The sequence below is a fragment of the Oncorhynchus nerka genome, linkage group LG17 (assembly GCF_034236695.1).
Source record: "Oncorhynchus nerka isolate Pitt River linkage group LG17, Oner_Uvic_2.0, whole genome shotgun sequence".
NCBI lineage: Eukaryota > Metazoa > Chordata > Actinopteri > Salmoniformes > Salmonidae > Oncorhynchus > Oncorhynchus nerka.
In genome coordinates this window covers 28217660-28361838 of record NC_088412.1, presented here as the reverse complement: position 1 = coordinate 28361838, position 144179 = coordinate 28217660, and the positions used below count along the sequence as shown (strand labels likewise).

The 144179-nt window shown below is 42.9% G+C and overlaps 2 protein-coding genes, 2 long non-coding RNA genes and 5 other non-coding genes across 17 annotated transcripts; all 9 read left to right on the top strand.

Annotated features, from left to right (window-relative positions):
- Positions 1 to 39393: 39393 nt before the first annotated feature.
- LOC115145018 (tyrosine-protein kinase ABL2-like) lies at positions 39394 to 82545 on the top strand. Of its 3 annotated transcripts, none has more exons than XM_029686224.2 (10): positions 39394 to 40037; positions 70969 to 71133; positions 72360 to 72655; positions 72869 to 73141; positions 73460 to 73544; positions 73667 to 74029; positions 74142 to 74294; positions 74416 to 74505; positions 76307 to 76489; positions 78016 to 82545. In XM_029686224.2, exons 1-10 carry the CDS (start codon positions 39836 to 39838, stop codon positions 79791 to 79793), a joined length of 3588 nt encoding a protein of 1195 aa, XP_029542084.1. In that variant the 5' UTR covers positions 39394 to 39835; the 3' UTR covers positions 79794 to 82545. The 3 variants fall into 3 exon arrangements, with proteins under 3 accessions (XP_029542084.1, XP_029542086.1, XP_029542085.1); XM_029686226.2 differs by lacking the exon at positions 39394 to 40037 and adding an exon at positions 69152 to 69538; XM_029686225.2 differs by lacking the exon at positions 39394 to 40037 and adding an exon at positions 70382 to 70592.
- Positions 82546 to 83543: 998 nt separating this feature from the next.
- LOC115145016 (oxysterol-binding protein-related protein 9-like) lies at positions 83544 to 126730 on the top strand. 3 transcript variants are annotated; one of them, XM_029686220.2, is made up of 24 exons: positions 83544 to 83666; positions 95557 to 95607; positions 97404 to 97482; positions 103960 to 104036; positions 113903 to 113998; positions 114132 to 114176; positions 114963 to 114992; positions 115092 to 115142; positions 115826 to 115864; positions 117319 to 117409; positions 117959 to 118063; positions 118622 to 118781; positions 119028 to 119140; positions 119382 to 119497; positions 119573 to 119658; positions 119809 to 119986; positions 120444 to 120528; positions 120628 to 120738; positions 120886 to 120949; positions 121414 to 121554; positions 121688 to 121766; positions 121992 to 122083; positions 122297 to 122432; positions 124700 to 126730. In XM_029686220.2, the coding sequence occupies exons 1-24, from the start codon at positions 83556 to 83558 to the stop codon at positions 124772 to 124774; spliced, it is 2211 nt and encodes a 736-aa protein (XP_029542080.1). In that variant the 5' UTR covers positions 83544 to 83555; the 3' UTR covers positions 124775 to 126730. The 3 variants fall into 3 exon arrangements, with proteins under 3 accessions (XP_029542080.1, XP_029542081.1, XP_029542082.1); XM_029686221.2 differs by lacking the exon at positions 115826 to 115864; XM_029686222.2 differs by lacking the exons at positions 83544 to 83666; positions 95557 to 95607; positions 97404 to 97482; positions 103960 to 104036 and adding an exon at positions 107957 to 108178.
- A 4274-nt stretch (positions 126731 to 131004) lies between these two features.
- LOC115145014 (uncharacterized) lies at positions 131005 to 133602 on the top strand. 2 transcript variants are annotated; one of them, XR_003865899.2, is made up of 10 exons: positions 131016 to 131053; positions 131571 to 131614; positions 131819 to 131841; positions 132028 to 132070; positions 132392 to 132433; positions 132610 to 132673; positions 132858 to 132907; positions 133060 to 133115; positions 133279 to 133320; positions 133493 to 133602. It is a non-coding gene; the product is annotated as an uncharacterized LOC115145014 (long non-coding RNA). The 2 variants fall into 2 exon arrangements; XR_010459424.1 differs by lacking the exon at positions 131819 to 131841 and having other exon boundaries at positions 131005 to 131053; positions 131571 to 131748.
- LOC115145550 (small nucleolar RNA SNORD74) lies at positions 131405 to 131482 on the top strand. Its single transcript, XR_003865997.1, has one exon. It is a non-coding gene; the product is annotated as a small nucleolar RNA SNORD74 (small nucleolar RNA).
- Positions 131880 to 131959, top strand: LOC115145546 (small nucleolar RNA SNORD79). Its single transcript, XR_003865993.1, has one exon. It is a non-coding gene; the product is annotated as a small nucleolar RNA SNORD79 (small nucleolar RNA).
- LOC115145551 (small nucleolar RNA snR60/Z15/Z230/Z193/J17) lies at positions 132466 to 132549 on the top strand. The gene has a single exon (XR_003865998.1). It is a non-coding gene; the product is annotated as a small nucleolar RNA snR60/Z15/Z230/Z193/J17 (small nucleolar RNA).
- On the top strand, positions 133153 to 133215 carry LOC115145555 (small nucleolar RNA SNORD78). The gene has a single exon (XR_003866002.1). It is a non-coding gene; the product is annotated as a small nucleolar RNA SNORD78 (small nucleolar RNA).
- On the top strand, positions 133358 to 133429 carry LOC115145549 (small nucleolar RNA SNORD47). Its single transcript, XR_003865996.1, has one exon. It is a non-coding gene; the product is annotated as a small nucleolar RNA SNORD47 (small nucleolar RNA).
- A 994-nt stretch (positions 133603 to 134596) lies between the features above and the next one.
- LOC135561423 (uncharacterized) lies at positions 134597 to 141400 on the top strand. Of its 4 annotated transcripts, none has more exons than XR_010459427.1 (3): positions 134597 to 135698; positions 136078 to 136173; positions 136447 to 141400. It is a non-coding gene; the product is annotated as an uncharacterized LOC135561423 (long non-coding RNA). The 4 variants fall into 4 exon arrangements; XR_010459426.1 differs by lacking the exon at positions 134597 to 135698 and adding an exon at positions 135717 to 136005; XR_010459428.1 differs by lacking the exons at positions 134597 to 135698; positions 136078 to 136173 and adding an exon at positions 135707 to 136005.
- Positions 141401 to 144179: the final 2779 nt, after the last annotated feature.

Here is a 144179-nt window from a genome sequence, read left to right as displayed (position 1 = left end):
ATTTCGCAGAAATGTGTTGTTTTGTGTGATGTGTTCCTACTTCGTTACTCTAACCATGCCAACTTCACCAAAGCCATACATCTCAATATCTCTATCTAAATGGCTCTGGCTTTCGCCCCACAGTGTTGTCATAGAACCCTTTAAAATAGGTGGAGAGTTGGTCCATGTCAAACACGGGTGTTGCTTTCAAGCTTGGGGAGATTCCACTCAGACATTCCATACTGGCAGCAGGTGAGACTCCAGTCTTTGATCTCACAGAGAGGCAGCCAAGTTCTCTCTTCTCTAGGTAGACACAGCAACCTGTTCCAATTATCAAAGGATGGTACCTCACCTTGCTCTCACGTTGGCTGGCCAAACAGATGTGGGAGAAGATGATCATTTTTAAACTCACTGCCATTCTAACATCAAAGTTTGTTTCAATTCCATTGATTGAGGTGATGTAATATACACTACTGGCTGGTGAATTCCTAACATGAAAGTTGAGCATTGCCAAAGCTATCGTATTACACACTTCAGTCTCACAATCCTCTAACTGATTATTGATCCATGTTTTGTTCCCTTTTCTAGAATGTGTTGGACCTCTTGGACATGCTTTCCCCCGACCACTACAATGTCTCTACAGCAGAGGCTGATTGGCCTACGAGACCGGACAGTACTCCACCTTGTTCCTCCCCACACACACAGCGTTTGGCCTTCAGTAACTCATATGGATAGACAGCGTGTGGAAATGATAACCAGCAAGCTGATGTAAAGATCAAATCTAATAATTTTGAGTTTGAAAGGCATTGTCGAAATGCCTTATTTTATTGGGTAGATGGGGAGGTTCTTTCAAGGTTGACATTATGCTTTGGTGCGAAACTTGAACTTGAATGTTGACATGTTGGGCATTGAAGCGGAATGAATATGACTTTGCATTGGCTTATGAAACTGGTCTTCAATGTGTTTAAAGGACCAGTTACCCTGTCTGAAACACGACAATTCCATTTCACTCCACTTTGAATGCAAAATAGCCTTATTTGGCTTGCTAATTTGCATCAGTCACAATTGCATAGACAAGACTGTCAAGACTGTTTGTGGTTGAAGATGCAGTGTGAGCCTGTGGGAGATGTGTGTGTCAGGTTTTCAGATGAGGCTGGGAGGCCTGGGTGGAGGAAAGGAGTCTGCTGGCAGTGCTGTCAGAGGAACCGGAGGAGTTGCTACAGCTGAGACTGGGATCTGGACTACTCACCTTCGTCAGTACCTGGAGCCGACGCTACTCAGTACCAACAGATACACGTGCACATATGTACACACACACAGTCAAGTCCTCATCCTCACCGCCAGGAGCTATGGCTGAGGATGTTGAAATAGATGTCATTAGAATGGTTGAAGTGACAAATATGTCTCCTATTACAATGTTAAGAAAATCCATAGAGCGTATCATTTATTTTTGCCCTTAAAACAAAGCTCAATGACTATTTCCACGCATAGACACTGTAGGCACAATGTCCTCTACAGTGGAGTGTCTCTATACCCGTTGCCTACTGATCCACCACATCTCTTTTCTGTGTGTCCTCTTCCTCTGGGCAGGTTTCAAGCAGAGGGATGGAGAGTGGCACCGGCTGGCCCTGTCTGTCTCTCTGTCCAGACTGGAGATGTATGCTGACTGCTGCCTGTCAGACTGTAGACCCTGGAGGTCTCCACCCAAGGTCTCATTCTGCTGGGTGGGGCCATCCAGCCCTACCACAAACCCTTTACCGTAAGCCCACTGCTTTTCTGACCCCTGTGCTACATTCCTCACATCGGCCCCAGTCTTCCTCTCACCCCGGGGAAAAGAGGGATGCACCAGGGAGGAAGATCAAGTTTCATGTTTGTATTAGTCGTAGGTACACCGTCCAATGAAACGCTTACTTGACTTGCAGGTTCCTTCTCAACAATGCAACAACAATAAGAAATAAGAAAAGATAAGGAGCAAACATAAAGTAAATTTACAGTTTGGCTTGATTGGACTAATCAGAAAAAAATGACTTGGTGATGTACTGTATGCTTGGTCATATCTTCTGGTGGAGTAATAGTTATATTATCTTACAAATGAATGAACTTGTTTTATTTGAACTGTTATTGCTCTTGATAATTTAACGGTTTTACGATGCATTCAAAGCGTTATTGGATTTTTTTCCCCCCCCAATCTGAATCAAATGAATATCTCTTAACATTTGAAGCTGTTAATAAGATCTTATTAAAATCAATGGAGAACCATCATCATATTGTATGTGGTGGTGCTGTATGGCTTGTCTTAACCAGCCAAGGTGTGTGGACACAGGCAGGCTGAGTCCAGCCATCTCAGTGGCCATCCTTTATCCTAGCCCACGTCATTGACAAGGCTTCTATGGATGACACTGCCTCCTCAGTGATGCCCTGCCTGTATAAAACCTCACGTCTCCCCTCACTCTGTCCTTTCCTGCACATGAACAAAACAGGACTAACACATACCACACACACCAACAACTGGCACTCCCACCTGAAAAGAAGGGACCTATGCATGTGGAATATACTGATGTTTACTCGTAAGAAGCTACCTGGTGGATATTGACCTCACCGTCTGGGGCTGCAACTGTGGAACTGTCACTGGAGGTTCCGGACAGGGAACCGTCGCTGGAAGCTCCGGACTGGGGACCGTTGCCGGATGCTCTGGACTGGGGACCGTCGCCGGATGCTCTGGACTGGAGACTGTTGCTGGATGCTCTGGACTGGGGACCGTTGCCGGATGCTCTGGACTGGGGACCGCAAAAAAATGATAAAGAGCAAACGACACGTAAAGCTATGGAGTGCTCACAGGCAACTACACATAAACAAGATCCCACAAAAAAACAATTGGCCTAGCGTCATCCGGGTTAGGGAGGGTTTGGCCGGTAGGGATATCCTTGTCTCATCGTGCACCAGGGACTCCTGTGGCAGGCCGGGCGCAGTGCACGCTAACCAAGGTCGCCAAGTGCACGGTGTTTCCACCGACACATTGGTGCGGCTGGCTTCTGTGTTAAGAAGCAGTGCGGCTTGGTTGGGTTGTGTTTTGGAGGACGCATGGCTTTCGACCTTTGTCTCTCCCGAGCCCGTACGGGAGTTGTAGCGATGAGACAAGATAGTAATTACTAACAATTGGACACCACGAAATTGAGGAGAAAAGGGGTTCAAATGTATTTCTTTAAAAAAAGGGGGAAAAAAGAGATGTCTCTGGGACAAAAGACAGTGGAGACAGCCATTCTCAGTCCCACTGCATGTTCAGAAAACCCCACTGCACCAGTCCTGCTGACCCAGGAGTCAGACAGTGATGGAGAATTAAAAGGCTCAGGGAAAAAAGCATCAGTGAGGTTAGATGATTTACAGATTCCACCTGAACCCAAACAGGCCTTTGGGCCTACAAGACCAACAGGGTCTTTAGAACCCACCATTCAACCCAACCTTTTAGAATTGAATAGAAAAGAGGAGGAGTATATACTGAGGCAGGCTGTGACTACTCTGCCTCCAGAGAATAGTACTATCACATTGTGATAGGAGCAGAGGTGCCCTTGGAGAAACCTCAGGGAGCAACACCTCAAAATCACACCAATATCACTTCCACATCAACAGGTGGCAAAGATTCAAACAAGAAACAAAAGGGCAGAAAGAATGTGACAAAGACTTGGACAGATGCTGGACAAGTCATGGAGAAGGGGGATAAAGTTTTACCTGAGGTAGCGACATTACCGCTGGAGCCACCCACAGAGGATCTAGACACAGACACTGAAACAGAGTCAGAAGAGATGGACACAGAAACAGAAATGAAAGAAGTTGATGAGGACAATGTTAAGGAATCAGAGACAGAGGATACGGGTGTAGGCGACAGAAAGTTGTCACGTGACATCACTCAAGTCAATACAAGGCAGTTCAAAAAGAATGGGGGGGCCGTAAAAACTGATGTTCTGACTGAGCTCATGTCCCCGGAGCCCAGAGGATCAGAGCGGGAACTGCCGCCTAGCCCTCTACCTGCTGCCAGTGTGCCAGGTAAAGTACACAACATGTGCCCTTTGACACTGTACCTTCACCGCATGCAGAGGGAGTGCAGCATGTGGCTCTCTGTGGCCCAAGTTCTTTTTCAGAGACATCACTGAGCAGAGAGGTCAAAGTGTCATCAACATGGCAGCAGGGGCGTGGCCTCAACCTCTGACACAGGGTCTGTCTCTGAAAGCTCAGAGGATGCTGTATGCGTCCAGGATAAAAATCCCCAACCAAGACACACTCAGAGAGCGAGGGGCAGCCTATAGACCAGGGCTTCGAGGGCAACAGGTAAAAAATGCTTCTCATACTCACAGAGATTTACAGCATTCTAAAGCAGAGCGCCTTGAATATTTTAGCTGACTAAAGCAAAGATTTGTGATAGTTTTATAGCTTGTTTTAGGGGGTATTGGCACACATTTGAGCATTCCTTTGGAGCACATTTCAGCATATTTTCCTGTATTCCTCCCCAAATATGTTTGAATGAGCATAGAAACATTTAACATGCACACATATCCTTGAATGGACAAACATCATTAATTGCATATTGTTCAAAAACATCCACCAAGCAATGAGACTATGGTGTTATGAAGGGATATGCATTTTCAGTGCTCTCGTCATAGGATGTTGAGCCACTACTGCAAGCCAATAGTGTCTGAAGACCTTCAAGTGAAATTGAGTTTGTGAGGAGCTTACTGAATTAAGCCTAGGGTGATGGAGGAATGGGGGTCATTTACATCCACTAACAAGCCCTTATATGTGGGGTTTGGCCCATTCGTGTGGCATATATAGAGAAATTACCCATAATGAAAGAGGGGGGATGCTGTTGATCATTCAATGTGGCCTGTGGGAGTCCTTTGCCCAAAAAATGAAAGCAAGACAAGTGTCTCCTCCACTGGCAGGTTTGTGGAATTACATCATCTTAGCACTTCAACACGGTACATTTAGCAGTGGACATGCCTTCCTTACCAAATAAGGCTTTAATAATAATGGAATTACATGGTAATTGAGCAACAAAAGCAGAACAACTGCAGGTGGTTTTCTATTAAACCTTAATTTTTCAATGAAAATATTTCTGCTTCAGATATCAAGTCTTGAATGCAAGCACTAATGGTAATTGATTGTTTAATTTGTTTCCCCAGGGACTTCAGGGTCCACCTGGTTTGACAGGGCCCGCCGGACCAAAAGGAGATAAAGTATGTGTTCACTTATTAACACAAAATCTTCTGATATCTAATGTATTTATAGTGACAGATATAAATCATGTTATTGCCTAGTATCATTGGATGCTCAGTTCTCTTTCTATATTCTGCTCTGCAGTTTTCTATTGACATGCAAGTGTGCATGCAGATGCTGCCATATTGTGGAAATCCATAAAACACTGAAATGTATTGTGTCCTGACAGGGCTACGCTGGAGGGGATGGGCCAGACTGGACGCACAGGTTATCGAGGCCCCATTGGTCCACCAGGGATTCCCGCCTTTGTAGTGTTCAAGACGTCAGAAGAAGAGTGGGAGGCCTTCAAGGTGCTGTTTTACTGCAGTTGATAGTGCAGGACAAAGACAAAGGCTCTGTCAATTTATACTCGTTAGGGGTTCACAGGGAAGCTGTGAAACATATTGTTTTGCTCTGTATTCTTATTATTATGTTTTTATTTGACATGGTCAAATAACTCAATCATAGATTGGAAACTGTTTTTCTAATTTGGCATACAGAAACTAGAGGCCATGAGTAATTTAGTAAAAAAGAGTGGCACCGATTGGCCTATAAGGGACGCTGTTATAAACAGTCTCACTTAAACCCTCATATCCATCGCCCCATTTGAACTAAAGACTTGAAACTGTATGTAGGTGTCTTTCCTCATGATGAAAAAATTTGCCTCAAGGACCGATAGGGTCCGTCAGGCTAGATTTTTCTCCATTTTGTATATTTCGGAAAACATATGAAAAACGTATTCCCATTAACAAAATAACAGCATTCGGTAACCATATATCATTCGGTATGTTGGCCCATGATACATATATTTTTAAAAAGCCAAGGGATTGGTTAAGAGATGGCTGAGATATTGATAAATCAGGAGATTTTACGAGCCCATTTAAATCCTTAGTAAATCCACTACACAATGGCCTATCAACTTGAAACATTTTGGGGCCGTCAAAGACATTACCATGGTGAACCATGTTACGATTGGTATTGATATCTTAAAAAATAAGGAAACTATTCACAATTCACCTTTTGAGTATGTAATGCTAATGCTTAAATTGACTATTCACTTAAAATGTTTTCTTTGGACTCATCACAATAGCTCCTAAAGAGTTTGATAAAATAACGTTGATGCATTCGAAGATGACCACACTATACCAGTAGACAATTTAGCACATACGCTATGCTAAAATATATGCTATATATTATTATATGCTATATATGCTACATATTATATGCTAAAATATGCTAAAAATACAAAAAAAATATTCTCATGAACCATAGGACCAAATTATTCCAAATGTGGAATGTAGGCCCAATCAGATGTAATGTGTCCAATTAAACCACTGTAAATCCACTCCACAGTGGCATATCAACCTGTCATCACTATCATGGACGTCCCTAAGGTGAAGAGGACTTTGTATTTAGACTCATTACATCAGTCTCGGTTTTGAGAAAAAATAGTTTCTGCATTCAAATATGGCTGCACTGTACCTATAGATGCACGTTAGCACATTTGCTAATGCTAAAAATACTTTAATAATCTTCTCCTCGTGAACCCGACTGACCCCAGATTTGGTATATAGACTCAGTGGCCGACTTTGCTGCATTCGAAGTCAGCCACGCTACACCACTAGTTGGCACCAAATCATACCCGGGCTATAAGAACTGAACCGAGGGACATGGGGCCATGACATTTCTTATGTACCTTATGTGCAGTATATGTCCTTAGAAAGTCACTGTCAATAGAAAGTCACTGCCTGCCAATAGAAAATCACTGCAACCATAGATGGCTGCACCAGACCAGTTGGTGGCACTATAGACGTCATTGGCACCAGTGGCACTATAGGATACTAAAGCAATAACTAGTGATTAAGTGGAATTTGCCTCATGCAAATGAATGTTACATTTAAATTATCCAGATGAACAATGTGAAATATCATGATTAGTACATCGGTATAATCACATACCGTATTGTTGCCCTATTATGTTGTCTGCACATAGTGAAAAGTGGACATTTTATTGGGAAAATGTGGAACCGGACATCCTGCTGCTTGCGCAGCCAGCATATATATATATTTATAAATATTTATAAATGAACTTAATACATGAAGTAATGACTCTAAGAATCATTACCTTCTACATTCAAAGATGACCAACCTACAAGACTAAACTTCACTTCCGTCATCCTTGTGGTATTGAGAGATAAACATGGTAATGCTTTCACTGATTACACATCGGAGGATAGTTCCTTTGTTATCCAACTGATCTTGTGTCCTTTCTGTCATCCTTGTGGTATTGAGAGATAAACATGGTAATGCTTTCACTGATTACACATAGGAAGATAGTTCCTTTGTTATCCAACTGATCTTGTTTCCTTTCTGTCATCCTGTGAACCCTGTTCATTGCTGCTCGCAGATATATTTTAGTTGTTGTTCTTTCACAAAATGTGATTATATTTCAGCATAAAACCATTGATTATATATCCAGAACTTTGATTTCTTTATAATTCTTGAAAATGTGGTGTTTACTGTCCCCTTACAGAAAAATGTATTCTACAGAAAGCTTGTTGCAACATGGCCGGTAGGTGATCTCATCTCATACTTGATATCAGTCATTTCTAGACCATGTTATTGGAGGATGTGCCCTTTAGGTGGCAGTGTAGTGAATGAACCCTCTGTATACCAAAATAGTTGACATCACAGTTTATTGTAAACACAATGCAGCATATCAAGTGAAATGTATTCCATCATAAGGGAAATGGGATACCTAGTCAGTGGCACAACTAAATGCATTCAACTGAAATGTGTGAATCAGAGAGGTGCAGGGTGCTGCCTTCATTGACATCCACTTCATCAGCACCCGAGGAGCAGTTGTTGGTTAACTGCCGTGCTCAAGGGCAGAACAGCAGATGTTTACACCTTGCCAGCTCTGGGATGCGAACCAGCAACTTTTCAGTTACTGGCCCAACGCTTCTAACCGCTAGGCTACCTGCCACCCCATACAGTATTTCATATATTTACAGTCCATGTACTGTATGTCAGTTAGAGAGTTGTTTCTTTCGCCTCAGAGACTGAAAGGCCCTCAAGGGCCTCTTGGCCCCCCTGGGGATGCTGGACCTCCTGTAAGTAAACATACACTATTACTGTAACAATATCATCATCGCTGATAGACTGATAAACTATTGATTGATCACACTGATGCTTGTCTACTGAAAGTCAGAGATTGTTTTTATTCCAGGGATCACCAGGAATTACTGGAAAACAAGGAGGAAAAGGAGATGGAGGGAAAATTGTAGGTTTTATCTGAATTTGATCAGAATCTACACCAAGGCATAACTTGTTTGCTTGTGGGTTGAAACTCATCCACATGTGGACACGAGTGGAAACTGAATGATATGCTTACAGTACCTTCGGTAAGTACTCAGATCCCTTTACTTTTCCCACATTTTGTTAGGTTACAGCCTTATTCTAAAATATATATATTTTTTAATCTTCAGCAATCTACACACAATACACCATAATGACAAAGCAAAAAAAAAGTTGTTTGGGACAAGTCTCTGTATGTCTTTGTGTAGCCCAGCCAGAGCCCGGACTTGAACCCAATCGAACATCTCTGGAGAGATCTGAAAATAGCTCTGCAGCAACGCTCCCCATACAACCTGACAGAGCTTGAGAGGATCTGCAGAGAAGAATGGGAGAAACATCCCAAATACAGGTGTGCCAAGCTTGTAGCGTCATATCCAAGAAGACTCAATGCTGTAATCTTTGCCAATGGTGCTAAAACAAAGTACAGAGTAAAGAGTCTGAATACTTACTTAAATGTTTTTCTATTTTTTTTTATTGGCAAACATTTCTAAAAGCCTATTTACGCTTTGTCCTTATGGGGTATTGTGTGTAGATTGATGAAAAAACGATTTAATCAATTTTAAAATAAGGCTGTAATGTAACAAAATGTGGAAAAAGTCAACTGGTCTGAATACTTTCTGAGGGCACTGTATGTGATCACACAAATACATTACAGATACATTGCAGTTGACAGTTCCAACTGTCAGAACACAGGATAAGTATCTGTTAAGCCTGCCCATATGCTGAATGTCGCCATTAACAACAATTACTTCAACTCTGAGATCTAAAAGCAACAGAGGGAGGTGAAGCTAACACACCTGCTGTTTCTATCCTCCCTCCTCCACTATCACAGAATGTCAACTTCCCTCAAATAGGATTACAGGGTGCTGTTAGATGACACAGGTAACTGCTTCCACTCAGGCCATTCTCATTAGCTTCCATTAGAGATCTGAGCCCAAAGGCTACATGCTGCTTTTACTTCCAGCACTTCTGTTTGTGAAGTAGCAGCACTGTCATGGATATGAGCATTACTAGTGATTGATATAAGTATTAACAGCACCTTTAGAGCTGAAGCTCTTTAATCATCTGAAATGCACCACCACTAAGTGTTGCTCTTTTTGCCCTGGCACACTGCTACTGCTGTGATAGCCAGTCCTGCCAGGCTGTCCCAGACAGACGGTGTCAATGGTGGCGCCACACAGGGCAAGCTGTCCACATCTGAGTGCCAGTGAACCCAACTGACACACTGAAGGAACCATTTTCACCACAGCTTTACTTCAGCTATGGCGCAGAAAACTGTTGTTCTGATTTTACACAACACCACTTTTGGGGTTTTGATCATTATCTGCTAGTCTTGTGTAGCCAGATGAGACTCTGTACCCTCGCATTCGCTCTGCATCCTGGCTAGAAGAACCTAGAAGCCTGGCACGCTAACCAATGAGGGGAGGCTTTACATTTCCAGCATTGTGGTTAATTGCCACACACTGAAGTCTATACTGACCATTCATGGAATTAACTACTTACTATACAATTTAATTTCAAATTTGGGTGGTTCACTTTCATTTTTTAACTGGCCCTCACTTGGCCCTTGGCATGTTGCCTGCCATTATCATTAGCTATAGGTTTGAGCACACAGAGTTTGAGACTGAATTCCCCCATCTCCTTCCGCCTGTGTCTGTATCCAGGGGGGTCCTGGACCACCAGGGATGCCCGGGCCTCCAGGAAGACCTGGGAATGATGGGATTGATTGCATAGATTCTGATGGCACTCCAGGACCACATGGGGAACAGGTAAGACACCTGTACAAAGACTGAAGATGTGTTATACTGTACATCAATAAATGGAGACTGTTCCAGTGTTAGCGTAGTTGACTTGACAGAGCTCTCTACTTTTATTAACAGGGTCTGCAGGGTTACAGAGGAGAGAAGGGGAGCAAAGGGGAGCTGGGTGAGTGAGTATGAATGACTAGGACTTCTGAAGTTTCGTAGATTATACCTTAGTTTAACCCATACAAACACATTACATATCAATGGACAGATGACAGAAACTCATCAAAGTCAAACTCATCTAAGTAAATGTTTTGAGCAGGGCAAAGGTAATACTCTGACTATGAAGGTTTTCATTGCGACTAGAAATTTCAGCAGTGCCAGCTGCAGTATGTCATCATGCTTTCCACTGGTTGGTTGTGCAAGAAATCCATGCAATGACCAATGAAGAAAAGGGATGTACGCTAGACTTTTCTTTCATACCAGTAAGTTTTACCATCAATTGCTTGTAACAGTAATTATGTGTATTGTTCAGGGTCATGAAGGGGAACCAGGACCCCAGGGAAACAGAGGACGGAAAGGCGACAAGGTGACAGAGCATCTTGTTTACATGGAACATGGAACAAAAAAAGACTTGAGTCTTTTTCATCACTGGTTACGGAGCTAATTTTCATTCTAACTAATATCGTCTCAGTTTAGTGAGCAACCCGATAACACATTGAGGAATTCATTTGAAGTTCATACTGGGTTTCAACATTCATTCTAACTTGATTCTTTTGTTGTGGTCAGAGGAATAAAGGAAACCGAGGCCTCATAAGGATCACTGGATATATAGTGAGTAATAACTACTTTTGGATATTGCCATTTCATCACGTTGTCCATCAGTGGCTTATAATGGTTTATCATGTTACATTTGAGCATGTTGAAGTATGTTGAGTGTTTAAGTGGTTCCTTTCATGCTGTAGGGAATACATGGAGCCAGAGGACAACTGGGCTTCCCAGGAACATCTGGACCTCCTGTCACAGCTTTCTGTGTATTAAAATAGTTGTAACATTGTCACGTTCTTTCAAAATCGAACCCAGAAGCAGACCAGGACAAGGAGAGTAGGAAGAAGGTGAGTATTTATTTACAAGTGAATGTGAATGGGTAGATATACCCAGGTGGCGTAGCGAGCAGTGGTGGTGAGTTGATGGGAGTAAATAGGTGGATCCAATGGGGTAGCGGAATCCTCCGACGACCAGGCGGGAATGGGGTAAATGATCCGGGTGAGTAACTGAAGACAGAACAAACGGAGGTAAGTGTAAGGCAAGCAATACGTAAAAAACAACAAAACTAATTCTATCCAACTTGAGGCTGATACTATGGCACAACATACTGTTCATGGCTAACGATTCGGCAGGGAATGGATGTCAGGTTCGGGCTTATGAAGAGGAGAGATGATGATCAGGACCAGGTGTGCAGATAGCTGATGGGATACAGGTGCGGGTAATCAGAACTCCCAACTGGCTACATTGCCTGGCAACCAGACAGGGTGCGTTCCAGGACGCCGGAAGAAACACTCCAGGACAGAACACAGGCAAAAAAACAGACTCAGGAAACGGAATTCGTGACAAACATAGTTTTCACCAACATTTCCCATACAGATTTACCAGTCTTCTGAAAAATGTCTGCACTGTCTTGAAAGAGGCTTTTCTGGTTCAAAAGGGAGACATCGGTTGCATTGGTTTTGTTGGATCGTCAGGCCCTCCTGTAAGTGATCCTGCTTCACTCTCATTTGGATCACGCTCTGAAATTAATGTCACCCATGCTACCTATATGAACCTATTAATCTCATTTTCAGGGCAAAATGGGGCCAAGAGGGCCAAAAGGGGTACCAGGAGTCAATGGACCACCAGTAAGGACACATTTGAGCATGATATTGTAGGTATTGAGCCACATGTCAACTCCCCTATCTAATCTCTCTGTCTGTCATTAGGGCCAATCAGATCAGCTAGGCCACTCGGGGCCACTCGGCCCTCAGGTGAGAATTCAACTTCTTGAAATTAAAGCTGAGTTGACCCCACCCCTGATATTTACATCCAAATTATTTACTTAAAAATCATACAATGTGATTTTCTGGATTTTTGTATTAGATTCCGTCTCTCACAGTTGAAGTGTACCTATGATAAAAATGACAGACCTGTACATGCTTTGTAAGTAGGAAAACCTGCAAAATTGGCAGTGTATCAAATACTTGTTCTCCCCACTGTACAATGTATATGTACTTTTTCACAACTAATATTTTTGTTTCTTAATCCAGGGAGAGCCAGGTCCTGATGGGATTGTTGGATTCCCTGGCGTTAATGGACGACAGGTAGGATCATATAGTTTTTTCTCACTCTCATTGATTTGATCATGCTACATTTAGTCACAAGAGAATATGCCCATACATCTGTGTCAGTGATGTGAAAACCATTGTAGAAGATCAAGTCCCATTTATTCTCCAGATTTCCCTCACAATGAATGTAGAGGATCAATAGGTTTTGGATGTGTCTACAGGGAAAAACAGGTGCAGATGGGCCTGCAGATACAAAAGGGGATCGCGTAAGTATCAATTAATGCTGAAGAAAGTATTTTTAAAAGCAATTGTCATTCATATTTTAATCAATTGTGCTTGTATTCTACATGAGTCAATATTACGCAAATCCTTCATGTTTTTAAATAGAGGGACGCAGGTGATGAGGGGGATATTGGAGAACCAGGACTCCCTGGGTTTAATGTAAGCACACGCTAAATGTACAAGTAAGATGTGAATATTGATAACAATGTATTTTATTAAACCAATTATGCTGTAAAAGTCATTCATAAACTTGGCCTCTGTGTAACGATTTTCATTGGTGGAATGATGATGCCTTTAATAAAACTGAACACAACCGAACAAGAGAATAAAGGAAAACCGAAACAGTCCCGTATGGTGAAAACACTGAAACGGAAAATAATCACCCACAACTCAAAATGGGAAAACAGGCTACCTAAGTATGGCTCTCAATCAGAGACAACGATAGACAGCTGCCTCTGATTGAGAACCATACCAGGCCAAACACATAGAAAAATAAAACCTAGACCTACAACATAGAATACCCACCCACATCACACCCTGACCAAACTAAAAACAGAAACCTACAAAGCAGTCTACGGTCAGGGCGTGACAGTACCCCCAAAGGTGCGGACTCCGGCCGCAAAACCTAAACCCATAGGGGAGGGTCTGGGTGGGCATCTGTCCGTGGTGGCGGCTCTGGCACGAGACGTGGACCCGACTCCACCACAGTCTTGGCCCACTTAAGTGGCGCCTTTGGAGCGGCGACCCTTGCCACCGACCTCGGACTGGGGACCCTTGCAGCGGGCCCCGAATAGACGGGAGACTCCGGCAGCGCCGGACTGACGGGCGGCTCTGGCAGCTCCTGACAGACGGGCGGCTCTGGCAGCTCCTGACAGACGGGCGGCTCTGGCAGCTCCTAACAGACGGGTGGCTCTGGCAGCTCCTGACTGACGGGCGGCTCTGGCAGCTCCTGACTGACGGGCGGCTCTGGCAGCTCCTGACTGACGGGCGGCTCTGGCAGCTCCTGACAGACGGGCGGCTCTGGCAGCTCCTGACAGACTGGAGAACCTGGAGGGAGGAGATGGAGAGACAGCCTGGTCCTCGGAGGAGGCACAGGATAGACCGGGCCGTGGAGGCGCACTGGAGGTCTCAAACTAAGGGCCTGCACAACCCGTCCTGGCTGGATGGTGATTTTATCCCAGCACGTGCGGGGCGCAGGCACAGGACGCACTGAGCTGTGCAGACACACAACGCACTGGGCTGTGCAGACACACGGGAGACATATCCTGGCCCGAGGAGATGCACTGGAGACCAGATGCGCTGAACCGGCTTCATTCCTCCTGGCTCGATGCCCACTCTAGCCCGGCCAATACGAGGAGCTGCGATGTAGCGCACCGGGCTATGCGTGCGTACTGGGGACACCGTGTGCCTCAACGCATAACACAGTGCCTGCCCGGTCAACCTCTCGCCCCGGTAAGCACGGGGAGTTGGCTCAGGTCTCCTACCTGACTTAGCCACACTCCCCGTGTGCCTCTCCCCAAGACATTTTTGGGTCTGCCTCTCGGGCTTCTTTGCCAACCGTGTTAACTCCTCATAGTGTCTCCGCTCAGCCTTAGCGGCCTCCAATTCCTCCTGCGGACGGCGATACTCCCCAGCCTGTGCCCAGGGTCCCTTGCCGTTCAATTTCTGCTCCCAAGTCCAGGAGTCCAGAACCCTCTGCTCCTGGTTACCACGTTGCTTGGTCCTTTCTTGGTGGGTGATTCTGTAATGATTTTCGTTGGTGGAAGAAGGAGTAGACCAAAGCGCAGCGTGGTACGTGTTCATGATGCCTTTAATAAACTGAACACTGAATACAAACGAACAAGAGAATAAAGGAAAACCGAAACAGTCCAGTATGGTGAAAACACTGAAACGGAAAATAATCACCCACAACTCAAAATGGGAAAACAGGCTACCTAAGTATGGCTCTCAATCAGAGACAACAATAGACAGCTGCCTCTGATTGAGAACCATACCAGGCCAAACACATAGAAAAAGAAAACCTAGACCTACAACATAGAATACCCACCCACATCACACCCTGACCAAACTAAAAATAGAAACCTACAAAGCAATCTACGGTCAAGGCGTGACACTCTGTTTTTTCCCCTCTTATGTCAGGGACCAAATGGCAAACCAGGAAGAACATGACCTGCAGGTGACCCAGTAAGATTACTTAAAGCCATTTCTTTATTTTCTATTGAGTTAATATCTAAGTCTTAAGTATAAGTAATCATGTTAACACTTGTCAAACTACACTTAATAAAAATATAAACGCAACATGTAAAGTGTTGGTCTCTCGTTTCATTAGCTAAAATAAAAGATCCCAGAAATGTCCTATATGCACAAAAATCTTATTTCTCAAATGTTGTGCCCAAATTTGTTTACATCCCTGTAAGTGAGCATTTTACTTTTGCCAAGATAATCTATCCAGCTGACAGGTGTTACATATCAAGAAGCTGATTAAACGGCATGATTATTACACAGGTGCACCTTGTGCTGGGGACAATAAAAGGCCACACTAAAATGTGCAGTTTTGTCACACAACACAATGCCATAGATGTCTCAAGTTTTGAGGTGCAATTGGCATGCTGACTGCAGAAATGTCCCGCAAATCAAATCAAATTGTATTTGTCACATACACATGGTTAGCAGATGTTAATGCGAGTGTCGCAAAATGCGTGTGCTTCTAATTCCGACAATGCAGTAATAACCAACGAGTAATCTAACCTAACAATTCCACAACTACTACCTTATACACACAAGTGTAAAGGGATAAAGAATATGTACATAAAGATATATGAATGAGTGATGGTACAGAACGGCATAGGCAAGATGCAGTAGATGGTATCGAGTACAGTATATACATATGAGATGAGTCATGTAGGGTATGTAAACATAAAAGTGGCATAGTTTAAAGTGGCTAGTGATACATGTATTACATAAAGATGGCAAGATGCAGTAGATGATAGAGTACAGTATATACATATGAGATGAGTAATGTAGGGTATGTAAACATTACATTAAGTGGCATTGTTTAAAGTGTCCAGTGATACATTTTTTACATCAATTTCCATTCTTAAAGTGAGCTGGAGTTGAGTCAGTATGTTGGCAGCAGCCACTCAATGTTAGTGGTGGCTGTTTAACAGTCTGATGGCCTTGAGATAGAAACTGTATTTCAGTCTCTCGGTCCCTGCTTTGATGCACCTGTACTGACCTCGCCTTCTGGATGATAGCAGGGTGAACAGGCAGTGGCTCGAGTGGTTGTTGTCCTTGATGATCTTTATGGCCTTCCTGTGACATCGGGTGGTGTAGGTGTCCTGGAGGGCAGGTAGTTTGCCCCCGGTGATGCATTGTGCAGAACTCACTACCCTCTGGAGAGCCTTACAGTTGTGGGCGGAGCAGTTGCCGTACCAGGCGGTGATACAGCCCGACAGGATGCTCTCGATTGTGCATCTGTAGAAGTTTGTGAGTGCTTTGGGTGACAAGCAGAATTTCTTCAGCCTCCTGAGGTTGAAGAGGCACAGCTGCGCCTTCTTCACAACGCTGTCTGTGTGGGTGGAACAATTCAGTTTGTCTGTGATGTTTTCGCCGAGGAACTTAAAACTTACTACCCTCTCCACTACTGTCCCGTCGATGTGGATAGGGGGGTGCTCCCTCTGCTGTTTCCTGAAGTCCACAATCATCTCCTTTGTTTGTAGATGATGAACAGCATTCTCACATAGGTATTCCTCTTGTCCAGATGGGTTAGGGCAGTGTGCAGTATGGTTGTGGTTGCGATTGCGTCGTCTGTGGACCTATTGGGGCGGTAAGCAAATTGGAGTGGGTCTAGGGTGTCAGGTAGGGTGGAGGTGATATGGTCCTTGACTAGTCTCTCAAAGCACTTCATGATGACGGAAGTGAGTGCTACGGGCGGTAGTCGTTTAGCTTAGTTACCTTAGCTTTCTTGGGAACAGGAACAATGGTGGCCCTCTAGAAGCATGTGGGAACAGCAGACTGGGATAAGGATTGATTGAATATGTCCGTAAACACACCAGCCAGCTGGTCTGCGCATGCTCTGAGGACGTGGCTGGGGATGCCGTCTGGGCCTGCAGCCTTTTGACAGTTAACACGTTTAAATGTTTTACTTACGTCGGCTGCAGTGAAGGAGAGTCTGCAGGTTTTGGTAGCGGGCCATGTCAGTGGCACTGTATTGTCCTCAAAGCAAGCAAAAAAGTTATTTAGTCTGTCTGGGAGCAAGACATCCTGGTCCGCGACGGGGCTGGTTTTCTTTTTGTAATCCGTGATTGACTGTAGACCCCGCCACATATCTCTTGTGTCTGAGCCTTTGAATTGCAACTCTACTTTGTCTCTATACTGACGCTTAGCTTGTTTGATTGCCTTGCGGAGGGAATAGCTACACTGTTTGTATTCGGTCATGTTTCTCGTCACCTTGCCCTGGTTAAAAGCAGTGGTTTGCGCTTTCAGTTTTGTGCGAATGCTGCCATCAATCCACGGTTTCTGGTTTGGGAATGTTGTAATAGTTGTTGTGGGTACGACATCACCGATGCACTTTCTCATGAACTCGCTCACCGAATCAGCGTATTCATCAATGTTGTTGTTGGACGCAATGCGGAACATATCCCAATCCACGTGATCGAAGCAGTCTTGAAGCGTGGAATCAGATTGGTTGGACCAGCGTTGAACAGACCTGAGCGCGGGAGCTTCTTGTTTTAGTTTCTGTCTGTAGGCTGGAAGCAACCAAATGGAGTCGTGGTCAGCTTTTCCGGAAGGAGGGCGGGGGAGGACCTTATATGCGTCGCGGAAGTTAGAATAACAATGATCCAGGGTTTTACCAGCCCTGGTTGCGCAATCGATATGCTGATAGAATTTAGGGAGTCTTGTTTTCAGATTAGCCTTGTTAAATACCCAGCTACAATGAATGCAGCCTCAGGATATGTGGTTTCCAGTTTACAAAGAGTCAAATAAAGTTTGTTCAGGGCCATCGATGTGTCTGCTTGGGGGGGAATATATATGGCTGTGATTATAATCGAAGAGAATTCCCTTGGTAGATAATGCGGTCAACATTTGATTGTGAGGAATTCTAAGTCAGGTGAACAGAAGGACTTGAGTTCCTGTATGTTGTTATGATCACACCACATCTCGTTAATCATAAGGCATACCCCCCCCCGCCCCTCTTCTTACCAGAAAGATGTTTGTTTTTGTCGGAGGGATGCGTGAAGAAACCAGCTGGCTGCACCGACCCTGATAGCGTCTCTCGGTCTCTCGAGTAAGCCATAGTTCCGTGAAGCAAAGAACGTTACAGTCTCTGATGTCTCTCTGGAAGGCAACCCTTGCTCGGATTTCATCTACCTTGTTGTCAAGAGACTGGACATTGGCGAGTAGTATGGTAGGGAGTGGTGCGCGATGTGCCTGTCTCCGGAGCCTGACCAGAAGACCGCTTTGTTTTCCCCTTTTACGGCGACGTTGTTTAGATTCGCCGGCTGGGATCCGATCCATTGTCCTGGGTGGAAGGCAAAACACAGGATCTGCTTTGGGAAAGTCATATTCCTGGTCGTAATGATGGTGAGTTGACGTTGCTCTTATATTCAGTAGTTCCTCCCGACTGTATGTAATGAAACCTAAGATTACCTTGGGTACCAATGTAAGAAATACTGAAAACCTAAAAATAAAAAAAATGTACATCTGAAAACCTAAAAAAAAATACTGCATAGTTTCCTAGGAACTTGAAGCGAGGCGGCCATCTCTGTCGGTGCCGGAAGCAGTGCTGTTGCCAGAGAATTTAATGTTAATTTCTCTAATTTGGCGGTACGCCTAACTGGCTTCACAACCGCAGATCACGTGTAACCACAGCAGCCCAGGACCCCCACATCTGGCTTCTTCACCTGTGGAATCATCTGACACCCGGACAGGACAGCTGATGAAACTGTGGGTTTGCACAACCGAAGAATTTCTGCACAAACTGTCAGAAACCATCTCAGGGAAGTCATCTGCGTGCTTGTCGTCCTCACCAGGGTCTTGACCTGGCTGCAGTTCGGAGTCGTAACCATCTTCAGTGGGAAAATGCTCACCTTCTATGGCCACTGGCACACTGGAGATGTGTGCTCTTTTCTGATCCACGCCCCTACCTTTTTTAAGGTATATTTGACCAACAGATATTAGGGCCTAATGAAATCATTCAAATTGACAGATTTACTTAAATGAACTGTTAGTCAGTAAAATCTTTGAAATTGTTGCATGTTACGTTTATAATTTTGTTCAGTGTACACTATAAGGACATGTACCTCTCACAAAGTAACAATTCCATGATACTTAATTAGCCATTTCATCCTGACATTGAACCTTTACAGACTCTGATAAAGTTCTGGCCAGGTTTTCTAACTAATTCATATTCCCGTCCATATCAAACCATCAGTTAACCTGTAGCTGTTTGTGTGTCTGTCCATATTTACCTTCCTCCTCTAGGGGATCAAAGTATATAAGAGCGGTGACAAGGGTGACCCAGGATTTAAAGGGGACCAGGTGAGTGGACATTAGGCATATGGCTAACATTACTACATGAATTAGTTGCTTCATTTTATGTGACCCCACTCTCCTGTCAGACATGACAGTTCTGTTTATTTGCTTGCATCTGCATTTTACCTCCTTCCATCCCCTCACTGTGTATTCATTTACTTGTCCTCTCTGATGGGCAGGGAGGACCTGTGCCTCCAGGTAAAGGAGGCTTTAAAGGCAGAGGAGGGGCATCGGGGCTGCTGGGTAATGTTGGACCAGTGGGCACCCCTGGATTTCCTGGAACCAGAGTAAGTGGAACCTCTTTGATCTGGTCACACGCAGTACTGTAATGGGATGGGATGAAATATTATTACACCTGTTCAGATCACCATATCCTGATGTAATGGTAATTTATCCATCTGTTTTAGGGTTATGATGGAATAATTGGGGAGAATGGTAAGCAAGGAAAAGATGGGCCAAAGGTGAGAGCAGTCTGGAAGTGAAGCTAGCATACTTTACCTTGTCCAGATTGACTCTTGTATATTCATTATCTGCGCTTACTTTTGACATTCATTTGTGGAGTCATTTTGCATATCGTACTTGTTTAGAATTGTTGTGTGAGACGTACTGATGTTTTTGGGGGGCAGGGGGGTTTCACAGGGTGGAGATGGTCGAGGGGGATTTTCTGGTTTGCCAGGCCCTTTTGTAAGTGGAAATAGTCTGTTTAATTTGATGGATCATTCTTATCTGACTGTGGCTCAATGTGTCTGTCTTGTCTACAGGGAGAGATTGGGAAATCAGGAAAGAGAGGAGCTGAAGGAGACCTGGTATTAAGGTTCCTGTGTAACTACTCTTCTTATTCTGTCTATACAGTTTCCTGTCATTGTCTCAGTATAATTTTTTTTTTAAGTCACCATCAACCCTATTTTTGGTGAAGAATTGACCTGATATTACATTTGAGATATCCAGACCTCCAGTTGTTTTCCTGTCAGTATGTTTAAGGTATTGTATTTTCATCTGACCCTTGGATTTGAATCACACAGGGGAGGCCAGGAATTCCAGGACTCACTGGACTGAAAGGGCTGAAGGTGAAACCTTTACTTCAGGGTGCAGTCTTGCCACACTTGCATATGCCGATATTACCACTAGAGGGCCAGAATTCAAGTGAAAACTCGAGAAAAATGGAATGGAATGGAACATGTCTTTCTTCACTTAGGGACTTCAAGGCCATCTTGGGGGTAGGGGACTGGATGGAACACATGGACCCCATTGTATCCCATTGTTCTGTGCCAGAGATTGTCCTGTGTCTAATATACTCAGAGGTGTCACACACATACTGTATGTGGTTTGACCATGATCCCTGTCCTCTAGGGACCCATCGGAGGAACTGCATCTGACGGGAATTCCGGATCTACCAGACTAAGGGTAATATTTTACAGTTCAGATGTTTCTTTTGCTGTTATATGCCTTTTCAGGCTCTTTGGCACTCCTAACGCTTATACTTCCCACTGGGCACAGACATCAATTCAACGCTCCAGCAGGTATATCTCTCTAGTCACCCCCAAAACCAATTCTTTCTTTGGCCGCCTCTCCTTCCAGTTCTCTGCTGCCAATGACTGGAACGAACTACAAAAATCTCTGAAACTGGAAACACTTATCTCCCTCACTAGCTTTAAGCACCAACTGTCAGAGCAGCTCACAGATTACTGCACCTGTACATAGCCCACCTATAATTTAGCCCAAACAACTACCTCTTTCCCAACTGTATTTAATTAATTAATTTATTTTGCTCCTTTGCACCCCATTATTTGTATTTCTACTTTGCACATTCTTCCATTGCAAAACTACCATTCCAGTGTTTTACTTGCTATATTGTATTTACTTTGCCACCATGGCCTTTTTTTGCCTTTACCTCCCTTCTCACCTCATTTGCTCACATTGTATATAGACTTGTTTATACTGTATTATTGACTGTATGTTTGTTTTACTCCATGTGTAACTCTGTGTCGTTGTATCTGTCGAACTGCTTTGCTTTATCTTGGCCAGGTCGCAATTGTAAATGAGAACTTGTTCTCAACTTGCCTACCTGGTTAAATAAAGGTGAAATAAAAAAAAATCAATTCAACATTCCATGATTCAATGTAATTTAATTGAAATTAAGTGGAAACAACATTGATTCAATTAGTGTGTGCCTAGTGGCTTGTGATATACAGTGCATTTGGAAAGTATTCAGACCCCTTGACTTTTTCCACATTTTCTTATGGATTAAATAGTTGTTTTTCCTCATTAATCTACACACAACACCCCATAATGACAAAGGAAAAGAAAAACAGTTTCTTTTGTCTTTTTGTATTAAATATATGTGTATTGGAAATATCACATTTTCATAAGTATTCAGACCCTTTACTCAGTACTTTGTTGAAGCACCTTTGGCAGTGATTACAGCCTTGAGTCTTATTGGGTATGACACTCCAACTTTGGCATATTATTTGGGGAGAAACTTCAATTCTTCTTTGCAGATCCTCTCAAGCTCTGTCAGGTTGGATGGGGAGCATCGCTGCACAGCTATTTCCGATTGGGTTCAAGTCCAGGCTCTGGCTGGGCCACTCAAGGACATTCAGAGACTTGTCCCAAAGCCACTCCTGCGTTGTCTTGGCTTAGGGTCTTAGGGTCATGGTCCTGTTGAAAGGTGAACCTAAGCCCCAGTCTGAGGTCCTGAGCACTCTGGAGCAGGCTTTCATCAAGGATCTCTCTGTACTTTGCTCCGTTCATCTTTCACTCGATCCTGACTAGTCTCCCCGCCATCCATAGGGATGGTGCCAGGTGTCCTCCAGACGTGATGCTTGGCATTCAGGCCAAAGAGTTCAATCTTGGTTTCATCAGACCAGAGAATCTTTGCTTCTCATGGTCTGAGAGTCCTTGAGGTGCCGTTTGGCAAACTCCAAGCGGGCTGTCATGTGCCTTTTACTGAGGAGAGGCTTTCATCTGGCCACTCTACCATAAAGGCCTGATTGATGGAGTGCTGCAGAGATGGGTGTCCTTCTGGAAGGTTCTCCCATCTCCACAGAGAAACTCTGGAGTTCTGTCAGAGTGACCATTGGGTTCTTGGTCACCTCCCTGAACAAGGCCCTTCTCCCGCGATTGCTCAGTTTGGCCGGGCGCCTAGCTCTAGGAAGAGTCTTGGTTGTTCCAAACTTCTTCCATTTAAGAATAATGGAGGCCACTGTGTTCTTGGGGACCTTCAATGGTGCAGAAATGTTTTGGTACCCTTCCCCAGCTCTGTGCCTCGACACAATCCTGTCTCGGAGCTCTACGGACAACTTCTTTGACCTCATGGCTTGGTTTTTGCTCTGACATTCATTGTCAACTGCGGGACCTTTCCAAATGATGTGCAATCGATTGAATTTACCACAGGTGGACTCCAAGGATGATTAATGGAAAAAGGATGCACTTGAGATCAATTTTGAGGCTCATAGCAAAGGGTCTGAATACTTATGTAAAATAAAGTATTTTTGAATTTATTTTTTAAACATTAGCAATTAAAAAAAAACAATTTTAGAATAAGGCTGTAACATAACAAAATCTGGAAAAGGGGAAGGGGTCTGACTACTTTCCATATGCACTGTACTTAAATCCATATTCAACACTTGCTGATGATTACATGTCTTAGGGAATGGTGGGGAAAACTGGAGCAACAGGGATTCAAGGTCCAGTTGGGAAGAGTGTGAGTATTGTTCTGTTCTTTGCTACACACTAATATTCAGTAGTTTCTAAAATTATAAAATGGAACATATTGACTAAGCATGGTGTACTTATTTTTCAACAGGGGGATTCTGGAAGTAGAGGAATCACTGGCAACCAGGAAAGCCAGGAGTCAAGGTAAGTCAAGAGGCAAACCGGTGAGTTTAATCAGTTCTTTCTTTCAATGCTTGCTGTACACTCTACCAAACCCTTTTCCCCCACCACGTATTTAAGCGAATAGTTAATGGTTACATTTAAACTTTTATTATGTACCACATTTTCCTCTTCTTGCTTATAGGGAGAAGGCCCATTGGGACCGGATGGACCAGTTGGAAGACCTGGAAAGCCAGCAAGTATCCCTATAGGCCACATTGACTATGACACCCAATTACAGCTGCATGATCCTATCACGGAGATTGCAATAAACCATGTTGTGATGATGATCCTATTGATGGGACGTTGTTTATTCTATCTTTTGTTTGGGTTGTTATCACAGGGACTTGCTGGTTTGGATGGATTGTTGGGGGTTGAAGGAAACGAAGGAGATAATGTAAGCATTGTCTGGTGCCCAAGTAAAATCTTTATCCATTTGCCAACCAGTTGCCCCCAGAAATAAAACGACACATATTATCTAAAAGATCTTCCTTTGATTTGATTCGTCTCCAGGGTGATATTGGTTACCGAGGAACCCCTGGGAGGCCTGGTATGCCAGGGAAGATGGTGAGTGAAATACAGACCTAATCATAGTGTTTTGGAGACAATATAAGTATACAGTATGTTGGAATTTGATGCATCCTTACTCTAATGATTCATGTTACAGGGTCAAATTGGACGAACTGTGTTTGACCAATTGAGATACCCAACGAAGGTACTCTTTAGTGCATGCACATAGAGCTATTTGGCCAAAACTCTTTATTTTGCCATGGTTTACATTCAGAACCTTCCACCAATGTTTTGTCAAGGGTAATCTTGGATCTAAAGGAAAACGAGCACCTGCAGGGCCAATGGGGCAAAGGGTAAACCAATACATTTGAAACCTTTACATTCATGGTTGATTGTAAATCCCTGTCTATGTTCTCAGGCATTTTTCATATGCTTGATAACCAAGCTCTCTGGTATTGCTATTTTGCATAGGGTATTCCAGGGCTTGGAGGAGAGAAGGGGACATTTGGACAGCATGGCTCAAAGGTGCTGTATAGGTCTCAATATTCAATAACACCTAGGTTATAGAGTAAAAGAACAGTATTCGTTTTCTATGGTGCCATATCATCGCTCCTTCATATCTGTTCTCCTCTCAGGGTCAGAGGCCTACAGGGACATATTGGACCACGTGGAGTTAAAGTAGGCAGGAATAAAGTTGGAAATCAATCAACAACACCTCACATTTAGACAGCAGATTACATTTCTGTCTCCTTTTATTTAGGGGAATCCAGGACTGCAAGGGAATAAAGGGTGGCTAGGTTCAAAAGGCATAAAGGTTCGTTTGTGGTATCTCTTTTCCATATTAGTTGTTTTAATGGAATCATATCCTGATACATTTTGATAACAGTATCAGAACAATATTTCTTATCAGTTTATGTCAATGCATTGGTAATTTATAGGGAGACATTGGTCCTCGCAGTCCACCTGGGAAAAAGGGCTTCCCTGGTCAACCTGTATGTATTTTGTCAATATTTCACAAACCTTTTCAGTTTTTTTCTAGTAAGTTTGCTACAATTATGACATTTTGAAGTCTTGTTTGGTCAATGTTTGTTTGTTTTATTTTTCAGGATCTGTTTGGAAAGAGAGCAAGTAACCATTTGGCATTCTAATGTCTATTGTTGGGTATATTTCCATGGTTTCCATCTAAATCTATCATGCTCTTTGCAGGGATACAAGGTATGCCTGGAGCTAAGGGAGTGAGAGGTCAGTGTGGACTACCAGTAAGGAGGCTTATTGTGTCTTTTGATCCAAATTAGTAACAGTAACTGAATCATTTAGAATGCAGTGTACAGTATATAATGGATCTATGTAAATGCAATCCCCCATTTATGTTACAGGGGAAATCAGGTCCTCCTGGCCGTCCAAGAAATAGGCGGCCTGAATCCCTTGGAAAAAAGAACAAGATTTTTAAAAGTTGGTACCCGATTTATTGTAATCTAGACCTGTTTATTTTACTGTAAGACTGAGGAATCGTATTCTGCAGTCCACACAAAATATTTCCTCAAAACAATTGCATAACCTGCACTCCATGTCTCAAGTTATTAGTAAAACCTCCTAAAGTGAGTGTTTTTGGATGGCCATTTTCCCAGCAAAACCGGACCATGACCAGGAGAACGCTTGACTCATTCCCTGACCATCACTCAAGCAGCTCCTTCAGCTGGCCTCAGGGCACCAAAGACAGCCCTGCAACCACCTGCAACAAGCTGGGGCTGATTCATCCACACCTGCAGGATGGTGAGTAGAGCTCAGCATGTAGCAGTTAGACTGGCCACTGAGCTGATGTAGGCAACAGATCTAGTGAAGCCAACATCTCATCCTTTTTAGAGCTAGAGAGTAATTTGTCCAATAATGTGTTAGTTTTACAAATCTTTCCAGGAAACTTTTACATGGACCCTAACCAGGGCTGCCTGTTTGATGCCCTGCAAGTGTACCTGTAGGAGGGATGACCTGTATACCTCCTGTGTTGTCACAAGTTGTCACAAGTAAGTAGCTTGTCCTGAAATCGTACAACTTTGCATATCTCTTGAGCAGAATATTGAAGGCTAGCTAGCTATTATGGCTAACATAATTTCTCACAAACAGTACCATTCAAAAGTTTGGACACACCTACTCATTCAAGGGTTTTTCTTTATTTTTACTATTTTCTACATTGTAGAATAATAGTGAAGACATCAAAACTATGAAATAACACATATGGAATCATGTAGTAACCAAAAAAGTGATAAGAGTGCTGCATCAGATGATGCACCCGACCTCAACCCAATTGAGATGGTTTGGGATGAGTTGGACCGCAGAGTGAAGGAAAAGCAGCCAAAAAGCTGGTTGAGAATGCCAAGAGTGTGCAAAGCTGTCATCTAAGCAAAGGGTGGCTACTTTAAAGAATCTCAAATACAAAATATACTGTATTTTGATTTGTTTAACACGGTTTTGGTTACTATATGATACATGTGTTATTTCATCATTTTGATGTATTCACTATTATTCTACAATGTAGAAAATAGTAAAATAAGACAAACCCTGGGATAAGTAGAGCTGTGTTTGAATACCCATACTAACATACTATATACTATTATTTAATTTTAGTATACTGTAAACAAATAGTATCCTTTCAGTTGAAAGTACTAGCTCTTCTCCGATCTACCGGAAGTTGATGCTGTTGCTATGCAACCTCTTGCAAGCTAGTTAGCATAACAAATGACTAGTTAGACATTTTACTACTTCGGGTGTGTTCTTAAATTCAATCTGGAGTGCTCTAAATTCAGAGTGTACTGGACGCTTGGGCCGAGGAGTAGGGTGTTCTGACTTTAAAACGGCAGTCAAGCACCCAAGTTAACATTGGCTAGCTTGCTAGCTACTTCCAGACACAAATGAGAGTGACCACTTTACTCGCCCTACCAGAGCTGGTTAGGTTGTTTTCATGTTATCCAGAGCGTTGGTGACTAACTGTGCTGTTGGCAACAATTAAATTACGTTTTTTTTGCCGACGTTTACTGACACCGGCCATATTCAACCGGTGTTGAGTGCTCGTAAATGAATTATTATGCTGTTCATATAAATAATTTATTATAACTTACCGGTTTCTTGCAGTTATTTATTCCGGGAAAAGGTAGTGATTTTGGGCGGTAAATCTCGGTAACCGGTTTCCCGCCATTCAACCGTAATACAGTACATTTGCTGCTTTATGTTAACTACAAGACAAGTCATTCGACATAATCATTGTAATTCACCGCCTGGCCAGTTGATGTCAGTCAAGACTTATAAAAAAGACCACAGTACAGTGTGTGAGACCAATGTTGTGTACCGTAATTACAGCCTGGTATTTTCTGCTTGTTTTCCCATGTCTGTCACTCAGGTGGAGGTACGAATATGGGGGAGCACAGAGATCCATAGAGGGGACTGTTGCCCCTCAGGGACGTTAGTGCGGAGGGAAGGGGAGATCACTGGGACACAGACCTCAGAGCTGTCCTGGGACCTTTGTGGTTTTTGTAGCCTCCATTTATCCAGAGAGAAGAAGCAAGCACTGCCCAGTGTCTGGGGCAAGATCATTTGGCTGCAATTCCTCATCAGGACAAAAGAATGTTGTCTGTTCGCTGTAGCGCTTATGTATAATTGCGATAACAACTAGCTGTACTGTATGATGAAATATGTATTTTGGAGAGATTGATATAATGTGTATTTTATAAAGAAAAATATATAGCTGTTGTGTTGTTTGTATCTCCTGCATATTGATTATTTTTTATTTATTAATTTCTCAGTGATGTACTGTGTGTGCTAATATATGCTTCATATTTGATTAATGTGGATGTTTTAAGAATGTAATGTACTCATTTGTATTTTATTGTTTAAGCGTTTGTAAACATGTCTTTGCTAATATTTTATCTCTTGTTTTTTATACTTGCAAACAAATACCAGAAAACTTGATGACCTCCCATATCTGGATGGTCTAAACTTGTTGTACATATGTCACTTCAGCTTACTTTACAATCACTTTCTTTATCACACATTTTATGGTTTACAGCTATAATGCAATAAACAGCAGTACACCCTGTTGTCACAAATGGAATGAACCGAAATACAGTTGAAGTCAGAAGTTTTCATACACTGAGGTTGTAGTCATTTCAACTCGTTTTTCAACCACTCCACAAATTTCTTCTTAAGTATACAAAGTATAGTTTTGGCAAGTCAGTTAGGACATCTACTTTGTGCATGCCACAAGTAATTTTTCCAACAATTGTTTACAGATTATTTCACTTATCATTCAGTGTATCACAATTCCAGTGGGTCAAGAAGTTTACATACACTAAGTTGACTGTGCCTTTAAACAGCTTGGAAAATTCCAGAAAATGATGTCATGGCTTTAGAAGCTTCTGATACGCTAATTGACATCATTTGAGACAATTGGAGGTGTACCTGTGGATGTAATTCAAGGCCTACCTTCAAACTCAGTGCCTCTTTGCTTGACATCATGGGAAAATCAAAAGAAATCAGCAAAGACCTCAGAAAGAAATTGTAGACCTCCACAAGTCTGGTTCATCCTTGGGTGCAATTTCCAAACACCTGAAGGTACCACGTTCATCTGTACAAACAATAGTACGCAAGTATAAACACCGTGGGACCACACAGCCGTCATACCGCTCAGGAAGGAGAAGGGTTCTGTCTCCTAGAGATGAACGTGCTTTGGTGTGAAAAGTGCCAATCCCAGAATAACAGAAAAGGACCTTGTGAAGATACTGGAGGAAACAGGTACAAAAGTATCTATATCCACAGTAAACCGAGTTCTATATCAACATAACCTGAAAGGCCACTCAGGAAGAAGCCACTGCTCCAAAAACGCCATAAAAAAGCCAGACTACGATTTGCAACTGCACATGGGGACGAAGATCGTACTTTTTGGAGAAATGTCCTCTGGTCTGATGAAACAAAAATAGAACCTTTTGGCCATAATGACCATTGTTATGTTTGGAGGAAAAAGGGGGAGGCTTGCAATCTGAAAAACACCATCCCAACCGTGAAGCACGGGGGTGGCAGTATCATGTTGTGGGGGTGCTTCACAAAATAGATGGCATCATGAGGAATGAAAATTATGTGGGTATATTGAAGTAACATCTCAAGACATCAGTCAAGTTAAAGCTTGGTCGCAAATGGGTCTTACAAATGGACAATGACCCCAAGCATACTTCCAAAGTTGTGACAAAATGGCTTAAGTTCAACAAAGTCTAGGTATTGAAGTGGCCATCAGAATGCCCTGACCTCAATCCTATAGAACATTTGTGGGCAGAACTGAAAAAGCGTGTGCGAGCAAGGAGGCCTACAAACCTGACTCAGTTAAAGCAGCTCTGTCAGGAGGAATGGGCCAAAATTCAACCAGCTTATTGTGGGAAGCTTGTGGAAGATTATGCGAAACGGTTGACCCAAGTTAAACAACTTAAAAGGGAATACTACTAAATACTAATTGAGTGTATGTAAACTTCTGACCCACATTCTTAAAATAAAGTGGTGATCCTAACTGACCTAAGACAGGGAATTTCTACTAGGATTAAATGTCAGGAATTGTGAAAAACTGAGTTTAAATGTATTTGGCTAAGGTGTATGTAAACTTCTGACTTCAACTGTAAGTGCAATGAATGATAATATGAATGTTTTTTGTAGGATGATGGAAAACTGTTGTAGCAGGAAATAGCAGTATTTATTACAGAATGTGATTTGCAAGATAAACCCATGCTGGGTAGAATTGTTCCTAACTGCTGTTCATGCAGAGCATGTGCAGTAGGTTTATACACGTTCATGCATTGAGGACCAATCATTATGTGTAGAATATTTTCTCATCCTCTCCTGCTAGCATGCCTTTAGACCATATAGCTATGGCTTTAGACCTATCTATGCCAGGGCACTATTAGAAATAATCTAATATTTTGTCTGTATAGCAATAACTGTTATAGTCTCCAGCCAAAAGCATAAAAACAGAAGTTAATCCCACACAGAATGTATTTATATCACAGCGAGTAAACCTAATCCAACGCTGGAATTACACAGATCCTCATGGTTTATATTGTCATTAATTTCAAAAATAGTTTCCTGAATATAATTTATAATCACCTCCACATAGATGGCCTATGGTTGCAATCATATTCCCTCAATGACCCATAAACTACGTCCCTAATGGTACCACATTCACTTTATAGTGCACTACTTTTGACCAGAGCCCTATTGGCCTGTAACAATGTCAAATACATTTCTGTAGCCTACCACTACAGCACTTGCACATGCATGTAAAATAAAGGTTTTAATAGAGGCCTAATTGTCTTCTCTTCTGCAGCAACAATTGAGCAGTTATTGCCCATGCTTGCACAATAAAATTCTAATTGAGATGATTCAACTTAAATAGTGTACAAGGACTGTTGTCAATGTTCTCACAAGCTCTAACCTAACTTTGATTATAGTTTGCCTATGAAGGACTGTGTCCATGTGTACTCTTGAGGTTTCGTACATGGACAGCTTGTCACAGAATGTAAAATGTAATTTCCCAAGTTGCTCTAACCATGTAGACCAATTGAATTCACCACACTTTAGCGTTTGATGCCATTATACTGGTCTGGAGAGGGAAACAAATAGGCCTATTGACTATTCATGATTAATGATTCAATTAGGTTCCAATCCACTACAGTGCATTTGGAAAGTATTCAGACCCCTCCCCTTTTCCACATGTTGTTAAGTTACAGCCTTATTCTAAAATTGATTAAATAAAAATAATCATCAATCTACACACAATACCCCATAATGACAAAGTGAAAACAGGTTTTTAGAATTTTTGCAGAAAAAAACAGAAATACCTTATTTACATAAGTGTTCAGTCCCTTTGCTATGAGACTTGAAATTGAGCCCAGGTGCATCCTGTTTCCATTGATCATCCTTGAGATGTTTCTACAACTTGATTGGAGTCCACCTGTGGTAAATTCAATTGATTGGACATGATTTGGAAAGGCACACACGTATCTTTATAAAGTTGACAGTGAATGTCAGAGCAAAAACCAAGCCATGAGGTCGAGGGAATTGTGCGTAGATCTCCAAAACAGGATTGTGGCGAGGCACAGATCTGGGGAAGGGTACCAAAACATTTCTGCAGCATTGAAGGTCCCCAAGAACACAGTGGCCTCCATAATTCATAATTCTGCCAAACTGAGCAATCGTTGGGAGAAGGGCCTTGGTCAGGGTGGTGACCAAGAACCCGATGGTCACTGACAGAGCTTCAGAGTTCCTCTGTAGAGATAGGAGAACCTTCCAGAAGGAAAACAATCTCTGCAGCATTCCAGGCCTTTATGATAGAGTGGTCAGACGGAAGCCACTCCTCAGTAGAAGGTTCATGACAGCCCGCTTGGAGTTTACCAAAAGGCACCTAAAGGACTCTCAGACCATGAGAAACAAGAATCTCTGGTCTGATGAAACCAAGATTTAATTTGTTTGGCCTGAATGCCAAGCGTCACGTCTGGAGGAAACCTGGCACGATCCCTACGGTGAAGCATGGTGGTGGCAGCATCATGCTGTGGGAATGTTTTTCAGCGGCAGGGACTGCGAGGCTAGTCAGGATCGAGGGAAAGATGAATGGAGCAAAGTACAGAGAGATCTTTGATGAAAACCTCTGGCCTGCTCGCCTCCCTACCACTGAGGAAGTACAGTTCCCGCGCAGCCCAGTCAAAACTGTTCGCTGCTCTGGCCCCCCAATGGTGGAACAAACTCCCTCACGACGCCAGGACAGCGGAGTCAATCACCACCTTCCGGAGACACCTGAAACCCCACCTCTTTCAGGAATACCTAGGATAGGATAAAGTAATCCTTCTCACCCCCCCCCCCCCTTAAAATATTTAGATGCACTATTGTAAAGTGGCTGTTCCACTGGATGTCTTAAGGTGAACGCACCAATTTGTAAGTCGCTCTGGATAAGAGCGTCTGCTAAATGACTTAAATGTAAATGTAATGTAAAACCTGCTCCTGAGTGCTCAGGACCTCAGACTGGGGTGAAGGTTCACCTTCCAACAGGACAACAACCCTAAGCACAAAGCAGGAGTGTTTTCGGGACAAATCTCTGAATGTCCTTAAGTGGCCCAGCCAGAGCCCGGACTTGAACCCAATCGAACATCTCTGGAGAGACCTGAAAATAGCTATGCAGCAACGCTCCCCAGCCAACCTGACAAAGCTTGAGAGGATCTGCAGAGAAGAATGGGAGAAACTCCCCAAATACAGGTGTGCCAAGCTTGTAGCATCATACCCAATAAGACTCGATGCTGTAATCGCTGCCAAAGGTGCTCAACAAAGTAAAGAGTCTGAATACTTATGTAAATATGATCTGTTTTTTTTTATAAACAATGCAAAAAAATAAATTTAAACCCACAATTTCCTGGTTAACTTCGCAACTTAGTCCTGAAGTAATTTGGGATTCATATTACTCACCGGCACTGGTAGACTTTGGAACTGAATGAATATGAACGTCTGACCCATAGTTTATTGCTTTGCTTTAATCACATTTTCTCAATTTATTTCAGGGAAAATGGAGGTGGAGCAACACATCAGCAAAAATCTCCAACTGAAGAGGAAAACAGTCGGATTGCTATAAAACAGAGAATGTGTTCTATTGGTTCTGAGCAAGTGATTAGATGCTGATGTCGCATCCTCCTAACAATGTTGTCTGTTCTCACATCTCACCTGTCATTGATTGAGTCCCAATGATTCAACAAAGTTCTCTTTGTTCTGTCACTGTGTGTGGATGTGCCTACTATACTCAAAAAACAGTGTTGTGCCATGGCTCTGCACTGCCAAATCCCTACTGGACTGACTAAATCTCCCTTAAGCCTATATGACTTGTAATCTTGTCATTTTAAACCCTGGCAAACTGCTTTGCCTTGATTGTCTGTTTTCATATTTGGTTATTTGTGCATTATAAAAAAGAGTATATAACTAACAGAGTGAGCCAAAGTGATGTAAAGGCAATACTCATCTGCATCTCTCTTCCACGTTGTAGGAGTCAACCTAAGTGACTGAGTGGCCAAATGAAAGGTTCACAGTGAATCGAGAAGTGCAGACTGAAGAGAAAAAGCCACTTAAAACATGTTTTGCTTTATGTATTGTTGAACAGTGTAATTGGCTGAACTATGACTCGTCTTATTCACGTCATAATAGTCATGGGTGAAATGAACACATGTTCTATCTGTATTGTACACAACAAATCAAAGCAAAAACTCTAATCCTGAGAGCTCCCTTATTTGCACACAATGTAAGAGAATGAGGGCTGTTTGTTTAGTATAAAGGTCACCTGACATCTACCCTCGTCAGCTGTTACTGTGCAAACATAAAATAGACAGAACAATCGCCACAGTCTTTCTGGGCATGAGGTCATCAATTAAAACATGTTTTTTTTATTGAAGGGTCATTGTCTCCAGCTATAAAAATTTTGGTTACCTTAGTATCTGACTTAATGTGTCTAATATCATATGGATTTAAATCATGACTTATTTTTAATTCACAACCATCCTTTTCATTTCACTGGAGCCTGCTCCTGTCCCTGCTGTCTTCTTCCCTCCTCTGTCCGATAAGGAGAAAAGTAAGCTCCCCCTGCCCCCTTTTTCCTTCCACCCTTCTCCATCCTGATCTGCTCTCTTACTATGTCAGAGATCGACATGACGTGTGTCATGGTCCTGTGTGTGTTCAACTCTATCCTGCCAAGGATAACTTCCGTCAACACATCCTCACTCACAGCCAGCCTGTCCCATCGGTATGACACTCTTCCTGCATCTTCATTATATTGTGTATTGCAGTGGTTCCAAACTGTGGGGTGTGCGAGGGGTCGGCAGGCGGGGTGCCCCCCCCCAAATTTTTTTTTGAAATACACTACAGTTCAAAAGTTTTAGGTCACTTAGAAATGTCCTTGTTTTTGAAAGAAAATCACATTTTTTTGTCCATTAAAATAACATCAACTTGATCAGAAATACAGTGTAGACATTATTAATGTTGTAAATGACTATTGTAGCTGGAAACAGCTGATTTCCCACAGAATATCTACATAGGCGTACAGAGGCCCATTCTCAGCAACCATCACTCCTGTGTTCCAAAGCCACGTTGTGTTAGCTAATCCAAGTTTATCATTTTAAAAGGCTAATTGATCATTAGAAAACCCTTTTGCAATTATGTTAGCGCAGCTGAAAACTGTTGTCCTGATTAAAGAAGCAATAAAACTGGCCTTCTTTAGACTAGTTGAGTATCTGGAGCATCAGCATTTGTCAGTTCGATTACAGGCTCAATTTGGCCAGAAACAAAGAACTTTCTTCTGAAACTCATCAGTCTATTCTTGTTCTGACAATTGAGGGCTATTCCATGCTGGAAATTGCCAAGAAACTGAAGATCTCTGTAACGGCTCTCGTTGGGAGAAGGAGACCAAGGCGCAGCGTTGTAGGCGTTCATCGTATTTTTATTGATGACACCAAGTAAAATAACAAAGACAAAAAACAAAAGTGCACAGTTCTGTCAGGAAAAAACACTAAACAGAAAACAAGATCCCACAAAACCCAAAAGGAAAATGACAACTATATGATCCCCAATCAGAGACAACGATAGACAGCTGCCTCTGATTGGGAACCTCACTCGGCAAAAGACAAAGAAATAGAAAACATAGACTTTCCCACCCTGACCTAACCAAACATAGAGAATAATAAGGATCTCTAAGGTCAGGGCAGACTCCGGCCGCAAACCTGAACCCTATAGGGGAGGGTCCGGGTGGGCATCTACTCTCGGTGGAGGGTGCGGGACGCAGACCCCGCTCCACTTGAGGCTCCCCCACTTCGGTGGCGCCTCTGGTGCAGGGATCGTCTAGATCGTCGCTGCAGGCTCTTGACTGGGGACCGTCGCTGGAGGCTCCGGACTGGGGACCTTCGCTGCAGGCTCCGGACTGGGGACCGTCACTGGAGGCTTCGTACCATGGATCATCAGTGCAGGCTTTGTGCCATGGATCATCACTGCAGGCTCCGGGCCATGGATCATCACTGTAGGCTTCGTGCCATGGATCATCACTGGAGACTTCGTGCCATGGATCATCACTGGAGGCTTCCTACATGGAGCCGGAACAGGTCTCACCGGACTGAGGAGACGTACTGGAAGCCTGGTGCGTGGAGCTGCCACAACGCGTCCTGGCTGGATACGCACTTTAGCTCAGTGAGTGTGGAGAGCTGTCACAGGATGCACTGGGCTATGAAGGCGCACTAGAGGCATAGTGCGTAGAGCCGGCTCAGGATATGCTGGGCCGTGGAGGCGCACTGGAGGTCTGGAGCATAGAGCTGAAACAACGCGTCCTGGCTGAATACCCCCTGTAGCACTGCAAGTGCAGGGAGCTGGTACAGGCCGCACTGGGTTGTGCTGGCGAACTGGGGATACCGTGCATAGAGCTGGCGCAGGATATTCTAGAACGAAGAGACGCACCGGAGACCAGGAGCGCTGAGCTGGCACAATCCGTCCTGGCTGAATGCAACCTCTAGCACGGCAACTGCAGGGAGCTGGCACAGAGCGCACCGGGCATCACTGCATAACACAGTGCCTGACCGGTCACACGCTCCCCACGGTAACCACGGGGAGTTAGCTCAGGTCTAAACCCTGACTCCGCCAATCTCCCCGTGTTCCCCCCAAAACAATTTGGGGGAGCTGCCTCTCGGGCTTCCGTTGTTGTTCTAACTCCTCGTATCGTCGCCATTCCGCTCTCGCTGCCTCCAAAAAACAAAGAAATAGAAAACATAGACTTTCCCACCCGAGTCAAGGATGTTGTTCCCCAATGCTGGAAGGGGGGCCTGGGTGACAAAGTTTGGGAACCCCTGGGGTACTGCGTCATTCAAATGGACAATTATATTAACTACCTCCATATTGCTAGAGCAATAGTTTAAGGAATTGAAGGAAGGAAATCATAAGTCATCTCTGTGCATTTTCCTTTCTCTATAAGTTCTGGTTCTCTTCTAAGCCTTCCTGCACTGCTGGCTCAACGCATTTTTTGGTATGCTACAGTTTGCTGTCGAGATGTTTTACAAGTTACACTGGCAGACACCTTTACTCGATCATATTACTCATTTACTCCATCACTGACCAGATCTGCAGGACACTAGTGCCAGTGCTCACTACACTGCCTCATTGACACCTCAGCAGACATGGACGGACAGAATTATCTGAATTTGGATACTTTATATAGTTTAGCTGGCCATCTTCTTTACTGTTCTTTTTTATACAGATTTTGCTTCACAGGATTGGTGGAACTCGACACCCTTTGACAATTACTACCACACCTGGAACGTGGTGGTTAATGACTGGCTGTATTACTATGTATATTGTGAATTCCTAAGGGTGAGTGTTGCGTTATTGTTGCACTTAGCATTAATGTTACTCTGTTTTTACAATATTTAAGAAATATCTCTCCCATTGTTTTGTAACTCTAACCTTAAACAAGTAAACCAGTTGACCAACTTTGATAAACTGAAATTGATCTAATTTTCTCCACGCCGATTCTTAGGATTCTTTCCCCACTCCACCACCTGACAGATGTCAAAGAAGACATTTCTGGCTGCAGGCATGTTTTTGGTCTTCACTGTGTCTGCAGTAGTGCATGAGTACATCCTGGCTATCTGCTTCGTCTTTTTCTACCCAGTCCTCTTCTGCCTCTTCGTGTGCTTTCGGAAGTAAGGCACCTTCATTACAATATACCTGGCACAATATAACAAGGTTTTTCTCCGTTGTAGCATATTTTTCACTCCATCTTAACCGCTCTCTCATAATTTTCTTTACTGTGCTGTTCTCCCCTTTTCAACTTCTGTCTGTGATGTTCAACTTTGTTCTTCATGATCAGAGAAAAGGCCCAATTTGGACCGTGATCATGTGGACTGCTCTGTTCCTCGGTCAGGGGGTCACCAGCTTCCTCTACTTCCAGGAGTGGTATGTACCGCGCTACTGCCCCCTTCAAGGAGGAAAACATCACTGCACATATTGGAAAATATCAAATGTAGCCTCGTATTTTAATTTACTTTATACTTGAGTAGAGGCTCTTATCTAGGGTGACTTAGATGAGCAAGTATGGTTAAGTGTCTTGCTCAATGGCACATCGACAGATTTTTCACCGAATTAACCTTTCGGTTACTGGGGCAATGCTCTTAACCGCTAGGCTAGCTGGCACCCTTTATAGTTTTATCATTCCTTTTAGCTGGGGGAAATTACTATACTCTTTCATTTCAAATGCACTTTCAAGGCCAATATGGTAAATTGTGAAATGGCAGCTTTGCCTAAAAGTTTACCTCTTTTCAAACATGCAGTAGTATATTTAGCAAATAATCTAGTTAGAGAATGTTTGTGAATGTTTTATGTTCAGTCTCTGTATTTTCTGTCTACTGGTCCCCAGGGTGTTTTCAATCATGTTGAGGGATTATTCAACAAAATTTAGCTTTTTTTGCAATGTTATTACTGGTAGGACTACTATGAATGTCACTATGAATGAATGTTGTCAGATGTGAAGCCTTATGCACATGATCAGATTAATTTAATGCTAATAAAGAATGCATATTTATTCAAAAGCAATATTGAAAGTGATTCTATACAAATCAGTAATTCATTCCACACCTGAGCTTGAATTGGTGGAAACTGTTGTTGCAGCTGGATGTTACAATCTACCGTAAAGGCCTGATTGGTGGAATGCTGCAGAGATTGCTGTCCTTCTGGAAGGTTCTCCTATTTCCACAGAGGAACTCTGAAGCTCTGTCAGAGTGAACATGGGGTTCTTGGTCACCTCCCTGACCAAGGCCTTTTCCCCCTGATTGCTCAGTTTGGCCGGGCAGTCAGCTCCAGGAAGAGTCTTCGTGGTTCCAAACGTCTTCCATTTAAGAATGATGGAGCTGTTGTGTTCTTGGAGACCTTCAATGCTCAGATATTTTTTGGCACCCTTCCCCAGATGTGTGCCTCACCACAATCCCGTCTCGGAGCTCCACGGACAATTCCTTCGACCTCATGGCTTGGTTTTTGCTTTGACAGGCACTGTCAAATGTGGGACCTTATATAGACAGGTGTGTCCCTTTCCAAATCATATCCAAAAAATATAAAAAATTACATGTCCAATCAATTGAATTTACCACAGGTGGACTCCAATCAAGTTGAAGAAACATCTCAAGAATGATCATTGATGCACCTGAGCTCAATTTCGAGTCTCATAGCAAAGGATCTGAATACTTATGTAAATAAGGTATTTCTGTTTTTATTTTTAATACTTTTGCAAAAATGTATAAAAAACGGTTTTGCTTTGTCATTATGGGGTATTGTGTGCAGATTGATGACGAAATTGTTTTATTTCATTAATTTTAGAATAAGGCTGTAACGTAAAAGGAAAAAGTCACGGGGTACGAACACTACGAATCAACTGTTTATTTTTCTCTCGGGCATTTAAGATTTTGGAGATTTACATTTGTAATCTCATCCAGCAGATGGCGGTGAAATGTAAAATGTCAAAATTCCCACACTGACAATACATTGTCAATTGATAATCCCAAATGATCCATAATTTTCCATTTTACTCAGTAGATAAGTAATTATCTAAACTGAACCGCTTACGATTGTGTGTTATCTGAGGAAAATGTACATTGATATGTATCCTATTGAGAGATTTTATTGCAAGTCTACTTCAGCCTGGCTGTATTTCAATTGGGAGACATTTCTGTGCTGTTTACTACAAATTACTATTTGTTTTACTATTTCAGTGTTTTTAACATTTATTTGAGACAACCTTTGAGCTTCTCGTGATGTCTTCTGATCATTTAGAACATTACTTTTTGTTTTACTCCAGAGTGAAACTTTTGTTCAGATATCTATATTTTTTTTTACAGAGATTGACATTCCTCTATTTTTCTTGAGATCAATTTATGGAGTTATGGTGTTTAAGACATTTCTGTGAAAATGCGTGTTCTGAGATATGCTTGTTGTTATTACCATTACAGTGCATTAGGTATTGTTTGTCAGGTGGTGCCCGCTTCAAAACTAAGCTATGAAAAGAGTCTATTGTTGGTCTTTGTCACAAAATCCTGAGTTAGAATTGTGACTTCTGTATTTCTCATTTCAAAAGTTTATGAAGCACAAACTGTGTCATGTCAGGGGTGATGGCATAAACACAGTAAGAATATTGTCTGTCGCTGCCAAAAGAAAATAGCCATAGGCTGTCTTTTTAAATGTGTTTTTATGGGATAAATAGCTATAACACAAATAACAGTAGATCAATGTTATGACAATATTTCAATACTTTATGTTAAACGTTGAACAATATGCATTTCGTTTTTCCAGAGGTTTTATTTCACACATACAAGTTATGAACAATGCAACCATGCTGGGTGCCATGGTAATAGTTGGTCCAGGGAATCTCATTCTCCAATAGGGTGGAGGATCAATGATGTATATAATCATTGGTTGGTCCTCGGGCTGTCCGTCATCTAGTGGCTCTGAGGTCCTTGTAAACGTTGGGGACTTGTAATGGATCAATGTGACCTGGGGAGTGTGGTGAAATCCTCTTCCTAAATAGTAAACTCTATTCTGCGGTAAAGATGGCGGCTGCAGAAGGGGCGCGCAGTGCCTGGAGCACGGCGAAGCAACCCTGAAGGGTCCATATTTCGCAGAAACTCGGACGTGGGGGACTGAACATTCCTGCCTCGAGATCCCACGGACCGTTGGCAGAGAGTTTCAGTGACTTTTGCTTTATTTTTTGAGACAAGGTGGGTGGGTTTCACCGATACTAGCTATCGAGCTAACGTTAGCGAGATAAGCTAGCTAGCTAGGACGTCGGGTGGATAATAGGGTGTCGAGGAAGACTATTCGGAACAGGCCGCTCCACAGTTGGGGGATGTGAACCAGGAGTGTGCAGGATTGGCTAGCTTCGTCCCGAACATCTTTATACCGAACTGCGGGGATGGGACAACAGGTAGGCCGCGTCGGTGAGGGGGCTTCAACAGGACTCCAACCGCCACCACCGCAACAACACCCGGGCAAGGGGAACAGGGGAAGTGCAGGGAGGAGACCCCGGGAAGTCAGCAGTACCGGAACGGCACCAGGCAGGGTTGCTGCCGTTAACGTGCCGGACCCAGCAATTAATATATTCACCCAGCATTCAGGTAGGAGACACATAGTATTATACAATTGTTTATTTTATCAACTGGTATGTCAAGTAATAACGGAAACTAGTTAGTCAAACTGATTTATTTAGCGGGTGTTTGCTAGCTAGTTAGCTAACGTGCTAACTAGTTCACTGCTAGTCAACTCGGTGCCTGACTACGACATCGTAGCGGAAATACAAGAACTTGCTATCATCAGTGACAGCTCTATGTGTACCGTTAGTCAGCTTATATTTGCTAGTTTTCTTGATTTCTAGGTAAGTGTAACTAGTCAGTGCTACTACGAACGTGGATTGTGTTTCGTTATTCTGAGACAACAGAGAGGGATGGGGGACACGTTTCGGTACTGCACAGCTGCAAGGAACAAAAAGGACCGTTCACGTCTATGGCGACCTGGACTCCGAGTCCGAGATGCTTGTTAATTAAACGATGATCTCTGCCACCCGGGATGCAGTGGCAATTCCACTCCATTAACTCACTATGGCAGCCACAACAATGCCACATTTCAACCTGGAGTGATTTTCAAGTATGGTCTTTTACAACATAGCCCACTCAACAGAAAATTGGTGTGCAAAGTAACTTTGAATTATGTTTGTGTAACAAACTATGGAATGCTTCACCTGGAATGCTTTTCCAACAGTCTTGAAGGAGTTTCCACATATGCAGAGCACTTGTTGGCTGCTTTTCCTTCACTCAGCGGTCTAACTCATCCCAAAACATCTCAAATGGGTTGAGGTCAGGTGATTGTGGAGGCCAGGTCATCTGATGCAGCACTCTGTCACTCTCCTTGGTCAAATAGCCTTTACACAGCCTGAAGGTGTGTTGGGTCATTGTCCTGTTGAAATACAAATGATAATCCCACTAAGCGCAAACCAGATGGGATGGTGTATCGCTTTGCAGCAATTTGACCATGAAGGCCAGATTCATGCAGTCTCATCTGAACAGTTCATGTTGAGATGTGCCTGTTAATTGAACTCTGAAGCATTTATTTGGGCAGGGGTAACGGGCACACCTGTTAACTGAAATGCATTCCAGGTGACTACCTCATGAAGCTGGTTGAGAGAATGCCAAGAGTGTGCAAAGCTGTCATCAAGGCGAAGGGTGGCTACTTTGAAGATTCTCAAATATAAAATATATGTTGATTTGTTACTTTTTGGGTGACTACATGATTCCATATGTTATTTCGTAGTTTTGATTTCTTCACTATTATTCTACAATGTAGAAAATATAAAAATAAAACCTGTGAATTAATAGGTGTCAACTTTTGACTGGTACTGTACGTACAGTCATTATGCCTCTATCTAGGCCTGCAATGTGTCAATGGCCCTCAGGATTTAGTCAAGGCTATCAGTAAGGATCTTCATATGGTGAAACTATTATTACGTTTAGTCAGCGAAGTCCTGCTTTGAGCTACTGTAGAAGTAATTGCCGTTATGTATATGTTATCGAGTTCTGTAAGACCATTTAGGGATGCATTGTTCCAGAAGTTGAGAATGTTATTATTCTGTGTCTGACGAAGATACTGTATATCCATCCACAATTGCAACAACTATCCAGTCTCTTACTGCTTCCGTTGAGCTTTGCTTTACCCAAGGGAAGGTCAGTCAGTCTTGCATGGAATCAGATGTGATGGGAATGGTGAGAGTGTAAGGCTCGTCTAGTAGTTGTTTTTTCAGCTCTCTGCACAGGGGCAAAGCGAGACCTGTCACATCTCCACAATGAACCTCTTCAGCTGGAAACGCAAACCTGCAAAGTGCACACTGTCTGTACTTTCAAATGTCCAAGTGTCCTTTTTATAACTGGATGCATAGCCAAGTGTTGAAAGGCTATTACCTTGTAAACCCTCACAATATAATGGAAGTATGAAAGCATTTGTGTGTGCAACTCTCTCCTTGACCGAGCAGGAGCAATTCTAATTTAAGCCTAGGCTATATGATGCAGTTCTATCCTTGTAGTGCCACTGTTGGGTAAAAGTATTGTCTTGTGAAACCATTGGGCCATGGGAGTAAAGTCAGCACTGTCTGTCGAACATGGTTGTGTCTATTCATAGGATTTGATCCCTTCACATCTGGCTGAGTTATGTCACCATGGCTGATTCAAAGGAAGTTATTATTTTGCAACAAAGCCCATTTCCTCCTTTTCTTTAGTCCGCAAGATGATTTGGCGGTTCTTCCTGGGTAATTCCACGGTGATGCTTAGACTCCAGATTTTATTTTACTTTAAAATGTAAGACAAACTGTCTTTCTGTGCTGTCATTATGTTAGCAATCTTTGCATCTCCACTGTTCTTCTAGTAAATTGCCACAGAAAACTTAACAAACACATTAAGTACTCCTTGTGCATAGAGTTGTAATGTTTAACTTTGTATTCATTCTGCATCATTCTGGTATTGTGGAATTGCCCTCCTTTTAGCCATTTTGGGGGTTGTTAGTGTTGAACAGTTAGTCCTTTGTATGGTTTGTCAGTTGTAAAAGGCCTAGGCCAATTGTTTCCCCAAATGAAAGTACAATGACATCATGTTGCGTTTGATACCGTGGCTACTTGAGATGGATGCCTCAATCTCTGACCCTTTTGAGGTTTGTGTGTAGTACACGTACATGTATTTTTGCCTGAAGGAAGTGATTCACTGTGGGGACGGACACAAGTTCTTCTGAATCAATGGCCTCTGCATCTCCCGTTCCCCCACAGGCAAGTTGACTCAGCTTGTCCCTGTTGGCCCACAATGCCATTTTGGTATTTCTTTATTATTTATTCATTGTGTCCGGCCCTTACAATAAGTTTTTTTGCAGCGTTATGAAAACCAAAGCCTACGTTGCAATTTGAAGCTGAAGGTAATGGTATCTTTGTGATAGGGCAATATGAAGCTCAAGAAGGCTTGCATTCCCCCTAACCACATGACTTTAGAGTGCTCACTCAGCGTAATGCTCTTCTGATCAAGTGAACTTTTATGGCGCTTGTGTGGAATATGGCCTCTTATTTGGCTTTGCTTTGGGCTCTCGCTCTTTTGAAGAATTCACAGAAGTGATGATTTGTCTATCAAGCCCATAAACCGTTCAGCAGGTCCAGGTCGAGAGCAGGTTTCATGTACTTGATTAGCAAATGGGCCACATGTACAGTGCATTTGGGAAGTATTCAGACCTCTTGACCTTTTCCACATTTTATTACTTCCAGCCTTCTTCTAAAATGGATTTAGTTGTTTTTTCCCCCCCTCATCAATCTACACACACTACCCCTCAATGACAAAGCGAAAACAGGTTTTTAGAATTTTATTTACATAAGTATTCAGACACTTTGCTATGAGACTTGAAATTGATCTCAGGTGCATCCTGTTTCCATTGATCATGCTACAACTTGATTGGAGTCCACCTGTGGTAAATTCAATTGATTGGACATGATTTGGAAAGGCACACACCTGTCTATGTAAGGTCCCACAGTTGTCAGAGCAAAAACCAAGCCATGAGGTTGAAGGAATTGCCTGTAGAGCTCCGAGACAGGATTGTGTGAGGCACAGATCTAGGGAATGGTACCAACACATTTCTGCAGCATTGAAGATCCCCCAAGAACACAGTGACCTCCATTCTTAAATGGAAGAAGTTTGGAACCACCAAGACCCTTCCTAGAGCTGGCTGCCCAGCCAAACTGCGCATTCGGGGGGAGAAGAGCCTTGGTCAGGGAGGTGACCAAGAACCTGATGGTCACTCTGACAGCGCTCCAGAGTTCCTCTGTGGAGATGGGAGAACCTTCCAGAAGGACAATCATCTCTGCAGCACTCCACCATTCAGGCCTTTATGGTAGAGTGGCCAGACTGAAGCCACTCCTCACTAAAAAGCACGTGACAGCCCGCTTGGAGTTTGCCAAAGGGCACCTAAAGGACTCTCAGACCATGAGAAACAACATTTTGTGGTCTGATGAAACCAAGATTGAACTCTCTTTGTTTTTGGCCTGAATACCAAGCGTCACTTCTGGATGAAACCTGGCACCATCCCTATGGTGAAGCATGGTGGTGGCAGCCGCATGCTGTGGGGATGTTTTTCAGCGGCAGGGACTGGGAGACCAGTCAGGATCGAGGGAAGATGAACAGAGCAGAGTACAATCCATTTGTAAATAAAGCTGTGATTGTAACAAAACGTGGATAAAGCCAAGGGGTGTGAATACTTTGCGAATGCACTGTATTTAATAACATTTGCCCATGCCCATGACCCCTGATACATTTAAGCTGATTTGCATTAGGGATCCAATTGGATTATTCAAATCCACTTTTCTATATCTGCAAAGGCCCCAACAACCTAAATAAGTCACACCGTACTGAAAATAGAGTTTTGGAGGCTGCTGTGAGATTTTAACCAATTTAAACTTCATGTAATAATGTATCTTGTTGACTTTCAGTTTAATAATGAACTAGGTATCCTCCTTTATTTAACTAGGCAAGTTAAGAACAAATTCGCATTTTCAATGATTGCCTAGGAACAGTTGGTTAACTGCTTTGTTCAGGGGCAGAACGACAGATTTTGACCGTGTCAGCTTGGGGGTTCAATCTTGCAACCTTTCGGTTACTAGTCCAACGCTCTAACCACTAGGCTATCCGCCTCCCCCCTTATCCGCCCCCTACCTTGCATGTCACCCAGAGTTGCATCCTTCAGCCACTAGAAGGAGCTCGGTCTCATAATTTTCAGTCCTATAGATGCAGGGCAGTTGTGTTAATTTGCATGTTTAAGAGGGTGTGTATGCTTTTGCATTCAATAAAGCATATTGATTACGGCAGTGGGGTGTGTGTGAATATTCTGGGTTGGTTACTTCATGAATTATTCATCCATCCTCTCTCTCTCCATATGCTTGACTGGTGAAAGCACAAGGCTGGAGACAAAAGGCAGCATTTTAATCCGGGTTATTTTTGACTGCATTAACAATGCCCAGACCCTGTCCTTCCCAGTATATCTCATTCTGCTCTCATTAAACACAGGATTAACCAAAGGAAAGGAAGTGATTTGAGTCGACTCATTGCTGCTGCGGTTGCAGATGCAGACGAAACCTCCCACGTGCGCTCTGATACTCACACAGCTACCGGTATATCATGTTACTGAGTTTGTTTACACTACAGAATGGCAAGTTATTTACTGTCTCTTCACTCGCTTGTGAAACTTAAAGGTTCAGATATAACATGCTGTACAGGGTGGGAAATTAACTTTTTTGTCCATTAGCCACTGTAACAGGTAGCTACAAAAATCTACCAGCTACTCAGATTTTTTACCAGACAAAATATATTTTTGCATTATTACACCATAAATCACAAGTAACTGATGAGCATGCCTTGTAATATTTCTAAAACAAAAAATGTATTACTAGTAAGAAGTAATTTAGCATATTGCTCAATGCTTTCATTTTTGTCACTGAAGTCTTTTTAACCATGTTAAAATAAATAATTTGAAACGAAAGTGAAACAGTTCTACAACTTGAACGTCAAGAATCAACAAAGTGCCTGCCCTTGCCACAAAATGCAGAGTGATACGGCTTTATTTATTATTATTAGTTCAGGACTCTAACGCTGACATTTTTTACAAGGAGTACATAAGTTATTTAGTAGCACACGTACATTTAGGAGCACAATTCAATTTTTTGAGTCTTGTCATGATAAGAAATGACAGTAAATTACTAAGGTTTTTGGACTGTTCTTTTTTTGAATGCTCAGTCAAGCACAATTTATCCCCAAATATTTGAGTCATTAGGTGAAACAAAAATGTTCAGCTGTCCCTTTAAGAGGTGGGCCATTACTGTAGTAACAGAACTCCTTGTCTGTCAGAGATGGTCATCTCTGTCTGCGCTACCAGCAGACAGTTGCAGTAAACTCTTAACTAATATTGAAAAACAACCTAGCATGTGAACAAAACGATGTAACTAGCCAAGAAACATGAGGACAAAGTTGCACTTTGGTAGCCTTTCTGGTCAATTCGACCAACTTCTACATTTTGGCCTTTGGATAGTTTTTTGGGTCGGGGCCGCGGGTGCAACACCACTGCTTATAGCTAACTAAGTTAAGTATAACTAAAAATAAATGTAATATGTGTGAAATTATATCCAGCTCAGGGCCACAGCAATGCATTTGGTTTGCTAAGTGGCTAGATGTCAAGATCAAGCTTCTTGGTTACAGCAGAGACATTCAATCCCCTCCTGAATCAAGTTCACTGTTGCCTAAATTGTTTTGTGCGTCAAAAAAACGCTTGGACGGTATGAAAATCTGGATACCGCCCAACCTTACCGCCAATGCCAAAATCTACCCGCATTTGGTGTTTGTTCAAGTGTTAATTTCCCACCCTGATTGCTGTATGAATGTTATGAGGGTACTTTTGGTTTTCCATGTGGGGGGACTGGTCTATTGGACTGCTGTTTAGTGTTGATTGGGTTTCAGGACTTGGCCTGTGTTGTGGCTGACTGCTCTGTCAGTGCTTATCCAGAGATCCAGGCATATGACTTGGGCCCTTCGACCTCAGCAACTCTAGAGTCTTTCCACCGTCACACTCATCCAAGACTCTGTTCTCTCTGTGCCCAAAGCTCAGCTCAAATACTTCATATTCATTCCATCTCTACTCGTCTGCTTTATCTTTCTCTCTCTTTGTATCATCTTAGTGTGTTAGTGTTAGTGAATAACAACAAAAAATATCTAGTTAACAGAAGAAAGGAAGACAAAATAAGGACAGAAGAAAAAGGAAAAGAAAAAGGACAACAAAGTGAAACCTCTAAAGAAACAAGAGACCATAATACAAGAAACAGCACTATAGAGAGATAGAACAACAACAACGCAGCCACTGCCAGCTAGCCTACTTCAGCAGTACTGTATCATTTGAATTATTTTAGTCAATAAGATTCCTGCTACGTAAGCTTAACTTTCTGAACATTCGAGACGTGTAGTCCACTTGTCATTCCAATCTCCTTTGCATTAGCGTAGCCTCTTCTGTAGCCTGTCAACTATGTGTCTGTCTATCCCTGTTCTCTCCTCTCTGCACAGACCATACAAACGCTCCACACCGCGTGGCCGCGGCCACTCTAATCTGGTGGTCCCAGCGCGCACGACCCACGTGGAGTTCCAGGTCTCCGGTAGCCTCTGGAACTGCCGATCTGCGGCCAACAAGGCAGAGTTCATCTCAGCCTATGCCTCCCTCCAGTCCCTCGACTTCTTGGCACTGACGGAAACATGGATCACCACAGATAACACTGCTACTCCTACTGCTCTCTCTTCGTCCGCCCACGTGTTCTCGCACACCCCGAGAGCTTCTGGTCAGCGGGGTGGTGGCACCGGGATCCTCATCTCTCCCAAGTGGTCATTCTCTCTTTCTCCCTTACCCATCTGTCTATCGCCTCCTTTGAATTCCATGCTGTCACAGTTACCAGCCCTTTCAAGCTTAACATCCTTATCATTTATCGCCCTCCAGGTTCCCTCGGAGAGTTCATCAATGAGCTTGATGCCTTGATAAGCTCCTTTCCTGAGGACGGCTTACCTCTCACAGTTCTGGGCGACTTTAACCTCCCCACGTCTACCTTTGACTCATTCCTCTCTGCCTCCTTCTTTCCACTCCTCTCCTCTTTTGACCTCACACTCTCACCTTCCCCCTCTACTCACAAGGCAGGCAATACGCTCGACCTCATCTTTACTAGATGCTGTTCTTCCACTAACCTCACTGCAACTCCCTCCAAGTCTCCGACCACTACCTTGTATCCTTTTCCCTCTCGCTCTCATCCAACACTTCCCACACTGCCCCTACTCGGATGGTATCGCGCCGTCCCAATCTTCGCTCTCTCTCCCCGCTACTCTCTCCTCTTCCATCCTATCATCTCTTCCCTCTGCTCAAACCTTCTCCAACCTATCTCCTGATTCTGCCTCCTCAACCCTCCTCTCCTCCCTTTCTGCATCCCTTGATTCTCTATGTCCCCTATCCTCCAGGCCGGCTCGGTCCTCCCCTCCTGCTCCGTGGCTCGACGACTCATTGCGAGCTCACAGAACAGGGCTCCGGGCAGCCGAGCGGAAATGGAGGAAAACCTCGCCTCCCTGCGGACCTGGCATCCTTTCACTCCCTCCTCTCTACATTTTCCTCTTCTGTCTCTGCTGCTAAAGCCACTTTCTACCACTCTAAATTCCAAGCATCTGCCTCTAACCCTAGGAAGCTCTTTGCCACCTTCTCCTCCCTCCTGAATCCTCCTCCCCTCCCCCTCCCTCTCTGCAGATGACTTCGTCAACCATTTTGAAAAGAAGGTCGACGACATCCGATCCTCGTTTGCTAAGTCAAACGACACCGCTGGTTCTGCTCACACTGCCCTACCCTGTGCTCTGTCCTCTTTCTCCCCTCTCTCTCCAGATGAAATCTCGCGTCTTGTGACGGCCGGCCGCCCAACAACCTGCCCGCTTGACCCTATTCCCTCCTCTCTTCTCCAGACCATTTCCGGAGACCTTCTCCCTTACCTCACCTCGCTCATCAACTCATCCCTGACCGCTGGCTACGTCCCTTCTGTCTTCAAGAGAGCGAGAGTTGCACCCCTTCTGAAAAAAACCTACACTCGATCCCTCCGATGTCAACAACTACAGACCAGTATCCCTTCTTTCTTTTCTCTCCAAAACTCTTGGACGTGCCGTCCTTGGCCAGCTCTCCCGCTATCTCTCTCAGAATGACCTTCTTGATCCAAATCAGTCAGGTTTCAAGACTAGTCATTCAACTGAGACTGCTCTTCTCTGTATCACGGAGGCCCTCCGCACTGCTAAAGCTAACTCTCTCTCCTCTGCTCTCATCCTTCTAGACCTATCGGCTGCCTTCGATACTGTGAACCATCAGATCCTCCTCTCCACCCTCTCCGAGTTGGGCATCTCCGGCGCGGCCCGCGCTTGGATTGCGTCCTACCTGACAGGTCGCTCCTACCAGGTGGCGTGGCGAGAATCTGTCTCCTCACCACGCGCTCTCACCACTGGCGACCCCAGGGCTCTGTTCTAGGCCCTCTCCTATTCTCGCTATACACCAAGTCACTTGGCTCTGTCATAACCTCACATGGTCTCTCCTATCATTGCTATGCAGACGACACACAATTAATCTTCTCCTTTCCCCTTCTGATGACCAGGTGGCGAATCGCATCTCTGCATGTCTGGCAGACATATCAGTGTGGATGACGGATCACCACCTCAAGCTGAACCTCGGCAAGACGGAGCTGCTCTTCCTCCCGGGGAAGGACTGCCCATTCCATGATCTCGCCATCACGGTTGACAACTCCATTGTGTCCTCCTCCCAGAGCGCTAAGAACCTTGGCGTGATCCTGGACAACACCCTGTCGTTCTCAACTAACATCAAGGCGGTGGCCCGTTCTTGTAGGTTCATGCTCTACAACATCCGCAGAGTACGACCCTGCCTCACACAGGAAGCAGCGCAGGTCCTAATCCAGGCACTTGTCATCTCCCGTCTGGATTACTGCAACTCGCTGTTGGCTGGGCTCCCTGCCTGTGCCATTAAACCCCTACAACTCATCCAGAACGCCGCAGCCCTTCTGGTGTTCAACCTTCCCAAGTTCTCTCACGTCACCCCGCTCCTCCGCTCTCTCCACTGGCTTCCAGTTGAAGCTCGCATCCGCTACAAGACCATGGTGCTTGCCTACGGAGCTGTGAGGGGAACGGCACCTCAGTACCTCCAGGCTCTGATCAGGCCCTACACCCAAACAAGGGCACTGCGTTCATCCACCTCTGGCCTGCTCGCCTCCCTACCACTGAGGAAGTACAGTTCCCGCGCAGCCCAGTCAAAACTGTTCGCTGCTCTGGCCCCCAATGGTGGAACAAACTCCCTCACGACGCCAGGACAGCGGAGTCAATCACCACCTTCCGGAGACACCTGAAACCCCACCTCTTTCAGGAATACCTAGGATAGGATAAAGTAATCCTTCTCACCCCCCCTTAAAAGATTTAGATGCACTATTGTAAAGTGGCTGTTCCACTGGATGTCTTAAGGTGAACGCACCAATTTGTAAGTCGCTCTGGATAAGAGCGTCTGCTAAATGACTTAAATGTAATGTAAATGTAGTGTAGTTGAAATGGAGCACTGCTTTTGCCTGGTATAATCCTCTCTGTCTTCCCTCTTCTTCCCCTCCTGTTGAATCACACACCAGAGTCAGCATTAATCTGGCACTTCGTGGCGCTGCCAGGGTCGTCTCTATGCTCTGTGTTGGGCAGCGGGGGTGAGACCAAGGAGCTCGGCCACAGAGAGGGCCCATTTCTCTCTCAGTGGACTGGGATCATTTGCCCCATTCAAAGAGAATGTTGCGAGTCACAGAGTGGCTATCTCAGATGCTTATCAAAAGCCCTTTTGATACTGTGCCTTGTCCTTGTGCTGGGCAGATTGGGTGGCCAAACCCTGCATATGGAAGCAATGGGAATGTAATCTCAGCGAGCTCTGTGTACTGTCACAGGAAGTCGGTGTAATCCTCTACAGCCAGGCCTGAATCCTCATGGTCATTCCAGCAGTCGCTCAGTTAACCTCTCTGGCATATGTGGGATGCTAGCGTCCCACCCCGCCAACAGCCAGTGAAAGTGCAGGGCGCCAAATTCAAAACAACAAAATCTCATAATTAAAATTCCTCAAGCATACAAGTATTTTACACTATTTTAAAGATATGATTCTCATTAATCCAGCCACAGTGTCTGATTTCAAAAATGCTTTACAGCGAAAGCACCATAAACGATTGATAGGTCACCACCAAGTCACAAAAACACAGCCATTTTTTCCAGCCAAAGAGAGGAGTCACAAAAAGCACAAATATAGATAGAATTAATCACTCATCTTTGATCTTCATTAGATGACACTCATAGGACTTCATGTTACACAATACATGTATGTTTTGTTCGATAAAGTGCATATTTATATAAAAAAATCTCTTTACATTGGCGCGTTACGTTCAGTAGTTCTAAAACATGCGAAAGACTTTGCGGAAAAAGCATAATCTGAGAACGGCACTCAGAACCCAATCCAGCCAAAGAAATATCCGCCATGTTGGAGTCAACAGAAGTTAGAAATAACACTATAAATATTCACTTGCCTTTGATCTTCATCAGAAGGCACTCGCAGGAATCCCAGTTCGACAATAAATGACTGATTTGTTACATAAAGTCCATAATTTATGTCCAAATAGCCACTTGTTGTTAGCGTGTTCAGCCCAGTAATCCATCTTCATGAGACGCGAGCACTTTGTCCAGACAAACTCAAAGTTCACTTACAGGTCGTAGAAACTTGTCAAACGATGTATGGAATCAATCTTTAGGATGTTTTTTTTAACATAAATCATCAATAAGGTTCCAACCGGAGCATTCCTATGTCTGAAGAAAAGCACTGGAACTCTGTCGGGAGCGCGTGTCACGAGCCTGAGACACTCTGCCAGACCACTGACTCATTCAGCTCCCATTCCCCCCTCCTTTATAGCAGAAGCCTGAAACAAGTTTCTAAAGACGGTTGACATCTAGTGTAAGCTGTAGGAAGTGCAACTAGACTCCATAGACATTGTGTAGGCCAAGCTTTGAAAAACTACAAACCTCAGATTTCCCACTTCCTGGTTGGATTTTTCTCAAGTTTTCGCCTGCCATATGAGTTCTGTTATATTCACAGACATCATTCAAACAGTTTTAGAAACTTCAGGGTGGTTTCTATCCAATACTACTAATAATATGCATATATTAGCATCTGGGACACAGTAGCAGGCAGTTTACTCTGGGCACCTTATTCATCCAAGCTACTCAATACTGCCCCCCCTGTCACCAAGAAGTTAGGCTGCCTGTCCTCTCTCCTACAGTTGCAGTTATGGGATTCATTCTAGTTAGGCTACGCTACACTAACTGTGGAGAAATATAACAAATGGCTAATGGAAGACCAGCGGCTTCTGTACACTGCTGTACAATTTCCGTAATCTCATGTGGTCTATTGAAATTAATGTTATATTCTCTGCCGCAGGTACCGCTTGTTCCTGTCAGGCTAATTTGTCTGGACTGTGATGCATTATCTGCATACCATTTTTCTTTCTAACTGATGTAATCATCTCTAGGCTTGCAACTCTACACCACACAATGCTCTCTCTGGTCCCTCCAGAACAGTGCCATGGTGAAAACCTCACCACACTGTTGTGTCAACCTCATTGACTCAAGACTAGAAATCTCAGATTCAACACTTACTTGTAGATAAACTCCTTATCTCAACACGGACATGTTTTTGCAAATAAGTGTAGATAGTGAAGTATGGCCAACTGTTGTCTGGGAATAATAACCTTAATGGCGCAGGCGTTCCGCTAGCGACCCACCTCGACATCATTCGGGGAAAATTGCAGAGCGCGAAATTCAAATTACAGAAATAGTCATATTTAACATTCATGAAAATGCAAGTGTCATACATCAAAATGAAGCTCAACTAATTGTTAATCCAGCTGCTGTGTCAGATTTCAAAAAGGCTTTACGGTGAAAGCACACCATGCGATTATCTGAGGACAGTGCCCCGCATACAATAGCATGAAAAACATTTTTCAGCCCGGCAGGTTGAAGTCAGAAATAGCGATTATAATAAATGCCTTACCTTTGAAGATCTTCTTCTGTTGTAGCTGGGACCTTTTGGAGTGCCATCACAAATGGTCATTTTGTTCAATAAAGTCCTTTTTTTTTTTTTTATCCCCAGAAACTCATTTTATCTGGCGTGCTTCATTCAATCATCCACCGGTTTCCCTCCTTCAAAATGCATAAAAAATGAATCCCAAACGTTACCAATAAACTTCTCCAAACAAGTCAAACAACGTTTATAATCAAACCTCAGGTACCCTAATATGTAAATAAAATTTAAGATGGAGAATCGTTATTGTCTTTACCGGAGATGAACAACAAAGAACGCGCTCTCATCCACGCACATGAAAACACTACAGCCAAAATGGGAGCCACTTAAAAAAACTACAAATTCTAGCTCATTTTTCCAAAACCAAGCCTGAAACTCTAAAAGACTGACATCTAGTGGAAGGATCTAGGATCTGCAATCTAGGAGGATTTAGCCTCATAATTAACATGACAGCCATTGGAAACAGTGGTAGGCTGAAATGTTTTTTTTTATGGTTTGTCCTCAGGGTTTTGCCTGCCATATCAGTTCTGTTATACTCACATACATCATTTTAATAGTTTTAGAAACTTAAGTGTTTTCTATCCTAATCTACCAATTATATGCATATCCTAGCTTCTGGGTAACAGGCAGTTTACTTTGGGCGCGCTTTTCATCCGGACCGCTCTAGAGGGTGCAGGACGCTACCGTCCCATCTGGCCAACATCCAGTGATATTGCAGAGCGCCTAATTCAAAAACAGAAATACTCATTATAAAAATTCATGAAACATACAAGTGTTATACATCGGTTTAAAAAATAACTTCTTGTTAATCCAACCGCTGTGTCAGATTTCAAAAGAACTTTACGGCGAAAGCAAACCTTGCGATTATCTGAGAACAGTGCCCAGCAGACAAATCATTACAAACAGTTAGCAGCCAAGAAGAGGAATAACAAGTCAGAAATAGCGATTAAAATTGATCACTTACCTTTAATTTTCATATGGTTGCATTCCGTAGACTCCATGTTACACAATAAAGGTTTGTTTTGTTAAAGTCCCTCTTCATATTCAAAACCTTTTGTTCAGTAATACATTGGAACAAAGCGCGGTCACAACAGACAGACACAAAATCTAAAAAGTACCATAAGAGTTCGTAGTTTGACATGTTTCTAGGTTTATAATCCATCCTCAGGTTGTTTTTGTCATAAATAATCGATCATATTTCAACCGGACAAAAGCTTCGTCACTAGAAAAGGAGAAACAAGAAAGGCGCGCTCCCGGTCACACGCTGGACTCATGTCTTGAAATTTCCACTGGCCACTCAATGAAGTGCTGTTTCTCTCTCATTTTTCAGAGTAAACGCCTGAAGCAATGCCTAAAGACCAGCCACATGTTGTGGAAGCCATAGAGATCGTGAACTGCGTCATAAGTCTTTGTATGGTGGAAAAAGGCTTTCAATGGAAAAGGGTCATTTCAAAACAATAGCAGTTCCTGGATCGATTTTCCTCATGTTTTCGCCTGCCATATCAGTTCTGTTATACTCACAGATATTATTTTAACAGTTTTGGAAACTGTGGTGGTTTCTCTCCAAATCTACCAATTATATGCATATCCTAGCTTCTGGACCTGAGTAGCAGGCAGTTTACTTTGGGCACGCTTTTCATCCAAAATTCCGAATGCTGCCCCCTACCCTAGTGAGGTTAAGGCCATTTTCTAAGTGAACCAGAGAAAATGAATATGGATGTAATCTACAAAATGGGGAACCTCCTTTTAATGATGGATTCCTAATGGAATCTTATAGACACTTTCGTCCCAAATTGCTAAACACCTATGTTACTTATGCTCACAACGGCTCTAAAGCAAGATGAACTTCCCCATCCAGTATGGAATGATCCCCATGATTATGGCTCGATATGGATTGATACTGAAAGAAGCTGCTACGCCAAAAAAGTTGATTGCCAAGTTATATAAAGGTTTGATTGGAACTCTACCTGATGGTTCAGAACCCTGTAAGGAAAAAATGGGAAATGGATCTAAAGGAAGAAATTGAGGAGAAATGTTCATACCTGCTCCTACAACCTAAGACAAACTACTGCAATTTGAGATAATTCATAGGACTGAATGCACTCCCGCCAGAATGTATGTTATGCACCCAGAAATGTCACATCTGTTGTTGATTCAAAAAGCACAAAGGAACCCTATTACAGTGCATTCGGAAAGTATTCAGACCCCTTTTCCACATTTTGTTACGTTACAGCCTTATTCTAAAATCGATTCAGTATTTTTTTCCCCCTCATCAATCTACACACAATGCCCCATAATGACAAAGCAAAATTTTTTATTTATTTATTTAATATGTGATTTCTTTAAAAAAATTGGTATTCAGACCCTTTACTCAGTACTTTGTTGAAGCAGCTTTTGCAGTGATTACAGCCTCAAATCTTCTTGGGTATGACGCTACATGCTTGGCACACCTGTATTTTGGGGGGTTTAATCAATTTTCTCTGCTGATCCTCTCAAGCTCTGTCATTTTGGATGGGGAGCGTTGCTCTATTTTCAGGTCTCTCCAGAGATGTTAGATCGGGTTCAAGTCCGGACTCTGGCTGGGCCACTCAAGAACATTCAGAGACTTGTCCCGAAGCAACTTTTGCCTTGTCTTGGCTGTGTGCTTAGGGTTGTTGTCCTGTTGGAAGGTGAACCTTCACCCCAGTCTGACATCCTGAGCACTCTGGAGCAGGTTTTCATCAAAGATCTCTGTACTTAGCTCTGTTCATCTTTGCCTCGATCCTGACTAGGCTCCCAGTCCCTGCCGCTGAAAAACATCCTCACAGCATGATGCTGCCACCACCATGCTTCACCGTAGGGATGGAGACAGGTTTCCTCCAGACGTGACGCTTGGCGTTCAGGTTTCATCAGACCACATAATCTTGTTTCTCATGGTCTGAGACCCTAACGTTAGCTGGCTTGATCTCTAGCGGACATTATTCGTTTCCCGGAGCTGTTAGCTTTTAGAGCAAACAGAGCCTAAGTTAGCTAGCTAACATTGAACCTGGTTGGTTAGCTCCCAGCACTGTGGTCATTGTTGGCACTTTGTAAATTGTTATTTAACTAGCGAACGGATAGCTGGCTGGCAATTTAGCTGAAGTTACAATACCCGTTAAATGAATAGGGCCGGTGTCAGTAACCGTCTCCAAAAAATATAATTTTCTCTATTTGACATGAATATGACTTTTCCTATTAAGACACTCAGTTTAATGCATGCTAGGTTTCTCCTGACACTTTATTTCAGGATCAAACAATGAAGGAATGAAACTGAGTTCTAGGCTAAGTTGATTTTGAATAACCCAAAAACATGGGAGTCCTAAGGTAATAATGAGAGAGCGATAGAGAAAATAAAGCAAGTTATAAAAATTGAATGAGAAATTTGAACAAGCCTTACAGATGAGCAAAGCATTATAAGACAAAAATGATGCATGCATACGAGGGCTGTAAAAAAAAAAAAATCTCTCACCATTGCGAACCAAACAACCAAAGACCTAATCTTACTAACGGAAATATCATAAAAGCATTAAGACAAATTAGTTATGATTATTCTAATAGTGTTCAATGTCCTTAAGTTGCAGCTTTAAAATGGGAATAATTATGGAAGTCAGAGTCTATGCGATACAAATATTTTAGGCCACAAGAAGTGAAATTGAGCAAACAATACCAAGGTGGAAAAATCAAATGAGTCAGAACAAAACTTGGGCTACTACAGCTGAGCTTATGGAAGAAATGATATGTAGTTGGCCTAGGCCTATTAACATTTTATTTTAGCTATGTACAACCTACCTAAAATGCATATAGTAGCCTAATAAGAGGGGAGGATGAGGCAAAAATGTTATCCAGTTCTGAGGACAGCTGAGTTGCTCTGCATTCCATGATTTACAATCCATCACAAGATGCACAGCCGGCAAGGCTCGCTTTAGCATACCGATAGGCCTTTTACACACACTTAGGTTGGAGTCATTAAAACTCGGTTTTTAAACCACCACAAATTTCTTGTTAACAAACTATCGTTTTGGCAAGTCGGTTAGGACATCTACTTTTTGCATGACACAAGTTATTTTTCCACCAATTGTTTAGACAGATTATTTCACTTTGAATTCAGTGTATTACAATTCCAGTGGGTCAGAGGTTTACATATACTAAGTTGACTGTGCCTTCAAACAGCTTGTAAAATTCCAGAAAATGATGTCATGGCTTTAGAAGCTTCTGATAGGCTAATTGACATCATTTGAGTCAATTGGATGCGGACCTGTGGATGTATTTCAAGGCCTACCTTCAAACTCAGTGCCTCTTTGCTTGACATCATGGGAGAATACAAATAAATTAGCCAAGACTCCCAAAAATTGTAGAACTCCAAGTCTGGTTCATCCTTGGGAGCAATTTCCAAATGCCTGAAGGTACTAGAGGTCAACCGATTAATCGGAATGGCCAATTTCAAATTTTCATAACAATCGGAAATCAGTCATTTTGGACGCCGATTTTTTTCTTTTCTTTTTTTTCTTTCTTTCCTGTGTATGTATGTATTTATGTATATTTTTACACCTTTTATTTAATCTTTATTTAACAAGTCAGTTAACTTCTTGACGCTACCCATCCCTGTCGCGGGATCATTTGTCAGCAACCGCTGAATAGCATAGTGCAACAGTTAAATAATATTACTAAAGAATATTCATATTCATGAAATCACATGTGCAATATTGCAAAACACAGCTTAGCCTTTTGTTAATCCACCTGTCGTCTCAGATTTTGAAATTATTCTTTACAGCGAAAGCAATCCAAGCGTTTGTGTAAGTTTATAGATAGCATAGTATTATGTACACTTAGCATCAGGAAGCTTGGTCACGAAAATCAGAAAAGCAATCAAATTAACCATTTACCTTTGATCTTCGGCTGTTTTCACTCACGAGACTCCCAGTTACACAACAAATGTTCCTTTTGTTCCATAAAGATATTTTTTATATCCAAATACCTCCGTTAGTTTGTCGCGTTATGTTCAGAAATCCACAGGAAAGAGCGGTCACGGCAACGCAGACGGAAATTCCAAATAGTCTTCACAATGTCCACAGAAACATGTCAACATGATTTTCGTGACCAAGTTACCTGATGCTAGGTGTACTTATTGTTTTGCTATGCTATCGATAAACTTACACAAACGCTTGTAATGCTTTTGCTGTAAAGCATAATTTCAGAACCTGAGATGACAGGGTGATTAACAAAAGGCTAAGCTGTGTTTCGCTATATTTCACTTGTGATTTGAATATGAATATTTTCTAGTAATATTATTTGACTGTTGCGCTATGCTATTCAGCGTTGCTGATGACAAATATACCGGATCCGGGATGGGTGGTTCTAAGAGGTTTAACTGCCTTGTTCAGGGGCAGAACGACAGATTTTTACCTTGTCAGCTCAGGGATTCAATCTTGCAACCTTACGGTTAATTAGTCCAACGCTCTAACCACCTGCCTCACGAGGAGCCCGCCTGTTATGCGAATGCAGAAAGAAGCCAAGGTAAGTTGCTAGCTAGCATTAAACTTCATCAATCATAATCACTAGTTATAACTACATATGCGTTGCATATAATCAATGCGGTGTGCATTCGCGAAAAAGGACTGTCGTTGCTCCAATGTGTACCTAACCATAAACATCAATACCTTTCTTAAAATCAATACACAGAAGTATATATTTTTAAAACTGCATATTTAGCTAAAAGAAATCCAGGTTAGCAGGCAACATTAACCAGGTGAAATTGTGTCACTTCTCTTGCGTTCATTGCACGCAGCATTGCACGCAGCGTCAGTGTATATGCAACAGTTTGAGCCGCCTGGCTTATTGCGAACTAATTTGCCAGAATTTTACGTAATTATGACATAACATTGAAGGTTGTGCAATGTAACAGGAATATGACTGATGGATGCCACCCGTTAGATAAAATACGGAACGGTTCTGTATTTCACTGAAAGAATAAACGTTTTGTTTTCGAAATGATAGTTTCCGGATTCGATCATATTAATGACCAAAGGCTCGTATTTCTGTGTTAATATGTTATAATTAAGTCTGATTTGATAGAGCAGTCCGACTGAGCAGCAGCAGGCCCGTAATCATTCATTCAAACAGCACTGAATTTTGTCCCATACCTCATAACTTATTGTGGGAAGCTTGTGGAAGGCTACCCAAACATTTGACCCAAGTTAAACAATTTAAGGCAATGCCACCAAATACTAATTGAGTGTATGTAAACTTCTGACCCACTGGGAATGTGAATAAAGAAATAAAAAGCTGAAATAAATCATTCTCTCTACTATTATTCTGACATTTCACATTCTTAAAATAAAGTGGTGATCCTAACTGACCTAATATGGGGAGTTTTTACTAGGATTAAATGTCAGGAATTGTGAAAACCGAGTTTAAATGTATTTGGCTAAGGGGTACGTAAACTTCCGACATCAACTGTATATCTCTTTTGTGCCACAGCTCCACCAGAGTGAAATAGGTTATTCGATGACATTTGGCTCCATCAAATATATTTAGTCAATGTCTTGTTTCATCTCGTCTCCCATAGCTTTTTTTGTGTGTCTTGTGGGGTGCTGTGATCCAGGAAAAAACTGACTGGGATAGTTTCTCAGGAACAATGATCCTCCCCCTGCAGTAATGCTGTTGAACGTTGATTATACAGGAAGAAGATCTGAAATAGAGGGCCTTTATAAAATCTGAATTTATTTGCCTGATTCCATTTTCTCTTTAGTTCCTCCAGATATCTGTTTTTCAAAAATTCAAATTTTCATTCTCAATCACAGGGGCGGCAGGGTAGCCTAGTGGTTAGTGTTGGACTAGCAAGTTCAAACCCCCGAGCTGACAAGGTACAAATCTGTCTTTCTGCCCCTGAACAGGCAGTTAACCCACTGTACCTAGGCTGTCATTGAAAATAAGAATGTGTTCTTAACCGACTTGCCTAGTTAAATAAAGGTACAAAATAAATATATATATATATATATATATATATAACACAGAAAAACAACAAAATTGGATGTTCTATATAAGTCCAAAAATATGCTTAAACCACTTTTGACCCAGCACCACACCAGAGTCACCTTATGAAGGTCCTGTTGAGCAGCTGATTTTTGAGGTGTGTTCGTACAGGGCTGGAGCAAAAGCCTGCACACCCAGTAGCTCTCCTGGCGGATGGTTGGCCACCCTGCAACATTAGTTTACAACCAAGTACTTTTTATGCCTTCATAAAATAATTCCCTCATTCAATGACCCAGGGATCATATGGCTAAGGTGGGCGAGGTAGGTAACTAAGATGTTTAAGGTTGAAATGTTCAGGGGAGATCTTGACATCGTTGGAGTGACTTGTCAATTAAGCTAAGAATATTTTTGTATTGAATAGAGGAGTCCCAGACAATTTTGACCACTTGAGAAACTTTTACAACCAGCACATGCACCATTGCTATCAACTGCGCACCCACAACTGCATGTCAGCAGTTAATATGATGGTTGTGGTTATATTTTCACAACAAATGGCCACTGGATTGATGTAAATAATAATATTATTCTGCCAGGTAGGCATGGGCTACTTTGTAGTTTTAATTGAGAAGGTTTTTGGGAAAGCCTTTTCATCTGCACCAGAACGGGGGTTATCATTAGCATCATCGCTAACGGCTACACAAAGTGTAGACATACGCGCGCACCACACACAGAGGAAAATACAAATCGCCAATGCATTTTGTTCATGTCATATGACAACTTGGGCAAATGAATGCCTTTTTCTAATACGTTCAATACATTTGTTTAATTCCATTTTAAATGCCATCTGAGTTTTGTGATTCCATCTGCGTTTTACCGCAACACAGATTTTTATTGGGCCCTAAGAATATCACCCCATCCGATTGGGCAAGACCCAACCCTACGCTCTCTGTTTGGCTGTCTAAGCTGGGCCTCTCCTGGGATCTGCTGGATCTTGTCCTTGTGGTGGATGATGGCAATCATACCACACCCTTCTGCTGCGTCACACAGCCTAGCACAACGCAACTACTGCCAGGCCCAGACACATACTTCAGTTTCTACAAAGTGACTGGACCAATGAGCGTCACGCATTACATAATAGGGGTGCTCTTCAAGTTTTTGCATTGAACAAAACAAGAGCAGGCACATGCCAAATGTTTTGACTTGCTTAATTTTCCACTTTTCATTGTTTGATTTGGACATAAACAACACTAACTTAACATTGTGCAAGATTTCATTTAGTCTGTTGCGTTCTGATTTAGTTTACTATGGATCAGACTCAAACATCAATAGGAACGTCAGTCTGGGTATGGAATCATTTTCAGCCTCACTCAACTATCAAGTGTATCCAAAATGTTTAGAGGAAAGGTGAGGCATAGCAGAAGGCCTTCCTGTAGTCAAGTGTTTCCAAACTCCAGTCATCTGGTACCCCCAACGGCGCACACTTTTGTTGATGTAGCCCCTGCCAAATTAAACTGATACAACTCATTCATCAGGTGGGCTTGTCCAGGGCTACAACAGAAATGTGTACTTTTGGGGGTACACAAGGACTGAAGTTGGGTAAACACTGCTCTAGTCCACTACAGAGAATTGTGTAGACCACCACTTACTGTGTTGTGAGCAAGCCTGGGAGGATGCACTTACTCCACATTAACCAATTAAAGGGCTGTGGTGGGCAGGCGGAGGGCTAGAGGCCCATTATTAAAATGTCTGATTTACAGGGCATTGCCCAGTCTGTAATTTGTGCATGCTTAGTGGAGCATGGCTAGATGAACGATACATGGCGTTTCCCAGCACCCTGGCGTCTCATTATTTGCTCACTGACATTTATGGGACCAGGATGTAGATGGGCAGGGGGGTTTAGGGGTCCTGCCAGTAAGGCCTATTAGCGCCATTAAGGTGCTGACCAGACCGTAAGGGCTTTGGTGCTGTCCTCTTCCATTATGGTTTGCACAACCACTACCACAACTATAGCTACTCAGAGCTGTCTGGATCAAGCTGCAGCTGTTCATCCTTATCTGCCTGATTTGGGGAAAGTTGTTAATCAATTATGTCAATCTTGAGTGTGTTTTTCCTGAATGTGTAGGCCAAATTAAATAGTTGGGTGATCGGTGTTTAAGGAAAGTTAGCCAGGGCTCAACATTAACACTTGCGGCAAGTGTTTTTGTTTTGGAGAACGAATAGATTATCGATTTAAGTTGTCCGAATGGACAAGTAAAGAAGAAGAAAAACACGCTTACTACCGAGTTCCAAACTGCCTCTGGAAGCGATGTCGGAACAATAACTTTTAGTCTGGAGCTTCATGAAATGGGTTTCCATGGCCGAACAGCCGCACGCATACAAGCCTAAGTTCACCATGCGCAATGCCAAGCGTTGGCTGGAGTGGTGTAAAGCTCGCCGCTATTGTACTCTGGAGCAGTGGAAATGCATTCTCTGGAATCACGCTTCACCATCTGGCAGTCAGAATGACGACGCTTTCTCCTGGCATCAGCCAAACCCAGATAACTGCCCACACACTGTCAAGTTTGGTGGAGGAGGATTAATGCTCTGGGGCTGTTTTTCATGGTTCGGGCTTGGCCCTTTGTGGCTGAATGGAATCAAGTCTCCACAGCAATGTTCCAACATCTAGTGGAAAGCCATCCCAAAAGAGTGGATGCTGTTATAGCTGTAAAGGAGGGACCAACTCCATATTAATACCCATGATTTTGAAATGAGATATTCAACGAGCAGGCGTCCACATACTTTTGGTAATGTGGTATTTTGATTTGGCTATCTCTCAAGTTAACCATTGTGCTATTATTAGCATGTACGATGTCCTAAAATAACTTTCCACCCTCACTCGTGTATAAACGCAAATGACCAACGTAGTTGATATGGGTGCAGAGTTGATTAAACCAATGGAGCATACTCCGGTTGTAAAACCATCTCTCAAGTGCTCAAAATTGGCTAGAATTCTGGCTATGTAATTCTGACAAAGTAAAAAAAAAAAAATATTAGAATAGCCTAATTGACAAGTAACTCCGATGTTGTCAAGCTGTCCCCTGAACACTGAATATTTTGTCTTGCAAATAAATGAACATCTTTGGTCCATGGTTCATTTAATGAGGGAATTATTTGGTTGTGATTAATGTTGCAGGACAGCCAACCCTCCTCCCGGAGAGTCCAGGAGAGCTACTGGGTGTGCAGGGTTTTGCTTCAGCCCTACTCAAACACACACCATTGTAGAAGTAAAAATCAGCTGCTCAATAGGACCTTGATAAGCTGACTGTGTTTGAGCAGGGTTGGATAAACAGCCTGCACACCCAGTAACTTTCCAGATGGAGGGTTGACAGACCACGTGTTTATAGCCTATCAGTGCAGTATTTTACTTTGTGGAGTGTTAAGTGCCTTAGTCAAGGCCACAATGGCAGGAGATATAATGCATGGGTTCAGAGACCAGCAGCCTTCCATTGTCAATACCAGGTTATTTTGCGAAGTGGTTCCTTGCATCATACAACACAATTTTCAGCTACCTTTTTTTGGCCTATGTTGTAAGACAATTTTGTATTTTTGAGCTTTCAGACAAGTGAAAAATCAGCCTTACTTGATGTCAAGCCCTGATAGAATTGTCTCTCGCTTTGTTCTATACTTTAATGTCGCCCCATGCGTTATTTTGGCAGTGCTGTTGAACAATGTGACTCAACTAGAGGTCGACCGATTATGATTTTTCAACACCGTTACAGATTTATTGGAGGACCAAAAAAAGCCGATACCGATTAATCGGGTGAATTTTTAAAATGTATTTGTAATAATGACAATTACAACAATACTAAATGAATACTTATTTGAACTTAATATAATACATCAATAAAATCAATTCAATTTCAATGTTCAATTTGGTTGAAATAATGCAAAAACAAAGTGTTGGAGAAAGTAATATGTGCCATGTAAAAAAAGAAAGCTAACATTTTAAGTTCCTTGCTCAGAACATGAGAACATATGAAAGCTGGTGGTTCCTTTTAACACGAGTCTTCAATATTCTAAGGTAAGAGGTTTTAGGTTGTAGTTAATATAGTATTTATACTATTTGTCTATACCATTTGTATTTCATATACCTTTTGACTATTGGATGTTCTTATAGGCACTATAGTATTGCCAGTGCACCAATGTGTACCAAACTATAAACATCAATACCTTTCTTAAAATCAGTACACAGAAGTATATCTATTTTTTTTAAACCTGCATATTTAGTTAAAATAAATCCAGGTTAGCGGGCAATATTAAACTAGGGAAATTGTCACTTCTCTTTCGTTCATTGCACGCAGAGTCAGGGTATATACAACAGTTTGGGCCGCGGGGCTCCATGAAAACTAATTTGCAAGAATTTTATGTAATTATGACATAACATTGAAGGTTGTGCAATGTAACACAAATATTTAGACTTATGGATGCCACCCGTTAGATAAAATACCGAACGGTTCCGTATTTCACAAAGAATAAACCTTTTGTTTTCGGAATGATAGTTTCCGGATTCGACCATATTAATGACCTAAGGCTTGTATTTCTTCGTGTTATTATGTTATAATTAAGTCTATGATTTAATAGAGCAGTCCGACTGAGCGGTGGTAGGCAGCAGCAGGCTCATAAGCATTCATTCAAACAGCACTTTCGTGCGTTTGCCAGCTTCGCTGTGCTTTAACCTGTTGCCTCTACTTGGGACGCTTGCGTCCCAACTAGAGCTCTGGAAATGCAAATGCGCTACGCTAAATGCTAATAGTATTAGTTAAAACTCAAAAGTTCATTAAAATACACATGCAGGGTATCAAATTAAAGCTACACTCGTTGTGAATCCAGGCAACAAGTCCGATTTTTAAAATGCTTTTCGGCGACAGCATGAGAAGCTATTATCTGATAGCATGCACCAATACACTACAACAGAAAAGCACAGCAGGGGACGTAAACAAAATAATTAGCATTTCGGCGTTACACAAACCGCACAATAAAATAGAAAACAGTCATTACCTTTCACCATCTTCTTTGTTGGCACTCCTAGATGTCCCATAAACACTATTGGGTCTTTATTTCGATTAAATCGGGCCATATAAAGCCAAGATATCGTTATATGTAGACTGTGTGATAAACGAAAAAAACGTAACGTCATTTTTTAAAATTCAAAAAGTAGACGATAAACTTTCACAAAACACTTCGAAATACGTTTGTAATGCTACTTTAGGTATTAGTAAACGTTAATAAGCGATAAAAATCATCCGTAGGCGATGTAAATATCATTAGCTGTCGTCTTGGAAAAAATTTCAGGAGAGAGCTCTTCCGGAATGATCTGGGCGGAGACCGGAGGTAAGCGGTGCCCCTCTTTCGGTTCAACCAAGAATCAAAGATGATTAAATTCACAAGACTCTCGACAACATGGGGATGCTGTGGGAGTTGAATGCTCGGTCTTATCTAATTCGGCTCACTGTTAACAATTGCTGGAAGTGGCGCAAGGATATTTATTTCCATTTTCTGTGATCAGGCTTTCCGATGTAACGCACGTTATGTAATAGCCACAGTCGTGATTTAACCAGTTTTAAAAACGTCCGAGGGTTTCCTATCCACACATTCTAACCATATGAACGTACTATATTCCTGGCATGAGTAGCAGGGCGCTGAAATGTTGCGCGATTTTTAACAAAATGTTCAAAAAAGTAGAGGGTCGACTGAAGAGGTTAAGCATTGAGCTGTTTATGACTTCAAGCCTATCAACTCCCAATATTAGACTGATGTAACTGTTGTGAAATGGCTAGCTAGTTAGCGGGGTGCGCGCTGATAGCGTTACAATCGGTGACGTCACTCGCTCTGAGATTTGGAGTACTTGTTCCCCTTGCTCTGTAAGGGCCGCTGCTTTTGTGGAGCGATGGTTAATGATGCTTCAAGGGTGGCTGTTGTCAACGTGTTCCTGGGTTGAGCCCAGGTAGGGGCAAGGAGAGGGACGGAAGCTATAATGTTACACTGGCAATACTAAAGTGCCTTTAAGAACATCCGATAGTCGAAGGTATATGAAATACAAATGGTATAGAGAGAAATAGTTCTATAATAACTTCAACCTAAAACTTATCTGGGAATATTGAACCCTCATGTTAAAAGGAACCACCAGCTTTCATGTTCTGAGCAAGGAACTTAAACGTTAGCTTTTTTTTTACATGGCACATATTGCACTTTTACTTTCTTCTCGCATTATTTTATTTTTTATTTTTTATTTAACCAGGTAAGTTGACTGAGAACATGTTCTCATTTGCAGCAACGACCTGGGGAATAGTTACAGGGGAGAGGAGGGGGATTAATGAGCCAATTGTAAACTGGGGATTATTAGGTGACCATGATGGTTTGAGGGCAAGATTGGGAATTTAGCCAGGACACCGGGGGTAACACCCCTACTCTTACAGTAAGTGCCATGGTCTCTTTAATGACCTCAGTCAGGACACCCGTTTAACATCCCATCCGAAAGACAGCACCCTACACAGGGCAGTGTCCCCAATCACTGCCCTGTGTAATTGGGATATTTTTTAGACCAGAGGAAAGAGTGCCTCCTACTGGCCCTCCAACACCACTTCCAGCAGCATCTGGTCTCCCATCCAGGAACTGACCAGGACCAACCCTGCTTAGCTTCAGAAGCAAGCCAGCAGTGGTATGCAGGGTGGTATGCTGCTGGCATTAAACCAAATTGAACATGTTTCATTATTTATTTGAGGCTAAATGGATTTTGATTTATTTTATTAAGTTGAAATAAGTGTTCATTCAGTATTGTTGTAATTGTCATTATTACTAGACACTAATTATTATTAGTGTCCGGGGTCCTCCAGACGTGACACTTGGCATTCAGGCCAGAGAGTTCAATCTTGGTTTCATCAGACCACACGGTCTTGTTTCTTATGGTCTTATTTGATCACCTACAGACTCTATCTCAACATTTTGACTATGGGGTATTGAGTGTAGATTGATGAGGGAAAACATTTAATTTCATCAATTTTAGAACAAGGCTGTAATGTAACAAAATGTGGCTAAAGTCAAGGGATCTGAATACTTTCCGAATGCACTGTATTGGTTATGTTTCTTCATTTGTAGCATCATGGTGATTTCCATCTCTTTTGCAGAGATGAGCACAGCAGGGCCGCCGGCGAACGTGTGGCGAGCTGGCATTTGACCCAAAAGCTTTGAAAAGTGGGACACTTTTAATACTTTTTCACCTCATGATTTTTTGACAGGATTTAGTTTATCCTCCCTAGGACCAGGAGTAAAACAAAATATAAAAAATATAAAAAAACATATGACCTGATTACGTTTGATCTGGTCCCATTGTAGCCCATATAAAAAAAAAAATTCTGCAGTTTAGTTTATTACTATGTCATACCAGGAGTTTTACCTGGTTAGGTTGTCCAAGGAACCCCCCCACCCCACAATTATTTTTGTTTGAACTACTATCTCAGCATTTTGACATGCGTAGTTTGACTGATACATCTAGAAATGTATCTGCATATCTAAAAAATTGAGATAGTAGCCCTATTGACTTTTTTTAATGAAAATAAATAAATACTGTGACTGGAATGGGCTTCCATAGTTAGGCTCAGTGCAGGCGGCAGCTTCTGTCACAATTTCAGAATGTAACTGCAATTTCAGGTCAACAGCCTAACTCTATAAAAACAAGTCTCAAATATAAGGAAAATATCTACATTTTTAGCTGTTTTCAAAAACATTGCTCTACTATTACCATTTATACTGTAGTAGTTTTGAGCTCAACGAGACGAGTGTTACCTCAGACACTCACCCGAGTCGTGATAGTTTAGAAAGTTTACACAACAGTATGGTCTCGAGAATTGATACCTCTTGAGAACCTCTCGAACATATCCCTTTGCTATCGTTAATGTGAAAACGGACAAATGCTCACTTTGCTGGAGAGGTAACAAATTAAGGATGATGCTCGGGACTCCCCACACTTGTGATGTGAATGGTGACATTGTGTGTCTCCTCATTAACAACAACAAATGGCTGCTGCCAACTCTGCCACAGCCTCTTCACTAGACTCCTTCATGGGGATCTCTGTCTGTACCACTGCCCTCTACAGATTTGAGTTGAAGTGGCAATGTCCACTGCAGTCCATGGCTGTTCAGCTAAAGGTCCGTCAGCTAGTTCTGACCCACTGTTCTGTTCAGTTCTGACCTGTCTGTGTGTTCATCCCTCATTAATTTGTGTTGTGTACCTCTCATCAGTGACATTGTCTCAACTTATTGTTTACATTTCGTCTGGCCCTATCTGAACGCTGTCATCATTCAGGAGTTATTTATGGCCGTGATGTTGCTTTGTTTTGCAATGGGGCAATAAATATTCCCAGGCCAGCGGCCGGTTGTGCTGCATAATATTGCATGTGGTTTAGGTGCTGTCAGTCGTGTCTCGTTGTAATAGGCTAATTGTATTACACTGACTGAGGCCTGGTCATGTTTTGTATTCGGTTAGGTAATGTGACAGGGCACAGTGAAAGGATTCACATGTGGTCCTGTACAGGGATTGGGAGGGTGCAGAGGTAGCTGGTTCAGCTGCCACATGCCTGGACAGATCATACTAACAGCTGCGGCAGCGGCTGGTGCGGGATAGGGTGACCAGGAGGAGTCAGTCTTTCTCAATATGCCCATTGAGCTGAAGCAGGGCTGGATGGGCACCACTGTCTCAGCTGTCTGGGGCTGTCATGGCCAATTCCCAGAGTCCCTGCCCCCAGTCCTCAGCCGTTCTACGCACCAAAGGCACGTACCCATACTGGCACTCTGACAGGCACACGATGTACCTCATGCATGACATGCCAACTGGTGTGGATCAATCTGAAGATGTCCACAGTTTCACTGAGGAATAGTCAATAGTTGTAAAATGAGACCTGAGGCTTATGACTAGCCAAACAGTGGTTGTTGTTGGTGATTCATATTTCAGATCAGCTATTTATTTTAGTGTTGAATGAGTTTATTCAATGATTTGTGAATAAGAGTTTAGATCAATTAATCTTATCCTTAGTTGATATAGAAAATTGAATTAATACATTTGGCCATTATGTGACTGCAACTATTTAACACTTCATGAGTTGAATTTCAAATGATCTCCAGCTCTCAGTAGAAAAGAGGATTGAGGTTGACTGTGTAAAAGTATTGCGGCCTGTACTGTGCACTCTGTAGTGTATGATAGAAGTGTGATGTGCTACAGTAGTGTTGTTCTGACATGAGGCCTTGTAGCAGTTGCAGTGCCCTCTTGCCCTCCCTCCATCCCCCCTCGTCCTCAGTCTGTTCAGCCTCTCCCTGGAGGCTATGAGTGTGTCTCAGCACGTGGCACAGGGGCCCTCTCCCATAGGACCATGAGAACGGTCATCTGCTGTGGACCTCATGACTGCCCCTACCCCACGCTTTGTTCTGTTCCTAAAGAGACCTCCACCACAACTCACTTCCCCAGTGAGCTCAGCTTTCCTCTGTCTGACAAACACAGCAAGCCCCTCTCTGTGGGATTTTGCCACGGAGAACCATGATCATGGATTTACTTCCTTGTACCAGCCCTGGAAAGTTTGACTTCTGAAAGCCACATCAAAAGCTGAGAGTGGAAGCCTCTGGGTTGAAAAGCAAACCCAGCCCAGCGGGAACCTTTTAGTAGTGCTTCAGACACCCTAATTCACTCAGGGTGAATAAATCAAATGTGTGGGGGGTCTCAGTGACTCCCTCACTCACTCACTGCCTCTGTGGAGAAGTTATACAGAGAGGGAACTGGTCAGACGTCTGTGTTGTACTGGGAACGAAGTAGAAGATGTACTGGGAGCTGTGGCTGAGCCAGTTGACGGCGACCGACCTGCAGCATATGCTGGTGGGGAACAAAGGTGGGAGGACATGACGCCTAGATGGGGCAGGGTCACACCTGACATTGTGGCCACTTTAGTCCTCAGGAGATGTCTTGACGGATTTAATATACTGCTTCCATGTGGTGTACTGTGTATGGACAGAGTTTGCTTGCTGAATATTTTGAATGGAGCACTGCATACTTGAGTAGTTCTATTGTTTTAGAATGGTGCTCTGTGTACTTTAGTTCAGTGTGCTTCCTGTTTTACTCCCTATTTCACACATTCCACTCATTAGGTTGGATTTGGAGATCTGGGCCATTTTTCAACTATTTGGTTCAGATGCATGACTTCATAGTCTTGCACAGTGTGTTTTTTATGTCTGTGTAGAACGTCATGGTTAAAAGGAAGTGTAATAGGAAGTAATGATGCCTTTCAGTAAATTATTTACTGGTAACCATTAGCTACTAACCACCAGACTCCCACTGATGGTTATAGTCACTTATTGTACATGTATAACTTGGGTGTAGCCAGCCAGTCATTCTTTTGTTTTATAGGCTCCATGAACGAGTTAAATTTTCACCATACATGAAAAAGTAATCTTCCGGCAAGTAGATTGCTCTCTCCATGCCCACTTTCAACTTTCGTTCATCTTCTCCCCTCTCCTCCACTGCCTTTATTTCACTCTTATCCCTCTCTCCCTGGCAGTCGGTAAGCCCCATTCAGCAGCTGCCCAGACATGTTGTGGAGGTTGTTGGCAGCTGTTGAGGAGCCCTGTGAGCGAGTGACGCTCAGGCATGTTGTGTGGGTGGAGGCCTGCAGTATCTTTCCGACCACGCCGACAGACAGCCCCTCCCCGCAGCTCCTACACTCTTTATATACAGGCAGGGGAAAAAAAGCCAAGTAGAAAGTTCATGTTGGACCTAGTCCTCACATCTCAGATTAGTGTGTGTGGAAAGTGAAGTGAGCAGAGTGGACAGGCAGAGTATGTATTTGAGGACCCTTCAACCCAGCAGCAGTTTTGAGGAAGAGTGGGTTAGGCTGACAGGCCGGCCCTATACTGGGGCAAAGGATGTGGACGGGCCTAGACTCTCAGGTAGCTACTCTTTCAACCGGGCTCTTTCTGTCTGTCTATTTAGGTAGATTAATGCTGCCTATTCACTGGACAGTTACTGATATTATGTTGGCACTGGTAAATGGCTATTTCAAATATGATTTGAGCCGATTGTTAAAGGAACAGAAGAACAGACTGTGGCAACATAAGTGGGCGATAGGAAAGGGTTGCTGATTTTGGGGTCTCTAAAAGGCAGGCTGCATTTGTTATGTAAATGTGTGTACATATGTATGTGTTTTGTTACGCATATCTGTGGATATGTTTAATCATGATTTAGAGTTTTTAGGCAGCTTGACCTCTGATCCACTCACAAACCTCTTTCTTTATCCATCTCTCCCTGTCCTCTCCCTCTCTCCAGAGGCCCTCCACCGGCCCTTCAGCCTGGACTCGGCAGCATTGACGGAGGCGGTACGCTGGAGCTCCAAGGAGAACCTGCTGGGTGCTGCAGAGAGCGATCCCAACCTCTTTGTTGCACTTTATGACTTTGTTGCTAGTGGCGACAACACGCTGAGCATCACGAAAGGTATGTACTCTGAAGAGCTTTTTATCAATAGGCTTTCCAAACAGATCATCACAAACCACTCCTTTATCTAAAGATGACTCGCTCCCAGAGATATGGGGCAGTTCTTACTGAAGAGATTTCCTCAAAGTATGGTACCATTTTACCATTCACTGAACTATTTTTTTTTTTTAGTTTATTCCAATTCCTTTGTTCTACTTTCTCGTATTTGATCCGTGTCCCTGCTGATCATACTGGGTAACAAGCTTAAAATATGTGGGTGAGAGCGGGACTTTTTAAATTATTATAAAAGCGCTATCTTAAGTCGATGCCTGCCTCCTCAAGTCACCCCAAGGCTGCTGCCTAAGATGAGGCTAATGCTTAGACTGTGAGTCAGAGTGCCCAATGGAGAGGCGGGCAGGCCAGCCCTCCCACACCCTTGTTTGACTCCAGTGCACTTTTAATGTGGAATCCTTTCAACTGTAATAATAACAGGTGGATAAACCCAGCAGTGGGTGATCAGAGGGTCTCAGATGAATGCCATGCCTCAGACCAGTAATGTCCGCCACGAGCCGCCTGACATTCACCATTTCCACCCGGAGCCAGCTCTCTGGCTGCCCACGGTGTGTCGCAGAGGAAACTGTGTAGTGTGACTGTTTTGGCCGGCCCAATGTTGTTTTTCTGACTCCGCGGCTATCCAGTGTCAATAGAGCCTGTAGCTATGGCCTCTGTGGCACCAGAGGGTATTGAGTCTGCAGCACGCTCGCTTAGCCCATGATGTACAGAGGGCGAGCGAGTAGGAGAGAGGGAATAAGTGGAAGAAAGCTTGGCGCAGTCCCATCTCCAGGCCGTGCCATAACATCTCACTGTCATTATCCTCTCATTGGGAGCAGCTTTGAATGGCTGCAGGGAGCTGCCGGACAGCCAGGGCGTGTTTCAATTCCACAGCCACACAGCTCCTCTACAGTACAGTGCTGCAGTCTCTCGGTCTCTCTGCAAGAGGCACTCCCTCCCATCTCCACTGCTGACCTCATAAGAGGCAGACAACGCAGCAGACCAAGTTGCTACATGCCCTGCCCTACCTCTTGGCACCGCAGTAAATGATGCATCAACGGGGGCTATTTAAAGCCTATGGAGGAGTCAAAAGCGCCAAGTTTCAATCGGTGCTAATGTCCTGAAGTGGCTCAAAAAAAGATGTTTAAAGATGTCATTTTACCTGACTTTCTCTCTCCCTGTCCCTCTCTGCCCAGGTGAGAAGCTAAGGGTGCTCGGTTACAACCAGAATGGGGAGTGGAGCGAGGTGCGCTCGAAGAACGGCCAGGGCTGGGTGCCAAGCAACTACATTACACCTGTCAACAGCCTGGAGAAGCACAGCTGGTACCACGGGCCTGTGTCACGCAGTGCAGCAGAGTACCTGCTCAGTAGCCTCATCAACGGTAGCTTCCTGGTCCGGGAGAGCGAGAGCAGCCCAGGACAGCTGTCCATCTCCCTGCGCTACGAGGGAAGAGTCTACCACTACCGCATCAACACTGCTTCAGATGGCAAGGTAGCTAGGGGTCTGGGACCTACAGAGGGGCTGTCTCGCTTCTCTCTCTGTCCTATCGTCTTCCGTCTCTTCTTCATTTTTGTTGCGAAACTGCTCAGTTCCTGCTAATGTCTCTGCTCTGTCTTTTTTTTGTTGCCGTCTCTGGTTCCTCCCCACGGTGCTGCTGTTTCGGTCTGTACACATGTATAACCCTAACCCTCTGTCTGTCCCAAGGTGTACGTCACGGCAGAGAGCCGCTTTAGCACCCTGGCCGAGTTGGTGCACCACCACTCCACAGTGGCCGACGGCCTGGTCACCACACTCCACTACCCGGCCCCCAAGTGCAACAAGCCCACCGTCTACGGCGTGTCGCCCATCCACGACAAGTGGGAAATGGAGCGCACCGACATCACCATGAAGCACAAACTGGGTGGGGGGCAGTACGGAGAGGTGTACGTGGGAGTCTGGAAGAAATACAACCTCACCGTCGCAGTTAAAACACTGAAGGTTTGTCTCTTCTATAGATTGGTGGTGTGATTTGGATGTCGCCTGTAAGATCCCGCCATCTAGTGTCTCGATTTCACAAAATAGAAACAATCTATGGGATCATGGAATATGAAAGAGGCATGTGTATTTAGTGGTAGTTGGTCACCACCTGATGGTGGAATGTTGTATTACAACAAAATGAAACTCAATGGCGGCAATGACTAATGTTGGAGAAATGTTTAATCACAGTTTAACTTGTTTTGTTCACCTTGGTTTCCTGGTACTAAGATATTGAATAAATCCAGTGAATATGGACCTTTCTGATTGTTTGTCTTCCAGGAGGACACCATGGAGGTGGAGGAGTTCCTGAAAGAGGCAGCAGTCATGAAGGAGGTGAAACATCCCAACCTGGTGCAGCTGCTAGGTCAGTGCTGCTCACAGTACAGCTCCACTTAGTAACAGCACATGGCATTTCTATCAGCTGTTGGGTTTCTTGGCTCTTCAGGCGTAATTACGTCTAACCTCTGTTGGCTTGCCTCTGTCCAGGTGTGTGTACTTTGGAGCCTCCCTTCTACATCGTGACAGAGTACATGCCCCATGGCAACCTGCTGGACTACCTGAGGGAGTGTGACCGGGAGGAAGTGAACGCAGTGGTGCTGCTCTACATGGCCACGCAGATCTCCTCTGCCATGGAGTACCTGGAGAAGAAGAACTTCATCCACCGGGACCTGGCAGCCAGGAACTGTCTGGTGGGGGAGAACAGTGTGGTGAAGGTGGCTGACTTTGGGCTGAGCAGGCTGATGACTGGGGACACGTACACAGCCCACGCCGGAGCCAAGTTCCCCATCAAGTGGACCGCCCCGGAAAGCCTGGCCTACAACACCTTCTCTATCAAGTCTGATGTGTGGGGTGAGTCAGAACCAGATTTTCAAGCACTCTCCTTTTCACCTTTACATGTACTAAATCAGTCAACATCAGTGTGAGCGTTCTTCTCATCGTATGACGGTCTCTCGTCCCTCAGCTTTCGGTGTGCTGCTGTGGGAGATAGCGACGTACGGTATGTCTCCGTACCCAGGGATCGACCTGTCTCAGGTATACGACCTGCTGGAGAAGGGCTACCGCATGGAGCAGCCAGAGGGCTGTCCACCTAAAGTCCACGAGCTGATGAGGGCCTGTGAGTGAGCACTGCACTGAGTACACACAATGTCCCACCAACACACGGTCCCTCACACTATCATCCATTCACTTATAGCTATGTAACCTATATTGACCTTTTTATTTTATTATGATATCAGGCTGGCAATGGAGCCCGTTGGACCGACCTTCATTTGCCGAGACCCACCAGACCTTTGAGACAATGTTCCACGATTCTAGCATCTCCGAAGGTACTTGTACGACATAGTCACATTACTACCCTTAACCTTTCCGGGCTATTTGGGATGCTAGCGTCCCACCCCGCCAACAGCCAGTGAAAGTGCAGGGCGCCAAATTCAAAACAACAAAAATCTCATAATTAAAAATCCTCAAGCATTACAAGTATTATACACCATTTTAAAGATACAATTCTCGGTAATCCAGCCACAGTGTGATTTCAAAAAGGCTTTCCAACAAAAGCACCATAAACGATTGTTAGGTCACCAAGTCACAGAAAAACACAGCCATTTTTCCAGCCAAAGAGAGGAGTCAGAAAAAGCAGAAATATAGATGAAATTAATCACTAACCTTTGATCTTCATCAGATGACACTCGTAGGACTTCATGTTACACAATACATGTATGTTTTGTTCGATAAAGTGCATATTTATATCCAAAAATCTAATTTTACATTGGTGTGTTATGTTCAGTAGTTCCAAAACATGCGGTGATTTTGCAGAGAGCCACATCAATTCACAGAAATACTCATCATAAACATTGATAAAAGATACAACTATTATACATTGAAATTTAGATAAACTTCTCCTTAATGCAACCGCTGTGTCAGATTTCAAAAAAACTTTGCGGAAAAAGCATACCATGCAATAAAGATATTCGCCATATTGTGCAGTCAACAGAAGTCAGAAATAACATTATAAATATTCACTTACCTTTGATGATCTTCATCAGAATGCACTCCCAGGAATCCCAGTTCCACAATAAATGTTTGATTTGTTTGATAAAGTTCATCATTTATGTCCAAATAGCTTCTTTCGTTAGGGCGTTTGGTAAACAAATCCAAACACACGTGGAAGTCCAGCCGAAAGGTTGTAAGAAAAGTCCAAAAAGTTATATTACAGGTTGTAGAAACATGTCAAATGAGGTATAGAATCAATCTTTAGGATGTTTTTATCATAAATCTTTAATAATGTTCCAACCGGTGAATTCCTTTGTCTGTAGAAAAGCAATCTGCCAGACACCTGGCTCAATCCCCTCTCATTCGCCCCAGTCCTCACAGTAGAAGCATCAAACAAGGTTCTAAAGACTGTTGACATCTAGTGGAAGCCTTAGGAAGTGCAACATGACCAATATCCCACTGTATCTTCGATAGGCTATGAGTTGAAAACCTACAAACCTCAGATTTCCCACTTCCTGGTTGGATTTTTCTCAGGTTTTTGCTATATAGGTTCTGTTATACTCACAGACATCATTCAAACCGTTTTAGAAACTTCAGTGTTTTCTATCCAAATATACTAATTACATGCATATTCTAGCTTTTATGGCTAAGTAGCAGGCAGTTTACTCTGGGCAACCTATTCATCCAAGCCACTCAATACTGCCCCCCAGTCACCAAGAAGTTAAGGCTTAAACAAGGCATTTAGCTCTGCTGCCCGACTCCATTCAATCCTGTCAGTTGTGGCACTAGAGAGCATACATTTGTGGATATTAGAGAGGGAATGGCTCTTCATGGTGCGTTAACATATCTGTAGGGCCTTTTCATAGTGGTACAGCAGGCCCGGTGCCTCTAGGAGAGATGGAGGATGATATCTTGAGTGAGGAAAGGGCATGCTGAGGTGAGGGGAGTACAGGGAGAATGCAGTGCTTTCAGAGAAGCACTATAAACTCTAAGCATTGGTTTCTGCAGTTATTCCAGTAAATGCAGTACTACCATTTCTAGCAAGGGAATCAATGTGTATAACGATCTTATGTAAAGGTTCACTTAATTAAGCATTCCTTTCCTCTCCCGTGGCTCCCTCTCTCTCTTTCTCTGCAGAGGTAGCAGAGGAGCTGTGTAAGACTGCCGCCTCTGGCCATGCCCCGACACCACACCCCTTCAGCCACGACATGCCACTGCTGCCCTCGAAATCGCGCACTCTCAAGATGCACGCGGAGAACAAGGAGAACATCGAGGGGGGTTTGGATGGCAGGCAGGAGCCCAGCACACACGGCCCCTCAGGTACCCGCCTTGCCCGCCTCCATGCCCGCAGGCTGAGGAGAATGGCTGCTGTGTACCTGGCAGACTGAACATCACTGGATCACCTTACCCATCCCCTAAACGCACCATCTTATCTCCGTGTCATTACACAATCACAACACACCTCCTTTAGTGTCATATATAGAGCTTTCCCTCATAATTTATAAAGAATTACTGTAATGTCACTTATCTAGCCTCATGGATAATATGCAGTGGGGACTGTTGCCATATCCAACCACAACACTTAAAGGTCCAATGCAAATCATTTCTGGGTAAAAAGTAAGTACCTTACTGTGAAAAAAATTGTCAAAAGGATACAAAAATAGCTTCTTAGCAAAGAGCAATTTCTCAAGCAACAATTTTGTTAGGATTGTCTGGGAGGGGTCTGAGTGGGGAGGGGAAAACTAGCTGTTATTGTCAGAGTATTATTCAGAACTCAGTGTGGAAATGTATATAAATCACAGCTAAATCATGTTTTTGACTGCACTGGGCCTTTAAAGCGTTGCCTTTGGCCAAATACCAGATGCAGGGTTTAGATGAAATGCATTCTCAATCCTCTCCCATATATAATTCACTATTGAGGATCTGCATGACATTATAAACCACATCTCCTTCAAATCTTCATCCCTGACATGATTAGACAAGGCTGGGTTGTACTCCTCTGTGTTCATGTTTGCCACTTATCTTTCATTTATATTAAAATAATGATTGAGGGTATTGAATTCTAATCCTCTCCCTGTTGCATCCTTCACACACAACTCACATATAACACCTACAACTCTAACAATCACCAAGAATGACTGCATATGTACCAATACCTGAATTAAAATTGGCTGACCCACGAGTTATTTGTATGGTTTTTGAAATATTGTCTGTCTTGTTTTATGTGCAATCAAGTGACAATAAAGTGTTTTATTGCATGTTGTGTTCATGTTGAAAAACCTAATGCAATCTATGTTCCCGTCAGTCCTTATACTCTCACTCCTTTCTCACACCATTTTAATCCTCCCCATGATACTTCTCCACTACCAGTATGATTGATCAGTGAACACACAATAGCAAACACTGCATAGTTTCGAGTTGTATTACTCGTATGTATGGGATACACATGGTATACAGCGTCCAACGAAATGCTTAATTGCAGATTTCCTTCTCGACAATGCGTCCCTAAGATAAGTCTGGGATGAGGAAGGTTGAATGGTGGTGACACAAGGGAGGTGACTTCCTGTCATGCTGACTCCGCTGCGTGGCTCACTGTGGCGCTCATCTATTACACGTATAGAGCAGCTTGACATCCCTAGTACAACAAGGTGGCACCACAAAGTTATTGAAGCAGGAATGGCTCTGAAGAGAGAATATGCCTGTTGTCAAAGCAAATTGCAGCCAGCCTATGAGATTCGCCGGTTGGCGCTAATGCAGATTGATGTTGAGTAATGGTGTTATTAGTGTTGATAAGAGACCACAGCTCTGGTACCTATTTTTAATTCCATATCCTCTGTTCTCTGCAGGTCTGGCAGCCACTCTGCTGGCAGGGGATGGCCGGTCAGGCAGCTCTCCTGCTCTGCCTCGGAAACAGAGGGACAAATCCCCCAGCAGCCTATTGGAGGACTCCCAGGAGACCATGTTCACACGGGACCGCAAGGCTGGCTTCTTCAGCTCCTTCATGAAGAAGAAGTCTCCTTCATCCCAGCTGCAGCAGAGCCTGCCCATGCCGCCCAAGAGGAGCAGCTCGTTCCGAGAGATGGAGACCCAGCCTCACAAGAAGTACGAGCCCACGGTTGGCTTCAGCGCCCCTCCTCCCCTTCCCCAGGCGGACGGCCTGGGCTTCTCACCGTCCCATGGAGAGGGGAACCACGTCCAGTCACGCTGCTGTGGGGCCACTTTTGGACAAAAGTCCTCTGCCAACCACACCTCTGGGGTCCCACCCTTGCAGGTGGGCAGTAGTAGTAGTAGTAGCAGCAGCTGGGCAGGCCTGGCAGGTTTCTTCACCCCTCGCCTCATCAAAAAGACCTTAGGGCTACGGACTGGCAAGTCCACTGGGACCGAAGAGGGGGGTGGGGGGACCAAACCATTCCCCAGGTCCAACTCCACCTCCTCCATGACTGCAGGGCTTCCTGACCTGGAGAGGATGGCTCTGACTTTACCCAGAAACCGCAGTAAACCTCCTCTAGAGCGCACTGCCTCCACCACCTCGCAGCCTGAGAACGGGGCAGCACACACCTCTGAGTCCCTTCTTCGTAAGATGGATGAGGGCACAGCTCAGATCAGGGACCGGCCTAAAGCCAAGCTGCTTCCCCGAGGGGTGGGGGGGTGCTCTGGGGGGGTGAGGGCACCTGGGGTTGGGAGTGAGGCCGATTTGGATTGTCACTCGGGGGCTCTACGGTGTAGGGAGGGTCAGGAGGCAGGAGGACAGGACCGACAGGGATGGACGTCCCCCTCCAAAACAGTGGGATCAGGCCCGTCGGCGGCTCCACACAACCACAAGGTTCCCGTGCTGATCTCGCCTACACTCAAGCATAGCCCAGCCGATGTCCACCTGGTGGGGATGGACTCTCAGGGGAACCGCTTCAAACTGCTATCGGAGCACCAGGCGGACCGGGACCGACCACGACTGGTCAAACCCAAATGTGCTCCCCCTCCCCCTCCAACCCTGCGCCTCATTGGGCACTCCTACAGCGGGGATGGGGAGGAGCAGGTCGTAGGGACGGTGGAGGTCAACGGTGATGGGGTGAAAAGGCCGGGACGAGCAAGGGAAGTGGGACCCGGGAGACCATCAGTGCCACCACCACAAGTGCCTCTACCAACTTCAGCCTCCTCCTTTTCCTCTGCCAACAACACTAACACTACTCCCACTAAGATGGCCAACGGCGCCACAAGCACTGCTTCTTCCACAGCCCCCTCTGGTGGCTCTAAGCCTCTGCGTCGGACTCGACAGCAGGCTGAGAGGGTTCAACCGGAGAAGATCAGTAAGGAGGCTTTGCTGGAGTGTGCTGAGTGCCTGAGAGGTGCCCTCCACAGCAGCCCTGAGCCCTCCTCCAGCAGCCAGGTCTTAGATGCTGGCCACCAGCTGCTAGACTACTGCTCAGGCTACGTGGACTGCATCCCACAGATGCGGAACAAGTTTGCCTTCCGGGAGGCCGTGGGCAAATTAGAGCTGAGTCTGCAGGAGCTTCGGGCATCGTCCTCCTCTGGAATTGGAGGGGCATTTAGTGGCCCAGGACCTAGCCCTGCTCTGGACAACTTACACATCTGCATCAAAGAAATCAGTGATGTGGTTCAGAGGTAGCCATCAGACCCTGTCAAACATTTCTTTGTATTCCCTTTTTTATGTTTCTGGTTGTATTAACATTTTGGGGACGGAGAACAATCTCAGAAGTACCTCAGAAAATCACTAAATTGGATCTCTTATTGTTTACAGTTGACTCTTTCTCAAAAATGCCAGGGGAGAACACTGTTCTAACCTTTGTACATTAACATTGTTGATACCAAACTAGATATGGTTCAATGTACGCCAAGTAACTGTTTTGCCCCAAGTTCAAACTTTTCCAACTGGTTTTAAGGCCTTTCTTTTAATCGAATGTGGAGTATATCAGCTATGTATTCAGTCCCAGAGTGTTGGTAAAGAACAAAGTCAGTTTGCATATGTGTCATAGTCATCATAGCCAAGAAAAAGTGGAGAATAATTATGGCTGAGTTACTATCTTTGGTTTATGATCCTGGCAACTATGAGTTCCTGTGACGGGAAGTCACTGTTCAAAACTATTGTCACCTGGAAAATGGAAGTGTGTTCCACTTAATCAGGACTACCCTCTGCCATTTGATTTGGTTTGAGTATTTCAGGAAAATGCTCACTTAAAATCGGAATGGAAAATGTAAGCATTTTAATATTTATGTCCAAATTCCCTTGCACATGTATTTAAATGTTCGTAGCTAATGAGAAGTGAGGAAAGCGCAAGGTAACACATGGGAAGGTGGTTTGGGGCAGTATTCCCTGTGGCCCTTTCCCTCAGTGCCTATAGATTGTTAAATCATTGAAAATCTGCGAACACAGCCACTCCCTGAAAAAAATACTAATCTCAACGCAAACTGCGGTATGTCTCCAGAAAATGAGTGATTTATTTGTACATTTTTTGGTTTTAACTTTAGAATGTCTTTGTATGAACTTGAATTTAAATTAATTATTGTTTTTTATTAAAAGCACAGACCTATTTTAAAAACGTTATATCCAGGAAAAGATTCACGGTCACTTTTGCTTGGATAAGTATTTGACTATGAAAAGAAACATTCGTAGGAAGTTGCAGGACTGAGGCCCCCAACCCCATCTGAACATCTGCAAATGAGGTGTTTAATCTGTCAAAGTTCTCTGGTCATTTCAATACCAACATCGGTGTTCTGTTTTCGATGAGCATAAATGAGTGAAGATGACTGATATCCCTTTTAGATGCTTTTTGGTTATCTCTAAGCAAACATTTCCATTTCATATTGTTAAGTCATTTCATCCTGTTTGTTGTATTGTGCACAAATAGCAAGTATCACCCGTACCTGCAATCCTTTCTCTATAATAATTTGGCTAATGAATCAAGCAATCAAAACAAAAAAAAGCTTGTTTATAATAGTGTCCCTCGACTGAAAATTCCCCTAATGCCCACTTGAGATGTTGGAACCCTTGGTGTACACTGGATAAAGCCAATGAAGTAGTAGACTGATTGCTATATTGCATTTAGTCTTAGTATAAACTCTAATAGTACCGTTTATGACACCCAATATTTTTCACAGTTCATTCCATGTCTGTTTTGGGGTACACCACCTATTTAATCCAGCAGATGAGCTTCAGTGTCTCTGTTCATTCAAAGGTCGTCTTGACTAATAGGATGTCATGAAACGAATTGTTTCTTTACACTGTGAGGTTCCAAATTAAATAATGAGGTATTTGTTTTTATTTTCTTGCTACTGGATACAGCAGTGTTTTTCCAATTATTCATGGTGCCTTTTGTGAAATATATTGTATGTATTGTGCACTAAGTCAAGAAATGGATATACAGCGATGTGTAATTGTAAATATCTTGTGCTTTGGTCTTCAGATGACACATTTCGCCATGAAATTGTGGCCAAGTATAAATATAACTACAACATACATTTATATTACTGGGAGTAAATTTTAAGACTCAAACTTGAAAATAAAATGTGCAATTTGTCTCCTATATTATAATAGATTGACTGATGGTCAAATACAGCTTGTTCTTGGTCTGATTGATAGTGGTCCATACTTGTGATCCCACATAATTCTGTCTCTGACAGTTGCACAATAAGTGTTTAATTTCCAACAAACTACACAAACATGAGTCTCTCTGGTGCACTTCCCCAAAGCTGCTCTGTAGTATTAAGGATCTGAACTATTAAACTCTCTGCATCCTCCACTTGCTGTCTGTGAAATTCTTAATGACTGATTACCAATTTGGCCTTCCATTATTTTGCCTTTCACCCTTGCTTATTTCTGCTTCAATCGTCTTTGTTCTGCTTTACTGCCAAACTGTACTAGTGAGACGAGTATCCCGTAGACTTGTGATTATCTCTAATTTATTGTTGGATTAAGAGTGTAATGAACCAGGCTTGTCACGCTAGGAGAATTAGTTTGCAATGATTGCAATTTTGCAAAAAATATATTTCATTTTGGGTTAAGTGCTCTTCAATTAATTTCTGCCCAGTTTGTCTTTCTGATTAAGCTGTATGTCCTTTATTTATTGTTGCTGTATTTATTTTGTAAATAATGTTTTGGATCCTGCAACTTTTCTGTTTGATCTGGACAGTGCTGAAGAAATTGTATTTGCACATCGTATACCAAAGGCCACTTCCTCTTCAGTTCTATGAGTGCAATGAGAATGGAATACACTTCATTTTGAAAATGTGAATTTAACAGGGATAAAAATGGCAGAGGTTATAATTAACTTTTTGTTTTTGATTTAAAGCTCACATAGTATATAACTGTGAAGTTCTCCCTAGCAGTGTTACATTTGATGTAAATAAAACGTTGAACATTTCTAAGGTCCATTTATCTTTTTGATTTGGGGAAATTCTAAAGATAAATCAAGAGCGCAACCTCAAGTCACCAGCTCAAACCTTGCCTTGTGTTAATCAGATGAAATAAATCAAATTGACCTGTGATTCCTTTACTGTAAATAGAATGTAATTGATGGGAGGAAAATAATGATATTGATTGAAACACGATGATCGCCCAGGGGCAGTTAGGGGTTGCATAATTTTGTGACGTGATAAAAACCTTTCTTAATTTAAGACACATCCTGACCCAGGCATTAAATTACATCACATCTGCTCCTGGAACTGTCATCTGAAATGTTTTAATGCAACCTTCATCCTTTAAATTTTTTAATGTAATTGAACCTTTATTTGACTAATCATCTTAGTGGAGGAAGGTTGTCTGTTTTGAGTATTTAAACATGGCCATTTAACTCAAAGGCATACAATGGATGTGTTCTGAACTGGGATACTACATGCTAAATAATTGCAAACTATGTGAGTATGAACTTTATACTAATCTTAAATATTTCAAATATACTACTGTATTTGGTATAGTAAAAAAAAAAAACTGTTAGCCCCACCCATTTTGCAAACGTGTTCTGGATTATAAAATAACATCTGGAAAGATTTTAAGATAATGAACAGATACTGATCAAATTTTCCAGCAACTGTATTATGACATCTTGTTTCTTCAAGCATGCTACCCCATATACTTAATGCTAGGGGCCCACGAGGCCATGCACATACTCATTATACGGTACTTACTAAATAGTATGAGAGCTATGCCATTTTGAACATGTCCAATGTAACCTGGCATAATGGCCCAAAAGAAGAGATAGACCTATAGTGTCATAACCATGTGCACCTATGGAACAACAAATGAGAAAGCAAAAGTGTAACTTCAAATGTTTGACAATCTGTCAGCTGTTAAGGATGCTGTCAAACTTGCCATCCCGTGACGTATTTTTTCTCCATACTGACTCCTCCCCTAGAATCTTGGCCAATTGTAAAGATGGCGTCCATCATGGAGGGACCGCTGAGCAAATGGACTAACGTCATGAAAGGTTGGCAGTATCGCTGGTTTGTTTTGGACTACAATGCGGGTTTACTGTCATACTACACGGTGCGTATTTTATTGTACTTCATAATGAATAAGCCGATAACCTCCCGGGTCCGGTATTATTATTTGCTAAAGCCTGTCAAAACCGAGTAGGGACAGCGGCCTCCCTGTTGGTGCTTTCACGACAACTGGGACCTCGGGGGGGTCAAATCATGACGTCCGTGATCTTCAGGTCGGAACTCTAGAAAGATGCCCGAGTTTTCGACTTGGAATTCCGAGTTAGATGACTGTTCAAAACCATTTTTCTCATTCGGAACTCGTTTTTTCCAGAGGTTCCAGTTGTCTAGAACGCACTGAATTCGGAGTTTTCCGAGTTCCCAGTTGTTTTGAACGCGTGATGTGTGCCGGGAGTTGGGAATCTCTCAGCTGTCAGAAAAGGGCGGGGGACTTTGCGGACATATCCGTTATTGACCAATCCTATCCATGCTGGAGGAGAAACTAGCAAATGAAATGCCAGCATTTTCTATACTTCCTGGAATGATGCGGCTGTGTTCTTTCCTCGTTGTTTATCTTCAAAATGTTCTATCTAGGTAGCTGTCTTTTCCATGTCCATGTTCTGCTGTCAGTTAGCGCTGTAGATTTTTTTCGAGACATTTAAAGCAACGTAGCAGGAACAATTATAACATTGTCTCCTTCCTTTGCTGACATGGTTATCTAGCTAACAAACGTTAGTCAGTTCATTGAGTTAACGTTAACTAGCTAGTCAAGTGAACGCAATTTTTCCCTGCTTAGTCTGCCTGCGTAACAAGAATGTATAGTAGACTTCACCGTTTTGGTTTGCTGTCACCAGAGGAAAATAGTTCATGTTTACAGACATCGAATCACATTTTATTGGTCGCATACACACATTTTACTGATATTATTGCAGATGCAGTGAAATGCGTGTTTTTAGCTCCCTACAGTGCAGTAATACTGAAAAATAGAAAACAATACACAAATCCCCAAAATCAATAAATTCAATAAATATCAAGAGTAAACAATTGCATATGTTATACAGTGCCATATGTTATATCAGTCAAAGTTTGGACACACCTACTAATTCCAGGGTTTTTCTTTATTTTTACTATTTTCTACATTGTAGAATAATAGTGAAGACATTGAAACTATGAAATAACATATGGAATCATGTAGTAACCAAAAAAGTGTTAAACAAATCTAAATATATTTGAGATTCTTCAAAGTAGCCACCCTTCGCCTTGATGACAGCTTTGCATACTCTTGGCATTCTCTCAACCAGCTTCATGAGGTAGTCACCAGGAATTAATTTAAATTAGCAGGTGTGCCTTGTTTATTTATGTAATTTCTTTCCTTCTTAATGCATTTGAGCCAATCAGTTGTGTTGTGACAAGGTAGGGGGGGGGGGGGTATACAGAAGATAGCCCTATTTGGTAAAAGACCAAGTCCATATTATGGCACGAACAGGTCAAATAAGCAAAGAGAAATGACAGTCCATCATTACTTTAAGACATGAAGGTCAGTAATCTGGAAAATTTCAAGTGCAGTTGCAAAAACCATCAAGCGCTATGATGAAACTGGCTCTCATGAGGACCGCCACAGGAATGGAAGACCCAGAGGATACGTTCATTATCATTACCAGTTTCAGAAATTGCAGCCCAAATAAATGCTTCAGAGTACAAGTAACCGACACATCTCAACATCAACTGTTCAGAGGAGACTGAGTGAATCTGGCCTTCATGGTCAAATTGCTGCAAAGAAACCACTACTAAAGGACACCAATAAGAAGAGACTTGCTTGGACCAAGAAACACGAGCATTGGACATTAGACCGATGGAATTCTGTCCTTTGGTCTGATGAGTCCAAATTGAAAGATTTTTAGTTCCAACCGTTGTGTCTTCGTGAGACGCAGAGTAGGTAAACGGATTATCTTCAAATGTGTGGTTCCCACCGTGAAGCATGGAGGAGGTGTGGGGGTGCTTTGCTGATGACTCTGTCTGTGATTTATTTAGAATTCAAGGCACACTTAACCAGCATGTCTTCCACAGCATTCTGCAGTGATACGCCGTCCCATCTGGTTTGGGCTTAGTGGGACTATCATTTGTTTTTCAACAGGACAATGACCCAACTCACCTCCAGGCTGCGTAAGGGCCATTCGACCAAGAAGAAGAGTGATGGAGTGCTGCATCAGATGTCCTGGCCTCCACAATCACCCGACCTCAACCTAATTGAGAAGGTTTGGGAGGAGTTGGACCGCAAAGTGAAGGAAAAGCAGCCAACAAGTGCTCAGGAAACAAGTGCTCAGGAACTCCTTCAAGACTGTTGGAAAAGCATTCCAGGTTAAGCTGGTTGAGAGAATGCCAAGAGTGTGCAAAGCTGTCATCGAGGCAAAGGGTGGCTACTTTGAAGAATCTCAAAGATAAAATATATTTTGATTTGTTTAACACTTTTTTGGTTACTATATGATTCATTATGTGTTATTTCATAGTGATGTCTTCACTATTATTCTACAATGTGGAAAATAGTAAAAATGAAGATAAAGCTGTGTCCAAACATTTGACTGGTACAGTATATAGACAGTATATGAATAGAAAAGTGTGTACAGCAGTAGTTATACAGTATGTGGGTAAAACTGTATTTAAACATTTATTAAAGTGACCAGTGTTGAATGGTTAGCAGTCTCTAAAGTGCAGAGTAGAGTACCGGGTGGTAGTCGGCTAGTAACATTGCCACCCCTCTTGTTGTTTTGTTTTTTTAGCTACCTTGTATCATTGATTGCACCCTTCATAAAGCTACATAGCCCGTCGAAGTTGGCGCTATTATTTATTTTTCCTTGGTGACAACCTAAAGCCATTTTGTTCTACTATTTTCAACAGCCTGACCCTGCCACTTTGATGGGTAAACCTAAGGGATGGGACAGGAGAAATGTCGCCACTGTCAAATTAATAGAGGACCCATACCAGAGGCGCGTTGGTTGGAAATTGTGGGCAGGTGATTATTCGTGCTGTGAGTTTCCTGCTGATGGTGGTCTCCCGCCTATCTATGTCACAATGGAACGCCAGACTATCGCTCCTCAACGTCTGTAGACTATGATTCATGCTTTAGGCATTATAACTAAGTCAACAATCTTTGGTCATACACACTCAATGGCCAGTTTGTTATGTACGCTACCCTGTTCACAAAAATGGTTAGCTCCTACAGACAGCGAGTCACATGGCCATGTCTTGCTACAGTGGGGCAAAAAAGTATTTAGTCAGCCACCAATTGTGCAAGTTCTCCCACTTAAAAAGATGAGAGGCCTGTAATTTTCATCATATGTACACTTCAACTAATGACAGACAAAATGAGAAAAAAACACATTGTAGGATTTTTAATGAATTTATTTGCAAATTATGGTGGAAAATAAGTATTTAGTCACCTACAAACAAGCAAGATTTCTGGCTCTCACAGACCTGTAACTTCTTCTTTAAGAGGCTCCTCTGTCCTCCACTCATTACCTGTATTAATGGCACCTGTTTGAACTTGTTATCAGTATAAAAGACACCTGTCCACAACCTCAAACAGTCACACTCCAAACTCCACTATGACCAAGACCAAAGAGCTGTCAAAGGACACCAGAAACAAAACCGTAGACCAGCACCAGGCTGGGAAGACTGAATCTGCAATAGGTAAGCAGCTTGGTTTGAAGAAATCAACTGTGGAAGCAATTATGAGGAAATGGAAGACATACAACACAATTGATAATCTCCCTCGATCTGGGGCTCCACGCAAGATCTCACCCCGTGGGGTCAAAATGATCACAAGAACGGTGAGCAAAAATCCCAGAACCACATGGGGGGACCTAGTGAATGACCTGCAGAGAGCTGGGACCAAAGTAACAAAGCCTACCATCAGTAACACACTACGCCACCAGGGACTCAAATCCTGCAGTGCCAGATGTGTCCCTCTGCTTAAGCCAGTACATGTCCAGGCCCGTCTGAAGTTTGATAGAGAGCATTTGGATGATCCAGAAGAAGATTGGGAGAATGTCATATGGTCAGATGAAACCAAAATATAACTTTTTGGTAAAAACTCAACTCGTCGTGTTTGGAGGACAAAGAATGCTGAGTTGCACCCAAAGAACTCCATACCTACTGTGAAGCATGGGGGTGGAAACATCATGCTTTGGGGCTGTTTTTCTGCAAAGGGACCAGGACGACTGATCCGTGTAAAGGAAAGAATGAATGGTATCGTGAGATTTTGAGTGAAAACCTCCTTCCATCAGCAAGGGCATTGAAGATGAAACGTGGCTGGGTCTTTCAGCATGACAATGATCCTAAACACACCGCCTGGCCAACGAAGGAGTGGCCTAGCCAGTCTCCAGATCTCAACCCCATAGAAAATCTTTGGAGGAAGTTGAATGTCCGTGTTGCCCAGCAACAGCCCCAAAACATCACTGCTCTAGAGGAGTTCTGCATGGAGGAATGGGCCAAAATACCAGCAACAGTGTGTGAAAACCTTGTGAAGACTTACAGAAAACGTTTGACCTCTGGCATTGCCAACAAAGGGTATATAACAAAGTATTGAGAAACTTTTGTTATTGACCAAATACTTATTTTCCACCATAATTTGCAAATAAATTCATTAAAAATCCTACAATGTGATTTTCTGGATTTTTTTTCTCATTTTGTCTGTCATAGTTGAAGTGTACCTATGATGAAAATTACAGGCCTCATCTTTTTAAGTGGGAGAACTTGCACAATTGGTGGCTGACTAAATACTTTTTTGCCCCACTGTATATAAAGCAGGCATCGAGGCATTCAGTTACTGCTCGATTAAACAGTAGAATGAGCAAAGCGAGTGACCTAAGCGACTTTGAACGTGGTACCGTCGTTGGTGCCAGGCGCGCCGGTTGCAGTATCTCAGAAACGGCTGGCCTCCTGGGCTTTTCAGGCACGACATTGTCTAGGGTTCACCAAGAATGCTGCAACAAACAAAAAGCATCCAGTCAGCAGCAGTGCTGTGGGCGAAAACAGCTTGTTGATGAAAGAAGGAGAATGGCAAGAATCGTGCACGCTAATAGGGGGATCACAAACCGGAACATAACGGTGCAGTACAATGCACAACTCGTCAGTCCTTGTCACGAATGGGCTATTGCAGCAGAGGTCCACACCGCTTTCCACTCCTATAAGCTAAAAACAAGAAGAAGCGGGTCCAGTGGGCACGCAATCACCAGCATTGGACAATTGAAGAGTGGAAAAATGTTGCCTGGTTCGACGAATCCTGGTTCCTGTTGCATCATGCTGATTGATGGCAGTCAGGATTTGGAGTAAGCAGCATGAGCCCCATCCTGCCTTGTGTCAACGGTACAGGCTGGTGGAGTAATGTGGAGAATGTTTTCCTGGCACGTTAGGTCCCTTGATACTAATTTAAGCAATGTTTCCATGCCCCAAAGAAGAATGCAGGCTGTTCTTTAAGCAAAGGGGGGTCCAACCCAGTACTAGATGGGTGTAGCTAATAAACTGGCCACTGGGTGTGTGTATACGACCATTGAACAGAAGGAAAATCATGAAAATAATATGCTCCACTGTGTCACAATAAAGTATCTCACAGGTAGCCACAAATATGCCCCTTTTACTGTCATTCACAAAGACGGGAAGGTTTCACGATACAGAAATCCAGTATCCAAATCTCATGCAAGTCTAACTACAGGTAACTGATAAAATAAAGGAAACACCAACATTGCGTCTTAAAGGTTGAGTAAGTAAGAATTTTGTCCACAAATGTACCCACATTTCTATTAGGCCTATATGTACATAGTTTATAATTGGTCAATGCCATAATGTAGTTATTTTGTTAAATACTTCTCCCTATTAGTTGAAATGTTTTTTTTCAAAGCTATATTTAGCTGTTGCGCTAGCTGTTCTGTTGGAACAGATTCTCAAATCGTGGGGATTTGTCGCGCTATACAGACGATGCAGGTGTTGCTAGGCAACCCCCTGACTTGCCGGGGCAGCCTGCGCCCTCTGTGGCAAAAGCCAGTGTGAGAAACGGGCTAACAAAGGTTTGTGCTTTGAAACAAAATAAATACTGCACTCTGACCTACAAAACGTATTTGCTAGGTTCTTGATCGTGTTGTTAGACAAAGCAAGGAAAGAGAACTTCAAAACATGATGTAGTTTTATCTGAATTTGCAGCCGTTGTTGGTAAATAATGAATCTGCTAGCTTCTGATGTGACTGGGCCACAACATGCCACCAAAACCGCTTCAATGCGCCTTGGTTTAGATTCTACAAATGCCTGAAACTATTGGAGGGATGCGACACCATTCCACGATAAATTCCATAATTTGGTAATAGACTACTACCGCACGGCAAGCGGTAACGACGCACCAAGACTGGAACCAACAGGACTCAGAACAGCTTCTACCTCCAAGCCATAAGACTGCTAAATAGTTATACCGGGAAGCTTTTGGTTAACTATTTAACTACCTGCATTGACCCTTTGCTCTAACTCTTTTGACTGATCACATACGCTGCTGGTACCCAATGTATATAGCCAAGTTATCTTTTATTTTATTTTTATTTTACCTTTATTTAACTAGGCAAGTCAGTTAAGAACAAATTCTTATTTTCAATGACGGCCTAGGAACAGTGGGTTAACTGCCTGTTCAGGGGCAGAACGACAGTTCATTGTGTTTATTTTTCGTGTTATTTTCTATTAATCTTTTTTTCATTTACATTTACATTTAAGTCATTTAGCAGACGCTCTTATCCAGAGCGACTTACAAATTGGTGCTTTCACCTTATGACATCCAGTGGAACAGCCACTTTACAATAGTGCATCTAGGTCTTTTAAGGGGGGGGGGAGAAGAAGGATTACTTTATCCTATCCTAGGTATTCCTTAAAGAGGTGGGGTTTCAGGTGTCTCCGGAAGGTGGTGATTGACTCCGCTGTCCTGGCGTCGTGAGGGAGTTTGTTCCACCATTGGGGGGCCAGAGCAGCGAACAGTTTTGACTGGGCTGAGCGGGAACTGTACTTCCTCAGTGGTAGGGAGGCGAGCAGGCCAGAGGTGGATGAACGCAGTGCCCTTGTTTGGGTGTAGGGCCTGATCAGAGCCTGGAGGTACTGAGGTGCCGTTCCCCTCACAGCTCCGTAGGCAAGCACCATGGTCTTGTAGCGGATGCGAGCTTCAACTGGAAGCCAGTGGAGAGAGCGGAGGAGCGGGGTGACGTGAGAGAACTTGGGAAGGTTGAACACCAGACGGGCTGCGGCGTTCTGGATGAGTTGTAGGGGTTTAATGGCACAGGCAGGGAGCCCAGCCAACAGCGAGTTGCAGTAATCCAGACGGGAGATGACAAGTGCCTGGATTAGGACCTGCGCCGCTTCCTGTGTGAGGCAGGGTCGTACTCTGCGGATGTTGTAGAGCATGAACCTACAGGAACGGGCCACCGCCTTGATGTTATTTGAGAACGACAGGGTGTTGTCCAGGATCACGCCAAGGTTCTTAGCGCTCTGGGACGAGGACACAATGGAGTTGTCAACCGTGATGGCGAGATCATGGAACGGGCAGTCCTTCCCCGGGAGGAAGAGCAGCTCCGTCTTGCCGAGGTTCAGCTTGAGGTGATGATCCGTCATCCACACTGATATGTCTGCCAGACATGCAGAGATGCGATTCGCCACCTGGTCGTCAGAAGGGGAAAGGAGAAGATTAATTGTGTGTCGTCTGCATAGCAATGATAGGAGAGACCATGTGAGGTTATGACAGAGCCAAGTGACTTGGTGTATAGCGAGAATAGGAGAGGGCCTAGAACAGAGCCCTGGGGGACACCAGTGGTGAGGGCACGTGGTGAGGAGACGGATTCTCGCCACGCCACCTGGTAGGAGCGACCTGTCAGGTAGGACGCAATCCAAGCGTGGGCCGCGCCGGAGATGCCCAACTCGGAGAGGGTGGAGAGGAGGATCTGATGGTTCACAGTATCGAAGGCAGCCGATAGGTCTAGAAGGATGAGAGCAGAGGAGAGAGAGTTAGCTTTAGCAGTGCGGAGCGCCTCCGTGATACAGAGAAGAGCAGTCTCAGTTGAATGACTAGTCTTGAAACCTGACTGATTTGCATCAAGAAGGTCATTCTGAGAGAGATAGCGGGAGAGCTGGCCAAGGACGGCACGTCCAAGAGTTTTGGAGAGAAAAGAAAGAAGGGATACTGGTCTGTAGTTGTTGACATCGGAGGGATCGAGTGTAGGTTTTTTCAGAAGGGGTGCAACTCTCGCTCTCTTGAAGACAGGAGGGACGTAGCCAGCGGTCAGGGATGAGTTGATGAGCGAGGTGAGGTAAGGGAGAAGGTCACCGGAGATGGTCTGGAGAAGAGAGGAGGGGATAGGGTCAAGCGGGCAGGTTGTTGGGCGGCCGGCCGTCACAAGACGCGAGATGTCATCTGGAGAGAGAGGGGAGAAAGAGGTCAGAGCACAGGGTAGGGCAGTGTGAGCAGAACCAGCGGTGTCGTTTGACTTAGCAAACGAGGATCGGATGTCGTCGACCTTTTCAAAATGGTTGACGAAGTCATCTGCAGAGAGGGAGGAGGGAGGGGGAGGAGGATTCAAGAGGGAGGAGAAGGTGGCAACGAGCTTCCTAGGGTTAGAGGCAGATGCTTGGAATTTAGAGTGGTAGAAAGTGGCTTTAGCAGCAGAGACAGAGGAGGAAAATGTAGAGAGGAGGGAGTGAAAGGATGCCAGGTCCGCAGGGAGGCGAGTTTTCCTCCATTTCCGCTCGGCTGCCCGGAGCCCTGTTCTGTGAGCTCGCAATGAGTCGTCGAGCCACGGAGCGGGAGGGGAGGACCGAGCCGGCCTGGAGGATTGTGGACATAGAGAGTCAAAGGATGCAGAAAGGGAGGAGAGGAGGGTTGAGGAGGCAGAATCAGGAGATAGGTTGGAGAAGGTTTGAGCAGAGGGAAGAGATGATAGGATGGAAGAGGAGAGAGTAGCGGGGGAGAGAGAGCGAAGGTTGGGACGGCGCGATACCATCCGAGTAGGGGCAGTGTGGGAAGTGTTGGATGAGAGCGAGAGGGAAAAGGATACAAGGTAGTGGTCGGAGACTTGGAGGGGAGTTGCAATGAGGTTAGTGGAGGAACAGCATCTAGTAAAGATGAGGTCGAGCGTATTGCCTGCCTTGTGAGTAGGGGGAAGGTGAGAGGGTGAGGTCAAAAGAGGAGAGGAGTGGAAAGAAGGAGGCAGAGAGGAATGAGTCAAAGGTAGACGTGGGGAGGTTAAAGTCGCCCAGAACTGTGAGAGGTGAGCCGTCCTCAGGAAAGGAGCTTATCAAGGCATCAAGCTCATTGATGAACTCTCCGAGGGAACCTGGAGGGCGATAAATGATAAGGATGTTAAGCCTGAAAGGGCTGGTAACTGTGACAGCATGGAATTCAAAGGAGGCGATAGACAGATTGGTAAGGGGAGAAAGAGAGAATGACCACTTGGGAGAGATGAGGATCCCGGTGCCACCACCCCGCTGACCAGAAGCTCTCGGGGTGTGCGAGAGCACGTGGGCGGACGAAGAGAGAGCAGTAGGAGTAGCGGTGTTGTCTGTGGTGATCCATGTTTCCGTCAGAGCCAAGAAGTCGAAGGACTGGAGGGAGGCATAGGCTGAGATGAACTCTGCCTTGTTGGCCGCAGATCGGCAGTTCCAGAGGCTACCGGAGACCTGGAACTCCACGTGGGTCGTGCGCGCTGGGACCACCAGATTAGGGTGGCCGCGGCCATGCGGTGTGGAGCGTTTGTATGGTCTGTGCAGAGAGGAGAGAACAGGGATAGACAGACACATAGTTGACAGGCTAGAGAAGAGGCTACGCTAATGCAGAGGAGATTGGAATGACAAGTGGACTACACATCTCGAATGTTCAGAAAGTTAAGCTTACGTAGCAAGAATCTAATTGACTAAAGTGATTAAAATGATACAGTACTGCTGGGGTAGGCTAGCTGCGTTGTTGACACTACCCTAATCAAGTCGTACCGTTGAGTGTGAAGTTTCTACAATGCTGCTTTTCGGGAGCTAGCTGGCTAGCTAGCAGTGTTGGTTACGTTACGTTGCGTTAGGAGAACGACAATAGCTGGCTAGCTAACCTAGAAAATCGCTCTAGACTACACAATTATCTTTGAAGCAAAGACGGCTATGTAGCTAGCTATGTAGCTAGCTACGATCAAACAAATCACACCGTTGGGACTGTAATGAAATGAAATGAAAATGTGATACTACCTGTGGAGCGAAGCGGAATGCGACCGGAATGCGAAAGTTCTATTCAGTAGACGTTGGCTGGCTGTTGGCTAGCTAGGAGTGTCTCCTACGTTAAGGACGACAAAATAGCTGGCTAGCTAACCTCGGTGAATTAAGATAATCACTCTAAGACTACACACTCTAAACTACACAATTATCTTGGATACGAAGACAGCAAAGACAACTATGTAGCTATCTAACACTACACTAATCAAGTCGTTCAGGACTGTTTTTCTTTCTGCATTGTTGGGAAGGGCAGTAAGTAAGCGTTTCACTGTTAGGCTAAACCTGTTGTTTATGAAGCATGGGAGATACAATTTTATTTCGATTTTTGTTGATGGTGGTGGAAAACGTTGTCTCAGGCGCTGCTCCAGAATCTCCCATAAGTGTTTTATTGGGTTGAGATCTGGTGACTGAGGGGCATACACACACACCCTATAAACCCCATGTGCTCCTTTGAGACCCCTCTTTCAAAGTCACCAAAATCTCTTCTAGCCATGGTTGACTAAATAAGGGGCAACTGGCCATTTTTATGAACTGAAAAGAAATGTAAACGCAACATGCAACAATTTCAGACTTTTCTGAGTTACAGTAAAATCTATCAAATGCAATTGTGTTTGTTGTCCATAGTTTATGCCTGCCCATGGGTGTCAGTGGGGTTATCAGCAAACTGCTCGCCCACATAACGGTGGTGAGGCCGGTTGGACGTATTTCCAAGTTCTCTAAAATGACGTTGGAGTCGGCTTATGGTAGGGAAATTAACGTTCAATTCTCTGGCGGACATTCCTGCAGTCAGCATGCCAATTGCACACTCCCTCAACTTGAGACATCTGTGGCAGTGTTGTGTGACAACTGCACATTTTAGTGGCGTTTTATTGTCCCCAGCACAAGGTGCACCTGTGTAATGATCGTGCTGCTTAAACAGCTTCTTGATATGCCACACCTGTCAGGTGGATGGATTGTCTTGGCAAAGGAGAAATGCACACTTATAGGGATGTTAACACGTGTGTTGTGTGTGTGTGTGTGCACACAGAATTTGAGAGAAATAAGCTTTCTGTGCGTATAGAACATTTCTGGGATCTTTTATTTTAGCTCATGAAACATGGGGCCACACTTTACATGTTGTATTTATATTTTTGTTCAGTGTACATGACCCTAAGCATGATGGGATGTTTTAATTTCTTAACTCAGGAACTACAATTGTGTGGAAGCACCAGCTTTCAATATATTTTATCCTTCATATCCTTCATAATGAAGTGTTTTCTTTATTTTGGGAGTATCTGCTGGTACTAAACAAATTCAATGTGACCCTACACTGAACAACAGTAGTAGGGGCACTTTTGGTTACAGTGTATGTAATTTATAGCCGGAGTGCCAGTCTTTGTGCGATCATGTCAACTCATCAATCATTGTTATACCAAACATTTGGCTTGACAATGGACTTGGCAAGAGCACAAACAGATCTGGGACCAGTCTCAAACTGTGGCTGTGTCATACTTGCAGATGAGATGCTATACTAGAGCACTCAACTCTGTCTTGCAGGGATTTTTACCGGAGAATCTTAGCTTGCTATCTACATGTATGATGTTCCAGGAACTTTTCACTGGTGAACTTGATAAACTTAGAGTGGAAATGTGGGGGGGGTAGTGTGTGTGTGTGTGATTGAAACCTATTTTGTTCTTGTTCATTTTCAGTCCAAGGACAAGATGATGCGTGGCTCTAGAAGAGGATGTGTGCGTCTCCGGGTAAGGATCTGGTTTGGGTTGTTGATCATGCTCATTAGCCTATGTGCTAAGAGGGACAATTTGCATCTGCTGAACAAGTAGATATTTTCCTATCTAGCCTAATACTGTTCTGTTGTAGTTCTTTGGCTATACAATACAAGGCTATTTAATATCAGCACTTTCCAGAAGTTTGTGAAAATATTGCCACTAGATGGCAGCATTTGATTTATTACTTATACCTGCAATAGACACTAACAAAATAGGATTTTTTGTTTCCTAAAATGGATCCTTGCTGGCCCATTGACTTGCCCTTTGTTTTTTCTATCCTCAAGGAACTAACTATACATAATTTAGTAGCATAGCATTCAGAGATCTACTTTGAACTTCAGCTCAAACAGAGGTTTTACTTTTTAAACAAATAGTTTTATATATTGGAATGTCTTGGGGGAAACAACCTGTTTGGTATATTTTTTGAATCAAGACTAGATGAAGTAGGATTTTAATTCTTTATTCTAATACTTTTATGAGTAGAGGTAATAATTGGGCAAACATACCATCTTGAATTCAGTACCCACAATTGAAAAACGCATACGTTTTGAATAGCCCATTTTTAGGGTAAGAGTACAACGTGTGAGTATCGTCATCTGCGTAGTTGTCTTTGTTTTGTTTTTTGAACTTAAGTTTTGGCAATAATTTGTGAAGGACAACTCACTGTCAGAATTAGTTTATTTTTGCCAAGAGACAATGTTCACATTTATGCAAAAATACCTTTCATAGACATCACACACTCTGCTGCAATCCACAGCTTTGAGAAAACAACAGTTGGCTAGATTCTCAAGCTTGTGAAATTGATACCCCTCTTTCTTGTTGGTTGGTCAGATGATCAATAATGGAATTGTGAAAACAATATTTCTCATGACTTTCATCTGTTTTGTGCGGATTTTGAAGGTATATGAGCATTCGCATGTTTGTGTTGTCAGGTAAAGCGAACATATCTTACTCTGAGCAGCATTTTCCTAGATTCATATATGTGTACAAAGTCTGACTTTATGTAGAGTTGTGTGTGTTGTAATGTTTGGGCGTTTAGCCAATCTACTATTAAAAAGTGTCAAGCATAAAATTATTGACTTGCAGGCATAGCCTGATTGAATATGGAATTGTGCTATACATTGATTGATTACTAGCGTAGTTGAGTATATTTCCTCCTAGTACAAGCTTTAGACAGTTGGGACAGTACAGTGGATTTAGAAACACACAAGGGCTAAACGCACACCACATGTATAAACACCTAGGTTACATTATTTCTAGCCTAATTACACTCATGGCTAGTTGAACGCGCGTTCCTCATTTTGTACCAGTCCCTTTGTCTGTGTGAAGCCAGCTGCCAGGGCATTGTCTTTTAATGAGTCATCATATACTGTAGTGGTTCTCTGTGATAATGGATGACTACACCTCACCCTCGGTACATGGAAAGTCTTAATGCATCTTTATGGGTAATTATATCAGAAATGTTTTACTTAATGAAAAGATAAGCATAAGCCTTTTTTTCCCCCAAGGTTGGTTTTGACAAGCAATCAGGTTTGAGATATACTGTTGCTAGGTGCCATGCCACAAATAGTTCTGCAGAGATTTTCTTTCCTTCTATGCAGCTGGTCCCCAATGTCTGTCTGTTCGATACCTGTTCCTGCATCTCTCCCTCCACCCAGGCACCCCCTCCTCTTTCCCTCATTCTCCCATGCCTCGGCGGGTTTTTGATAGTGAGCAAGAGAGGGGGATGGTGACGTCTCACTGCCTCCTCTTCCTTTTTGGTTTCCCAGGGAGCTGTAATAGGAATCGATGACGAGGACGACAGCACATTCACCATCACTGTGGACCAGAAGACTTTCCATTTTCAAGGTGAGTCTCTTGTTTTGTTTTTTTTCTCCTCCCCTCTCCCTCACCTCCCACTCTGCTGACTCCCATGTTGTTTGGAGTAAATCTGTCAATGCTGCATATGGCCGTCTGCTCGCGTGTAGGCTCTCTTTGTAGCTTGTTTTTTTCTTTCTCTCTCTCTCTCTCATACGCTCTTTCCTGCCTTTTTTAAAAGGAGGATTATTATATCGGTGCGTCAACACAAGCAGACACGCACATCTAGGCATTTGAGTGGCTCGTCGTCTCTGTGGAACCTTCCTCTTTCATCAGCAGCATCTGGCAGCTTTGCAAAGTAGAAGTGAAATGGGTAGGGGCTAAAGCAAGATTTATTCCACACCAAGATTCTTCTGTAATGGAAAGAAGCGAAGGAGGCTCTTTTTTTAAGGAAGATTACTTGCATTTTCTACCGCCTCTGGGAATAAAACGAATACTGCTGAGCTAAAAGCCGAGCTATCTGCACTGCCGCTCCCCACCCTGAACACCGCCACTTCACAGAGACAGGACTGGCCCCTCTCCCAGACACCCCTCACCCCACCCTGAACACCGCCACTTCACAGAGACAGGACTGGCCCCTCTCCCAGACACCCCTCACCCCACCCCTTTTCCCCGGACAGCAGCTACACCGTCCGTCCACCAAGCGGACCGCTCTCCTCCAGGTCTCTAACCTCCTCCACCTTGTCACAACCCCATCCTCACGCCCCCCCTCCACCCACCCACAGCCACCACTACCGCCACCAGCACGTTATCCATGGTGGGCCCACCTCCACCTCCTCCATGCCATCTCCCATTGCTATGTTCCGAAACTGTATGCTGTGGTTCTACAAAAGGAAGGGTAAGGAGATGTATGCATGCTGGCCTCGGTTAGCAGGTCGAAGGGCATGATTCAGTGAAGCAGCGGTAGTAGCCGTTTCCTACGTATTTGTGTTGGTGGTTTTGTAGCTTACCGTTTTCTTTGATATACTGTGTTTTCTATAGCGGTTGTTTAACGTGGAAGACGTTTCATGAACTTTTAGAAAATATGTTTAAAAGGCTTGATGGTTTAAAGAAACAGTATTATGGAAGATTGTTTCTTAGAGGTGCATTGTCAGGTCACCTGTTTATTAAGACTGTCGGCTGAGGTCATAATTCTATAATATTGTTATGTCTGATTCAATTTGAAATTCATATGTCAAGTTTGAGTTCTAATTCCTATTTCTATTGTCATAACTAAGCCAGTTTTCATTTTGTCTTTTGGTCTACTATTATGCGTATCTCCAAATGTCATCTGAGTTCACCCTTTAAAAAATGCATCCTTGAAAGACTTTTGGATTCCTAGCTCTGGGGAGTGAAATAAGGATGCTCCTCCAGATGATGCCTCCAAGTTGAAAAGCTATTCTACGATTACGTGGAAAAGATGGGAACTTCACGGCCATTTCACAACTCATCTGTCACCCAAGCCTATGGGAATTATTTTCTATCACAAGGACATACTCATTTCCACTTGAAAAGGACACAAAGGATATATGCGCTACTCCTCCAGATGTTTCCTGTTGGAGATGCGTTACTTGGGATCCAGCTGATGTTACACACGTTTGTTCTGGAGTGGTGCTGCGGCAGGCAGGCGGGCTGTGTCAGAAGAGGAAGAGGACTGGAGCAGAGCATGGGTGAGGTATGGGGCGGCCACAGATGACGGCTGCAGAGAGAGAGGCTCTGTATTTCTATTTCGAGGATCATCCATAATTCATCAGGCTCTTTTTCTGGCGGAGCATCAGATCCCTCCAACTCCCACTTTACACAGCACACCCCCTGTGTGCTAAAGAGCTCTTTACCCGGCCCCCATACAGACAAAAATGTTTAGCCTGGGAAACTGCTGAATGCAATGGCCAAGCCCATGACGAGCAGGTTGCCTGTTGTAGAGAGGAGGTCTAGTGGTTCTGCGCAGTATATGGATTATAGCACTGTGTACATGCAAAGTGATGTATGACCAGGTATTGAGCTTATCTTGGGGGATAGCTGACCTGTATGTGACCTGGGGGGATGACTCCAGTAAATGTGTGTTAGAAAGGGTCTGTGACTAGAATGGAGCTGTGATGCCTTGTCATCATACCTGTTCTGCAAGGGGCTCTTACCTCAGCACAGTGACCGCACAGAGCAGTCTGCTTCAGTATAGTCTGTAGCTAGGAAATAACATTTACTCTGTTTTCTCCCTAAAAAGAACATGCCGTCATTAGCACACACAGAGATTTACTCCAAACCACTCTCTCATTCATCATACTACTTTATGGTGTTTACCAAAAACTGCTGTGCATCATACCATCTACATTCCATTCATTCAGACAAATAGGGGAGGCAGAAGAAGAGGTGAACAATATATGATTCACATCCTTTGAAGGAAGGCAGCAGAGCAGTTTTGATTGGTGTGTCTTAGGAATGTGATAATGCATAACCAGAGAGGAAATGGAATCATCTGCTTGTTAGGCACTAGCAGTGTGTCTGTCAGACTGCTGTCACCTTGCTGAAGACTCTCCGGTCTCTCCACTGTCCCCCGCCTCTTTATCTCTCTGGGCCTGGCTGTCAGTAATAAGCCGTGCTCTGGAGAATGCCCTCTTTGTGCACTAATGGCCCAGGAGTTAATAATAATACACTTTGCTTTCATCCAGAGGAGCCACCTACCTTCTGGGGGAGAGGGGAAGCATTAGGTCCTAATTGGGTTGTGAGTGCGTGCCCTGTCATGGCCTGTTTGGGCTCTGTGTTGAACTCTGGGGGACTGCACACGTTTATGACTTGCCTAGGCTTCAAGCCACCACTGCTATTCATGTAAAACAGTCACACCAAGAGTTCATATTATATAAATGAAGAAAATTGGAACCACTAGACGTGCTGTACAGAACCATTTGTTTTATTGGTCTCCAAGTTCTGTAAGTGTTCAATATCTTCTACTGTTGTTAATTTTCTGTTGCTATCACTTCATCAGCAATGTCTGTAGCTTATATCATGCTCAAGACTGACCCCAGTAATGATGGTTGGTGTTATGACAGACTTCGCATTCCCTCTGCTGGCTAGGAGTGGCCATGTTTGTCATGCACAGTAAATGTCACACAGGGATGGTACAGTGTTTGCTTGCAAGTCACAGATGGGTGTAGAACTGACCAAACAGTGCACCCTCACTGTCACACAAAGGGCTTTAGGTAGAAGGGAGATTCTTCATTAGCTCTTTACATGCCATGCAACCAGGTAGAAAGTAGTGCTCTTTCAATCTAATAATCAAGCAAGCATCTTTGATTTCTCTTTTTTTTGTTGGACACTGATGTGACACCAACATACAGTATTTCATACAATTTTTCTTACAATACAGGATGTTTGTTTTGCGCCATTCTCACGGCAGATTGACCCTATTGCTATTATGGGGTAGACACGCATCTATAGAAAGGTTTTGTAAAGCAAAGTGCGCCTCAATTAAATTATCACAGACATTGAGGTGAGAGGGTGTTGAGGCAACGGGGTGAGGGCCTGGCATGAGCCCTGGATGCTTCTAATGTCTTTAAAAGCTTTGGGCTTTCATCCTGAGCTCCTATCCATCAATCATCTGGGTACACTGTATTTTACATCTCTATTAAACTTCCCCAGGCCACCAGTCACCTGTGACGAAATACTGGATTGCCCATTATGATTGTAGTTTTTGTCCTTTAAAAAAAAAAAATTGTATTTCATGTTTTCGCAATGCTGTTTGCTTAATTGCGATCAGAAAACAAACAATTCTCAAATGTTTATGTTGATAACGTTTCTTTGTTTATAAAATGCAGCAAACATTTATGAAAATGTGTCAATGTTCCCTTTCAGATTTTGGACTGTTTAACTTTAACTCGATAGGCATATTTAGATGGATTAACCCACAGACCCATAACATCTCCCTCAAGCTCTTGTTCAATTCCCACAGCCATCAATCAGAATAATAGGATGACTCAGAAAAATGTATGAAAACATTAGTAGCCTCAACTAGTCTAAAGAAGGCCAGTTTTATTGCTTCTTTAATCAGAACAACCGTTTTCATCTGTGCTAACATAATTGCAAAAGGGTTTTCTAATGATCAGTTAGCTAATCCAGGTTTCTCATTTTAAAAAGACTATCACAACATGCCGTTGGAACGCCTATGTAGATATTCCATAACAAATCTGCCGTTTCTAGCTACAATGGTCATTTATAATATTAACAATGTCTACACTATTTCTAATCAATTTGATGTTATTTTAATGGACCAAAACATGTGCTTTTACTTTTTTTTAAACAAGTACATTTCTAAGTGACCCCAAACTTTTGAACCGTAGTGTATACATGTTGTTCAATCATTGCACCCACACTGCTCGCGGGTGTCTGCATAGCTGGGCGCTAAAATATAACTTATTTCTATTTGTGACGCTCAACGTGCTGCAAGTTCTGCCTCTCAAATCTTCTCATTGGTTTTTAGGAACATATACCTACATGGGTGATTGAAAAATGAACTGATGTCCACACTCCAGTCAGTTGTACTAATGCACCGTGAAGTTGGTTGCCAACCGCCATATAAAGTCCAAAGAAGAAAAAGAAGCCTGAAGGAAGAGAGATGACGAGAAACAAATTCGGTTTACCGTTTTATCTGTGGATTAATTGGAGGAGTAGAGGACCTTGTGCATTTCAGGTCAAATAACAACCCAATGTTTATATCCCAGAACAAATTAGCTAGCAACAGCAAGCTAGCTATCTAAATTGCTATAAATGTTTCATGTTTTTTGACCTGTCCCCAAATAAATACAGTTGGTTCAGAGTTTGTTTTGATATTTCAACCTGTGTGTCCTGATCTCGTCTGGTGTTTGGGGGAGAAAATCAACTTGCATGTGATGGCGCGTGCGGTCTGGTCCGCATGTGAGGCGGCATTGGCCCGCACTCTTATGCCTCATGTCCAGCTGCATCAAACTTTTTGCGTTCTGGGGGAAGTCAATACAATTGGTGCATTGAATGACTTCTGGATGCTGCGCAAGGCTGAGGTGTGTACCGCATGCTTTCAGTATTTTCAACTGGTGTGTTGCTTTACTGTGCTGTGGTACGAAGGAAAGTACACACACAGACTCCAACTGGCTAGGTTTTTTTGAAGAGTAAAATAATCCACTTGTTAAATAAAGTTTTTTTAAACTAGGTTTAACTAGGCAAGTCAGTTAAGAACAAATTCTTATTTACAAGGACTGCCTACCAGGGAACAGTGGGTTAACTGCCTTGTTCAGGGGCAGAACGACAGATGTCAGTGCGGGGATTTGATCTAACAACCTTTCGGTTACTGGCCCAATGCTTTAACCACTAGGCTACCTGCCGTCCCCAAACTAGTTTTAACAAGTGGATTACTTTTGCTCTTCACTCGCAGTTGCTTAGTAGCCCAGGCCTACTTCTGACCAGAAGCCTATGGCTTCACTGACTTGTCTGATAATCAATCAATCAATGTGATTTTGTTTCACTGAATCTCTGTCTGTGTAGGCTATTTGGGTAATTGGTTTCTGGCTGGGCAAATAAGTGGAGGTGGCATAGCTAATCGTCGTTTACTCATCTATCACCGATCAGAAACGTTAACCATGCAATAATGTAGCCTAAATGAAGTGCAGGACTATTATGTTGCCCCATCGCGTATAGCCTACTCCAAAAATCCAGAGGTTGTGAAATATGAACACCAGACCTGTATTTCAAATAGGATCGGTATTATTATGAAAGTCCACTCAATCTAATGCCTGCTCCCTAACGAAGTGGAGAGAGGGTCAAAAAGAGATTAAACGTGGATGGGCTTGGGCTATGTTTCAAAATATCACTGTAATGGGGGTAGGTGTGTCGTCGGTTTTAATGAACAAAATAATGAACTATTGATTTCATTCATTTGGACGTAACATAAATAAACTCAAAATATGCCATTCAATTGTTTTTGAAGTTACGTTTAATTAGTCTTATGTTTATTAGGACCTGCCTAAACAAATTTAATAATGGATTTATTTTGATGGTGTATATTCAATGGTTTATTAAAATTGACGCCCAACCACATCTGCACACCACTACTACCACTCGTCACCAGTAAGGCGTATGCAGACAAGAATGTGGTAAAAATGCAAAAATACTGAGTATAGAGGTTCCATGGACTCTGGGCTCGTAAGTGTAAATATTAGAGGCTTTATTTGCTCTGTTTATTTGCTATGAGGGTGCAGCCGTGCCTGGCAACAGGCTGTGTGTGTCGTCAGGAGACCTGCCTTCCTACTCTCTTGCCCAGCGACGCACCAGAAGGGTTGCAAGAACCCCCCAGCAACTGCATGGCACAGCACAATGAGCACATAGCTAACTAGTTGGGCAAGATGAGCACAGATGAGGTGCTCTAGTCCTTGTTGTAGCTACTAGGTTATGCACTCCGTTGCTGTTGTGATAATACCCATCTGTACTATGGCTGATCTGGTGTGTTTTGTGCGCTTTCCCTCTCAGCTCGAGATGCAGACGAACGGGAGAAGTGGATCCATGCCTTAGAGGGGACTATTCTCCGCCACACCCTTCAACTGCGGGTAAGTCACTCACTCACTGATCTGTTCAGACTAGCTTCACACTAGTGATACTGGCTGTACTAGTGCCTTGCCCCTGAGTTCAGCCTGAGAGGAAAGAGATTTTGCTCAACATATTTACATGGGAATAACTTTGGCTGTTGTTGTGCATAGTTTTTCATTTTTATTCAGTGTGTGCGTGTGTGTGTGTGTGTGTGTGTGTCTTTTAACCTTCAAAGAAAGACCATAATGTAGTATTTCTTAAATCTGCTTTTTTGATTACTTAAGACCACAGGAAATGATAGAGGAACTGTTGAGAACATTAGGCAATAGCAGTTCATGTTTAACCTTTTGAAGTGTATTTGTGGAGGTCTTTTGGATGCAGGAAGTTGGTATACAGAATGAATATAATGTCTATGTCAGCCTCATCCAAGCTAGTAGCACTGGGACACTGCTGACAGACTCAGGCATCTGGTCTAGAGGTCGACAGATTAATCGGAATGGCTGATTTAATTAGGGGCGATTTCAAGTTTTCATAACAATCGGAAATTGGTATTTTGGGGCGCCGATAATTTTTTTTTTTATACCTTTTATTTAACTAGGCAAGTCAGTTAAGAACACATTCTTATTTTCAATGACGGCCTAGGAATGGTGGGTTAACTGCCTTGTTCAGGGGCACAACGACAGATTTTCACCTTGTCAGCTCGGGGGTTCAATCTTGCAACCTTACAGTTAACTAGTCCAACGCAATAACGACCTGCCTCTCTCTCTCGTTGCACTCCACAAGGAGACTGCCTGTTACGCGAATGCAGTAAACCAAGGTAAGTTTCTAGCTAGCATTAAACTTATCTTATAAAAAACAATCAATCATAATCACTAGTTAACTACACATGGTTGATGATATTACTAGATATTATCTAGTGTGTCCTGCGTTGCATAAAATCTGACTGAGCATACAAGTATCTAAGTATCTGACTGAGCGGTGGTAGGCAGAAGCAGGCGTGTAAACATTCATTCACAATCGCACGAAAGTGCTGTTTGCCAGCAGCTCTTCGTTGTGCGTCAAGCATTGCGCTGTTTATGACTTCAAGCCTATCAACTCCCAAGATTAGGCTGGTGTAACCGATGTGAAATGGCTAGCTAGTTAGCGTGCGCTAATAGTGTTTCAAAAGTCACTCGCTCTGAGCCTTCTAGTAGTTGTTTCCCTTTCTCTGCATGGGTAACGCTGCTTCGATGGTGGCTGTTGTCGTGTTGCTGGTTCGAGCCCAGGGAGGAGCGAGGAGAGGAAAGGAAGCTATACTGTTACACTGGCAATACTAAAGTGCCTATAAGAACATCCGATAGTCGAGGGCCTCCCGGGTGGCGCAGTGGTTAAGGGCGCTGTACTGCTGCGCCAACTGTGCCGCCAGAAACTCTGGGTTCGCGCCCAGGCTCTGTCGTAACCGGCCGCGACCGGGAGGTCCGTGGGGCGACGCACGATTGGCCTAGCGTCGTCCGGGTTAGGGAGGGTTTGGCCGGCAGGGATATATATCCTTGTCTCATCAGCGACTCCTGTGGTGGGCCGGGCGCAGTGCACGCTAACCAAGGTTGCAAGGTGTTTCCTCCGACTGGCTTCCGGGTTGGATGCGCGCTGTCTTAAGAAGCAGTGCGGCTTGGTTGGGTTGTGTATCGGAGGATGCATGACTTTCAACCTTCATCTCTCGAGCCGTACGGGAGTTGTAGCGATGAGACAAGATAGTAACAATTGGATACCATGAAATTGGGGAGAAAAAGGGGTAAAAATATAAATAAAAAATTAAATAAAAAAGAACATCCAAGGTTAATGAAATACATGGTATAGAGGGTCTATCAAACTATTATTTTAATCTATTCACAGTAATCATATTTGTATTTCATTAACCTTGGATGTTCTTTTTTTATTTTATTTTTTATTTATATTTTTACCCCTTTTTCTCCCCAATTTCGTTAGGGTTAAGGAGTCATCTGAGAATAGAAGGAATTAGTGCGCTCTCTTTTTGATCCCGTCTCCTTCGCTCCTTCTGTGCGGTGTGCACTGCCACTGTGCAACTTCCCATTTACACACACACACCAGGCACCTGCCACTCACAACAACAAAGATGAGAGGTCACATCTTCCTCTCTGACAAGCCGTTTTAACTCTCTATTTTTGCATATGAGGTTTGGTCCAACAGAATCAGTCATGGACACCGAAACACATTGAGACATTATTTTACATGTAATAGAAGAGAACTTAACCTTGTCTCAACTCCTCAAATAGTGCACAGAGCAGACTACTAAAACAGAGATATCAAGGAACATTGAGTACGTTTACATGTACACTAATAATTCGATGTTAAACTGATTATGGCAGTAGGCAGAGTTATTCTGATTATCTTAATCAGCCCAAGGTCATCATCAAAGTAAGCAAAGGCCGATTAAAACACCTGGTTTTCTCAACAATCTTTTGAGTTATTAGGGCATGTAAACATTTGCTAGCATAAGCAGCTTCCTTCTTTTGCATGAGTGAAGTGAGTTCAGGAAAATCTTAACCATTTCTAATATGAATACTTTTTCACATATAAACTGTATGTCCAAACTTTGAATCAAATAGGTTTCACAAAAATAACATGGTCACTGTGGTATAACTTTTATTTTGATTTTCTGCATTTATCAGTCCCATCAGGTAACCAGATTTCAGATGTCTCCATGTAACAGGATTATTAAGGAAATCGTTCTTCTTGCAAAACATGTAACCGTTGAAATCAAACTATTATTTGAATCTATTCACAGTAATCATATATATATATATATATATATATATTGATTCTGGAAAATTAATGCTCAGTTTGTGGTGTGCGGTATTGCGTTACGTTGTACCGCTAGCAGCATTTTAGCCAAAGACTAATACTGGCTGTCTAGTCTGTTTTATAAATGTACAATAAGCATAAAACACTATGTAAGGAATAGGCAACTCGTTCTCATTCTGAGGAATAAGGTATATCACTTGATTTCATCATCTGAACAGAGTGGACAGGTTAGCATGCTGTTCAAACAGTTGGAGATGGACAGAAGGCTGTGTTCATAACAATTCAACTGTTCTACCTTGTTTGCTAGCAAATAGATCCAAGTTGGTTAAACTTTAAATATAAAGATTAGCTGGCTACTCACTAACACATAGGCCGGTGTGTGAGAGATTGTTTATGAGATCTGTGTTCATTTTCTATAATACCTGCTACAAGAAGTTTGTCATTATTAGTGAATGTGCATTATGCATAGTTCTGATTAAATTTGTAACAAGAAGGCATTTTCATAGGCCACCCTGAATGTATTAGATTATTGCTGACTGTTTTTAAATGCAGTGCATTTGACCTTTAATTGTACAACAAAGCTTATTTGGAGAAAAAATTGAAAAAATGTAGATAGGATTTTTAGGCCATTATCTCCCAGCCCAAAAGCGTGTCTGTCCCTGTGTGGTTAGGTGCACCAGGATCGTAGTTGGGCTGTTGGTTGGTGATGGGCAAGCCATAAAGAGAGTGCTGTGTATTAGTCGCTCTATGAACTGCCAATTTCCAGCTATTAATTTAGTCTGTGCTTTTTGATTGGCTCATAAATATACTTTCTCTCACCTCCCTTCATTCTACCCTCAAGTTGTTTATTTATGTTCTGTTCCGCTTTCCTTTTCTAACCCACTCCTCTCGTCCCCTGTGTAAAAAAAAATAGTAATACAAAAAACGTTGCTGACTGACTGGGTGTATCTGCCTGCTTGCAGACACTGTGGAAGCATGCAGTCATAGTGACATAATTTGACCTGGAACCAATCAGAGCCCTGCTTACTCTCAGCCAGACATCTGCCTTCAGTTTATCCAACCAGGGCAGCTGTTGTTGCTTGTCACAGGCTTGTGCTGCCTTTCGATTTTTTTTTTTGTAAGAACGTCTGTACTTCCTGTAAAAGAGAGAAGGATCCTGGATGAACTTTTTCCTGTGTATGCTGCTGCTCAGCTGATGTAGAACATACCAGACAGGTTTGGTGTGGTTTCTGCTGACAGTCAGGAAGTGTGGAGAGCACAAGAACAGCCGTGTGTTTGAGTAGCGGAGGAGAGAGGGGCTTTGGGGTCAGTGTTGGCCTTTGCAGTCTGACGAGGCATGTCCCTCACAGCTCGGCGTCCTGTGAGTACCACATTGGGGGGAAACGGTTGGTGGCTGTGCGATGATGCAGTCCTTAACTGGGGCATGCTGTGTGGAAAGCAAAATGGGTGGGTTTCCAGTGTTGGGTGGGTTTCCAGTGTCGGGTGGGTGTGGGCAGGTATTGTCTGGTTAGAGGAAGCCACAGATTTAGTGAACATGGCAAAGCTGCAGTCTCTAGCCTACATGACTGTCCTCTGGGTTTATAAGATGCTCTTGTCAAGCAGAAAGATCCCCTCCATCATTGTAATATGAACTTGTGTAGACATAACAGAAATAACGAGCAAGAGGGATTCTCTTTTTCCCTGGTTTGTTTGTAGTGCCAAAGGCTTTGTCCCTTGTGATTGAGGTCATTGTCATTGATGGTATTTTATCGAACCTAAAGTACAACGGACCCACTCAAGTGTTTGATATATAAATACTATATGGTAAAGTTCCCTGTGAAATATGGGCTGGAATGGTTTTTGATCACTTGGGGGGATATGGTGATGGATATGTTTTAATTGTAATATTGAAAGGTCAAAATGCTGTGGTTGAGAATGAGTTTCTAGGTCTTTTTCAGGAAGTTGCTACGCATTTCATTTCTGTATTTTGGCCTTGTTGTGTTCCAGAAAAAATGGGGGACATGTTAAAAGTAACTGCATAAAGTTACTATGAAACCAAGGTAAATAAGGGGAAGCAGGTAGCCTAGTGGTTAGAGCGTTGGGCCAGTAAGCTGACAAGGTAAAAATCTGTCCTTCTGCCCCTGAACAAGGCAGTTACTTACTTACTGACTTTATTGTCCCCATGGGGACATTTTGTTGCAGTGTCATGTACACATTTAAAGTGACATTTAAATACAAAACAAAATTCACAATACAACTTTCATAACATTTACATACCAATAAAACATTTAAAATAATAAAATTACAATGATAAAGACAAGCCTGCTGGGTCGATAGGAACTGAGTCGATAGGAACATTAGCCTGAGCTATTTAGGAGGGATATCACACCTGGCACAAATTATTGTCTAGTTGTGTTTTTCCTGCTGAGGGGTGTCCTATACCTGCGCCCAGAGGGGAGTATTTTAAAGTCCGGGTACAGGGGGTAGCTTGGGTCTAAAAGGATTTTGTGAGCCTTGTGGAGTGCCCTGACCTTAAAGATCTCATCCAGGCCTGTCTGTTTGACTCCATGTACCTTGCAGAGGGCCCTGACCTTAAAGATCTCATCCAGGCCTGTCTGTTTGACTCCAAGTACCTTGCTTGCTGTGGTGATCCTTCTCAGCATATTTCTCTGGCTGACAGTGGCATTGCCAAACCAACAAACAATACAAAAAGTTAATAATATCAATGAAGGATTTGTAAAAACAGAGTCCTTATAGTAGAGATGGCCGCCTCGCTTCGCGTTCCTAGGAAACTATGCAGTTTTTTGTTTTTTTACGTGTTATTTCTTACATTAGTACCCCAGGTCATCTTAGGTTTCATTACATACAGTCGAGAAGAACTACTGAATATAAGATCAGCGTCAACTCACCATCAGTACGACCAAGAATATGTTTTCCGCGACGCGGATCCTGTGTTCTGCCTTACAAACAGGACAACGGAATGGATCGCATGCAGTGACCCAAGGAAACGACTCCGAAAAAGAGGGAAACGTAGCGGTCTTCTGGTCAAACTCCGAAAAAGGGCACATCGCGCACCACTCCCCAGCATTCTTCTTGCCAATGTCCAGTCTCTTGACAACAAGGTTGATGAAATCCGAGCAAGGGTAGCATTCCAGAGGGACATCAGAGACTGCAACGTTCTCTGCTTCACGGAAACATGGCTTACTGGGAAGACGCTATCCGATGCGGTGCAGCCAACGGGTTTCTCCACGCATGGCGCCGACAGAAACAAACATCTTTCTGGTAAGAAGAGTGGCGGGGGCGTATGCCTCATGACTAACGAGACATGGTGTGATGAAGGAAACATACAGGAACTCAAATCCTTCTGTTCACCTGATTTAGAATTCCTCACAATCAAATGTAGACCGCATTATCTTCCAAGAGAATTCTCTTCGATTTATAATCACAGCCGTATATATCCCCCCCCCAAGCAGACACGTCGATGGCTCTGAACAAACTTTATTTAACTCTTTGTAAACTGGAAACCATTTATCCGGAGGCTGCATTCATTGTAGCTGGGGATTTTAACAAAGCTAATCTGAAAACAAGACTCCCTAAATTTTATCAGCATATCGATTGCGCAACCAGGGGTGGTAAAACCTTGGATCACTGTTACTCTAACTTCCGCGACGCATATAAGGCCCTGCCCCGCCCCCCTTTCGGAAAAGCTGACCACGACTCCATTTTGTTGATCCCTGCCTACAGGCAGAAACTGAAACAAGAGGCTCCCACGCTGAGGTCTGTCCAACGCTGGTCAGACCAAGCTGACTCCACACTCCAAGACTGCTTCCATCACGTGGACTGGGACATGTTTCGTATTGCGTCAGATAAAAATATTGACGAATACGCTGATTCGGTGTGCGAGTTCATTAGAACGTGCGTCGAAGATGTCGTTCCCATAGCAACGATAAAAACATTCCCTAACCAGAAACCGTGGATTGATGGCAGCATTCGCGTGAAACTGAAAGCGCGAACCACTGCTTTTAATCAGGGCAAGGTGACCGGAAACATGACAGAATATAAACAATGCAGCTATTCCCTCCGCAAGGCTATCAAACAAGCTAAGCATCAGCATAGAGACAAAGTAGAATCTCAATTCAATGGCTCAGACACAAGAGGTATGTGGCAGGGTCTACAGTCAATCACGGACTACAAGAAGAAACCCAGCCCAGTCACGGACCAGGATGTCTTGCTCCCAGGCAGACTAAATCACTTTTTTGCCAGCTTTGAGGACAATACAGTGCCACTGACACGGCCTGCAACGAAAACATGCGGTCTCTCCTTCACTGCAGCCGAGGTGAGTAAGACATTTAAACGTGTTAACCCTCGCAAGGCTGCAGGCCCAGACGGCATCCCCAGCCGCGCCCTCAGAGCATGCGCAGACCAGCTGGCCGGTGTGTTTACGGACATATTCAATCAATCCCTATACCAGTCTGCTGTTCCCACATGCTTCAAGAGGGCCACCATTGTTCCTGTTCCCAAGAAAGCTAAGGTAACTGAGCTAAACGACTACCGCCCCGTAGCACTCACTTCCGTCATCATGAAGTGCTTTGAGAGACTAGTCAAGGACCATATCACCTCCACCCTACCTGACACCCTAGACCCACTCCAATTTGCTTACCGCCCAAATAGGTCCACAGACGATGCAATCTCAACCACACTGCACACTGCCCTAACCCACCTGGACAAGAGGAATACCTATGTGAGAATGCTGTTCATCGACTACAGCCTCGGCATTCAACACCATAGTACCCTCCAAGCTCGTCATCAAGCTCGAGACCCTGGGTCTCGACCCCGCCCTGTGCAACTGGGTACTGGACTTCCTGACGGGCCGCCCCAGGTGGTGAGGGTAGGCAACAACATCTCCTCCCCGCTGATCCTCAACACGGGGGCCCCACAAGGGTGCGTTCTGAGCCCTCTCCTGTACTCCCTGTTCACCCACGACTGCGTGGCCACGCACGCTCCAACTCAATCATCAAGTTTGCGGACGACACAACAGTGGTAGGCTTGATTACCAACAACGACGAGACGGCCTACAGGGAGGAGGTGAGGGCCCTCGGAGTGTGGTGTCAGGAAAATAACCTCGCACTCAACGCCAACAAAACTAAGGAGATGATTGTGGACTTCAGGAAACAGCAGAGGAACACCCCTATCCACATCGATAAAACAGTAGTGGAGAGGGTAGCAAGTTTTAAGTTCCTCGGCATACACATCACAGACAAACTGAATTGGTCCACTCACACTGACAGCGTCGTGAAGAAGGCGCAGCAGCGCCTCTTCAACCTCAGGAGGCTGAAGAAATTTGGCTTGTCACCAAAAGCACTCACAAACTTCTACAGATGCACAATCGAGAGCATCCTGGCGGGCTGTATCACCGCCTGGTACGGCAACTGCTCCGCCTCAACCGTAAGGCTCTCCAGAGGGTAGTGAGGTCTGCACAACGCATCACCGGGGCAAACTACCTGCCCTCCAGGACACCTACACCACCCGATGTTACAGGAAGGCCATAAAGATCATCAAGGACATCAACCACCCGAACCACTGCCTGTTCACCCCGCTATCATCCAGAAGGCGAGGTCAGTACAGGTGCATCAAAGCTGGGACCGAGAGACTGAAAAACAGCTTCTATCTCAAGGCCATCATACTGTTAAACAGCCACCACTAACATTGAGTGGCTGCTGCCAACACACTGTCATTGACACTGACCCAACTCCAGCCACTTTAATAATGGGAATTGATGGGAAATGATGTAAATATATCACTAGCCACTTTAAACAATGCTACCTTATATAATGTTACTTACCCTACATTATTCATCTCATATGCGTACGTATATACTGTACTCTACATCATCGACTGCATCCTTATGTAATACATGTATCACTAGCCACTTTAACTATGCCACTTTGTTTACATACTCATCTCATATGTATATACTGTACTCGATACCATCTACTGTATGCTGCTCTGTACCATCACCAATTCATATATCCTTATGTACATATTCTTTATCCCCTTACACTGTGTATAAGACAGTAGTTTTGGAATTGTTAGTTAGATTACTTGTTGGTTATCACTGCATTGTCGGAACTAGAAGCACAAGCATTTCGCTACACTCGCATTAACATCTGCTAACCATGTGTATGTGACAAATAAAATTTGATTTGATTGATTTGATTTACAGTCAACATTAAAAGATCCCAGCTTTTTGAGAAAGTACAGTCTCTGTTGACTTTTTGTAGATCTGGTCTGTAACATTTACTCCACTGAAGCTTATTGTCCAAGAGGACACCCAGGTATTTTGTATTTCTCTATAATCTTTATATTCTGACCTCTGATAGATGTTGCAGAGGTATGTGTTGTACACTTCCTGAAGTCTAACCCACGGTTCCCCGGTAGCCCGTCATTGTAAATAAGAATATGTTCTTAACTGACTTGCCTAGTTAAATATATATATAATATATATATATATATATATTTTTTTTTAAAGTAATTTTTATCAGTTCCACACTATGATCAGTTAGTGCCTTTTTGCTTGGTAGGGCAGGTCAGTCGGGCATCTGGTCAGTCGGGCATCTGGTCACCTGTTCAGCAAATAATTACTACCACCTAATGGATATTATGCAAGGAAATGATCTCTGTCAGTCTGTGGTTATTGATGGGAACCTAAGGACTTGGAAGGTGATTGACACTCGGCCAGACTCCCCAACCTCCTCCTGCACATACTCAAACACATACTCCGTGTCATGTAGATACATTTACAACTTAATTCCATTTGCCATGGGTTTCTTGATGCAATTAGTTGAACTATTCCTATCACTCCACTTACAGTACAATGCTGGAAGCTTCTCCCAAACTGTTGCTGTTTTTCTGCTGCTACAACCTGCTTTTTCAAAGCCCCACTTGGGAATTTAAGTACTTTTTTTTTTCATCCGCCTACAAGCTTTCAAAGTATACACAATGGCAGAGTAAAATTCTTAGTCCAAAATAAGTTACCAGATGGGAGCAGAAAACTGTCATAAAGTTAGACTAAGAATGTTCTGCTGTTTTTTATTTTCTATTTTAGGAGGCAGAGACAGGATTTGTTCCAAGTGTCGAAGACTTCGATAAGAAACTTGCAGAGGCTGACGCATACCTACAAATTCTAATTGATCAGTTAAAGGTGAGGCTTCTCCACATTTGGGTGACTATGTATGACCGTGACTCTAATAAAACCTTGTGATCTATGAATGTTTGTTTAATTTGGCTCCTGATCCTCTTCAGCTCAGATTGATTGCATCTCCACTCTCTTCCAGCTCTTCGATGAGAAAATCAAAGATGGCAATGAAGAGTCATGCAGAGTGAGTGACGTCTCTGTTTCATCTCTTGTCAACAGAACGATGCCTGATAATTAATGACACAAAGATAATATTTTTATAACACTTTATTTTAAGGGTCTGTAATAAACCATTTATAAGGAATGTATAAATTGTGTTCACCATTGATGAAGCATTACTCCCACATTAATCAACCATTTACTAATCATTAGTGCAATCTTTTTTCAGTCCCTAATCTAAATTGTGTGCTATTTATACTTTCTAAATGTTTTGAGTGACCAGTGTAATTTCTCACAAGAAGATGGGCATGCCATTTATGCAGTACCTGGTAAAAGAATAAGCACACAACTGAGCATGTTTAAGAAAATGCATATAAAATACATGTGAATAACTAGTTTTCTAACATTTACAAATGTGGGAGTAATGAGTTAATAAATGGTGAGCAAACAGGTTGTAAATGCTTTAGCTGTGATTCACTTCCTTATTGAGATCCTGAGTTTTGTTTTTGGTCAGTTTGTAACATTTAAACTCTGTAGCTTATTTAATATGGTGAGGACAATGACCTATTATGTAGTGATTAATATAGAACACAGCTATAGAGGGAATGTCATCATTGCTCGTCCAGTCTAATTCCATGGTTGTGGAAGAGTTTGAACAAAGCTGGTTTCCGTGTTAGTTTCACTTTGCCGATCTTTCTCAATCCATGATTTTACCTAACTTTCAGTCATGATTTCCAAGTCTCGTCAGGTGGTGAAACAGCCATTTGTAAATGTATTTCTCCCCCCCCCTTTTTTTGTTTTTTTTGTTTAGAAAATTGAACATTTGAAGGAAACCACATGTGTAAGTAAAACCCCATTTGTAAATGTCCTTATTTTCAGAATCATCTCCTGTTGGAGGTTGAGAGCGGTGTTTTATTGTCTGTGATGTTTTTCATTTCAGAGTATGGTAGAGTCCATCAAGCACTGTATTGTATTGCTGCAGATTGCCAAGGTAAAAAGGGTTCATTCCTTTGACTGTTGCACAGGGGTAGGCAATGTTTTTGGCTTGAGGGCCACATCAGGATTACAAAATTCAGCGGAAGGCTGCGGAGATTTTTTTTCTAACTGATTTGTTCGTTAAGAGCGAGCCAAGAAAAGGGCAGTTATTTGAAAACGTATAGATCCTTTATAATTTCAACATACTTTCAAACTAGTTTTAGATGTTCAAGAGTGGCCTGGAGTGTTTTTTTTATTTAACCCAAATGAAAAAAACACTAAAACCCGCGGGCCAGATCAAATGAGCAACCAACCGGCAAGCCGTATGTTGCCCACCCCTGGTGTTGGGGCTCTCATTGCATTACTGTCATGTCATTGTTGTGAGAACATCACGGTGCACTGCTTGTTTTAGCCATGCCAGTAGTTTTCCACTTGACTACAGCCTAGGTTGTAGTTTATTGTGGGCAGTTTGCTACATTCCATTAGGTTCCATTTTGAGATTTTGGAGAGGTGATCCTCTCACACTCGATCATCGTTGAGCTCCTAATGCTTTTCTTGTGTTATGTTGGCATGAAGAATGCTGACTTTCTAAATGACTTAACTGGTTTCTTGAAAGAGAAGCTCTTAACAAGCTCATATCATCATTACATACAAACAATTGAGCCATCCTAAGTAACGTTTTCTTTTCAAAATTTTAAGGATCAAAGTAACGAACAGCAACACGCAAACGGACTGATAGTAAGTTTTGACGTTCTCTGTCCATAAGAAAAATCTAGATCAACCAAACCTCTATTCTTCTTTTCTGCTTAATTCACTCTGAACTATAGAAAAGAAGACAAATCAGATCTGGAACAATGCATGCCATTTGATAAATGGCTTTATCTGGTATATTGCTCTTTCCTTTGCCACTCCCCTTTTCCAGCTGAATGTCCTTAGCTTTTCTGTTGTTGATAATAGTTGGGTACTTTTCTCTTTACCCCTCATTTTAGACACAACATCATTCTGCTTCTTTTATGACGTGCGTGTTTACGAGTGTGTGAGTGCTCTTATACCCTCCCCCCAACTCGCCATCGATTTCTCCTTACTGTGCATGCCTATTGAACCATCAAGGACTAATAGATGTCAACCCATCAAGCGCTGTTTACTGGCTTTACTCTCTTCCCATAGATGTTTTTAAGTCCCAATCCCATAGGATCAGCCCGCCAGGCTCGTCTTGTGAGAGTAGTCTCTCTGGCCATTAGCGTTACACGTGTAGACCCTCTTCTAACCATGGCTTAAGCACTATATAGCTCTAACCCCTTTCTTATACCTGCACTAAAGGCATCCTTCGCTGTTGATTTAATCTCTAGCTAGCGAGGCCACACTGGTTTGATTTGTTTCCACCACGATGGAGTGGCAACATTTCTGTAATTGGCTATAATTAGGAGTGACTGCCTTTACTTTCCAGAAGAAATCCTCTCCCAAATCTCACTCTGACCCCAGATCTAAAGGGCAGAGAGGACATACTTTAATTCACTGCATGCCTTCATTTTTCTTGGCTAGTTTCATATTTCCACTTTCCTGGCTCTCAGCAGAGTAGTGTGACATCTTCCATTCTGCTCGGTGCCCACACTGAGCGTCAGACCACTCTCTTCTCCACCCTGTCTGTCATCCCTCAGCATGCTGCTCCCACCACACTGTTGTGTTCTGAGATTGTGGAGGTCCTGATGAATTCTGGCCTCTCCTCTAGTTTTTGCTGTTGACATAAAGCTATGGCAGCAGTGCACTTGGTATAGTGTGTACATTACAGAGATATCGGCCATAGAGAAATGTAGCTTGTGCATGTGGTTTTCACTTCACAGGATCATTTCAGTAGGGGACGTTATGCCATCACATTCTGTAGTTAACTGGAATGTGTTTTGTCCGATTTTGCAGGGCTGCAACTATGCTGGATAGTATTAGGTTACAGTAAGTGTTGTGATATAAGTAGGTAGATATTGATTAGGTAGAACTTAATTAACCAATATTTCCCGGAAGCAGAGTGAAAGGTAATTGATCTTTCCAGTCATTAGCAGTGTGTATTTTATTTTTTCATGATAGTCTGCTCCGTGTTGTTGCATGAAGTATTATTACAGATTGCGTTCTAGAGCGACGTGAGTTGCAAATGTATCTTATGTTTTAAGACTGGCACCGTTTTGTCTCGTCCTGTACAGAGCACCATCAACCCAGTGGATGGGATATTTCCGCCTCTGGACGCTTCTTTAGTCAATTTAGCCATGCCAACACAGACCACCCTCCCCACAGGTACAGTATACAGAGAGCCAGAAACACAATCTCATCTACAGTCCTATCAGAAAGATTTATCCATCAGAATAATAATACTCCTTTTGAGTCCACAAACTGATATTGCTGACATGGAGCTTTTAATTTTTTTTTTTTTTTTTACAAAAATGTTATTTCATGGACATAGAATAGCCTTGGATTCAATACTTTCAGATTTCTGTACCTGATGAATGTTTATTTCCTGAAACCACGTCTACAGTGCCACCTGGTGTGCTTGAATCTCTGATTCATCATGTCTACTTGGCCATGAACTTTTCCCAATGTAGAGCAATCAAAATTGGACACACATCCGATTCCAAATCTTGACCCCATGTTGCCACAGTCTGGTGACATTTTCATTCTCACAGTCACATGTTTATATTAGTCTGACTGCTTTGCAGTTTTTATGTGATTTGAAAAGCTTTCTCCCACCAGGTCTGTAATGACATTGTATCTGTTGCATCATAAAGCAGTGTTGTTCTAAAGCCAGAGCGTTCTCCTTTTTTTCTCTCATCGTCTTTCTTTCTGTAGATGGCTCTCAGATGTGTAAAGGAGAACAGCGGCCCTCCACTTTACCGGTGGGGGCTGTTGTCACGGTGATGGGCAGTCTGCAGACTCCGACCCCCAACAGCACAGGTCAGATGTCACCTCACTTTAGTGGTCAGGTCATCAACACTACTAGCAGCGGTACCGGACAAATATTGTGTTATGTACCGAACACTTGCATTTAGGGACTTGATTATCATGTAAACCCATCCCCCCCCCAACTGTTTTCTCACCTTTTGCGGTAAAATGCATTAGAAGAATAGGAAATGTTACTTTTTTCACTGCGATCAGAGTACACAGACATGATGACATTTTCAATGGCATTTTTTCATTTACTCATATTTTCTAAAATGGGTTATTTTGGAGGGTCTTGCCTGTTTTCAATCCCGCTGATGCTGCTAAATAAATCCTATGCTGTGTACTAAGGAAGAAGCATGGGAACACGCATTGTACTGCAGGGGAGATTATGCAAGGAACAAACTCCTCATGGGAGTGTGGGAACGATGTGTGCAGACAGGGTGCCCATATGATCACTGACAAGAAAGACCTGACATGGAGCCTCTGTATTGTTGAGTTTAATGCAGTTATAATTGTTTATGTACAAGAGTAAATAAACTCAACCCCCACGTCTCTGTCTGTTTGGTTCAGGGAGTGGCCCTTCGGACCCCAGCAGCAGCGGTGCCTCTCCCAGTCACATGACCATCCCCTCCCACTCGGTCCCTGACTTCTCCTACTCCAGCAGCGAAGACGAGTTCTACGACGCTGACGAGTTCTACCAGAACAGCACGTCTCCCAAGCACCTTCTAGAGTGAGTGTGTATACAGTCTTTATCATAAACCATCCATACCACAGTTACTGGGGTTTACAGGGACCAAGGACGGGGAGGGAGGTTGCCCACCTCACCACATACTCGCTCTTTACTTCTTTACTTCATTATCATATAAGCTGATTGTGTTTTGCTGGAGATGTGTTTATATCCTGGGCCTTTTATATATTTCCTGTCAGGTAATCAGTTCTTTCTTTTCATCTCTCCCTCCATCCTCTTCTCTGTCAGTTCTTCTCGGCCTCCTGCTGCCTTGCCTCACAGCAATGACGGAACAGTGCTGAAACGACCAGACACTAACGAGTCCCTCAACTCCTCCATGTCTAACGGCACCACTGATGCAGGTGATTCACACATGAACGCACACAAATCCACACACTCACATTGCCCTACTTGTCCACGCACGTGTCTACCCCAAACAAGAAGCTATTTTTATGGAACAACAACATCACACATTCTGTTCTTGTTCTATTTTGGTGGATGTTTTATTTAGTAACAGAAAGGAGGACATCAGGATGTCCTGTATCAGTGGTGTTTGGCCGACTGTAGGTGTTTTAAACTTTGCCTACCGTCTGCTCTGGTCAGATCAATTTGACAGCCATGATGACGAGGCGGAGGATCAGGGGGAGTCTGTGGAGGAGCACAAGAGTGTCATCATGCACCTGCTGTCCCAGGTGCGGCTGGGCATGGATCTCACCAAGGTAAAAGCTTTCCGTCTGTCCGTCCGTCTCTCGTCGTCTCTCTCTTGCTGATTTGTTTTATTTTCTTTCTCTCAGGTGGTCCTGCCCACATTTATCTTGGAGAGGAGGTCTTTGCTGGAGATGTACGCTGACTTCTTTGCACATCCGGATTTGTTTGTCAGGTACACCACTTCAAACAGTCCCCCAAAATAACAACAACATTGCTTTTCAGAATCTCCCCATTTCCATTGAGGGCATTCTGCACAGATGTGTTCAGGTGGAGCCACAACTTTTCTTTCCAGTGGTGTGACGGCTGATGTTTTCATCCCCAGTATCGCAGATCAACTGGAGCCCAAAGAGCGCATGGTGCAGGTGGTGAAGTGGTACATGTCAGCCTTCCATGCGGGGAGGAAAAGCTCAGTGGCCAAGAAGCCATACAACCCCATCCTGGGAGAGGTCTTCTTCTGCCACTGGGACCTGCCTTCAGAGAGCGAGGAGCCCACTGCAATGGTGAGCGTTGTACCACAGTAAAGGCTGACAACTTATATTCATTTGATTTATATGCTGGTTTTTAGAAATACTATAATTAAGCAATAAGGCACGAGGAGTGGGTGTGGTATATGGCCAATATACCACAGCTAAGGGCTGTTCTTAGGCATGGTGCAGCGGAGTGCCTGGATACAGCCCTTAGCCGTGGTATATTTGCCATATACCACAAACCCCCGAGGTGCCTTATTGCTATTATAAACTGGTTACCAATGTAATTAGAGCAGTACAATTAAATGTTTTATCACACCCGTGGTATACGGTCTAATATACCACGGCTGTCAGCCAATCAGCATTCAAGGCTCGACCCACCCAGTTTATAATCAATGTTATGTTTTGTGATACTGAGGTTTTTAATTGTTTCATCAAACCTTTACGAATAAATGAATGTTTACCCCCGACTCCTCCTCCCAATCCTCAGGAGCCATCGTCAGAGGGTCCGGTGCCATGGTCTTCAGCCAACAGTGTGTCTTTTGTAGCAGAGCAGGTCTCTCATCACCCCCCCAGTGAGTCCCCCCCCTCCCCTCATTCAATATTTTACCCAGCTGTCAGAGTACCAAAGCCATACATGTTAACTGTTCTGTTGCTTTTCCTCTTCCTTGTAGTTTCTGCATTCTACGCAGAGTGTCTCAGAAAAAAGATTCAGTTCAACGCCCACATTTGGACCAAGTCAAAGTTCTTAGGAATGTCAATTGGAGTGCACAATATTGGCCAGGGTAAGACATTGCTTCAAGCACTTAGGCTTTCTGTTAACTTCAAATATTTACCAACTACTATACATGGGAATGCTTCTTTAGCTCACATAGTCCAAAACATTTCTCCTAATAAGATACAAAAAACACGCTTCCTCATCTCTCCTCCAGGATGCGTGTCCTGTCTGGAACATGACGAGCACTACATACTCACCTTTCCCAATGGATATGGCAGGTAGGGCCATGCTTGAAGAGTAATTATAAACTGGGTAGTTCGAGCCCTGAATGCTGATTGGCTGACAGCCATGGTATATCAGACCGTATACCACGGGTATGACCAAACATGTATTTTTACTGCTCTAATTACGTTGGTAACCAGTTTATAATAGCAGTAAGGCACCTCAGAGGTTTGTGGCATCCAGGCACTCTGCGTTGCGCAAAATAACAGCCTTTACCTGTGGTATATTGGCCACATACCACACCCCCTCGGGCCTTATTGCTTGAATAACACACACTATCACAGTGTCTCAAGTTTGTGGTACTGGAAATAAAAGACCCATTTCAATTCCCAATAAAACAGAAATCCAGCACAGCACACACAATTTACTGTATATGTAAAGTGAGTGTGTATAAATGGGTATAAGTTGCTATCTGGATTCCCTGACCTGACATGTAGTGAGGTGCTCCTTCTCTCTTCAGGTCGATCCTGACTGTCCCATGGGTGGAGTTGGGTGGAGAGTGTAACATCAACTGCTCCAAAACGGGCTACAGTGCCAGCATCGTGTTTCACACTAAGCCCTTCTACGGTGGCAAGAAGCACAGGATCACCGCTGAGATCTTGTAAGGGGATTTTGTTGTTTGTAATCATCCACGTAGTGTTAGCCTATTCTTGCTTTATTAACTGTGCTCACAGCAGTATATATTTTTTGGGGTTGTGATGTTAGTTAAATATTATAAATGTGTTTTTTTGCAGTCCTCCCAATGACAAGAAATCATTCTGCTCCATTGAAGGAGAGTGGAATGGAGTGATGTACGCTAAGTGGGCATCTGGGGTGAGTTCAGTTAAAACATTTGATCTCTGCTGGATATCAATGTGTTAATAGGGGATTCAGGAAAGGATTGTTGTTTTAAGGAAATTACTATGTTCCATGTTTTTAATCCCTGACCTCAACATGTTCTTACTGAAGGTTGACCTCGTACATAGAAAGCAATATAGAAAGTGTTACAATTTAATACACTTTCAACCCAAACTTTTTATCTCTTGAATTTGAATCCAGGAAAACTCCTTGTTCATTGACACAAAGAAAATGGGCTGTATCAAGAAGAAGGTGAGGAAGTTGGAGGACCAGCTGGAGTACGAGTCCCGCAGGTGAGAAGTCTCTCTATTCGGTTTATTATGGGCAGTAATAAGTGGCTGTTATGTGTTCGGTCCATTCGCCTTTCTGTGGACTTGGGGGTCGTAGCTCCTGCCATGGCATCCAGTTTAATGTGACTATCAATCCGGCCAGGCACAAAATGATCAGATTTAGCCATATTTAGTTTGGTCCGGAACCTCACGTCACTGTTTGTCTTTGACCCTCAGCCTTTGGAAGGATGTGACGGTCAGTCTGAAGTCGAGAGACATCGATGCAGCAACGGAAGCCAAGCACAGGCTGGAGGAGAAGCAAAGGGGTGAGGCCAGGGAGAGGAAGGAGAATGAAATGCAGTGGGAAACTAGGGTGAGTGTGCCTGTTCTTATCAGACATCTCCAGAGCCCTGACAGCAATATTAACAGCCACCCAGTGCATATCAAGGTTAATAGTTCACAGTCATGATGATTGTATTTATTTTGATGGAAAGTTTATGACTCATAGGGTGGCTCGCTTGCTTGGAAAAATAGTTGTTAATTGCAAATGTGCCTTCAGAATGTATTCACACCCCTTGACTTTCTCCACATTTTGTTGTGTTAAGTGGGATTACAATGTATATAATTGTAATTTGTCAACGATCTACACAAAATCCTCTGTCAAAGTAGATCATTTCTAATGTCTTGATTTAGTTAAGTATTCAATCCCCTGAGTCAATACATGTTAGAATCACCTTTGGCAGCGATTCCAGCTGTCAGTCTTTCTGGGTACATTTTTAAGAGCTTCTGCACCTGGATTGTGAAAATTTTGCCCATTTACTCCTTTAAAAATACTTCAAGCTCTGTCAAATTGGTTGTTGATCATTGCTATACAACCATTTCCATGTCTTGCAATAGATTTTCAAGCAGATTTAAGTCAAAACTGTAACTTGATCACCCTGGAACATTCCCTGTCCTCTTGGTAATCAATTCCAGTGTAGATTTGGACTTGTGTTTTAGGTTATTGTCCTGCTGAAAGGTGAAGTCATCCCCCTGTGTCTGGTGGAAAGCAGACTGAACCAGGTTTTCCTCTAGGATTCTGCATAGCTCCGTTCCATTTCTTTTTTACCCTGAAAAGCTCCACAGTCCTTAAAGATTTACAAGTATACCCATAACATAATGCAGCCACTATGCTTGAAAATATGGAGAGTGGTACTAATGTGTTGTATTGGATTTGCCCCAAACATTAAACACAAAAGTTTAATGCTTTGCCACATTTTTTTATAGGATTATTTTAATGCGTTGTTGCAAACAGGATGCATGTTTTGGAATATTTTGTACTCTGTACAGGCTTCATTTTTTCACTCTGTCAATTAGGTTAGTGTTGTGGAGTAACTACACTTTTTTTTCACCTTTTATTTAACCAAGTAAGCTAGTTGAGAACAAGTTCTCATTTACAACTGCAACCTGGCCAAGATAAAGCAAAGGAGTGTGACAGAAACAACAGAGTTACACATGGAATAAACAAGTGTACAGTCAATAACACAATAGAAAAAAATTAAGTCTATATACAGTGTGTGCAAATGGCATGATGAGGTAAGGCAATAAATAGGCCATAGTAGCAAAGTAATTACAATTTAGCAGGTTAACAATGGAGTGATAGATGAGCAGATGATGGTGTGTAAGTAGTGATACTGGTGTGCAAAAGAGCAGCAAAGTAAATAAAAACAATATGGGGGATGAGGTAGGTAGATTGGGTGGGCTATTTACAGATGGACTATGTACGTCTGCAGCGATCAGTTGGCTGCTCAGATAGCTGATGTTTAAAATTAGTGAGGGAAATTGAAGTCTCCAGCTTCAGCGATTTTTGCCATTCGTTCTTGTCACTGGCAGCAGGAACTGGAAGGAAAGGCGGCCAAAGAAGGTGTTGTTGATCCATCCTCAGTTTTCTCCAATCACAGCCATTAATCTCTAACTATTTTAAAGTCACCATTGGCCTCCTGCTGAAATCCCTGAGCGGTTTTCTTCCTCTATGGCAACTAAGTTAGGGAGGACGCCTGTATCTTTGTAGTGCCTGGGTGTATTGATACACCATCCAAAGTGTAATTAATAACTTCACCATGCTCAAAGGTATATTTAATGTCTGTTTTTTTTACCTATCTACCAATGGGTAGGTGCCCCTCTTTGCGTGGCATTGAAAACCTCCCTGGTTCTTTATGGTCGAATCTGTGTTTGAAATTCACTGCTTGACTGAGGGACCTTACAATGATCTGTATGTGTGGGGTACAGAGAGGAGGAAGTCATTTAAAAATTGTTATTGCACACACAGTGAGCCCATTCAACTCACATTTTTACTCCTGAACTTATGTAGGGTTGCCATAACAAAGGGGTTGAATACTTATTGATTCAAGACATTTCAGCTATTCATTTGTAATTCATTTGGAAAAACATCATTCCACTTTGACATTATGCTGTGTTGTGTGTAGGCCAGTGATGGAAAAAGAAAAATCACAATTAAATCCATTTTAAATTCAGGCTGTAACACAACAAATGGTGGAGAAGTCAAGGGGTGTGAGTACTTTCTGAAGGCGCTGTGACTTTTGGATTTTTATAAGCACTATTGTAGTCCCCTCTGATTGTCTCCATGTTTCCTCCCTGTAGTTGTTCCATGAGGATGGGGAGTGCTGGGTCTACGATGAGCCTCTACTGAAAAGAACTGGATCACAGTGGCACTGAGGCCAAAGATGCAGATCTTGGAGTCTTAATAAGAACTCTTTTGCAAACCACTTCTTATCCAAGCCTTGGAATGACTGATGATTGAACATGATCACAGCATTGCATTTTCAAAGTTAAAATTTAATGAAATCAAGAAGAAACATCTACAATGTAAAAAATAATAACCGTTGTTTTGCCAAACCCACATCCTCCACCTCCATCCCCTGAACGACTAAAAAAAGCATGACAAAAACAGTACGAATGCCCTTCGGCTACACAAACAAGTCCTCACAATCTTGCAGGAGGATCCCTCAAGGGTCTGTTCTTTTCCTCGAGGGGGCTGGTGTTTTGATCGAACAAACCTCAAAAAACAGCGTTCTGTATCTCAGGGAAGCTGGTGACTGAGGAATGAATGGTGTACTTCCAGGAGTTAGACGGCCTTATGGTGGAATCACAAGGGGGATAACTTGGCTTGCCAACAACTAGCTACAGCTGTTTATATATAGATACTTATGATGAATGTATATATATTCTCTTTTTTTTATTTTATTGTATTTCTCTTTCTTTCTGGCAGTAGTAAATATTTTAGGATATGAACTCTATGGCAATACATCAGGAATCATTCCTTTTCCTTTCTACATTCGTGCCCTCTCAAGTTCGTTGACATTCTCTTCCCATGTACTAACTCCATCTAGTGCAGTGGTGTCAAACTCATTTTGTCCCGGGGGTCGCATTATGTCTTCAACGAGGTCCAGAGGGCCGCATTGAAAATGTGTTATTTCCTCACCGTCATTTTTTAAATGTTAATTTCTGATGCTCCCTGACTGTCTGGCTTTAATTTTGGTGATTTATTAGCGAGCTGGACACAGTCAAGAAACTGTGATTGTAGGTCCATTATCATTTCAACACAGTTTAGATTTTATTTTAGTCATTTTAAAGTCTATTGAGTTTTTAATGTTTTTTTTTAATGCTAACACCTACGGGCCGGATTGGACTCCCACGCGGGCCAGATGTTTGACACCCCTGGATTAGTGTATGTTTATCTGCTCAAGATGACCAGAGGGGCACCCAAGAAGTCTGCATTTGCAAGATAGACAAAGGTGGAGTCGAGGAAGAGGACTTGTCAACATGTTTATTATTTTCCCTTGTGGCATTTATGAACAAATGTATGTCTTTTGATTTGTTTTTCAGGTGATTGGGTAACATGCTAAGGCGCTTTAATGAGCGGTTTTATTGAGTGCTAAATTTGGTTGAGGGTACAAAATGTAAAACCAGGTTAGATTATGTCCAGTGGTGGTGTTAAATAGGAGAGAATAATTGTCTTGTTTCTGCCTTTAATCGAAAGGTTCACTCCCCATTCAGTGCCACATCATTTTAAACTAAATAAGCAGATGTTTGGATAAGTACCTAAAAGAAAATCTCGATCTTTCACTTGAGCATATGAATCATATGACTGTGGATATTCTTCAGCGAACCCATTATGTGAAATATTGTGAGCTAAAGACAGATCTATTCCTTTTCCCCTCAGAAGGCTTTTTATCAGTAAGCAAGGCCAGGTAATACAGTACATGAATTGACATTTTGGTTATTGGAAAGGAATTGTGACCAAAACCATTTGTAGCGATAGAGCACATTCCTGTTGAATACACGCACGCAATGATTGCCTGTGGTGAAAAACTCAACAAGTTCACTTAACTGAAATGTAAAGGTGGAGTATCATCCTTTTATCTCTAAAGTAGATAAATACAGTATCTTCTTATAATATAATTTACAGAGGTTACAAACTCAAGCCATTTTTCTTTTCATGTTATGTCTTTGTAAATTAATATTGAATCAAGGCCTTGCCATACATTTCAGTATCGCTTCAAAAGAGCAATCTGAACAAAAATGTATTTTTTATTTCCTTTGAATCATAACCATTGATTGTATTAGATTTTCATGTTTATTGATGCATAATATTAAATCTCCATGAGTTTACCGCTGTGGTGTTTGACATCCTTCATTGAAAAAGCTTGTGGCTGAAGCAGTACAAGTACATAAGTATACATTATAGTCATGAAACTCAAATGGCATTATATCTGATATGATAGTATTTGAGTATCTATTCAGATTATAAGTGATATGAAATTAGCTGTTCTGTGACTAAAGCCTTGTTCACACAGCAGGTCTTAATGCTCAAAACAGTTTTGTTTTCTAATACTGACTGTCCAAACAGCAAGTTACAAGTGACCAAATTGGATTGGTGTGTTCAGACAGCAGTCATTTGCTGACATGGCTACGCTGGTTATCATAGTAAGGATGGGTGTTTGCACAGTGGTGTAGGCTGATTGGTGGTGCTCATGCTTCCTATCACTCAGAAGTTATGTAGCATGCTGAGGTGACAACAATACCTGCCATGGATATTTCCCAGTTGCCTTGAATGTTCAAAATCATAGTGTAAGAACACTTTTTTTTAAAGCCTCAATGGATAAGAAGATCCAACTTAATTTGTGTCTAGCCACAACAGTCGACTAGCTAGCTAGCTTGCTAGCTGTTTAGATTTATAGCACATTCACTGATTTGTTTGTAAACAATTAAGCTAATTAGCTACCACATGTTATTGTCAAACTGTCAGAGTAGCTAGCAAGCAACAAGATATGCCAAATAATAGTCCAAAAACCACTTGCAGGCAAATAAATCAGATTTGACCATTTGGACACATCACAGGAATCAGATTTATATCTGACTTCAAACCACCTACGAAGTTGGTTTGAAATATGGCTTGAAATATCCTATTGCTTTTTGGCTGTTCAGACTGCAGGAAAAATACCAGATTTGAATCAGAAATGCAAATAAATAGGATTTGAGTCATTTCAAACTGCCAATGTGAACACTGCTTAGTCTACAATGAGCTCAACATGTAGCGCATACCAAAGGTGAATCTCAAAAGTGGCTTTTTCTCTCACCTCCATCTTTACTAATTGAAAAAAATGAAACGCTGTAAGAAATATAGTGAATCCTTTTTGCTTTTGTAAAGAAATGCTATTTCTTATGCAGGTGACCAGCATACTGCTATTACATTGCTATTGCATTGTTATAACTGAGACAACACATAGCAACGTATTTTCACAGTAAAGCCTGTTGGGTCCCCTACAGGATAGCTCCCACATTACACACTAACTGCCAAACCAGCGCACACACATAATCTCCTTTCTAGCCGAACATTGTGTGACCAAGAACAGACAGGCCCGAAGAGGATTCTACGATGACGGACAGACAACTGAGCCAATGGCGGAAGACTACAGACTACACCCCAGCATGAACCAATCCAAAGATCCGATCTTCTAGAATCAACCTACTTTCTGTTCCACATATAAGGACTGTGCTGAATGTTAACGGTCTCTTTTCCTGCTGTTATGTGCGAGCTAACGAGAGAGCCGTAATTACGCGGTACCAGATATCTTCACTCTGAATAAACTGTCGCTTGTCATACAATTTACCACTTTGTCTGAATCGATCCTTGACCGGCTCACCCTTCTACATATCTAATTACTAACACTTTCACATCAGTGCAGGTGGAGGAAATAAGGAGAATAATCCACTGTACCATTGAAATGCACCCAGGTGTGGAAAAAAATGCAGGTGTATCATAGCCCCTTCATAGAGCACATTATTTATAGAGCATATTAAATATTCTTTGCTTGTATCCATCGCAATTTGTGGACGTGGTTTGTTCTTGATCATAGTAAAATGTTTTCTGGTTCTGCTTTAATTTACCACATTTTTACTGGGTCTTACACTAAATCTGTTCTTGTATTTTTGTGCAACCCATACCTCATTGGTACGACCCAGTAGCCAATGAGAATAGAGATAAATAGTAACCCGTCTTTTTGTAGGCACTAACTAACTCCGCCATAGTTCGTTTTTGGATAAACGTCGAAAATAAGGTCTGCGGTAAACACAGGTTTAGGAGATCTTGTACGTTTTGTCCTGTAAGATCATTTTCATTACTTAACGTCAATTTTTGTGAAATTTGAATAATTCATGTAATTTTTTTAAATGCACGTAAAATGCTTCATAATTCATAAAGGTCAAGTTAACTGACTGCTATTATATCATAGAACAAAACGTATACGATCTCATAAGCCTGTGTTCACCTCAGACCTTATGTTCGTTGTTATTCCAAAACATTATTTCCCCATTCATTTTTTCCAATAGCTGAACGAAACACGGGTAACTCGTTTCCGTGTTTTAGGACTACAAGCTGACGAGCTCTTGTGCTAAAACAGATCACACGTTTTCATTGGTTGACGTGTCTGATTTGGTCAACAAAGTAATGGCTTATTTGCATCGTGAGGTTTATTTAATCGAATATACGTTTTGTAATGCTTAGGTTATTACGAGTGTACTGATTTAAGGACACGTGACATCCCGGAAATGTTGAGAAAAAACACTTTATATCGAAGTTGTGCCTGTTAGTGCTATCCGGAATCATTGGGACGTCCCTACCCTAACCATAACCCTTAAACAACATGTACCTTTACCATTTTAAACGTCAACGTCAGTGGGGGTAGGGACGCCCCAATAACCTTTATATAACTAGGAGAAGCCCATTGAGCCCAGTCTATTTTTCAAGGGAGACCTGGCCAAGAGGGCAGCAACAATCAAATACATTACGGAATTAAAACATAGAACAGTACAATACAACAACAGTCTAAAAAAGCATTTTACACTCCTCTGTAACAGAGTCTCCCATACAAAATGTAAATTCATTCAGTGGCACTAACATATCTAGATGAAGCATGGATTGCAGACTATTCCATGCATCTGGTGCACAGGACGAGAAGGCAGTCTTGCCTAATACTGTAAATGTCCTGGGGACTTTAAGTAGCAACCACCTAGCAGACCGGGTATGGTAACTGTTGCTGGTGAAGGAGACCAGACTACAGAGGTAAAGAGGGAGTTTACCCAAAAGGGCTTCGTAGATGAACACATAGATGTAGCCCAAAAATGCGAAGATAACCTGCCTAAATAACGTTGGTAGTCATGAAGTGCTTTGAACGGTTGGTCATGGCTCACATCAACACTATCATGCCGGAAACCCTAGAGTAGACCCACTTGGACCCCCCCTGTACTCTGCGTGGCCAAGCACGACTCCAACGCCATCATTTAATTTGCTGACGACACAACAGTGGTATGCCTGATCACCGACAACGATGAGACAGCCTATAGGGAGGAGTCTAGGTCCAAAACAGCTAAGACTGCTGAACAATTTATCAAATGGCCACCCTGACTATTTGTTTTTACACTGCTGCTATTTGCTGTTTATTATCTGTGCATAGTCACTTTATCCCTACCTACATGTCTAAATTACCTCGACTAACCTGTACCCCTGCACATTGACTCGGTACTGGTATAGCCTAGTAATTATTATGTCATCTTATTGTGTTACGTTTTATTATATTTTTTTACTTTAGTTTATTTAGCAAATATTTTCTTAACTCTATTTCTTGAACTGCATTGTTGGTTAAGGGCTTGTAAGTAAGCATTTCACTGTAAAGTCTACCTGTTTTACCCTGCGCATGTGACAAAAACAATTTGATTTGATTTCTGCGCATATAAAGTGAGGTCCAACCCAACATTTGGTACAAGGTGCAATGGTGGGTGAGTGATATGGCATTTGTAATAAAGCGCAAAAATGCATGATAAACAGAGTCCAGTCTCTGTAAAAAAGATGAGGCTGCATAAAGCAAGTCACCATAATCAATTACAGAGAGAAAAGTGGCCTGAACAAGCTTCTTTCTATCCATAAACGGGAAACAAGGCTTATTACAACTAAAAAAACAATTTCAATGTAATCTTACTCAAGATTATCCATATGAACTTTAAAGGACAACTTGTCATCCAGTTTTTGTCAAAACGTCTAAAAATGACATTTGTAGTATTTTTGCTAACCCTTGCCCTTTTCCTAACCGAATTTCCCTTACCTGCTGCGTACATTCTCCTAACCTGCTACGAAAAATCTAATCTAATGTTAATTTGACAAAAAAAATGGATTCCTTCTAGCGGTGGGTTTACGAACACCGCATTGACTGTTTGGAAAGCCTGCGCGCAAATGAAAAAGTGTGGTGGGTGGGTTCGACCCGCCCCCAGCTAACCGTTCCGTGTGCCGCCGCGAGGGGCTTCCCCCCCAAAAATCGTGTTTGGCCAATCACAGAAGAAGATACTGACTTTTCCCATAAACCAATGCGAATACATTCCATATAAATTCAGCCTCCACCCTTTCATCGGTCTCCTTCTCCTCCCCGATCTTGAAGAAAGGTAAGGTGTTTGTCTTGCAGTTGCTAGTCCAAGGTTATGTATTTAATGCAGATGCTTTCAGTCATGTATCAATTTGTATTTATACCGTCCGTCATAGTTTAGGTATGTCTGGTAAATGTGTCATAATCTTGCGAAATAACCTAGCTAGTTCGTGTTGCGCTCGCTAGATTTAGTTAGCAGGCTTAACTCCACCACGTGTGGTGACACGTTTCTGTAGTGTTCTGTTGGCTGGTACTCGAGGATCGAGTTAGGAACCAGGAAACAAGTTAACTCACTTCTAAACTTTTAATATCTGGAGCCGAACATTAACTACAACGCAGTCGACGAGGACCCCGCAAGCTGGGCCTCCCTTTCTTACATGATGAAATAAGTGTTGGTAGGGACATCTGAGTTGCATTGAGGAAACGCCAACCATTCTGACTTGATCATACTTAATTACCTAGTGTCTCTATTACTGCACTGTCCTAGTTATTCAATTGACGTTTTATCAAAGGACCGTTTTTTGTGTGTTTCGCAGGTATTGCTGAGACGCAAAGCACAAGTTGGAAGATTCAAAATGAGGTATTCATGATTAGTGTTACCCTGCATCCACTTGTTAAATCGAAGAATTTGAGCCCTGTGCCACTGATGATTCCATTTGCTACTCTTGATCTGTCTGGATGATGAATCTGCAACCACCAATTGCATGTTCTGAGGCACGGCACGTTGTTTGCGTTACCCTGTGAAGATATTTTGAAGTGTAATTGTACATTTATTCCTTTACAGCGGCAGACAAGTTGTGGCATTGGGTATGTTTCATGTATTTCATAGGAGCTTCAGTGCCTTGTACTGTAAATGATGATTGTTAAAATAACATTGGGAATCTCTCTGAAAAATAATGAAAGAAAAGTTTTTACTGATGCAGTGCAGCTGCTTTCAAAGAAGCCTGTCCTGTCTCCTGAGATATAAATGATGGCTTTATTTCTTATCTGCAGATGGTATACTCTGGGAATGCCAATATCTGAAACTGTTGCCATGGTAAGCTACTACACTTTGCACTCCAACAGGCGCAATGATATTTTATCACGTTATATTTAACTAGGCAAGTTGTTTAAGAACAAATTCTTATTTTCAATGACTGCTTAGGTGCAGTGTGTTCAGGGGCAGAAAGATAGATTTGTACCTTGTCAGCTCGGGGATATGAACTTGCAACCTTTCGGTTACTAGTCCAATGCTTCAACCTCTAGGCTACCCATGTGATACCATGAAGAATAAGCAGCGTTGCCTTTCGCTCCTATCTCTCAAATTTTAGTAGGTTCAATTCACTGCATGACGTTAATGTGACTTTTCCTTTTTCAGAAGCCAATGGAAATTAGTCATGTGACTGAAACTTTGGCAAAGGTAGGTTGCTTTATTTAATTAAGGCTTAATACTTGATACAATGATGACAGCATAGTTCAGCTGATACTCTGTGATGAATACTCAGCATTGTCTTTCGCTCCTATCTGATGTATCCTATATTTCAAAGCACATGTATCATTTTTTGCCTATACAACCCTGACAGTGTATCTTTGCAGAACTCTGACCTCATGCTGTGATGGGATCCTGGAGTCTCAAGTCTAGTTTGGCTGTTAATTTAGGGTAAGCTACAAGTATCTAAATCAAATTAAGGGTAACAGCAGTGCAATCTGAAAGGATGACATTGAATCAGGTCTCTGATCTCTTTGAGGACAATATTGTTACACACTCTGATTAGATTGAGGTTATTTGATTGTCTTGTTTTGGACACCTTGAGCAGTTTGATAAAAGTCTGATCTCTATTCAGACCCAGTAGATGCAGAAACTGGATTTGGTGTTACAAGAAGGCTGGCTGAAGTGAGTTAGACATGTGCTCTTTTATATTTACAACTAAAGGATGACTGACATGTGTTTATGGTTCAGTACATATTACATTCAGTTCAAAATTTGATGCCCTTTCCCATTGAATTTTGAGTTTCATTGTGGTAAATGTTTTTACTTATTTGCAGGTGCAGTAGATACTGGCATAAAGGATTGGAACTAAATGTAGAGGTGTCCCAGTCAGGTTGGTATACATAGATTTGGGTAATCCACTTAACTGGTTTCAGTGATGCTTACAAATGTCTGACCTGAATTGTTATGTGGACATTACCAAAACTGAGGAACCTGGAAGTGTATTGCATTGCTCATGATTGTAATTTGTCTCAATTAACTTAATCTCTCTCTAGGTGGCCAGTGAATTTACAACTGCCAGTGTAGCTAAGAATGAGGTAAGATTAAGACAATGTGCAGTTGCCTGTTATTATCAACCTATGATGAAGAGATTCTGCCAAATGATTTTTATGATTATACCATACCGTTCCATTTATATCTGAGGTTGTTAAATGGTGTTACCGAGTGTGTTTGTGAATGCATTTGGCTTAGTTCTCTGCCATTCTTCAGAAATGACGACGCTATCAAGAGATGCAGTGGGAGACATCCATGAATTTCAGACAACGTTTTTTATCCCGGGTGCTTACTGATTTCCACTATCAATAAAATGTGTGCACTTATCCTTGTCTTGACTTTAATGTGTTAACTTATTAATACTGTTTTATTAGATGGCTTATTGAGTAATAAATCGTTAAAATAATAAAGTCGTTAGCTGCAGTTTGATCTGGAATCAAACGTAAATTAATGCCACAAAGATGAGAGCACTGTACATCAAGATTAAGTAAACGAAGGTGAAAGTTGTGCCAATGCGCAAACGTCTTCCACGTAATGTAGGGGTGGCAACCAGAAGTACCTTGCCTAGCTACTGCTTAAGTTAACGTTAGCTGATTTGCTACAGTGGGCGTAAATTGAAGACACGATTGACTAAAACAAACACCCGCGCTACGGATGGCTGAACTAACGTCAAGAGGTGTTGGGGTTGCGTAAATTCGACTCGTAATCAGGAAAAATATAACTAAGTATTACCGCGCAGAACAGGGAACTGACAGGATGTATGTAAACAGTTGTTATACCATATATTGCCAGGTCGCAATTGTAAATGAGAACTTGTTCTCAACTTGCCTACCTGGTTAAATAAATACCGTGATGGACAGTTCCAACCCATCTCGGCCTATTACAGGGGCTGGGCGTTGATTAAACATGCACAGCCTGTGGCAGGCGGATTCCCCCTCTTGGCGCTTTTTGGAGTCCTCCCTCCGATGTATATATTCCTACAGTTTTGGTATCGCAGCCTAGTTATAACAGTTGCTCAGTTCCTGCCTTTGTGTTCAGTATTTTTCCATCAGTTAAACCTCGTGACGACCACACCTCCCTATGCCTACTTAAACCACAACTTTGTAAGATACAGCAAATCACACCATGTGCTCAATATTGTTACGTACAAAGATAACTGCTGGGCTTTTATCTGCAGTTTTGCAACATGCAGGTCACACCATGATACTCAGTTCTTATCACACACAACCAGGCAAGTAGATGTAGCAAACAGTTTAATCTCATGATGCTCAAGTGCACAAAAGCAGATACTTCACAGCCAACATCGGATAATATTTAATCATCTGGTAATGGCTATAATGTAAAATACAGAATCCCACAGGAAAGATTGGGTGTTTAACTTGCAGCCTTAGTAAAATACAACTGGGGTAACCATATCTAACCCACTCTTAATACATTTTACATGGGCGTGAGTAGCTAGCTCATTACATACTGCGGTTAGCTTGCTGCAATGTTTGGGCTCCCTAGTGGCTGTTTAAGGTACTATCTACATCGATGCTAGGGGCGTCACTACACACCCATGATCGGTTATAGGCTGTATCTCAACTGGCCGTTATTGGGAGTCCATAGAGCGGCGCACAATTAGCCCAGCGTCGTTAGGGTTTGACCGAGTAGGCCGTCATTGTAAAAAAATTTAAAGATAAACTTCCCTGGTTAAAAAACAAATTGAGCAATAAAGATTATGCACGTGCCATAAATAGCGAGCTAGTTTAGCTAATCACTCAGGACAGCAGATCACAGGACATTTGTTTACTCGATGAGCGTTTTACTTAACGCTAGAACCGAAATTACTTGACAATCGTGTAGAACAGACCCATTATTAGGCTGACAATGCAGGGTAGAATTTAGCCCATGGGTGGCACTAACTGCCGGCCAAAGTGTTCTGAGCCCCCCCCAAGAAGTCTATACATTTTTCTTGGACAAAATATTTAAACACCAGGAAATATCACCTCCCAAGTTTTTATTGCAAAATTCTGTTCAAGTATTCCCATGCGTTGGAGGTACCTGATCGTATACAAATGAAAGCAAGATTTGAATGATTATTTTAGTCACATCTGTTAGGGCTTCTTGCGGTCAATTTGCAGTCTACAAATTATATGTAATTATATTTCGCCCGTTTTCTATTTAGATTTTATATTCACCAGGATAGTGATACGGGGGGTTCAGGCAGCCCAACAAATTATCCGGTGAAACAATTCAGTTTACGCTGTGCTATGGTTTTTGGTTCGTTAACGTCACGTTTAATTTTTCTCAATTGCGCTGGCATTCTACACATGGTGTATAAAAAAATATTTGGGGGGTTGGGCATGCTCGACATGGCCTTCCAGGATGCAATCAAAGGGCTCTCACTCCTGACACAATGCCAGTTTTTCCTCAGACTAAGGTATTTGTCAATTATGTCCATTTTTGTTACCATTATCTTAAGCAGTTGAGATGACTCCACCACCCTAGCGTCCTCAGTGTAGCACTTCCTTTTGATTTAGGTTGTTGCGTCAGATCGTTTGGCATAGTCCTGCTCAGAACCGATGTGGACCAACAGCCTCTCGCATGCCTTGCAGTCTTGGAGGATTGGCTTTTTCTGCACCTCATGTGCAAGCCATCCGCTTACATCGCTCAGGATCTCATCCTTCAAACAATTACCATCTGCAGCCCCTTCGGCAATGTTGATCTTTATTGGGGAAATAATATTTGTGAGTAATACAAACACCTCTTTAAATTTGTTTGTGTCATATTGAAGTTGTTTCCCGTTCTAATTGCTGTAGGGTCACTGTCTGGAGCAGTGGGAAGACTGGCGATGATCGGTGGAGGATCCTCTGAGTTGGCCCGCATCATTAGGACTAAAGCCGGAAGCAAGAGGGGTAGGAGAAGTGGTGTCTTTGCGGTGGATTAGTAGGTCGTCATCTGGATCGGTCTGGCAGTTTGTGTTACTTGCACAAGTGAGGATGTTCGCAATTGAAGCACTTAAGTGCAGCAGAAAACTATTTGGCAGAGGGGTTGAATCTGTTCCCACCTTTCACCCTAATAACTGAGAACCGATTCTGGAGAAAAAAAATACATCTGAAACGTTAGGATACATGTTTGAAGTACCCTCTGATTTTTAACCTCATTTCCTTTTATGTTGTCATCTGCAGGTGAATGCAGGAGATGAAGAGGAAGGTCCAAGAAAACATGACCGAGAACATTGGAGACTGAGCACCAACAACAACTAGCATAATGGGTGAGTGATTCAATGTAGAGTGCTGCGGGTCCTGACCGATCATTGCGGTGCGGTCAGCATCTTTAACGCTGCGGGTCCCATAGATTATTTGGAAATGGTCGTCTTTCTGCTTTGTACGCGTTAGCCTAGTACTACATGTATTGGACCGTGGTTAGGTTTGGGACCTCTAATTAAATGCAAGACTCATGATTACCCTACATTAACAAACATGATATTACATTACAACTTACCTCTAAACTGTCCTGATTAAGTTTGGCTGTGCACAGACATTTTAAAGCATTTTCCTCTGCTTCATTCGTTATTTTTAGGACACTCGGTAGGGTTATTTTGAAGTCTTGCTGGCATGGTAGAGTAGTTCCTAACCTAAAAATACATTGGTTTATATTTTGGTTGTACCTTAAGGTTGCTGGTACCTTAATTGGAGAGGACTGACTCGTGGTAATGGTTGGAGTGAAATGGTATCAAATACATTAAACACATAGTTTCTATGTGTTCAATGCCATTCCATTGGTTCCGTTCCAGCCATTATTTTGAGCCATCCTCCCCTAAGCAGCCTCCACTGGTGAATATAGTGTGTTTAGTGGTCAGAATGGGAGTCCAAATAGTCCTGCATAACAGGAGAAATATCTTGGTTTCTGCAAAGCGTGTCAGTGAGTGGGTCCTAGTCTAGTTTGAGGTGGAAGAAGCATGTCTTATTTAATATATTTGTTTTAAATCAACTTACATTTCCATGTTTCAATCCATTGTATTGCTTCCCGAAGGAAATCCAGCTTGAAGCTGTTCTCTTGTCTGAGAGCCCTCCATGGATTTCTATCCCAGCAAGATCTAGAAGGAAAAAGCATGTGTTGGTCTGATAGTGATTTCTATGTGAAAGGTTTTAAACTGTGTAATACACCCTGTACTGATTGCATTTACATTTGATTGAACATACCTTGACTTCAGAATGTCAAACAGCTTGTTCATTTTTTTCAGTAACTGGGCTGTGCAGTCCACCTCCGTAGGCAGTTAGCCTAGCTGCATCGTAGTTTGCATCCCTTAAGTAAAGTATTCATTAGTACTACTACATCATGTTTTATGATGTAGCTTCTTTTCATGCCAACATTTATTAATATTTGTATAGTTTATGTGGCGCAGCGGTCACTGCATCTCAGTGCAATAGTTGTCACTACAGTCCCTGGTTTGAATCCAGGCTGAATCGCATCCGGCCGTGATTGGAAGTCCCAAAAGGCGGCGTGCACAATTGGCCCAGCGTCGTCCGGGTTTGGCTGGGGTAGGCCGTCATTGTAAATAAGAATTTGTTCTTAACTGACTTGCCTAGTTTTATTTATATATATATATATATACAGTGCCTTGCGAAAGTATTCGGCCCCCTTGAACTTTGCGACCTTTTGCCACATTTCAGGCTTCAAACATAAAGATATAAAACTGTATTTTTTTTGTGAAGAATCAACAACAAGTGGGACACAATCATGAAGTGGAACGACATCTATTGGATATTTCAAACTTTTTTAACAAATCAAAAACTGAAAAATTGGGCGTGCAAAATTATTCAGCCCCCTTAAGTTGATACTTTGTAGCGCCACCTTTTGCTGCGATTACAGCTGTAAGTCGCTTGGGGTATGTCTCTATCAGTTTTGCACATCGAGAGACTGACATTTTTTCCCATTCCTCCTTGCAAAACAGCTCGAGCTCAGTGAGGTTGGATGGAGAGCATTTGTGAACAGCAGTTTTCAGTTCTTTCCACAGATTCTCGATTGGATTCAGGTCTGGACTTTGACTTGGCCATTCTAACACCTGGATATGTTTATTTTTGAACCATTCCATTGTAGATTTTGCTTTATGTTTTGGATCATTGTCTTGTTGGAAGACAAATCTCCATCCCAGTCTCAGGTCTTTCGCAGACTCCATCAGGTTTTCTTCCAGAATGGTCCTGTATTTGGCTCCATCCATCTTCCCATCAATTTTAACCATCTTCCCTGTCCCTGCTGAAGAAAAGCAGGCCCAAACCATGATGCTGCCACCACCATATTTGACAGTGGGGATATGTGTTCAGGGTGATGAGCTGTGTTGCTTTTACGCCAAACATAACGTTTTGCATTGTTGCCAAAAAGTTCAATTTTGGTTTCATCTGACCAGAGCACCTTCTTCCACATGTTTGGTGTGTCTCCCAGGTGGCTTGTGGCAAACTTTAAACGACACTTTTTATGGATATCTTTAAGAAATGGCTTTCTTCTTGCCACTCTTCCATAAAGGCCAGATTTGTGCAATATACGACTGATTGTTGTCCTATGGACAGAGTCTCCCACCTCAGCTGTAGATCTCTGCAGTTCATCCAGAGTGATCATGGGCCTCTTGGCTGCATCTCTGATCTGTCTTCTCCTTGTATGAGCTGAAAGTTTAGAAGGACGGCCAGTTCTTGGTAGATTTGCAGTGGTCTGATACTCCTTCCATTTCAATATTATCGCTTGCACAGTGCTCCTTGGGATGTTTAAAGCTTGGGAAATCTTTTTGTATCCAAATCCGGCTTTAAACTTCTTCACAACAGTATCTCGGACCTGCCTGGTGTGTTCCTTGTTCTTCATGATGCTCTCTGCGCTTTTAACGGACCTCTGAGACTATCACAGTGCAGGTGCATTTATACTGAGACTTGATTACACACAGGTGGATTGTATTTATCATCATTAGTCATTTAGGTCAACATTGGATCATTCAGAGATCCTCACTGAACTTCTGGAGAGAGTTTGCTGCACTGAAAGTAAAGGGGCTGAATAATTTTGCACGCCCAATTTTTCAGTTTTTGATTTGTTAAAAAAGTTTATATATATATATAAATAAATAAAATTAAGTACAGTATTTTCAAGCAATAACAGGTTAGTGTAGTGTCTTCATTGTAAAAAGTGTATGAATTTGTAAATTATTGTAGATATTTATGTTGCTGTACTTCTTCACCTGTAGAGACTGTGGCTAAACACCTGTGTTGTCAGCTTCACTCGCATGTTTGTGAAGGGTGGCAGATTGTGTTTGTCCGTCAGCTTTGGTGACTTCCTGATTGTGTGCCATCTTGTAAAACAACACCAGATGGTCCCAAATTATTTAATCATCTCTGATCTGGTGAGTTAAAAGGGAATGACAGTCAATTTTTATTGTTAAAGAATTATATTTTATATTTTCCATTTAATAATCTTTGAATCTACCTTTATCCCATGACACTTGAAGTTGTTCTGCACTGATTTTAACAAGTTTTGAACATCAAAGATGATGGGGAGTTTGTGGTCTTCAACTGTGATGCAGTGCGCACCGTCTGTGTGTTCCTCAGCATTTAGACTTGCCCCAAGGAGTTTCATAGACTTCATATTACAGGGTGACTGGTCACACACAACATTGATGACCTGTCGCATTTAAAGTAATTACTGTAAATTCCAAATATATAGGAGGGATGAAACTGGACTATTGTGTATAGACATTGTTACTTAGTCAGTCCTATGCTTTTTAGTCTCTTTATTGCCTCCGCCACAATATCAGCAGTCTCTTGGGCTGGCGTTGCCGATTTAGCCAGGAAATAGCCAAATGCCTGCGTGGGAGATGTCAACAAGGCAGGGGTAAGTAAATGAAGTGTCTTGAGAGTGGAATTTTAGGAATGTTTAAACTGTAGTCATGTATTGTCTGACAGCTCAGTCACATAATTACCTGTTTCCATTTCGAAGTGACACTCCTAACCATAACAACCATTGCCTGATTGGCAACATCTCACTTGATGGTTAAGCTGTCAATGACGTCAATCACAGAGAACCTCCGCCCTTTCTTATTTCTCTGCACACTGCACTGTAGTTTGAAGAAGTCCTTTTAGATGTGGAGGTAGCGACTCCATGGCCTCCAACATTGGATCCTGTTTTGTTCTACAAATTTATAAATTTGATAAATGCATGATGAAATCACCCTAATTGTATAACCAATCCTAATGCTGTCTATTAGAAGTCAACATATGTGTTATTCCAGTCTATAAGACGACGGTATACTTGGTTTTGATGGCTTTTAGTCTTGCGGATTTTGACACTTTATTTTCCAGGAGCCGTATTCTCTTAAAAACGAAACATCTGTTTTGTTATTTTTGTTTCAATGTGTGAACAATTAATCACTGTGGGTGTATTATTATTATTATTATTATTATTATTATACTTTAGACTTCCTTCAATTGGATGATGGCCTCCTCCTGCATGACATCTGTTACATGCTGCTTGCTTTGACACCTGAGCTTCCTGTATGCTCATAAGGACGCCTTCTTCTGTCACCTGAGCCGCCTCCTGTATGCTTGTGAGGATGCCTCCTGCCACCTCTGTCACCTAACAGACCACCTCCTGCAGACCACCTGAACTAAATTCAGCATCTGCTGCTTCCTCTGCTGGAGCTGGGTCTACGCTCGCCTTCACTCTCTTGTTCTCTCGGTCTGTCTCACCTAAAACTCCTACATCTGCTTCCCTGTCCTCTCCTTCAAAAATAGAACTTTCAAGACTTTAAACCTGTTGTATTAATATAAAACAATAATGATGCATCTTTAATCGCTACGTATTTTGTAGTTGGTTCACTTCTATTTCTACAACGCTGTGCATCTGTGGCAGATTGAGGGGGTGGATTCATGCCATTTATTCTGGTAGGTACTGCCTCGGAGGACAGCGTCTTCTGTGAACTGCCTTCTGCCTCGGAGGACAGCGTCTTCTGTGAACTGCCTTCTGCCTTGGGAGGACAGCGTCTTCTGTGAACCCTGTTGAAAGAGACATTTTTACCAGAAAAGGATTTACTGAAATTTATTTTTATTGACAAAGTTAGTAGCTGTACCTTAATCAGAATAAAACTCTTCAAAGTGCACCTCTCACACAGAATAACCCCCTTTTCTTCACGTCCTCAAAGGACTTCTGCAGACCGATGTCCCTACGCCTGATGTTTCTCAGCCATCTCTTCCACCTGAGTAATCGCAAAAGTGTTTTAAGGTTTAATCTCACATTTTATGAATTCAAATTCTTTTGGAATGACAGGCTTTACTTTACTGACTGTATTGTCCCCATGGGGGCATTTTGTTGCAGTGTCATGTACATGTTTAAATACAAAACAAATTGACAATGCAACTTTCATAAGAGTTACATACCAATAAAAAGAGACTAACCTGCTGGCCCTACTGAGTCGATAGGAACATTAGCCTGAGCTATTTAGGAGGTATATCACACCTGGCAAATGATTGTCTAGTTCTGTTTTTCCTGCTGAGGGGTGTCCTATACCTGCGCCCAGAGGGGAGTATTTCAAAGTCTGAGTACAGGGGGTAGCTTGGGTCTAAAATTATTTTGTGAGCCTTGTGGAGTGCCCTGATCTTAAAGATCTCATCCAGGCCTGTCTGTTTGACTCCATGTACCTTGCATTAAAAATATATTTCACCTTTATTTAACCAGGTAGGCCAGTTGAGAACAAGTTCTCATTTATAACTGTGACCTGGCCAAGATAAAGCAAAGCAGTGCTACAAAAACAACACAGAGTTACACATGGAATAAACAAACGTACAGTCAATAACACAATAGAAAGGTCTATATACAGTGTGTGCAAATGTAGTAAGATTAGGGAGGTAAGGCAATAAATAGGCCATAGTGGCAAAATAATTACAATTTAGCTTTAACACTGGAGTGATAATTGTGCAGATGATGAATGTGCAAGTAGAGACACTAGGGTGAAAAAGAGCAAAAATAAATATGAGGATGAGGTAGTTGGATGGGCTGTGTACAGGTGCAGTGATCGTTAAGCTGCTCTGACAGCTGGTGCTTAAAGTTAATGAGGGAGATATGTGTCTCCAGCTTCAGTGATTTTTTTGTTGTTGCAATTCGTTCCAGTCATTGACAGCAGAGAACTGGAAGGAAAGGCAGCCAAAGTGGGTTTTGGTTTTGGGGATGACCAGTGAAATATACCTGCTGGAACGCATGCTACGGGTGGGTGTTGCTATGGTGACCAGTGAGCTGAGATAAGGCGGGGCTTTACCTAGCAAAGACTTATAGATGACCTTGAGGTAGTGGGTTTGGCGATGAATATGAAGCGAGGGCCAGCCAACGAGAGCATAAAGGTCGCAGAGGTGGGTAGTATATGGGGCTTTGGTGACAAAAAGGGACGGCACTGCGATAGACTGCATCCAGTTTGCTGAGTAGTGTTGGAGGCTATTTTTAAATGTCATCGGCGAAGTCGAGGATCGGTAGGGGTAAGATAGTCAGTACTATACTGACAGAGTATAGTACAGTCAACATTAAAAGTTCCCAGCTTTTTGAGAAAGTACAGTCTCTGTTGACTTTGTAGATCTGGTCTGTACATTTACTCTACTGAAGCTTATTGTCTAAGAGGACACTCAGGTATTTGTATTTCTCTATATTCTGACCTCTGATAGATGTTGCAGAGGTAGGTGTTGTACACTTCCTGAAGTCTATGCACATTACTTTGGTCTTGTTGGTATTGAGAACCAAGTGTGATTTGTCACGCCACTCTACAAAGTCATGTAGGACCGGGCCATGGTGTTCCTCGTCATCATGCAACAGGCTAATCAAGGCAGTGTCAACAACTTAATGAGGTGTCTGTCAGGATGGGAACTAGTACAACTATTAGTGTACAGGACTGGGGACAGAACACATCCCTGAGGAGAGTCTGTGTTGGTGGTGCGTATGTCCGATAAGTGGGGACCTATTTTGACCCGTTGTGACCACTGGATCAGGAAGTCCAACAGCCACAAAACCAGCCCCCAATTTAAGGAGAAGTCCCGAATGAGTCTCTGCCAGAATGTAAGGCTGGATTGTGTTGAAGGCAGAAGAAAAGTCAACAAACAAAACCCTGACTTGGGATGTAGCACCCTGTAGATGTCTAGACCATGTTGAGAGTCAGAATGGCATCATCAACTCCTCTGCTGGGCTGATGGGAAAACTGAAACGGTTCAAGGAGCTTCTGGGTGGTGCTGAGAACATGACTTTTCTCAAGGCATTTCATTACGAAGGATGTCAAGGCTACAGGGCGGTAGTCATTCAGCACAGAGCGATTAGATGCTTTAGGAATGGTAGAATTATTGAGGTTTTCCACAATACTGGCACGTGTTGCTGGTCGAGCGAGGATTGAAAAATGTCTGTAAAAAACAGCCAGTTGTTCAGCACAATGCTTTAACACATGTCCACTTTTGTCTGGGCCTGGGCTTTTGTGTGCGTTACATCCACTGAACTACTTCAAAACATCAGCCTGTTTAACAACAAACATTTGTAATGATGCTTCGATTTGTTTTACTTCCGACACAAAGTTGTCTGATTTCAAATCTTGAGAAAACATTCAGTTCAGTTGCCATGTTCTGGCCCTCATGTCTCCCAAGGTCAGCACTGGTTTTCCCCTGCCTATGTGAGGGGTACTAGCTATGGATTTAATCCCTTGCCAGGCCACCCTTGAGTTTCCTGAGGAGAGGCTCTTCTCCACCCTTTGCTTGTATGCCTCCTTGTCCACCAGTAGCTGTCTTTTGATCTCACGTTAGACAGGCTTTAAAAGATGTACAACACCCTCAGCATAAACTGCCTTCCTATTAAGTAGTGATTTTAGATTTTTTTGATACCCAGGGATTATTGTTAGGGATGATTTTATAGTTAGTAGGCA

Coding starts and splice junctions, on each gene's coding strand:
- LOC115145018 (XM_029686224.2), top strand. CDS start 39,836: ATGGGACAACAGGTAGGCCGCGTCGGTGAGGGGGCTTCAACAGGACTC. Junction 72,656..72,868: donor ACACTGCTTCAGATGGCAAG/GTAGCTAGGGGT, acceptor GTCTGTCCCAAG/GTGTACGTCACGGCAGAGAG. Junction 73,545..73,666: donor CAACCTGGTGCAGCTGCTAG/GTCAGTGCTGCT, acceptor GCCTCTGTCCAG/GTGTGTGTACTTTGGAGCCT.
- LOC115145016 (XM_029686220.2), top strand. CDS start 83,556: ATGGCGTCCATCATGGAGGGACCGCTGAGCAAATGGACTAACGTCATG. Junction 113,999..114,131: donor TTCTAATTGATCAGTTAAAG/GTGAGGCTTCTC, acceptor ACTCTCTTCCAG/CTCTTCGATGAGAAAATCAA. Junction 114,993..115,091: donor ATTTGAAGGAAACCACATGT/GTAAGTAAAACC, acceptor TTTTCATTTCAG/AGTATGGTAGAGTCCATCAA.